Source organism: Carassius carassius, chromosome 16, assembly GCF_963082965.1.
Source record: "Carassius carassius chromosome 16, fCarCar2.1, whole genome shotgun sequence".
NCBI classification, from domain to species: domain Eukaryota; kingdom Metazoa; phylum Chordata; class Actinopteri; order Cypriniformes; family Cyprinidae; genus Carassius; species Carassius carassius.
The window spans coordinates 32205516-32349694 of record NC_081770.1 but is presented as its reverse complement, the minus strand read 5'-3'; the positions used below and the strand labels follow the sequence as shown (position 1 = coordinate 32349694).

Sequence of the window (144179 nt, the reverse complement as noted above, 5' to 3'; positions counted from 1 at the left end):
TTATTTTACAGTCCTGTTCCTCATGTACATATAGTAATTACAATAACTATGTAATAACTAGGTAGTAACCCTGAACCTAACCCTACCCCGTGTAGTTACCTTGTATTACCAGAACTGTCTTATATAAATACACAGTAAGTACACTATAAGTACAGTCGTGGCCAAAAGTTTTGAGAATTACATAAATATTAGTTTTCAAAAAGTTTGCTGCTAAACTTTTAGATCTTTGTTTCAGTTGTTTCTGTGATGTACTGAAATATAATTACAAGCACTTCATACTTTTCAAAGGCTTTTATCGACAATTACATGACATTTATGCAAAGAGTCAGTATTTGCAGTGTTGGCCCTTCTTTTTCAGGACCTCTGCAATTCGACTGGGCATGCTCTCAATCAACTTCTGGGCCAAATCCTGACTGATAGCAACCCATTCTTTCATAATCACTTCTTGGAGTTTGTCAGAATTAGTGGGTTTTTGTTTGTCCAACCGCCTCTTGAGGATTGACCACAAATTCTCAATGGGATTAAGATCTGGGGAGTTTCCAGGCCATGGACCCAAAATTTCAACATTCTGGTCCCCGAGCCACTTAGTTATCACTTTTGCCTTATGGCACGGTGCTCCATCGTGCTGGAAAATGCATTGTTCTTCACCAAACTGTTGTTGGATTGTTGGAAGAAGTTGCTGTTGGAGGGTGTTTTGGTACCATTCTTTATTCATGGCTGTGTTTTTGGGCAGAATTGTGAGTGAGCCCACTCCCTTGGATGAGAAGCAACCCCACACATGAATGGTGTCAGGATGCTTTACTGTTGGCATGACACAGGACTGATGGTAGCGCTCACCTATTCTTCTCCGGACAAGCCTTTTTCCAGATGCCCCAAATAATCGGAAAGGGGCTTCATCGGAGAATATGACTTTGCCCCAGTCCTCAGCAGTCCATTCACTATACTTTCTGCAGAAGATCAATCTGTCCCTGATGTTTTTTTTGGAGAGAAGTGGCTTCTTTGCTGCCCTTCTTGACACCAGGCCATCTTCCAGAAGTCTTGGCCTCACTGTGCGTGCAGATGCGCTCACACCTGCCTGCTGCCATTCCTGAGCAAGCTCTGCACTGGTGGCACTCCGATTCCGCAGCTGAATCCTCTTTAGGAGACGATCCTGGCGCTTGCTGGACTTTCTTGGACGCCCTGAAGCCTTCTTTACAAGAATTGAACCTCTTTCCTTGAAGTTCTTGATGATCCTATAAATTGTTGATTTAGGTGCAATCTTAGTAGCCACAATATCCTTGCCTGTGAAGCCATTTTTATGCAATGCAATGATGGCTGCACGCGTTTCTTTGCAGGTCACGATGGTTAACAATGGAAGAACAATGATTTCAAGCATCACCCTCCTTTGAACATGTCAAGTCTGCCATTCTAACCCAATCAGCCTGACATAATGATCTCCAGCCTTGTGCTCGTCAACATTCTCACCTCAGTTAACAAGACGATTACTGAAATGATCTCAGCAGGTCCTTTAATGACAGCAATGAAATGCAGTGGAAAGGTTTTTTTGGGATTAAGTTAATTTTCATGGCAAAGAAGGACTATGCAATTCATCTGATCACTCTTCATAACATTCTGGAGTATATGCAAATTGCTATTATAAAAACTTAAGCAGCAACTTTTCCCATTTCCAATATTTATGTAATTCTCAAAACTTTTGGCCACGACTGTACATGCAAGTACACATACTGTAAAATAAAGTGCAACCAAAATCTGAATATATAGTTATTAGCCTGAATATATAAATGCAAACTGTGAATATATAGTTATAAGTCTGAATACCGTAATTCCTCAAATAAAAGCCGGGGCCTTTATTTACCTGAACTGCAGAAGGTAACAGGCTTTTATTTGAAGCAGGCTTTTATTAGAGGCGGGCCTTTATTTCTAATTCCATCTGTTTGACAAGTAATTGTTTTAAATAACCCGTTTTAAATTAAAATTGATAGCGTTCCAGTAGACAGAGATCATAACATTAGCACAGAATCAGTTCAGAATCAATCACCAAAAGAATCAGTTCGGTTCAGATGCGCTCTGTGTGTCAGTCTGCTTCACGCTGAATCACGCATGCGCAGTATCATCAGCTCCTTGGTTCTCGAATCGGACGCGTCCGACAGAAACGGTTCTCGGTTCAGTGTACTGGTGATCCGAAAACCGATGCAACCGGATCTTGACTCGAGAACGAGAAACGCTCCGGCAGTGGGCATGTACGTTCGTTATCTGGCTCTGCTGCACAAATCCCACGGCCTTTATTTTAGACCGGCCTTTATTTGTCCATGTTGACCACGCCCCCGGCCACTATAAGAGGCCTGGCGTTTATTTGACTACCGGTTTTTATTTGAGGAATTACGGTATATACTTATAAGTCGGAATATAAGTAAATCTGAATATGTGAAGTGAATATATAGAAGTAAATCTGAATATATAGTTATAAATCTGAATATATGAATGTAAATTTGAATATACACTTATAAGTCTGAATATATATAAATAAATCTGAATATATAGTTATAAGTCTGAATATATAAATATAAGTCTAACCCCTGGTTTCACAGACAGGGTTTAAGACTAGTCCTAGACTAAAATGTAAGTCTGAGCTGTTTCCACTGAAATAAACTTGCACTGACTTATCTTAAAAATATATCAGTGCCTTTTTAGTTTTAAGATGCACATCGGTAATGTTTTTTTCTAAGCATGTTTATAAAAATTACTTAAATGTCCTAATTGATCTATGGTCTAATCCTGGCTTAGTCTAAGCCCTGTCTGTGAAACTGGGCCTCATCAATATATAGAAGTAATTCTGTATATATAAATGTAAATCTGAATATAGTTATAAATATGAATATACAGAAGTAAATCTGAATATATAAATGTAAATCTGAATATATAGTTATAAGTCTGAAAATATAAATGAAAATCTGAATATAGTTATAAATCTGAATATATAGAAATCTATATATAACAGTAAATCTGAAATATATAAATTTAAATCTGAATATATGCTTATAAGTCTAAATATAGAAGTAAATCTGAATATATAGAAGTAAATCTGAATATATAAATGAGAATCTTAATATATAGTTATAATGCTGAATCTATAAATGTAAATCTGAATATATAGTTATAAATCTAAGTTATACATTTATAAGTTATAAATCCCTCATCATTTAGATAGGCGCGTATAACTCCACTACTTAAGAAACCCAACCTTAACCAATCTCTTTTAGAGAACTACAGACCAGTTTCCCTTCTTCCTTTCATTGCAAAAACACTTGAACGAGCTGTGTTCAACCAAGTCTCTACATTTCTCACACACAACAACCTCCTTGACAGCAACCAATCAGGCTTCAGAAGTGGACATTCAACTGAGACTGCCTTGCTCTCAGTTGTTGAAGCTCTAAGACTGGTAAGAGCAGAATCCAAATCTTCAGTACTTATCCTGCTTGATCTGTCCGCTGCTTTTGACATGGTTAACCACCAGCTCCTCCTATCAACCCTACTGGCAAAAAGCATCTCAGGAACCACATTTCAATGGTTTGAGTCTTACCTATCAGATAGGTCCTTCAAAGTATCTTGGAGAGGTGAGGTGTCCAAGTCACAACATCTAACTACTGGGGTGCCTCAGGGCTCAGTTCTTGGACCACTTCTCTTCTCTGTCTACATGGCATCATTAGGTTCTGTCATTCAGAAACATGGCTTTTCATACCACTGCTATGCTGATGACACTCAACTCTACCTCTCATTCCATCCTGATGATCTGTCGGTAGCTATTCGCATCTTAGCTTGTCTAACAGACATTTCTTCCTGGATGATGGACCATCACCTTCAACTCAACCTTGCCAAGACAGAACTGCTTGTGATTCCAGCAAACCCATCGTTTCATCACAATTTCACCATCAAGCTAGGCACATTGTAGCCGAAATGACTCGAACCAGACAAATTAAAGAGTCGATCAGGGCTGTGTTTGAAACACGAGCCGAATTCCTCAGGAAGTCATAAAACATTCTGTGCCACAAGTCCCAAGCAAGATAACCAACCAACCAAAGCTTTCACAGAACAGCTTTCAACATTAACACCACTAGAACAATTATTGACAATTTCAATTCGGAGAAGAGATTTGTCAAATTTGTTGTTCGTAATTGAAATGCAACGCTGGACATCACATGTAAACCCATGAGAGGTAAACACTTCCATGGACTTCCCCCACCTAACAGAACCAGACGGAAATTCCTAAGGGGGAAGGGGCTTTGAACCTCCGGTCTCTCCACAGAAGTCTTTGTCAAGAGAATGGCAAATAAACTGTCTTTATCTGATTGGTCAAGACAACTTTTGAGGTGTGGCCAACAGGCCAGTTTAAATACCCAGGACACCATAAAATATTGCTTTTAGTTGTTAGCTTTGCTTCTGCTACTAGTCATGCCAGCTTTTAGTTCTAGCCTTGCTTTGGCTATCAGTCATGCCAGCTTTTAGCTTTGCTTCTTAGCTTTAGCTTTTAGCAATGCTGTTTGTCATCACTGTTCTTTGAGCGCGGTTCCAGCGTGCTTCAGCCTGCACGCCTGCTGCTACTTAGCCACGATGAGAAGGAACACCACCTATAGTCTCGCCAAACTTTACTTCTTTTCTTTTCCGTTTGAGAGTTTCGTGTTCTGAGTTAAGTTTTGTAACGCAGTCTGACCTCGTCTGTACATTCAACTTCAGCACACAACTCTGCACCTTCAGCCCACAACCAACCAGGGCTCCCCAAGACCAAGACGTCACTTCAACGACTACTGAACTTCCAGCCAATCAGCACCAACAAAGCGACACCTTCAGGCAATGTACCTTCAGACATTTGTGCTGGTGTATCTAATATAATTTTAACCTTATTGAGGAACTCAATGCGAGGGTTCATTAAGTGATTGATGGTTGTTCATGTTTATGCAATTTAGCGTATTGCTGTAAACTTGGGATTCCATATTTCCATTCTCTTAAACTCATCCTTCCCTAACTTTCGATCTTCCTGCAACTTGTGTGAATGTGTGAGTGCGTGCGTTCATGTGTTAGATTAGTTTATATGTCTTAGATTTATCAAATAAAGCCTTATTCATATTGAAAAGATAAGTATCTTGTGTTTTGTGCTTACAAGTTAATGTCTTAAACTGCCGATCTTGTTACTGTGCTAATTGATAGTGTTTTCACAATAGTTTGGATATTAATATCCAGCGCAGATTTGATGTTAAACGGCTCGTTCAGTGAATCGCAGGGCGTCTCAGTGATCAGCCGTGAAACAGTGATTCTGTTCAAATTCCCTTTAAAATCTTAAATGATTCCCTTTGAGCTAAATTGACCTGTTTCCTTTACAACATTAACCATAACTCCTTCAAAAACAGCTAGAAGCCTTGGAGTTATGATTGATGATCAGCTGACTTTCTCAGACCACATTGCTAAAACTGTCCGATCCTGCAGATTTGCTTTATTCAACATCAAGAAGATCAAGCCCTTTCTTTCTGAACATGCTGCACAACTCCTTGTTCAAGCTCTTGTTCTGTCCAGGCTGGACTATTGCAATGCCCTCTTGGCAGGTCTTCCAGCCAATTCTATCAAACCTTTACAATTAATTCAGAACGCAGCAGCAAGATTAATTTTTAATGAGCCAAAAAGAATACACGTCACACCTCTGTTTATCAATTTGCACTGGCTTCCAATAGCTGCTCGCATAAAATTCAAGGCATTGATGTTTGCCTACAAAACTACCACTGGCTCTGCACCCATTTACCTAAATTTGTTACTTCAGACTTATGTGCCCTCTAGAAGCTTGCGTTCTGCAAGTGAACGTCGCTTGATTGTGCCATCCCAAAGAAACACAAAGTCACTTTTACGGACTTTTAAATTAAATGTTCCCTCCTGGTGGAATGACCTCCCCAACTCGATCCGGACAGCTGAGTCCTTAGCCATCTTCAAGAATCGGCTTAAAACACATCTCTTCCATCTTTATTTGACCCTCTAACTTTAACACTCACTATTCTAATTCTATTCTTAAAAAAAAAATCTACCTTTCTAATGTTTTTGTATTCTATTTTCTTTTCATTTATTATGCAATTATATGTGTGTGTGTGTGTATGTGTAAAGATCTCTAACACTAGCTTGCTCTATTCTTTTTTTATTCTATCGGTTTTCTTTTTATTTATTATATTATTTAAAGGAGTCATACCCTCGTATTACCTTGGATACCTACTGCTGTATTATAGTCTTTCAGGCCCTTCTAAAAAAGAAAAGTGGAAAAAAAATAAACACAGAGCTCCTCAGACCCTTATCTCTGTAGGCATTATTGTCTCGCGAGATCTGATGCGATATTTTGGCTGTCGTGGACGGTCATTATAATAATGCAAATGAGGGGCACGTTGATTGGTTGCAGGAAGGAGGGGGGTTGACACCGCAGGTAACGCTTTAGCATATCATTACAAACTGACATCATGGCGCAAGTTGTGAATGAACGCGACCGGCTTCCCGGCCAGTGTATAAGTATGAGGCGCCGTTTAGGGCTTAAATCAAACTTCATTCACGCACACATATGAAACACGCTTGCATATATACTAAGTACTAGTCAAACTTACATGTATATGAACTATCTACGTACATAAAGTTACTCATATGAGACGTGAGCACAGCACACACACACAAATATAAGACGTGAGCACACACACACACAAACTAGATGGGGCCTCATGTAAGCGTTAGGCAATAAATAAACAATAACCGAATTCATGATGATCTCAGTCATTTGTTTTTTGCAAAGTACGTTAGCAGCCATTCCCCATACCTCGAAGCTAATACTCCTACCAGTGTTGTGCCTGAACGCGTTCATTGAACTATAGTTCATGAACTCGTTCATGTTTTGGACTGAACTGAACGTACCGCATTACTGCCTGATGAACGTTACTGTGAACTCGTTCATTCTGGTGTCTGTGAACGCCACGCTCTCTCAGTTTAACTTCGTTCAGTAGGATGCCAGATTTCTATAAAGCCTTCCAGGCGAAAACCCACCTAAAACCCACCATAAACCGGCCTTAATATGTAGCGGAAAAAACACCCAATCTGGCAACGCCAGACTCTCTTGTTCAAACTCCTTTAATCAAAATGAACAAATCTTTTTTCCGAGTCATTTCGTTCATTTAAGGGGCTTTAAATGTTACTATTAACTGGCAAATTCCCCGAACACATCAACCTACGCAATCTTGATCATATTCTGAATTAAGAAATCATTATAATGCAGTCAAAAGTCCGTTTTTGCAGTCCGTTTACAGGGAACATAAATAATTACTTCACCTCCAGTCTTTCGTTTATTTGTCTAGTGACAGACGCAATAGCATACAATAGCCGCATTAGCAGTTATGCTGTTTGTTACACACAGTAGGCGCTTTTCCCGAGCTTCGATGCCAACTTCGCCTGATATTGCCCCAAATTTGTGAAGGATTTCGGCGTACAATGTTTAGCACAAACACGTAACGAAAAACCAGTGGAAGGGTTGAAGGAACCGCGTCATTAAAAATTAATTTAATCCACTGGTCTCTGATAGCTAGGTCCGTTCTTGGTAGAGAAAACACATTTACATGTTGATTCTGGCAGTCAACCACAGAGCAACTCACGTGTGCACTAGTTCCAGCGTCTTTCTCGACTGAATATGAGGGGGAGAGGGGAAGGGCGAGCTTCCTGCTGGTGTCCATATATGGTATATCCTGCCACGTCTTAGGGTTGGACAATTTCAGGTAGTAAGCGTTGTTAAATATCAGGGAGGGAAAAGATGGAATAAGGGGGTGATTACAGGTATACCGGTGTGTGTGCAGATGGAAGAGATTAAGAATAATATAAGAGGGGGTACTCTAATGAGTGCACAAAGATTACAAACAACAAGAGATGGCGTCAAGGAAGATCGTATGTCAATTTTGTTACAGTTTGAAGGAGGGGTCTTTCCAGAGAAAGTAACAATTGGATATATGAGCTACTTTGTGAGATTGTACGTGCCCAAACCACTTAGATGTTATAACTGCCAGCGGTTTGGACATGTAGCGGTAATGTGCAAGGAAACCAGAAGATGTGCCAGATGTGGAGGAAACCATAGTTATTGTCAGTGTGGGGAGGGTGTCCCACCTAAATGTTGTAATTGTGGGGGTGCACACAGCGTGGCTTATGGAGGGTGTTCAATGATGAAGGAAGCGGTGCAAGTGCAGCAAATGAGAGTGGGACAGAAAGTGTCATATGCAGAGGCAGTTAAAAAGGTTCGGAATCAGACAGCAGGGGGTAGCAGTGAGGATAATGTAGGATATGAAGCAAGACAAGCGAGACAGAATGAGGCATATATGATACAGGTGGATGTTAGGAAATTAGTGACATTTATTGCTGGTGTGATTAATGGTACTGCGGATGTAAAGTCAAAGACAGAAAGAATACAGTTGATAGTGATGGCAGCAGTACGACATTTGGATGTAACAGGGCTGACATGGGAAACAGTGAGATGATCTCAATCATCAGTCTAGTCAGGAATCATGGGTTGGTTAATATTTATCACAGTGTTTTTAATACATTGGAATGCCAGAAGCCTGGTTGCAAATGGGCAAGAGTTTAAACGCGTTATTGATGAAATGGTGCAGAAACCAGAGGTTATTTGTATTCAAGAGACCTGGCTTAGGCCTAGTCTGAATTTTGTGATACAGGGGTATGTGGGTGTCCGTTGAGATAGAAGCACAGTATGTGGAGGAGGGTGTGCTACGTTTATTAAACAGGGGATGCCATATAGAATCCTGGGGCTAGGGAATTAGCTGGAGTATGTGGTGGTGGAGGTATGGGTGGGAATGTAGAGTGTAGTGATAATCAACTTCTGCAATCCATGTAAAAGGTTGGATATTGGTTTAATGGAAGAAGTAGAAGGACAGGGAGGACGAAAGGTAGTGTGGTGTGGAGATTTTAACGCCCACAATCCGCTTTGGGGGGGAAAGAGAGTAGATGAAAATGGGAGGGTGATGGAGGAGTTAATGAATTAAAAAGGGTTGGTGTGTATTAATGATGGTAGAGGAACGAGGATCGAAATGGGTTCAGGAAAGGAGTCAGCATTAGACCTTACCATCACATCTAATGATTTAGCAAGGATTTGTGAATGGGAGGTATGGGAGGAGTCGACAGTAGGGAGTGATCATTTTCCTATATTGTGCAAAATTAGAATGAGGGTAGAAAAACAGTCTGGAGAGGGAAGAGGGAGATGGGTATTTAGTAAGGCTAATTGGGGCAAATTTAAGGAGTTATGTGAGGAAAGGTTAGGTGGGGAGGTTAGGGATATGGAGAGTGATAAAGAGTATAATATTTTTCAAAATATTATTAAAGAAGTGGCGGATGAAACTATTCCTAAGAGTTCTGGGGTGAGGAGAATGAAAGCGGTTCCATGGTGGACACAGGAATGTACTGAAGCAATAAGAGAAGGAAATAAGGCTCTCAGGTTGTTGAGACATACTCATAATTTTGAGCATTTAATCCAATATAAAAGATTGCAAGCAGTGGTAAGAAAGAATGTACGCCATGCTAAGAGGACATTTTGGCATGGATTCTGCAGCTCATTAGGAAGACAGACGCCTGTGGGAGAAGTGTGGGGGATGATTAAGAAGATGAGTGGAATAAGGAGGGAGTGGAACTACCCTGTACTGGTCAGTGGGGAGGTGAAGGCAGTTACTGACTTAGAGAAGGCAGAGATGATGGCTAAAGCTTTTGTGTCAATACATAGCTCTGACAACTTGGAGGGTGAGTGGAAGAAAGGAAGGGAAATAACATTGAAGGAATATCCTGGGGTATTGGAAAAAAGGGAGGAAGTGGGTGATGCACTGAGTGCTCCATTTTCTAAGGCAGAGATGGAGAGAGCAATTGCTAGAGCAGGTCTGACATCGCCAGGAATAGACGAAATGTGTTATATAATGTTTGCACATATGGGTGAGGTAGCGTTAGGGAGACTGCTTTCTATTATACAACAGAAGTTGGGAGGAAGGACAGCTTCCAAAGTTTTGGAAGGAAGCAGTTGTAGTTCCAATTAGGAAACCAGGGAAGGATCCGACAAAACCTACTAGCTATAGGCCAATTGCTTTAACATCTCATGTGGGAAAAATTATGGAACGTATGGTAACCGACAGACTGGTTTATTTTCTGGAGAAGAGGGAATTAATTGTATCATGTCAAAGTGGATTCAGGAAGGGGAGGGGAACAATGGATCCAGTAATATGCTTGGAAGATGAAATAAGGAAGGCACAAGTTAATAAGGAAACAGTGGTAGCAGTTTTCTTTGACGTCGAGAAAGCATATGACATGATGTGGAAAGAGGGGCTGATGATTAAACTGGATAAATTGGGTATAGGAGGTAGGGCATTTAACTGGGTGAAGGATTTCCTGTATGGACGATCTATAAGAGTGAGAGTGGGGAAAGAAATTTCTGGCAGTTACCTCATAGAGAATAGGACCCCCCAGGGAAGTGTGATTAGTCCTTTACTCTTCTCCATCATGATAAATGATGTATTTTCAGAGGTGGGGCTTGGGATTGGAAGATCTTTGTTTGCTGATGACGGGGCTATGTGGAAAAGGTGGAGGAATATAAATTATACAGTTAGGAAAGTCCAGGAAGCAATTGATCTAGTAGGGCGGTGGTCAATGAGATGGGGTTTTAGATTTTCAAAGGAAAAATCACAGGTTGTTTTCTTCACAAGGAATTAAGTTGGGGGAAGAGATCAATCTTAAACTATATGGACATGTACTGGAGAGGGTTGAATCCTTTAGATTTTTGGGAATGGTGTTTGATGCTAGGTTGACATGGGCTGGCCATATTGAGAAAATCATAGTTAAATGTAAAAACGTATTAAATGTGATGAGATGTTTGGCAGGAGTGGACTGGGGTGCGAGTAGGGAAGCACTGAAGGGGATATATGATGCATTGATTAAATCAGTAATAGATTATGGTTGCATAGCATACAGAGATTCAGCTAAAACTACATTGGCCAAGTTGGATGTTGTACAAGCACAAGCATTAAGAATATGTTCTGGGGCGTTTCATACGTCACCGGCAGTGGCAATACAGGTGGAAATGGGTGAGATGCCTCTGCAATTAAGAAGAGAACAGTTGACAGCCAACTATTGGGCAAACCTGCAAGGACAGGATAGATCTCACCCCACAAGAGAAGTTATACAGGTATGCTGGGAGCATGAAAGGGTTAAAAGTCAGAGTTTTGGATGGGTAGGTGATGCTATTGGGAAAGAGATGGGACTAGAGGGAAAGGAATTTAGCCCAACAGTTCCGCTGCCAGTCAGACCACCATGGCTTCTTTGGCAGACTTGTGTGGATCTAGAGATTTAAAATAGCCACACAAGGAATAGAGAGGGGTTGGATGTTTGCCAGGCATTTTGTGATAGGATGAATGATAAGTATAGTAAATATTTGGTCATATTCACTGATGGGTCTAAAGATCATGAATCTGGAAAAGTTGGATCTGCTTTCAGTGTACCAAAAATGGGGGTAGAGATGCAAAGTAGACTTTCTGATAATTTATCAGTATTCACCGTTGAGTTGGTGGCTGTTTGGTTGGCATTGCAGTGGATAGAAGAAAAGAAACATGCAAAAGTTGTCATATGCTCAGACTCTAGTGCAGTTCTGAAGAGTTTGCAATCATTTAGATCAAAAGCAAGACAGGACATAATATATGAAATACTAGAACTTCATTCACGGATTTGTCAGATGGGGATAAGGGTAAAATTTACATGGGTTCCAGCACATGTGGGGGTGAAGGGAAATGAAACCGTAGATAGGTTGGCAAAATAAGCCAGTAAAAGGGAAGATGTGGATCTAGCAATTACAATAAGTAAGGCAGAAGCCAAAGCACAAATCTGGTCAGAAATTAATAAAAAATGGCAGATATATTGGGATGCAGAGGAGAAAGGGAGACATTTATATAACCTTCAACAAAAAGTTGGGACAGAGAGGGTTACGGGAAGGAATCGAATGGAAGAAATTATCTTCACTAGGTTAAGAATAGGACGCTGTGGGTTGAATAAGTATTTACATATTATGGGTAAGATCATATCAGATAGGTGTGAATTTTGTGATAATATTGAATCTGTGGAACATGTGATTTTTGAGTGTCAGAAATGTGAGAAGAAAAGAACAAAGATGAGAGAGGGCATAAGAAGGTTAGGGGGACAAGGAAATTCACTTGAAGAGTTGCTGGGGAAACCATTAAATGATATGAGTACACTGTTATTTTGATATTTATAGGAAACAAGATTGGCAGAAAGGATATAATTATTATCGTTGGAAGTTATTTCTTACAATAGTTTTTTTTTTTTTAAGTTAGTTAACTAGATATCTCCGGTCCACACTCCAGTACAGTAGGTGGCGGAAATGCACCATTAATGTTGGATGCCAACCACCGTTAAACATCAACGAAGAAGAAGATGGAAGGGTGAGCTAGTTCTCCAGAACTCATGTTGTTTTCTCCATGTGCTTACAGCCTCCAGCGACTAAGGATCAACGCTTCACTTCAAATGAACACAGACTACCCTGCACGATGCCTGGTTTCTGAGCAGAACCGTTCCAGAGCACCGTTCACAGTATTGTCTCACTTTGTTCAATAAATCCCCCTTTCGGGGAATTTGTCTGGCAATTCAACAACCTTGTCTGTGTCCGTGCCTCTCACTCACCTTGCTACAAAATGTAAATCTGTGTCTACAGTGTGACAGACAGAACCTGTTGTGATGCGGCGGGGTTGCATTCGTTGAAGACACCGTTCACTGTTCCGCTGCCAAGCAAGCAACGCATTCTTAACGAGGTCAAATGCCCAACACAAAATTAATTTGCTGAATGCATAAACTGTTTTCCTGTGCTCAAACCTGCTAAAGGAAAGGCTGTGTATGGTGTTTGAGGTAATTTGTGAATTACCATAGATCTATAGTCTCAATAAAACAATTTGCAACTAGTGAAAGTGACTTGACATACAGCCAAGTATGGTGACCCATACTCGGAATTCGTGCTCTGCATTTAACCCATCCAAAGTGCACACACACAGAGCAGTGAACACACACCCGGAGCTTTGGGCAGCCATTTATTACCATCACAGCCCTATTTGCAGGCCTGCAACTCAAAAAGGTAGTAAATATTAATGACCTTTTAGATATTGGGTCTTAAACTTTCCTTTTGATATCTTCATTTTAAAGGCCCTATATGGTTTGGTTTCAGAGATAATGGAGTTTCAATATGACTCCAGGAGTAAATTGTATACAGGTGCATCTCAATAAATTAGAATGTCGTGGAAAAGTTCATTTATTTTAGTAATTCAACTCAAACTGTGAAACTCTTGTATTAAATAAATTCAGTGCACACAGACTGAAGTAGTTAAAGTCTTTGGTTCTTTTAATTGTAATGGTTTTGGCTCACATTTAACAAAAACCCACCAATTAACTTTAAATACCGCTGATACTTATTTTATTTAAACTAGAATATGTGAAGTATAAGTCATTTTGAAACTAGAAATGCATTGTTTCTCTCTATCAAAACAATATGCATAGGCATCCCTCTCTTAGTGTTATAATTATTATTTTTCTATAAGTATTAAGGTTATCTTCATATAATTTTAGATTTGGGTTCCTAAGAAATGTTTCTTTGGTAATCCTTATCATTAAGGCCTTGTGTCACGAATCTGGTTCATGAACTTCCATCTGATCACCACCATTACATTGACTCCCGTGCTACAAAAACTGTTGCATGTCATCCCCGACTACATCATCCACGGCACTGATTGCACACAGCTGGAACCAATCACTCATTCACTATATAACACTCACTCTGCTCACTTTCAAACTGCCATGTATTGTTATGCATTTATCACTCCCCAAGTGTTAGCTGCTTTACCGAGCCATTCAGTGTTTCTCTGTTCCAGTTCAGTCTTAGTCTAGTCTTTTTGTGTTGCCTTGTTGTCTGTTCCCTGACCTTCTGCCTGTATATATTGGATTAACCCTTTTGTCAAGCCCTCTGGATACTGTTCACCGACTGAAGACCCACGCGAGCCCTAGGAATATTCTTTGTCTTGCCTGTGCCAAGTGATGGGTTTAGAATTATTCAAAGTGTGGGAGGTCATAAATGTTTGAGGTAATGTCAGTATTTCTGCCAAATATGCCCTTTTAACAGTATATACTACTTGATCTATGACTATTGAAAGATCATGTGTCAAGTCATCTTTAGTTAGATGCATTTACATTGTGACTGTACCTCAGATGCAATCTACTAAACCTGTTTACAAAAGTGTGGCCCAAATGGCCCATGTAATTAGCCCATTAGGTCAGCATTAGGACAATGCAACATGGGCTCCCCATGGGAAAGGTCCTGTCAGGTCAGTATGATGAGGTTACACTATCACTGGCTCTCCATGAGGTGTTACTGTATTGTCTTTGGCACATTTGTTACCAGGTATAAAGGTCTGGTTTAACAGACAGTACTTTGGGTTAAGATTGTTTGAAGTATGACGTGCTAACATCACTGCTGAAGAACTGCTACACTGCTACCTTCAATAAATTATTTCCCCCACAAGAACTTTGGTCAAGCTTAATTATTTTATGTATTAGAGAAATCTAGTATATTCGTGAGCCACCCATACAACTGCTCAGCCAAATATAGCAAAATCTAACAATTTGGCAAGCCAGCCAGGAGACACTGACAAGAAGAGAAGTCCCCAAATGCAACAAGAAGTGAACAAGAGTTTTGGAGATTCTACAGTTTTGTGTTATTTGAATCAACTGGATACTGCCTCAAAAATCCTAATTTGGTGAGTGAAACTATCAGCTGTAAAATAATTTAAAAAACATTTTTTCATAAGTAAGCAGATCAATCAATGTATGGAGTGTAGTCATAATTATCAATAATAATTTTAAGAATTTTAGGCTTAAGACCTTAAGTTTAGTCCATTCTCATGAGACTGTAGGAGCCATAGACATGTAATTCTAGGCCCAGTCCTGTTCCCTGGAGTCTGTAGTAATTGTTAAAGAAACAATTTTGTTCAGTAATCAAGAGATTGTAGAAGCAAGGGCTTGGTCCTTTCTCTTTATGTCCGTAGGAATTGTTTAAGAAACAATTTAGTCTGTTCATCAAGAGATTGTAGAAGCAGAGACTTGGTCCTTTCTCTTTTTGTTTGTAGGAATTCTGTAAAAAAAAAACCAATTAAGTCCATTTATCCAGAGACTGTAGGAGCCATAGATAGTATTGGGACTGATGTTGCTGCAAGAATTGTGAATTCTTGAATGGGTATTAATTCAATAACCACTATTTTAGATTTAAATAATGTTCTATCTTGGTTAAAAGAATAGGGCATAAAGCCATAAAATTATAAGTTTGTTTGCCTTCTGTTGAAAGATACAGAAAGATCTAATGTAAATTGTCTAAGAGACCAATTTGAAGCCAAGTAGTTCAGCTTTCTAAACTACAACTCAGAAAGAATTGGAAAAGTCTTATCATTCAGGATTTGTTGAGTTATCAAACTAATGATTTGTCTGTGTGACTGAAATGAGAATGACCTGTTGCTAACTTTGCTCTCCAAAAGAGTGGACTACAAATTTTTAAGCAATGAGACTGAATTTCCCATCAACACATCTAAAGGTTAGACTTGCTCCTATAATTGTCAAGAACAGAAGGACTGAAGTTGAAATTGACAATGAGGAGTAGAATGAGGAGGATGGTGAACAACAAACTCACACTGTGACAGAAGTGGTAAAGAAATATGTTCCATACAGAACATCAACCAGCTACAAAAGTTCAAGTTGACAAAATGGTCAAAAGTTTTTTCCAAAAAACCATGGAAAGCTTGGCAATTTCTTCAGCGCTTGCAGAAAATCTACAATCTACATCAGCTAGAAGGCATGATGATTGTTAATGTGAACTTAAGAGACCATCATCAAAAAAGATTAACAGAAAGTGTTGAAAGAAGGATTGGTGCATCTCCAAAAAAACATTGAGGCTGGATGGGAAGCTGTACAAACTTTCTTGTTTAACTTGAAACCTGCAGAGGTTAATTGGGCTAAAATTACCTCTTGCATGCAGAAGACAGGAGAAAGTATTGCAGAGTTTGAAGAACACTTCAGACAAACATGGATGGAACATGCTGGTATGAACAACAACCTTAAAGATCTCAGTAAATATACTAGTATGCCTCTTAAAACCACATTTGTAAATGGACTGACACATGAGATTTCTAAAACCCTTAATAAAATCAAGTATGATGACTGGGACAGCACTGGAACAACAATGCAGATTGTTTAATGGTCAGCAAATGCCCCGTTTCCACCGCAACAACTTTACCCAGGAACTAGGGACTTTGGCCTGGTACTCGGTGTGTTTCCACCGCAGGAACCAGGAACTAAATAAAGTTCCGGGTAAAAAAATGCCCCTCAGAAAGTCCCTGCTGGCGAGGTGGTACTTTTTCAAAGTTCCTGAACTTTCGGGGGCGGGACTTGGCCACTAAACATCCTGATTGGTTGAGTTCACACAGCATTGATTGAGTTCAACCACCATTTATTCGGATCATGTTCAAAATATTACTGTTTTATTGTGTCATGAAATGTAATTTTAAAAGTATTTCAGGCGAGAATGTAGTTGTTTAAAACTCAAATCTGTGGTTTATTTATAAAGACAGCGCCTATTAAAAAATGTGTTTAGCCGATCTCAGAGACGGTGAGCTCCACGCGACCAGCGGGAGCTCAGTGTTCATCTATCCGCCGAGAAGCAGCCTCTCCTCGGCTAGACCTTCTGATGTGTGCCGCTGGCTCTGATGTCTCTTTAGTGGTTAAACATAAAATATAATTTGTTGTGGGTAAATCTAACAGGTTATCTTTGGTCTGTATTCAATTTATCTATATGTTAAAATGAAAATAAAAAAGGCAAATCTATATAATATTTCGTTTCATTGTAATGGCTGTATATATACACATATCCCTGAACTAAGTAAATTTCTGCAGCTGTTATTATGCTTAAATGAAAACGAAAGGAGGCAGTGGTATTTGATATCCTATTTCGTTTTATTGTAAATATACAGAGAGGAAAATAGTAGCCATGGTCAGCTGACTGAAGTTATCAAGTACGCTGCTGTTTGCAGAATTACTGGATTTGCGTCGTCGCGGACATCACACTCCCGAGTCGAATGCGCAAAGTCTGAACTACAGAGAATGCACGTCCAAAATCAGCGTACTTTGTATTGAGAAATGCGCGCAGACCTACGTCACCAGCCTAATCTTCCCGGTACTTTACACCGCGGTGGAAACGCAGAAAGCAACAGGTCTGGGGGAAAAAAAGTTCCTGGGAAAAAAAGTTCCTGGTACAAATGTTCCGGGTAATTTCGATGGAAATGCGGCAAAAGATTGAAAGACCACAGGAAGTCAATCTCAGAGCTCTGCAATTTAAAACCTTGTCATACAACAACAGGACAACGGGGTATGAAGAAAGTGAATATCAGAGACACCCAAAAGCAAAAACAATGCAGACATTGCAACGAGGAAGGACACTGGGTTTGTGATTGCAAGCCGAGTTTGAGACATCAAAGTGATGATGAGGACAACCTGCTGAAGAGGTTTTAATAATTGATAGCCAAACAAAAACAGACACTGCTAAAATCTGTAGAGCCACAGGGAAACTGAAGAACCTCTCTCTGCAGCACCAGCTAGACACATTTCATTCAAAAGTTGATGGACTCCATGTGTATGCAAACAAGACAAATGAAGACAACATACAGAAGTTAAAGCATACACAGAAACCTTAACAACTGAAGCACAAGATGATGTCCAAGAAGGTGGTGCTGCTAATCAAGCCGTAAAGGAGAGAGGTGAACATACAGCATCATTAGGATAACTTCAGCAAGACGTACAACCAGTTTTGCATGGTAAAAAAGATTCAAAGCGAATTGTCTAGAAAACAATCTTCATTGTTAATGGAAGATGAATAAAAGTTTAAATAAAAGATCAAAAAGATTAACAATGCAGATTAATTTTCACAGCCTACTTTGATCATATTTACCAAAGGTGCCAATATTTTTGGCCATGACTGTACATAACAGGCTGGATGTACATTAAATCATATGTATGTTTTGTCTGTAGCCTAAAACAGATTCATAAATAGGAATAGATTTCAACACATGAGGATTCAGAATGGGATTTTTTAGCAAGCCATTAAATGGCTTGAGACTCGAATTGGACTTGTGACCAAAGACTCGTGACTTGACACAGACTCCAGGTTAAAGACTTAGAATCCAAGTTAATGACTTGTAAACATCTCTGATGCCTGAACATCCACCGGACACAATTACATCAACCACTTCCACAAAATTGCCCGTAGGAGTGATTGGAAATGAGCGACACCTGCGACACTCACCGGTCTCGAGTCCCACGGAGGAGATTGGAAGGATACAAAAGAGGAGCAACGACAGTGAAGGACGAGAGAGGACCAGGCCTGGGCTTTATTTTGTGTTTGGTTTTTATTTTTGCGCGGCAGTCGTCTGCGTGGGGCTGTCGCGCTGTTTTGTGTTTATGTTATTATTAAAGCTTAATTATAATTGTCCGCCAGTTCCCGCCTCCTTTTTCCCATGATGATGAAGTTTGTAATGTTACAGATACATTTGAAAGTTCTGTTATAATGCTACTCTGTGCGGTCGTCGCCAGTCTATTAAAACGTGTTCCCATGTTTTCTACAAAACAAAACCAGTATTTGATATAATATAATATATATATATATATATTAAAGGATTTGTTCACTCAAATAACTTCTTATTCATATTCTTTTTAGAGTTATCGTTACTGATAAGAACTATTGTTTAATATATACCGTGAAATCATGATCTTTTTTAAGACTATTATCATTTAATCAATGATAAATAAATTAAATAAAAACAGATTAGTAGAAGTGAAAACCAAAAAGATGGATCTTGCTCCTTACTGACTTACAAAACTGAAATGGTAAGCTGCAAAACTATAATCTTGCATCTGCATTTTTAAAATACATTATAAATGAAAGTATAAGGCGTTTAAAGTATAAGATATTAAAGAGTTTAAATTCAATACCCTTACGAAAAATAACCATGGTTTTATTATAGTAAAACTGTAGTAACCCATGTTTTTTTGGCGTGTTGACTACCATTTCTATAACCACAGATTTACTACAAATACCATGGTTAAACTATGGTTAATTTAGCAAAACCATGGTTAATTTGTGGTTACCATGGTTTAATTATAGTAACCATGGTTTTTTGGTTTTATTTGTAGTAAAACCATGGTTAATTTTCATAAGGGTAAGCAACTTACTGATAATGCATTCTTTGTACAGGCAAGCAGATGAACCCAGAATATAAACGCAAGGTGCAAGTTTCACATTAGATGGTTTCCCATAGAACTTTGCACGAACGTTCTGTTAACGTCACTGGAAAGAACCTAGCAAAAACGGCAGAATTCTGAGGAAACGACCTGCTAGCATGACTTCAGAACGGGGCTGATGGACCAGAGAGCTAGAATAAGAGATTGAACGGGGTTTAGCATTTATCTTAGCCACTGAGGTAGTACATGTTTACATAGTTATCCCCATATTTTAACGATACAATGCATAATTTCATGTCTGTTACACTGTTCTCAGTGTAATAATTATAGTAAACAGTGAGGTTTACCTGAACCTTTTCTCAGCGCTGCTCAGACTGGACCGATCACCGCTGTTTGTGAAGACTACACAACAAACACTCGAAATGAAATGACGCAAAAACGTATTACATAAGACAAATATGGTCCCTTTTCGTAAACGTCAAAGTTTGCGTTGAGTAGTCAGTCAGTTTGAGTTGACTCTGTGTCTGTGCGCTAGAGAGCGCTGTGTGTCGCGTAGGAGGAGTGTGTGTGTGTGTGTGTGTGTGTGTGTGTGTGTGTGTGTGTTGACATTCTGGCCTGCCAGACGATATGAGGTCGGACGAAGCAGTCTGAAGCCTGTAATTTGTCTCTGGTGTAATGCCATCGGGGTTTATTATCTTCCTGGACTAAAGAACAGCATCTAGTGTAATGGTAAGTCGCTGACGCAGTTTTGATTTGTCATCTTTCTGTTTGCTGATTGAGGTTCAGTCACGTACTGCTTGCTCTCTTTTTTGATCGCGGTCGTTTCTCCTTTAGCCTGTCAGTGCATATATATCGATATATGTGTATATATATATTACACATATTGTATATATATACTATGGTGAGGTGCTGTAGATTCGAAGCAGATCGTTAGAGTAAGTTAATGCGAAAGTTGATCCGGTTTGTGTTGACTGTTAGCCAGCGTGCTAATACAACCAAAACCGTTGTGATTCAGGACCTAACAAATCAGTTCTAGGAACAATAACGCAGATGTCAGTTAAACGACGTTGAATTTTATGTTTATGTAATCGTGGATCATTTATTTTTATTTATTTTTTACAGGCCGTTGTATGTAACAGTATGCGGCTCGGAGAATAAAAAGGAAGTTTTTACATCACGTGAGTGAATCAGATTAGATGTAAACTACAAAAATAACAATAACATATCGATGAACTATTAAATGTTTTATTTAGGTTTGAAATATGGTTTTGTATGCATTTGATACTAAATCCAAATGAGACTTAATGTAACTATATACTATATAAATGCAAGCTGCTCTTGCCGCGCCCCCTTTTAACTTATTTTTACGTTACCGGCGATTTTTTTAGTAACTTACCCCAATTTAGTGTTTTTTGTTCTGATTTATTGGATCATTAATTTCTAATAATATCCATATTTAATAGAGTTCAGTAAATTGAAAATTGCTACTGTTATTACTTGTGACGGAAAAAGTGTGCGTAGGTTAGGAGCGACGTGGGCGTGGTTTATTGAAACATGGGCGTGGTTTATCTGTGTTAGACTAGCAACAACAAATGGTGTTACAATTTTTTTCTAGTACTTCTTGGTGGTTCAGCCTTAGGGGGTAATAGCTACACCATTTAAAAAAAAAAAGGAATAAAAAAAACTTTCATTTTTATGCATTTTTGCCGTTCATTTGCATCAACAGCATTTTTGTGTCCTAAAACCTTTTGAAAATTAGATTCAAAGTGCACGGTTTTGAAAAAGATACTGTTGTTGTCTGTCTAAACATGAAAAAAACCTCGCAAATTTGTGAAACCGGTGACATCATAGACGATACATGACGTAGTGTTTCTTTATAACGTGACGTCGCCAACTACTGGCCTGGCATGAATAATACAGCGTTTTTAGTTGTTTTCGCGCATCTGTGTGAACGGGGATTGTTTTGTCTTCTACACAAAACTTTTCGAAATCACAAAGGAAAATTGACGAGGGTGAAGGTTTAGCTCTGTCTGCATCATTATCAGGGCAGAAAGCATCTCGATTGATGACTTTTTGTGGTCTATTCTGGCTAAATATGTTTTTGAAACCTTAGGAATTTGCATACTGTTTGCATTATGCTGTAACTCATATTTCACTAGTGCTCAGTTTTTCAGAAAAGCGTTCGGTGTGTCTGATCAGCTGCTTCATTGAACGCACAAACAGGGTTGCATTGGCCGTCAGAAACAGGAAATGTTTTTTTGGGGACTTTCTGTTGATGTCTAATGCAACATTTCCTTTAATTTGCAGGTGTAACTGAAGCAGATCTTAAGATGCTGCTCTCTTTGGGGATGCTGATGCTCTCGGCCACACAGATTTACACCATTTTCACGGTTCAGATATTCGCCTTCCTCAATCTGCTGCCCGTGGAGGCCGACATATCAGCTGTGAGCCTCTGACACACGTTCAGCAACAGTCAGTTGATATGCAGCATTTAAACACATGGTTGTCGGAAAGTAATTCATGATTGTGTTTGTTTTTTAGTATTCATTTGACAATAAAACAGAGAACTTTGATGACTTGCCGTCACGATTTGGCTACAGACTGCCCAGTGAAGGACTGAAGGTGAGTCAGCTATATTGATCAAAGACACCGTATCTTTATCTTTTTTTGACTATTATACAGTAGTTCTGTTCCAAACCCCAATAATCTGCCTTTATTTTGCTTAAGCTTGATTTTTATTTTTTTATTTTTATTTTTTAAAACCAAGATTCACTGGTGAAATCTGTAAAGTTTGTGGTTTATTAAAAATACAAAGGTAAAACATGATGTTTGTGTCTGATAGGTGTGTTTTAATTATTACATAAGTAATCATGATGGTTACATAAACTGCAATTACATTTATCGGTTAAATTTGTTACAAATAGTTGCCATCCAAAACATTAAGTGAATATAGAAATGCATAGAAATTTTATTTATCTCTTTTTTTTTAACATTTACATATTATTTAGAAATATTCTTGCCCATCATTGGTCAGATCACCTTAATAACAACAATAAATATTATTTTACTGTGTATAATGAAACAATATTCAGGTTGGCTGGATTAAAAAAATATTTGTGTTTATGTAAAATATACAAAATAGATCTGATAAGATATGTAAATAATTGTGCAATTTAAATAATAAATAAAACTTATTTTACTTGCAAATATTAAATAAATCTTTAAATCTATATTTTTATGAACTGGTAATATATATATATATATATATATATATATACATATAAGTAATTCACTACAGTTTTAAAAGCATAGGTTTATTATACTTTTATTTTTGAAAAATATTAATACTTTAATTTAGCAAAGAAATTTATCAAAAGGGACAATATAATGTTACAAAAAATTATAGTTCAAATAAATACTGCTCTTTTGAACATTTTATTGAATTGAAAAACAAACAAATATTACAAAATATCAGGGTTTATTGTATTTCTGTTCAAATAAAAACAGCTCTGGTGTGCAGAACAGACTTACAGCTCCAAAAACATTAAAAACCGTCCCCAAACCTTTGAATGGTGGTTTAAGTTACATTAAACTAAGTGTACAATTACCAATTATGGGAGTTTAAGGAGTGTTTCATATGAACTTTTTGTGGTATAAATGTGTCGTGCTTACACTGTTAGTCATCATGACAGCTCTCACCAGATGTGCAGCTGAGGAGAGTTTATGCAAGATTGTTGACCAGCACCCTGACGGTGTGAAAGGGGCTAAAAATAGACCTCAAAGCTGGTGAATGAGTCTAGTTTAGTGATGAGTGGAGATGATTGACCCAGAACTGCTGCACTCACGCTCCACGTCATCAGACAAGATCTGCAAACCTTCAGATTTACACAATCAGCTGGCCGAATGACTGCTCGCTCTTAAGGAAACATTGTGTAATAAGTTGGTGTAGGGTCAGAAGCCAGCAAGATGTGTTTATAAGAGACATTTGGATGATAACCAATGGTCTATAATAGTGTAACTGGACGATATGCAACAGATAAATGGGATAAATGATTAAAATCCTGTAATGAAGCAATCTGTCTTAGTCCTCACCAAAAGCAAGAACATTTGTTACAGCAGGTGCGACATTGGATGTCCCATAATTTATTGTTGAATGTGGTGAGTTTGTTGTGGTTTTGACGTCTGTAACGGTGCTGATTTATATATTTTTTTTTACTGCTGACAGTCTAAAGACACTAGAGAAAGCCCTGATAGAGCATTTTACGAAGAGTTATGCATTAGATGTTTTGTGAGGGTGTGGAGGTATCCGACTCTGATTAAAATCAAGCTGGAATACAATGAATTGAGTTAACAACAGCATGCTGCTATTATGTAATCTGGCACTTATAAACACTGTCTATGTCAAGAATGGTAACTATAACACTATCTAAAACAATAGCTATATTAGCATCCACACTTACAGATGATAATGCTCTTAGTATGATTGTGTGCTGCTGCTACGTCATCCAAAGAGTTGGGTATAACGCGTTACACGTAATAATTAAAGTAAAGATATTGCGAGTGTATTCAAATAATACTTGTGATCTTTCAGTCAATATTAAATTAATGAAAGAAAGAAAGTGTATTTTTTTTTAGGTTTGATAACTTGAAAAGTGAAGTAAACTTGAACGTAACTTGAAAGTAAAGTAATTAGTCATTTGATTACTTTTTAAATGCAGTAATCAGTAACGTAATCAAATTAAAGTTTTAAAGAAGTAATTTGTAGTGGATTACTTTTTTTAAATTAACTTGCCCAGCACCGGTCATCTGCCACTTTAAAAACCTGTAAACGATAACTATAACTCAAACTAATAATAGCTATATTAATATCCACACCAACGAACAATAACGTTTCTTATTATAAGTGCGCGCTGGGTTTTTGTCTTATGCCACTTTCAAAATCCTGTTCACGTCAATAATGATAGCTATTACGATAACTATGATGATAGCTATAGTAGCATCTGCACCAACAGACGATAACGTTATTATAAGTGTGCGCTGCTGTTATGTTGTCTGCCATTTAAAAACCCTGTTCACGTCAAAAACAATAACTATAATGATACCTATATTAGCATGTAGACTAATGTATGATAACGTTCTTATTATAAGTGTGTGCTGCTTTAAAAACCCATTCACGCCCAGAAAAATAACTATCGATAACTATAACTCAAACTAATAATAGCCATATTAAAATCCACACCAGCGGGCGATAACTTTCCTATTATAAGTGTGCGCCGGATTTTTAATCTTCTGCCACTTTCAAAATCCTGTTCACGTCAAGAACAATAGCAATTACGATAACTATAACAATAGCTATAGTAACACCCTCACCAACTGACATTCAGTTTACTACAAAGGCCTTTTTTGCGCGATGACGCTTTTGAACATAAAATTTGAACATAACATGAAATTAGTATTTGGAAATTTCTTCATCACTATGAGTCCATTGGGTGAAATTCTTCATTGCGCCGATTGCTAGTAAAATTACTGGATTGTGGATATTCATTTTTGCTTTGTTGGCTTGCTATTGGACGGCACTAAAATTTTGAGTGTCGAAATTCGATCCCAACTCAAATTTTGCATTGGGAAATCGCAAAATGTCTTAGCGCAACAATAAATGTAATTTACTGTGATTTTAAGTGTGATATTATTTAGAAAACAGAATTGGGTAATAGCTCCTAAAATTAATTAACTGGCTTTTTATATTGTCATTATGCTATAGCAGTTCTACATTGTGATTGAATCGTGCCAATTTTCTGTTCCTGTTTCACTGTCCTGATCACACAAACCTCATGATATGTTGGTGAAAACTGTGAAAATGACTTCACATCTGTCACTTCTCCATTTTGCTTAGCCTTTCGTTTGATTTCCCCTTCTTTCTCACCTCAAACCAAAGTGATGTTTTTAGAGGTCATCCACCATGTTTTTTATATTTTCTCTAAGCAGCAGCCTTCACCTTTGTCCTGCTCAGCTGGACACAACGTAATATGCTTATCGCCATCTATTTTTGCTAAATATTGTGTCAGGAGTTAATCCCTGCTGGAAAATCCATCTTAATCTGCTCTCTGTTTTGGAGCGTGGCAGCTGATCTAATCTAGTCATGAGCTGGTAAATCATCTTGGACCAATCAACCTGCTGCATTATGTCACCAAAATGTAAATGTAAAGCTCCGCAAGGGCTGAGGGCCTCACTAAGAACAGGAAAGCCACTTTCTGAAATGCAGAGTCCCTGGTTGCATTTGCTTTCTTTTGTCATTTTGAAAAAAAGATATATTCTCTCTGAACCTCTATTCCTGGTTGGAGATCAGCAGTTTTTAGGGAATCAGCTCAGAACTATGTTTTCTAGTGTGGAAATCAGTGTTTGATATATATATATTTATTTATTAATATATTTGTTACTGAATTTAAAACTACAAAAAAAAAAAAATTACAAAAAATAAAATTACAAAGGTTACTAGAATTTAAACTAAAATGAAAACTGAAAATATGAATATAAAAGCTAATAATAGCAATTATGTTAGAGCTGATACCAGTAATTGGCTGATATTAAAGTTATATAATATTTTTCTAAATAAATGGAAAATTAAATGCTTAAAATCTAAATTAAAATCCAGTTTTAAACACTTAATTATTTAAAAAAACAAATCACTAGAATCAAGCATTTTAAGCTAGTGAACTGTGATTAATAATTACAATTATGTTAAATGCAGATTATTGAAATCCTAAACTGGTTTCTCATAGAAACAAATTACATTAATTGACTGAGTAAAGAAAAAAAAGTTACATTAAATGATTGAGTCAAAAAAGTTACATTAAATGATTGAGTAAAAAAGAAATTACATTTAAATGATTGAGTCAAAAAAGTTACATTAAATGATTGAGTAAAAAAGAAATTACATTTAAATGATTGAGTAAAAAAAGAAATTACATTTAAATGATTGAGTAAAAAAGTTACATTAAATGATTGAGTAAAAAAGAAATTACATTTAAATGATTGAGTAAAAAAGTTACATTAAATGATTGAGTAAAAAAAGTTACATTAAATGATTGAGTAAAAAAGAAATTACATTTAAATGATTGAGTAAAAAAAGAAATTACATTTAAATGATTGAGTAAAAAAAGTTACATTAAATGATTGAGTAAAAAACAAATCACATTTAAATGATTGATTAAAGTTACATTAAATGATTGATTAAAGTTACATTAAATGATTGAGTAAAAAAGTTACATTAAATGATTGAGTAAAAAAGTTACATTAAATGATTGAGTAAAAAACAAATTACATTTAAATGATTGATTAAAGTTACATTAAATGATTGCTTAAAAAAAGTTACATTAAATGATTGCTTAAAAAAAGTTACATTAAATGATTGAGTAAAAAAGTTACATTAAATGATTGAGTAAAAAAGTTACATTAAATGATTGAGTAAAAAAGTTACATTAAATGATTGAGTAAAAAAGTTACATTAAATGATTGAGTAAAAAAGTTACATTAAATGATTGAGTAAAAAACAAATTACATTTAAATGATTGATTAAAGTTACATTAAATGATTGAGTAAAAAAGTTACATTAAATGATTGAGTAAAAAAGTTACATTAAATGATTGAGTAAAAGTTACATTAAATGATTGAGTAAAAAACAAATCACATTTAAATGATTGATTAAAGTTACATTAAATGATTGATTAAAAAAGTTACATTAAATGATTGATTAAAGTTGCATTAAATGATTGAGTAAAAAAGTTACATTAAATGATTGAGTAAAAAACAAATTACATTTAAATGATTGAGTAAAAAACAAATTACATTTAAATGATTGAGTAAAAAACAAATTACATTTAAATGATTGAGTAAAAAAGTTACATTGAGTAAAAAATGTTACATTTTAAATTATTGAGTAAAAAACAAATTACATTTAAATGATTGATTAGTTACATTAAATGATTGAGTAAAAAGTTACATTTAAATGATTGAGTAAAAAAAGAAATTACATTTAAATGATTGAGTAAAAAAGTTACATTAAATGATTGAGTCAAAAAAGTTACATTAAATGATTGAGTAAAAAAGAAATTACATTTAAATGATTGAGTAAAAAAAGAAATTACATTTAAATGATTGAGTAAAAAAAGTTACATTAAATGATTGAGTAAAAAACAAATCACATTTAAATGATTGATTAGTTACATTAAATGATTGAGTAAAAAGTTACATTAAATGATTGAGTAAAAAAAGTTACATTAAATGCCAGAGTACATTTTTTTTTACATTGATTGAGTGATGAAATAATGTATTATTTTTGATAGTTTTAATTATTTAATATAATTATTTCATAGTAACAATTATGCTACGTCATATTATCAAAATTGCACATTATACTGGCCTCACAACATTATAATATAGAATATTATTTTGACTGAATTGCTCTGTTTTGGAGTCAGCGTTAGATAACAGCAGCCCACATGTAAAAACAGAGGCAGTTAGCTCTAAAAGATGAGGTTCATCATGTCAGCTGATGAAGCGTACCTCATGCATCTGTAACACTCAGTAATGCAGGGCTCCTGTGGTGCTCCTCTGTTTTTGTGGCCTACTTTGACTCATCCTCATGTGATCATGTGCTGGCCTCATGCCTTGCCTGCTTTCACGGCCCAGTAACCCATCCTTAAAAACAGGAAAAACAGTCCCTCTTGCTGGTGCGACACTCGCCTTCAAGCGTTTCTTCAGTCTCCAACTGCCTAATCAGACCAAAGCGAAACCTTATAACATGTCTCAGAATGAAAGTGTCCGATTGAGGTCACAATAGCTATGTTTCCATCCAAAAATGCAAATTTAACTCCTGCGCAAAGCTGGAATATCGCAAAAACATTCTGCGAATAAAGCACCGTTTACATCTAACAAAATCCTCACTTCCTGATAAACCGGTACTAAATATCTGTAAGAAATCTAGGAGAAGCCACTGCATGTAATAATTTTCTTATGTGATGAATCACTTGTGCTTCAGAGAGAGCAGACGCAGCACAATGAAAACAGTCATTGCTTTTAGAGGTGGATGCCTGCTGTTGTGTGATTATACAGAGATACTTTAATGACTGGCATCTCAGAGCGACCCAAACAACATTTGATGGTGGAGCTTATTCAGTTAATGTGTTTCCATCGTACTTCATGCACAATTGTTCTTATTGGATAAAAAGTTGATTCTACTCAGTTCCATGCATGCATTTTTTTAATGCACATTTTTAGAATTTAAGGTGATGCGATATTCCAAAAAGTGCGTAAGAGCAGGTGGAAGGAAACAGGGCTAATGTAAAGAGCTGTGTAGTCCTGGAGTGTGCTCTGGTGCAGCAGAGGGAGCTGTTGGCAGTCTTTTCTGATTGTTTGTTCCTGTGCGCAGGGTTTCCTGATCGGAGCCCGTCCGGAGAACGCCTGTGTCCCGATCGACCCCCCTCCCCTGCGGGACAACCTCAGCAGCGCCTTCATCGTGCTGATCAAGCGCTTCGACTGTAACTTTGACGTCAAGGTAGGTTTGAGACCGTGTCGCACACATGGGGAAGTTTGAGACACCACAGACTCCAGAGTCTCGCAGAGAGCGTGGGAAAGGTTTGTTTAAACGTGTCTGAACGCCCTCCACGAAACCTGAGCCCGTGCCAACACACGAATCATCAGGCAACTCACTGCATGTTCTTCTGCAGCGGGGCAAGATCTCTATCACAGTCAAACCAGCAGATCAACCAACACTGCTGTGTGCTGGCCGCGCACATAACTGAGCTTCCACACTGCTGTATAGTATTTAAGAAGATTTTAGATTATTATTATATATTTTTATATTCATTTTATATTTTAATTTAGTTTAATATTTAAATAAAATCTTTATTGTCGAATTTCTTTTAGGTCAGTTTTCATTTTCATTAAAGTCATCTAAACTATAGTTATAGTTAACTATAGTTGTTATGGTTAACTCAAACTAAACATTTGTATATAAAAAAAAGAAAAAGAAATAAAACTCGTTTATTTCAGCATTTCCAACTTTTGTTTAGTATAATTTGAAGTACAAAAATAACTAAAAATACTAAAAAGTTAAAAAGAATTAAAAACTATATAGACATAAAAAAAATATTTAGAATAATAGCTAAAGCTAATAGAATAATAATATAAAAGTTTTTTTTTTTTTTTATCCAAATGAGAGGTAATTGTTTTATTTATTTATGACATTCTAGTCTCCTAGCAATGCTTCACACTTTGTCCCATCATGTTTTTGCTCAGGTTCATTGACTGTGTGTGTGTGTGTGTGTGTGTGTGTGTGTGTGTGTGCGCACACCATTCCACTCACACCTGACATTGCATTTTTTTAAACGAATGCATTTTTATAAAAACTGATTTGAAAATATTTAGTTTTTTTGTGTGAAAATTCATTCATTTTAAAATGTATTTGTATAAATAATTTTCCAAATAAATAAAAAGATACATTATTATAAATTAGAAAGTGTATACATTTTATCACACATAATTATTATTTTTTGTGTTATTGTTTTATTAATCATATAGTTTTTATCTTTTTTTTTTTTTTTTACCAATTGAAATAAAATACAATATCAATTATTATAATTCAAAATACTTTAAAAAAAATTGATAAAAAATATAAAGTATTTTAAAATGCTATAATTTTGGTTATGAATATACTTTTTCCCAAATATAAAATAAATGTTTAAATCCTTAATTTATATTAAACATGTCCTGCTGTTACACAGGTATCATAGAAACTCCTCCGTCCAAGTAAGCAAATGCGCTCCTAAATGCAAAACCAGCCCCCGCTCTCCAAGACGCGCTTCGCTGCGCACACATTTCATGCAGCTGGCAAATGATATGCAAAGCCTTCAAGAGGTCTGCCTGCAGTTTCTGTTCACCTGCGGGACTTTGGACGACTTCCAGTCACAGCGTGGCGTAACGCCTGTCGAACTGTTGACAATATTTTTCCCATACCACAATAAACCGTTAATCATCGACAGCGCGGTGGAATCTGTGCACCTTTGTAAGGTGTGTAGAGACGGAGTATGGTGATAAAACATCAGGTTAAAACAAAACATTACATTCTAGTGCACCCTTCTCAATATTTATTAATCTGGAGATGATATTATATCTGAGCTTCACGCGATGTGAATGTCTTGAATGTTTCAATCACTGCTTGCACAAACATTTACTAATCCCTGATCCAGAACAGCAGGAACCTCACTCTAGAGCGCATTACCAAGAGCACGCGTCTATATACACAACAATACAGCACTAGAATGTGTTTGAAGTAGTTTTATGTATCTTGGTCGTGTTGCATGTTAAAAGAGAGAATCTGATCCTGTAATCTTCTCAAATTACTCATTACCATGTGTTCAAATTTTGTACTTTTTAATAATTAAATATATGTATTTTTTAATATACATGACAACTTTTGTGTATGTGTATATATATATATATATATATATATATACGATCAGGACATGTTCTTGCGAAGCTAAACCAGTGTGCACATGTGAATACACAATACATGTGTCACACTAGACTTGTGTACTTGTGTGGGGGGTTGGAGCGGTGCACACATGACGCCTGTGTTTGACTGAACACAAAGCTTCTGTCTCTGTCCTCGTCCTTCTTCAGGTCCTCCATGCGCAGAAGGCCGGCTACAAGGCGGCGATTGTCCACAATGTGGACTCTGATGACTTAATCAGCATGGGATCCAACGATCGTAAGTTCCTGCGCACGAATGCATAAAACATGCAGCGGGGAGACACACGCTCGTGTGTTCTGCTGCGGGACAATGCTGCGATTCACAAACCTCTGTTTGAATGTTAGGATGAAGGCCAAAGTAGAGGAACCAACCTTCAGCGTTCTTAACTCAAGTCAAGTCCAGCTTTATTGTCCTTCTCCTGCTACATGTGTGGACGTATAGTGGAACAAAATCTTGTCTCATACTAGTTAAACGTAAATATAAACATATAGAAGTATAAGAAAAACAGACCTATACAACAGTTAACCGTCTGACTATACATTTACTATAAATAGATGACTTTACATACACAAACTGAGACTGTACAAAAACTTACGTACATACTGTACATGAAATTGTGCAAAAGAAATATTTTGAAAGGAATGGGTTAATAAAAAATGAACGGTTTCTGAAAATGTGTTCACGCTCCGGTCATCCAAGAGGAAGATGAGTTTGCTTCTTCATAGATTTGGGGAAATGTAGCTATACATTACTGTTTCCGATGCTTTGTAGTGAATGGGTGCCGTCAGAATGAGAGTCCGAACGGCTGATAAAAGCATCGACAATAGTCCACAGCATATTTCCATATTTCACTCAACTCTCACAGATTTAACAGCGTTTGACATTAAAGGAGATTGGTGTTGAGCAGATATAGACAGGTGGTGCTGGGGAGGAGGAGGGTTAAATAAAACGTATTTCATTTATTTGAAGTGAACTATTCCTGTAAAGTGGAAATCAGTTCAAAATAAATATTATTTTACAATACAATTTAAAAAATACACTCGATTCTTTAACATTTATTTGTTTGAGGAATCAAATCAGTGTCTTAATGTATGCTTGTACCTTACATTTTTTCCCAGTGGATATCCTGAAGCAGATAGACATTCCTTCAGTGTTTATTGGTGAAGAAACGGCCAACTCTCTCAGAGAGGATTACATCTATGAGAAAGGGTGAGGGCTCTGCTTTCACTACTGAATACTTCACTGTTCAGATGGTTACTTAACGGAAACATCTGATGAATTCAGCTGCGTTGGCACTCCAACAGTCATGACACTATAGAAAGTCTGCCGTTCACACAAAGTCTGAAAATGTGAAGCGTTCACAAACGGTTTTTCCACACACAGGCTCTTATATTTAACATATATTACATTACATGCATAATATGAGTTGTAAGTGTTAATGTCTGTTTGTAAAAGCAGTTATCACACTCAGTCTTGCTTCGTGTTTCCAGTGGTCATGTGATTCTCCTGCCGGACTTCAGTTTGCCTCTGGAATATTATCTGATCCCATTCCTCATCATTGTTGGAATCTGCCTCATCCTCATTGTAGTGTTCATGGTGAGTCATGATTGTGTGCAATAGAAAAAATGAGCAAACAACCAAATATATTAGACTTGACTGAGATGTTTGCATCTTTTTAATCGCAGATCACAAAGTTCGTACAGGACAGACATAGAGCCAGGAGAAGTCGCTTACGCAAGGACCAGCTGAAGAAACTCCCAATTCACAAGTTTAAGAAAGGTAACGACACGTCTTAAGATCTAATACTGAGAATACATTGTGGGTCAGCATTCAAACACATGAAATATATCATAGAAAAATAACTATAATAATCAGAAATGTTTCTTGAGCAGTAGATCAGCATATTAGACTGATTTCTGAAGATCATGTGACACTGAAGACTGGAGGAATGGTGCTGAAAATACAGCTGTGCATCACAGAAATAAATTACAGTTTAACAATATAAGTACATAGAAATTTTATAATCATATTTCATAATATAACTGATATTCCTGTAATTTTGATCAGTTAAATGCAGCCTTGATGAGCAAAAGAGACTTCTTTTAAAAACATTAAAAAATCCACCCCAAACTTCTGCCGGTAGTGTAAAATTATCGCAAAGGGTTTTTTTTGTGTTATTTGTTTGACCTGTAAGACTCGCCAGAATGAGAGATTCTAATAGTTCTAGAATCGGATTCAGACGTCACTTTAAAAAACATAACATGTTTGACTCATGCCATCAAGTTTAAACTGTCCATTTTAAATTCATTTAGCTACGTAATTTATAGGTCCTCTGGAAACTACAAAAAGCCACTTCAAAAAATACATTAATATAAATAAGAAAAAAAATGGGTCATTTTAAAAAACAAAATCAACTTTGTTAAAAAAAACAAAAGATTTTACAAAGTTAATGTCGGTGGTAAAATGTTAATGTTTACTGAGCTTAAATGTCAAAGACCCTAATTAAATTCACTTAAAACGCCCGTCTGATTTACGTTTAAGGAAAAATCTAGTGTTTTTGTAGGCTCTTCCACTTAATACTTATTATAAAACGGATAGTTCCGGTCCTTGATTCTGATTGGCTGAGCCATGTTCAAAGCCATTGTAAATTATTCTACAAACACACACCTTTGTTTACTTCTGTGTGTTGCTTGGCAACCACTTTGTTGGAACCTCACCTGTCTCTGAGGAACTAGATTGTTTGGTGGAAGAATACTGTTTTTATTGATATCATTACACTTTATTTGCTCTGTTTTATTTATTGAAACCTTACTATGTATATGGAATAACCATTTTATAAAAGCAATAACCCCCGTGAAAAGGTGGTTTACAATGAATTTAATAACAGTTTAGGGGGTTTTACTCATTCCGCTTTGTGGACAGACAGCACAACAGAAAGTGGGAGAAATGTGGAATTCCCCTTCCGCGCCATTTCCACCTCCTCCATAGTGAATCATCAAGCCATTTTACAACCAAATCAACACCGTAACCATTGACTGTGCCTGCATGAATTAGCACCCTGTCCGGCTCGCTCATAGTGCGCTAGAAGTGTGTTCGCCTGTGAACGTGAAAGCAGACGCTGAGTCATTCCTCCTGAAGAAGGTGTCAGGCGTCACTTTCACTGAGGACAAGGAAAAAGTGCGGTCTGGACTCAGGTTACGGACACACCTGTGTTCTCGTATCCACTTTCAAACATTAAACAGATGAAAGGTGTGTGAGATTTCCTGAAGCCAGCGGGCCGGCGGTAGCAGAGTCCTCTCTTACACTTCAGATGTTCAGAGCAAATGAGAGTCATATCAGTCATTTGTAATTGTTTCTTACGTATTTACCAGATGTCGTGGATAATTTATCTGCAACAACTGAATGCTACCAGGACGTGTGCTCAAAATAGGTTCAGAAATAAGCTTTATTTTCTCTATGCAAAGCATGTGGACATGAGCAAGGCAGCTTGTCTATTTGAATGATGTCTGAACGACTGGAGCGGAGAATAGGACTGTCATCAAATCAGATTTTCACTACAAAATTTTCCTGGATAAGAGAGAGAATTCAGGATAACTATATTATCATAATTTTTTTTTGGGCGGGGGGCACTATAATTCTTAACTTTTACGTTTGTAATTGGTAACCATAACCATAAAATGTGTTAAACTGTCAATCTGTACTAACTAGGGTTGCAAAAAGGTGGAAAATTCCTAGTAAATGTCAAACATTCCAGAAATTTTGGAAACTTTCCAGGATTTTTGCAATATTCCAGTGGTTTTTTTAAAAGTTTCCGTGAATTTACCAGAAATCTTCCACCTCTTTGCAACCCTAGTACTAACTCTAACTAGCTAACCAAAATACTAGCGGACAATAATGTTCTTGTTCTAAGCGTCCGCCACTTTAAAAGCCCCGTTCACATTAGGAAAAATAACTATAACGATAGCTATGCTAGCATCCACACCAGCGGACGATAACTTTCTTATTATGAGTTTGCGCAGGAATTTTGTCGTCTGCTGCTTTAAAGCCCCATCAACACCAAAAACGATAACCGTTAAGATAGTTTTAATGATAACTATAATGATAGCTATATTAGCATCCACACCAGTGGACAGTATGCACTTTGCAATGATACATTTTTCAGTGGTCATCACATGATTTTAACACTGAAGTGCATTGCATTGTGGGATACACTATTTTGTCTAAAAGGCTTTGTTGTATATTGCACATTTTCACAAATAAGCAGTTAGGTCGAAAATCGCATATTCACTTTTTAATAATTACTTCGCGACCGTTGTATTCAATATGGTATGTAGTATGAAAGTTATCCAAACTTACATTATTCATATTTTCATACATAAGACAAAAAATATTTAGTATTGAATATTTTAATTTTGTTTAGATGGCACAACTTACCCCAAAGCATGTATATAATATATAGTGATATATATATACATATATGATTACATAAATAAATAAATAAATGTGCTGGATTAAACCACTGACACATCTTGCCCTGTATAATTTTAACTAGTGCCATCAAAGATTAATCGTGATTAATCGCATCCAAAATAAAGGTTTTTGTTTCCATAATATGTGTAGAGTATTAATATAATACACAGTACACATATATAAATACACACACATGCATGTATATATTTACAAAAAAGTAGTTACATTTCTATATTATATTATAAATGTAATTATATTAAGATAAATGTATAATAATACACACACGTGTATATTATGGAAACAAAAACATTTATTTTGGATGTGATTTTTAATCGTCTAACAGCGCTAGTTTTAACACAAGCAGTTGTTTCATCCGTCTGGACATTACTGAGGCTTTGAATCCCAAACGTGTGTGTTTCACCTCGCTCTGGTTCCCGCTCGTGGCGTCTCTGCTGACTCGCTGGTTTTCTTCATCCGGCCGCTGTGCTGATTCATCGCTTCTGCCGGCCGCTGCAGTCTGGTTTATCCTGTCGTGTGACAGACCGCAGGCCCAGGACACACAGCTGCTGTCATAGACGACACTCAGCGGAAAACACACCTTCACTGCAGGCTCTTTTAAAGAGATAGTACATCCCAAAATGAACATTACTCACACTCGAGTCAATCCAAACCCAGAAGACATTCGTTCATCTTCAGAGCACACGTTAAGATATTTTTGATGAAATCTGAGAGCTCTCTAAACCTCCATAGACCGCAATACCCAAGAGCCTTGATTACACTTAGGCCAAAAAAGCTATATACACTAATATATGACGACATGGTTACTGAAAAAACGATATTATTAAGTCTATTTCAAACATGTAACCCAGTAGATACAGGCCTTCCCTTAAAGCATGATATTCATCAGTTTAGACCAAATGAATGATTCTCCACAAGGTCACTGGCTTCACAAAGAGTGGAGTTGTTTCTGTTGTAAAGCGTGTGTTGGTAACATCAAACCTGCTGTCTGTGTGAACTCTTCAACCAGTGACAGATACGAGCTTCTCCATATACAGTCACACGCAGCCGTGGCTGTTGGTGTTCGCTTACTGCTTGTATAAACACTGAGCTTCAGCAGAGCCGCTCCTTCATTGGTGGAAAGAAACCTGAAAAAAACCCAGAGGAATCTGAAGGAGGGCAGGACGAATTCCTGGACTTATTGAGTTCGGTCCACAAAACCCAGAATCTGAAAGAAAATGCTGCATGTTTTTCAGTAATGTGCTGCAAGTGTGAAAATCAGAAGCCCTTCTATTAAAGATACTGATGTAATATATAGATATATATGATTAAATAATCGGTTTCTTAATTCCTCGTAGGCGATTCGTATGACGTGTGTGCCATTTGTTTGGATGAGTACGAGGAGGGGGACAAACTACGGGTTCTTCCCTGCTCACACGGTGAGTTTCTGTCTCGATCGGACCTTGATCAGCAAAACGTACTCAATTTAGTCATTAAATCGCGTAAATTCTTCAGATTTAGAACAGAGTATGCATCGTCAACAGAGTATGTGTTGCTCACAACTAAAGAAAATATTGTAAAAATACGTTTGACTACCATCAACGCACAACTTGTTTTTATAAACGATAAAGAATAAATAATTTTTATTTTTAAAAATGTAAAAAATCTAAATTAAAAACGATTTAATAAATTACATTTAAATATAGTAAATGTAAATGTGAGTAATGAAGGCAGGGCCTTTTCATTATATAAGTTCTGAAAAAAATTTTTTTACGCAGGACATTAAAGTACACTAATCATTAAAATAAGTTTTATTTAAAAGGTATGTAATATCAGTTTATTAAAATAATAATTTATATGCATTTAAAAAAGCAAATAGGCTGCACTTTAAATTAGTGTATGTCAGTTTTAAGATTCATTTTTAATTACAATTACAGCAGTTTTTGTTACTATCAAAACTAAACGAAAATGAAGGCATGGTAGGGGGAAAAATATTTTTATAAATTAAGAGAAAACAACTCATGGCATTAAAGTGCAGAATAATAATTAGAATAATTTATATATTAAATCCAATTATCAGTAGATATTTAAATAGAAATATTTTTTTATATGCATACAAATGCACACATCTATACACACACACACTTAATGTACACGGTATAGTCAAGGGAGGTCCTGTTTTATTAATTTTTCATTACTTCTATTTAGTGGAAATTCTAAATGAACCACTAACAAACTGAAAGGATTTTGATTGTAATAATCCAGCTTTGTGTGGCACTAATTCTCTCTGCACCGATCATTGCAGCCTATCACTGCAAGTGTGTCGACCCATGGCTGACCAAAACCAAGAAGACCTGCCCCGTGTGCAAGCAGAAGGTGGTGCCATCCGACGGCGACTCTGAGTCCGAGTCCGAGTCGGGTGACAGCGGCGGAGAGGAGAACGAAGCGTCAGAAAACACACCGCTGCTGCGATCTCTGGCCTCCACCAGCGCCCATTCCTTCGGGACCATGTCCGGCTCGCTGTCCCATCACGACGCCGAGTCCTCGGACTACGACGAGCGCAGCGACACGACCGACAGCGAGGAGGAGGTGACCGTGGAGACTGTGGTCGTACAGCTGCAGCAGGAGCGTCCCGACAACATGGAGGCCAACGCTTGAGGCGTTAGCCGCCGCCGCCGCCGCTAACTCAAACTCTCAATGACGTGCCAACACCTTTCACCATCACTTAACAGTTTATCATCACAAACCTGTTTAATGTTCGGCAATACTATGCAGCGAAATTTTATAAATCATGATTTCCCCCCAAATGAAGTGCGCACCTTTTGGGAATGTCGTTAGCGCTTGCTGCCAAACTCATCTCATACCTGTATCCGATCGCGATCAACTGCAGGTTTTATACGACACGATAAGACTTTATTAGCGACACTGACAGCACCGTTTTGTTTTTGATCATTAACAGCGGAGCCGTTCTAAACACCAGTCACTCAAGTGATCTTGGAAGTGTAGTTAGGGAATAACATCGTTTATATACTGTAAGTAGGAAGTAAATTGGTTAAGTAGTTTCGAAGGGTTTTTTGTTTGTTTTTGATAACACAACGTGAACTGTTACCAATGTCTTTTAAAGTTACTTTACTGTAAATAAACCTTTCTGCTCACCCTTGTTTCTAAATAGCCCATGTTCATTTCTCTTCATGAATAAAATACTACACCTTTTGCTGTTTGTGTTGATTTGTCATCCAGTGTTTTAAAAGTGCTGTATGTCATTTTTGGGACTTTGCAGATACTTGGTAAACATGCCCTGTTCACATTTTTGTTTTTCTGAAAAACAAAGATGGAGTCAGTAATTCAATTTTAAAAAGTGAGTTCCGTGTCGGAATGTCTGTTTTTGTTTTGGTCTGTGTGACTCAGTCCCCTGCTGGTTTACCCAATAATATGTGGAATAGGTTTTGGAAAACACTGATCCAGTTAGCTGGCTTCAGTTTGCAGAGATATAAAAAGTCTTGGCTCTGTGACCTGACCCCTATTAAACCATGGATAAATCAGTCAATCGATTGATTGAAAGTGTTTAAGGCTGGTTGCCTTCCATTGTCAAAGGAACTTGTTCCTGCGGTGCCCTCAATCTGGCAAACCACACCAGCATAGAGTCTTAAGACAAGGAGAAACTACCACATTCTCCAGTATTTTGAATTTGGACTGCCATACCCATTTGTAATTGTTGGCTGTCAATACTTCAGTATTGAATATAAACAGAAGTAGAACAAGAAGTGTGCACAAATCGTTCATACAGAGACGAAATAAAGCCATTCTTTGCAATCATTGTGCTTTTATATTTTAGCAATTCTAAATCCCAAATTTATAACAGTTTTTTGGAACCAAAAACAAAAGTTCTGAGGGAAACGTGGTTTTGCACAATAAAAATAGGATTGTAAAAGGGGTGAACATTTTCTGGTAAATTGCCAAACTTTCTAGGAAGAAGATTTTTTTTAAGTAAAGTTTCTGAAAATTTACTATAGAAAGGTTTCATCCCTTTGCAACCTTAAAAACAAAGGTTTATTATTATTATTAAAATTTTTCCTTTTGTGCAGCAAATCCTTGACCATTTGTTCTCCATTTGTTGTGCAATAAAGTAAAATGGTATTTTATAAAACCAACGGGAAAAAAAAAAAAGTCCATATTTCATCAAGTTCTTTCAACAGATTCAGTGTTACTCATTACCACAATGGGGGGAAAAATAATTGACTTTTTTTTTTTATGAAGATCTGAAAGTTTTAAAACCGTTGCATTCAGCTAAAGTTTGACTTCTCCATTTTTTTTGTGCAAACAAGAAAAATTGTGCAATAAAACATGTCTTCCATGAACAAGTTCCATTATTTTGTGCAAACAGTCCATTATCTTCTTTAAACTAAAAAAAAAACAAAAAACAAATTAAAATAACACAGCATAGAAAACAGACAAGTAACTGGGTTGGAATATATTTATTTTATCTGTCTGTAAACAAGGTGGTGAAAATTAACTCATGGCATTTCTCAGTTTTTATGCATAAGAAATCAGACTAGATCCAAGATATATGAAAAAGTACAGGGGGAAAAAATAAATGAACTAGAGGCACCTTTACAGATCACCCACAAGGCCAAAGCTTCAGCAGATACTAAAAACCCCTGAACAAAGCAGCGACAATCATTTGGGAAGCTGTTTGAATCGATAACAACAGATTCTCTACATTATGGCACAGGATACACATTATGATTTTAGTGTCACACTTGAATATTTGGACTTGATGAAACATCAAGTTTTGACAGATAGTTGTATCGCTGGCGACTCGAAGGCAATTTATTCCACAGTCATGAAAGTATGGGTTCAATTCGATATAAGTGTTGAAGTCTGCGATCAGGCGCTAGTGTTTTTTTGGTAAGCATTGGATTAAAATTGGTCTGACTGAAAAGAAACCCTAGACTGCTGATCCCCAATTAATTATACATTACATAAGCTAGCAAAGTAAGTGCGATGACGGAATGTCAAGAAACATTTAATTGTGGGGTTGATTGGGGGGAAAAATGCTACCTGCAGCTCAAAAAAAAAACCCTTAAAGCCAACTACGGTCCTCAACTTGAGAAAAAAATATCAATTGGTGGTGTTGAGTTTACAGATTAGTGTTGATGCGCCAATGGTGACAAACTTCAGGTTGAGGAAAGAAAAAAAAAAAAAAAAAAAAAAGACAAAACGGATGTTTGTTAGAGCAGATGCCATTTTTAATTTGACGAAAATGCTAAATTTGTCATCCAACCTAACTAGGGTTCATTCAGTAGGTCTGAAGATATGCATACAGACAACCGTTCCCAGACTTGATCTAGGAATGGGAATTTGAGTAGAGTTCAAGCCCTTGGTTAATCAACCAAACTCCCAAAAAAGCCAATTTTTGGTGTGAAGCACCATGGGATCGTAGTGCCAAAATGGGAATGAACTCAATAAATGGAGCTTAATGGGAAAGAAATGTGGTTTGGGTAGCACAAATAGAAGTAAAGTTGAAAACCAATGGAAGATGAAGCCATCAAGAAGAGTTAGCAGAATGAGCCGCTAGGATTGGAGGGGTCTTAATATCCAGATTTCCTCAGGTATTCAGCCATGGTATATGCTTTCTTGTTGAGCAGCCCTCCATGGGTGCCTTCCTTGCCCATGACAATAACCAATGCTGGAGTACACAAGGGGGGAAAAAACAAAACAAGAACAAAAATCAACAAACTTGAGGGGGGGGCGGGGTTAAAGACATGACTTTCTCAACTTAAAGCGATGCAATTGTTGATGAGATTCATTACCCTTCCCTGCCATTAAGATGTCCAAAAATTTACGTGTTTCAAGGTGGGAAAAAAAAATTGTCACAGCTTATTAATGGGAACGTGGGTGAATTTTTATTCTCCCCCTAAATTTCACTACTTGATCAAAAAAAAAAAAAAAAAAAAAAAAAGAAAAAGCTAGAACCCCGATTCCCTCAAGTATTTTGCCATTGAATATGCCTTCTTATTCAGGCCGCCGCCATGGACCCCTTCTTTGCCCATTACAAGAACCAAGACTGAAAGAGAAAGACAGAGAGAGGAAGTTAAGAGGACAGGAAGATCCCAGCGTGGGAAAAAAGCCAAACCAAGACCAACGAGACCAGAAAAGGACAGAATAAAAACCACAAAGAGAAAGAAATAACATGCATGCAGGCTAGAGAAAAATACCTTCATTTAGCTACTATTAGTAACACTTTAATAACTAATGGTTCAACTTTGTTTTTAAGAGTAGTGTGCTATTTTTGTGCTATCATCAATTTCAGATTTACAAGTTTTTATCTGTCAAGTAAACGCAATACAATTATGGTGATGTTAATTATAATGCACTATAAGTTACAATCATTTTAGACTTATACAAATAAATTATATATTGGAGTATATCTGTTGACACTTGAGATAAATAACTATAGCTTAATATTCAACGTTATTAAAAATATATACGGTAAATTGTACATGTTATTTTACGTTACAAAACAATGTAATTAAGTTAGGAATGGACCACCATGATAAGGTTGCATTGCAAAACTATTAAAATAAATATAATATTTAATATTACTATACATTTCAATTAATATTTAGAACAATATTTGTAATTAAGGTTTTTTTAAAGTTATAAAACATTATTTTAAATTAAATATAGTTATTAGTATTATACCATTTATATATTACAATAAATATTTTTGTAATATTATAATTTAATGAATTAATCTACCATTTTTGGCCAGTATAAGCTACACACTGGATCAGATGTTATGCTAATCGAAAATCTGCCTTTTTGGTAATGCTTAGTTATATAATTACTCAAAGTAATGATTGGCGACAGGCCGCTGAATTATTACAAATTAATACAGATCTGAAGAACAGTAATTTATGATCCATTATCCCACTTCTCTTTCAATACATTATATCTTTCTTCCTTAAAACGCTCACACATACTACTTTCTTGCACAACTTGTCTTTACAGAAATATTTATTTCCTGGTTCTCTTGCTGTTGCAGGCCGTAGGGCTCTTGCTAATAGCTGAAATATTTTGGCAAAGTGAACAGGAACTGTAATGCAGTTAATCACAGTTCAACACCTTATAATGTCTGTCTTCCAATCAGAATGAAGCATTCAACAGCACTGGAGTAATGAACCTTATTATAATGTTACCATTCAAGTTTAGCAATGACCAAACAGTTAGTATGTTCATCTGGAGATCATTTTCCAGAAAGTGTTGATTAGCCTAAGTGTTAGTGAAGGAGACTGTGATTCGTTAAATTCAAGCAGGAAAAGCAAGTTTAGTTCCTCTCCTCAATACATGCATGAGCCATGAGAAAGAGATTGATTCATAAAGGAACACTTTTTCAGGAAACAGGAAATCCGCTCACATTTCAGACCCAAGATGTGTGTGAGCGTAGCAGAAACACACATGCATGTGAGAGGGAATGTACCTCCACAGTTCCCAGAAACTTCCCGAACACCTGACCTCAAGTCTCGGGGTCAACCGAGACGTTTGCAAACAACGGTGTAGAAAACCCATATTGGTAAAAGCATGATTCTCAAAGAAATGCTTAATTTTGTTTCAGGCAAAATTATGATTATTTTTCAGTCTATTAGGATTTTTGCATTACACTACAGTAAAAAAAAAAAAAAAAAAAAAAAAAAAATTTATATATATATATATATATACACCCACTGATAAGTCACTTTACTGCACCCATTTGTGAATATTTAATGACTTTTGGCTCCGATTAAATCATTTTTAAACTATTTATGGAAACGATCATTATTCCCGCTTCCAAGTCTGCCTCGGAAAATGGAATTTAAAATAATCACAAGTCACATGTACACAAGACTCCGATGTTATACAGGAAAGATATTGAGGAAAGGAAACATCTACATTATTATTCAACTACCACTGAAAAAACTAAATAGAGGAAGTTTTACTAACTAAAGATACTTGATGAAATAAGAACGGATTACTACCTTTGGCTGCTTTGCCGACAGTGATGTTGTACGTGGGCTCTCCTCCTTGACTCTTCGTCCTTATGTCCATTGTCCAATCATTGTCGATAAGGAGGCTGTCTCGGATAACTGAGCACTTCTTTGAACCTAAGGTCAGGCCGTTGGTGAAGAAACTTTGTCGGTCTTTGCCTACTAGGACGTCGATTTCTGTGGGCTGGTTTAAAAAAATAAAACAAAACCATATTAAATGTGGAACTGTATCTTTCTTGTCTAGTCTTTTACATTTAATTTTGGATTAATGAACAGCCAAATGCAATCAGCGACTGCAGGTAGGCGGTTAGAGGAGCGTGATCCTTTATGTAGAGATCCATGCAGATCATTTTAGATAAACTAAAGATACAAAGTCGTAGGAATGTCATCGCGCACTTTGAACATCAATGAGTCCTTAAGAACAAAATGAAAAGATGAGTTAAATATAGTGGCCTAGTCAGTTAAAACTAGCTGTTTTTGTGCACAATGTTTCCTTTTAGAGTGAAAAGACAAATCACCAGCTGTTGGAAACACCTGGCCTATACACGACTTTTACCTTTTCCTTTTTTTAATCTGCCTGACAACTCAGTTTTTGTTCTTCTGTGGTGTTGTTAAAGCTGCGGTCACATCAGTGAAATATTGGCTAAATTTCACAAACAAAAATGTACAAATGAACACTTTCTAACCAAGAACCTTTCTGTTGGTCAACATAGCATATTCACGTGACCAAGTTGACCTAATAAAAAATAGTGAGGGAAATTCGCAATGTGGCGAATTTGCATGACCAACTTGAATTTTCCCAAAGCAAAATTCCCAATCTTGGAGACTACTATAGAAATCACCAAAATTATGCCGAGCAACCATCAATGTGTCAAAATTAGCTAAATTTGGCATAAAACAAAGCTCTATTGTCAAAAGCATAGCAGTGTTTCAAACATATCAGACACCAAAGTCACTTGCAAACTAATTAGCTTTCTATTGGTCAATGCGATTAAATCACATGACCAAAAACAATGCAAAATCTGTGTGGGTAAATCTTTTGGCTTTGCCCACAAAAATTCTGCTGAGTAACGATGAATTTTGCAGGTAATATAAGTATAATGTCAATAGTGTTGTGATGTTTCAAGCCCATTTCACACCAAAAGTCACTTTCAAACCAATCAGCATTCTGGTGACCAGTGCAGCGAATCACAAATTTAGGTTCATAAATAATTTGTGAAAATTTAGGCAAAATGGACAGTCCTGCAGATTCCTATTGAAATGACTGGATTACCAAATTTTGCCGAGAAGCAATAAACGCGTTAAATATGTCCCACTTGAACCCATCTGTGGGAAGAAATCTTTCAGCCTTGCGCAAAATTCCCTAACGTGCAGATGGCTAATGAAATTACTGGATTTCATTCACTAAATTTCGCGGATCGACGATAAATCTTGACCCCCACCTTTACGTTGAGCAAATCTGCGTTAACCAACTCAAATTTGATGCCAAGTTTGAACAAGGAAAACTTTAACCCTGAAGCCCAAAGTATAAATACATTTTTACACATATGCAAGGTTTCATACACTGTGCGTGTGATGCACATTTTGTCAAAAATAGTATGCACGTACTGTACACAGAACCTGATTTTTGTAACCAGGTGACGTGCATTACATTTGTTTTGCAGTAATCAGTTGATCCACAAGGTGGCAACACTGGCCCAGGTCATTATTTCACAAGAGAAATCTAAAACAAAGATTGAACAACAAAATAGTGGAGAATGTGACAACACCAGACAACTTTTGTTAAAAAATGCTTAGTTTTTTTTTATTGATCATACCTGGAGATAAACGTTGCAAACACTGGATAAAGATTAAATTGTTTAAAACACAGGTGTCGACTGCCTGTGTTTGGGCATACTATCAAATGGAGTATACTTTGAAAAGCTACATGACTGTATGCATGCGCTAGTGTACGCGAACTAAAAAAAACAAAGCAGACTTTGGGCTTACAGCCAAATTCCCAAATCGCACAGATTTTTCTTAATTACTCTATTTTTATTCATTCTGATTCACAGTCTTCCAAACACAATGAAAACATCATTGATTTTCACACTGCCAAACGACATCCCACTACAAATGCTCCAGTTTGATCAATAAATAGCAAGTATGTATGTTTATTTTTAGAGTACTCTACGATTTCCAAAGGATATTTCTGGAGCATGATAAAAGCATAGCGGAGGTGATTTGTACCATAGTCCTTAAAAGGAGTAACTTCTACAACACGACATATCTGGGAAACATTCTGCCTAACCCTCAAACTGGAATGCAGTAATCATATTAAACAACGTTTTTTGTGCCAAATGCCAGCGCTGATCAAGCCTGAACATGCAGTTTTCCTATTCCTTTCATTGTCATTTGGACTGCATCGCAGTAGCTTTGTTTGTACTAGCCCACTACGAATCTACAGAGCCGTTTTCCCCTAAGGCCAAACCACATAAAACTAAAAGCAGCTAGTCTTTGGTGAGAATCATCGAGTCGATGCTATTTCCAGTGAGGGCTGGAGGCGCTTGCAGGGCGACAGACTCTGCCTTAAACTTCATGAAGTCTTTTTGAACTCCTACTCCGATTCGTTTCTTTCTCTATCAGTCCAGGAATCTAAAACCTACTGCGCTCCCTGTCTAAACCCGTATGACTGACAGAGGCTGTCAAGCTTCAACACGAGAGGCAATGCTGGTTTAAAACAACATGAGGGGGATGAGATGATAGATAGCTTTTTAGGTGAACTATACTGAAATGCCTTAAAAACGTTCAACTTACCGAACTATTATAAATAAATATATTATATAAAATAAAGTCTGACATGACTCAACTTTGGAAATCCATTACAACAGTCCTTCATAGATGCATATTCCTATAGCGCTGCAGAAAACATACAATAAAAGGATGACCACACCTGAATTCTCCAGTCTTCTACGATTACTGGATAAGGATTTTTTTTCAAAATCTTGTTACTCTCATTATTACCCTCGCCAAAATAATTTCTAACCGATGGAATATTTTAGAACTGAATTCACAAAAGAAAAGTGTATGAATATGTTTAACGTTGGTTGAATTTCCTGGCATTAAAACAAACTTTCCAAATACTTCCAGGTTTTCCATAACCATATGAACCTTGCGATATACAATACTTTATAATACTAAAGGGACAGCTCAGTTTCAAGTTGTTCAAAACATGTATGGGTTTCTTTTTTTTTCTCCTGTTTCTACACAAAAGACGAATGTTAGTAACCAAGTTGATGGTAGCCATTGACTTACTAAGATTGTGCCTGGAACTTGAGTAAATTATGACAATTTTAATTGTTTGGGTGAACTATCCCTTTAAATATGCAAGTCTGTTGCTCCAGTTGGCCAAAAAGTAAAATTGTCATTATTCACTCTCATGTATTTCCTAACCGGCATGTCCAGCTTTCTTCTTCTGTCGAACACAAGCGATGATATTCTGAAAAGTGTTTCAGTGTTTTTTTGTTCATACAATAAATCACCATCATACAGGTATGAAAGAACATGAAGGTGAGTAATGTGAGTTAAAATGTAAAATAATTTTGGGTGAACTCTCTCTATAAACCTGTTAATCAAAATGTACATCGAATGTTTAGCCTACATTTGCCAAAGTAAACTTACAAGCAGCCACTGAAGGCACCACATTAAGCTGAAGGGAATAAAGGTCAGTGTGACAAATAAGGCCGTTGTTAGGTTTATTAACGCCCATTTATGGAGCGCCATCTTGGACAACGGGAAGAGGGCACGGAATGCGCAGATCCCGTATTCTGGAATGACGTTACGCACATTCCGCGGCTAAATGACGCGTGTGTTCCCGTACGGAACGCTAGTCTAGTGGTTTTCTAATCTGACCGGTTGATCGCATCGGCCTGTTTGTTGCTTGCACTAACAACACCTTCCTTTTCATGACAAACTTTGCACCACCTCAAATCAGACTCTTAACGCTCGAGACTTTTATTTTATTAAAATCAAAATAATAATTATTGCTTAAGATTTGAGATTTTTCGCCCCAATACAGCCAGCTAACCTAGATGATCAAAGCCTAACAAGTAACGGCGCAAGAAATCGAAACAATCTCATCCCGGGTGAACAAAAATCTCTCCAAATAATAGTTTGTTTAGTCAGCTAGCAGCCAGAATGTGTTCTCTTTGAAGCCCATTCAGGCTGCTGGGGCCCTGTAGATCTAATAAACTGGCGGACAGGTTGATCGAAGCCATGGCCGTGTTCCAAACCCTCGGGAGTCTCCTACAAAGACAGCACTCCGGAGTTACAGCAGCATGTTGGGGCGTTTTATTTTTATTTTATTTTACTAAAATCTCGCTTTGTTTTACGCGATGTAAATAAAACATCATCTTTTAAATCGAGCTTCAGTTTTATGCGCTAATTCGTAATTAAACGCGGTTTATAGCCGAACTCCCAGCAACCACGCGGTCTAGATAGGCGGCGTACTAGGTATTAAAACAGCCAGTTTTCAGCCCTCCACTAAAGGCAGCATAAAGAGTGCAGTTAATAACGTGTATTTACCGTGATGTTTATGAATGTGCCCCCCGCCTGCGCTGCCCACACGTATTTAGAGTCCGAGTTGCACCCAACAATGGCGGAGTCCTGGCAGACGCCATCCGCCATCAGATTGTCCACGTAGCCCTGCCACGACATGTTTGCCTTCTGGTTTCAGACGCTCACGAGCTAGCCTTAAGAAGACGGGACTGACAGTATCGCGCGGTTACCGTGAATCTGGATGTCCCGCACGCCCCCTTCTCTAATGAGGGTTTGAGCAGTAAAGAGTCCCGGCTGAATGGAGACTCTGGGTGTAGTCCCTCTAATATCCCTCCGCGCCTAGGCTGCGCTCCATTAGGACAAAGCCGCGGATTAATACGAGTTCTGATTGGACGCTAGTGTGCATGGGCGTTTAGAAGCCACGTTTTTTTATGACGACGTTAGTTAATGTGTACAATGTATGTAAGAAACAACAATACGTTTTAACCTTTGAAGCTGGGAGTACTATTTCAATGCTCTCTACTTTTGGTTTGTACTGCACGTTTTACTTTGCTTTCAGGACCACAACTTCAGTGTTAATTCACATCAAAACAGATGTGAATCAATCAAAAGATCTTTGTCTTTGTCACATGGCAAAGAACGAACTCCAGATGCGAGCTAATGTTGACATTTCTCTGAAGCGGCTTAATTCCTTTTTTTATTTGGTAGATCCAGAACTTTGCCTGTCATTGTTTTTATTTTTTGTTCATTTTTACACTCAAATAGCCTTTTTCGTCCAAACATTTTTTATTAAAGCTCCTCCTAAAATTCATTTTAGTTGCAACCCAAGGTATCAGGTCGGATCACAGGTGGATTTTGGAAGAAATGGCCAACCTGCTTCATGTAGCAACATCAAATATGTTTCTGTCTGTATGTACGTGTCTGTAACAACCAAATCTGACATAATGAACCCTAATGAAATACATTTAATCAGTTTGACAACATTAAATCGTTTAGTTTTGTTGTTTATCCAAGTAGGGGTAACTGCAGCCTGGAGCAATGGGCGTGGCAAAAGATGGGCGTGTCGAAAGGTTTCTCATTGGTGGAAAGAAAGGTAGGGGGCGTGACAAAAGGTTTAGCGATAAATGGCTGTTCCGCCTAAAGGCGAGCCATACTCTTAATCGCGATTGGCCTATAGATCAATAGAAAGCGATAAATTATACACATAATCCTATAAAACCAATCGAAATTCGTCCAATGTAAAAACAGCGTTAATGATGTAAAGAATATTATTTTAAATTACTTTCGAAAGTAGGCCTACCTTCAAAATGGCTTACTGACGTAATCACCACCGCACGTTTAGGTCTTAGTTTAGCAATAATCAAAAACAGATTACAATTATTTTTGAGAATACAAACGTCTCTTAACACGGTTAGTCACACTTGCTGTTCTTAAGTTAAAGTCATTTAAAGTCAGCTGTATTTGTTAACATTAGTGAACTAACAAGAACAAACAATGTACATTAACTAACCAAGTTTAATAAATACTGTATCAAATGTATTGTTCATAGTTAATGTTAGTTAATACACCAGTCAACAAATGAAACTTTATTGTAGTGTTACACTAGAAAACTAGGTTTTGCCTGATAGAGAAAAATAAATATGACAAAACCATTAAATTATCAAATTTAAAAATTAGCCAGACGAGTTAAGTAACCATGTTTTAAGTTCCATTATATTATAATACAACTGTACTACTGACTCTTCACTGAGTACCAAAAGTACATATGCTTCCTGTGCATGGTTTCTAAAAGAATGGAATCAGAAAAAAGTTGATAGAATAGAATAGAAAAAGAATAGAGCAAGCTATTTGGTTAATGTGCATGTACCACTCCAACATGTTGGGTTAACTTCCAAAGAGTGAATGTCCTTTGAGTGCACTTTGGGCAACGGTACAGTCAAGGCATGAGGATCTAATACAAGAGGCAAATCATTCAGAGTAAAGTTAATGACAGTGCTTGTCTCCATCTTCTCATGTTGACAATGTGCCTCTGAAGGAAAGTCAGTGTCTTTCTCAGGTGTGGTGGATATGCAATGTTGAAAGCAGAATACATCCACAAGGCTGTTATGAAGCTTCATCAAGGCTGGTGCACTAACACACATCTGGTCCATCTTCTGTTACCACACTGAGCCCTCGAACTATGATTGCCATTTTACAGTCAGTATCCATCAGGTGTATGGTAGGAAAGGTGTAGAAGGGTCCCCCTTTCATAAAATAAATAAATAAAAAGAATAACAACAACAATAATAATAATAATAACGAGAAAAAAAAGAAAACACTTTTCAGATTCATCAGATTCTGTTGCATCCTCTTTGGCTCAGACAGTGTAGCTACATACACTGCAGAACTGCAGAAACAATCAGAAGCTAATGTATAAGTGTTCACAATACGATGCATTTCATCTTCTCGTATAGACTGATAAATCTTACATTGTTTTCTAAAACTATTGCTTTAAATTTTTAACAGATGGGCTAAAAAGGTACAGAAGAATAAAATATTACCTGAAAAGATTTAACGAAATGTATAAACGATGAATAATTACCTCACGTCTTATCGCCGCCACCTTGTCTAAGGAAATTACGTAAATGTATATTTACTGCTGATTGGCCAGCACAGTGAAACTCCTTTCACCAATGAGAAACCTTTTGCCACGCCCCTACCTTTCGGCGCGCCCATTGCTCCAGGCTGCAGCTAGCCCTGTCTCTGTTTATAGCCACATAAATCATAGGCTCTTCCGACCTCTTGTGGACAAATCACGTAATGACCTTGCAAAATTAATATTCATGAGGTGACTGTGCACAGCCAAGTTAAGGCTGCTCTGTGCAAGCTCGAAATGCGGTGTCAAGACACAATGCTGCATAAAAGCCAGATGAAATGATGCCTGCTCTCAGCCTCTATAGTTGTAATTGATTTATTCCACCTCTGAGCTGCATTGGTTCGTCTGCGTAAAGACTCCTCTCCACAAGCCAGGAAATTAATAATGGTATTTCTAGGTATATATATATATATATATATAACAAAAACAGTTGATAGATACATATTTTTAGACTTATTATTACTCGATTTCATTGATGCATGTTATCGTTCGTAATGCAAAGAGAAACAACTAAAGCAGCATTCAGGAGATTTCTAGTACAACTCTTGAGCACTCTCTCGCAGAAATGTGCAAATATTTTGGACGGGATATTTACAAAAGTGACTGCAGGAAATACAAAATCCAGCCGTTTCCCAGAAGCTTGAACACATGCAGTGCAAATATTTACAAAGTAGACCAGTTTATATGTCTCGTATTTGTGTTAGTACTCATATTAACAGCTCTTCGAGAAAGCAAAAGGCTTTGTTCAATTGGAGATTAACAAATTACACAAGACCTGATGATCACAAGCACAAATAATGCCAGATTGTATCTAGATGCTGCGCTGGCGACGTCTAGTGGTTTGTGTTGATATACATATTAATAAGTGCTATTTTCGGTTATGTTAGACTAAACAATGATAAAGTCCAAAATAGTTCATGAAAGAGCAAAAATGTTACATGAAGTAATAAAGTAGCATAGAGTATCTCTAAACGATAGCAGTTGTATACAACAAATTCACGTACTGAGAGATTTAGTTTTTCTGAATAAAAATAATAAGTCATGTTAAATCACAAGAAGTCTTGCACAGCCTTCACTGAGCAATAGAGGCAGTAAAGGCCAATACAAATAAGTCATATTGAGAATATGTGCATAGCTAATGCACCAGCTGGGAGGAGAAAACTGTAACCTGTGTCAACAAGATTTGTTTCTTTGACCTAGAACTTCCTTTTTCAAGAATTAAATGTCTCCTCAGGTCAGTCCCGTGAACCTTTCCAAAGGGACCTGCAGATGTTATGCTTTTATTGTAATTTTATGTTTACACTGACACCGTATTTTTATAGCAGTCTATGAAACTGGAGACCTAGAATCAAGCCCTAGAAATCAGACAAGCTTTTGGTAGGTTTTTAAAAACTAACCCGAAGCAAAACCATCATCTGAATGCATCTTGGTTTTGGCTTGGTCTGGAAACCCATGAAATCTGACTTGGACTTCTTCTCAAAAACATGGTTTCAGCACACGTACGGGATTTTTACAACCAGTGTTGGGAAAAGATTTTTTTAAAGTAATGCATTACAATATTGCACTACTCCATTTATTTGAGAAAGTAACTCAGATATTTCATTGTAAATTTAAAAATAATGCGTTACTTTTCTAGTTACTTGGAAAAATCTCATTGCATAACTGTTTACAACCACAGAGCCACACATTCTCAAACTCAAAAGTTTATATTACTGAAACGTGGAAGTCAGAATCCTGATTACACGAGTATATTTTCTTTAAGTCCAGATTTTGGCTACTCCGAGCCTGAATGAACCCAACTGTTCTCACAAACTCTCTCTCTCTCAAAAAAACCATCAGCTTCCCATTTAGATTTTAAATTTAGTGAAATTCCCTCAAACCCTTTTTATATCTTGTGAAAAGCTGTATGAACTGGACGAAACCACAGAGTGTGTTCACCAAGCATCCAGCCCAAGAAAACAAAGAACGCCTCTGTGTCTGGACATGACAAATAGCACCTATCGTCAGACGACTGATTCAAAGCCCCCCAAGTATTTTAAAATGCAAACTGGTTTTAGTACTTGGACACATAAATGCAGGCAGCTAAAATAACAAGCGTGTCCTATTCACCACGGGACGGAGGCAAATACAATAAACAATCAAATGTTGTGTAACTTCTGAGTGACACTCTGAATTCCCAAGCGATTTCGTTGATATTTTGAGTTTTAATGAACAGCTTTTTCTAATATCAAAAGAGTATTTCTTTCAGTATGTAGTGCACTTTTCTCTTCTCACTGTTTGGATTGGGCGAACTCAAAAGCAAAACAAGCACAGCCTTCCTTACTTATTTGGAATAGACTCATGCCTAAAATAATGGTCTGAACTAATAAACAAACTCCAGCAAACATTTTTCTGTCTACATTAGCTGCATTCCTCCTCGCCTCCTGCGTGAACTTTTTCCAAAAGGCTAAACAAAGAAGAAACTGTGTTTTGTAACATGATTTTGCTAGAAACACTTGAACATGACTAGGCAAAAATCAACAACTAAATCAATTTTTATGCATTAAGTAAAAAAAATATTTAATACAACAACTTCAGCAAAATAATTGGTTTATATGAGTGCCTGCATGCATCTGTGTCTATATGTATGTATGTATGTATATATGTATATATATATATAGACACACACACACACACACACACACACACACACACACACACACACACACACACACACACACATAATTCCTGCAATGTCTAATATTCTGTTAAAAATGTCTGTTAAAGGTGGAAAGCCTGTTCAATATTTTAAATATTTTTTCTTTCTTCCATAACCAAATCCTGTCTGGGTTCGCAAATTTACATAAAACCACTTAAAAAACAACAACAACTACAGCCAACTACAATCAACAAAAGTAAATGACCCTTATTGAAATGTATGATATGTAAATAAAGCAGCCAGACAGTGTCTAGACAGAGAAAAAAACATATATAATACATAAGCATATATAATATAATATAATATAATATAATATGTGCAGTTCGTAACAAATAAAACATGTTTTTTTTAAATTCATAATTGAAATCATTAATTATATTATCAGAGAGTCCAATAAAAAAAAGAGTAATACAAACATTTATGAAAATCTGTTTATGTCGATTTGCTTCCCCTGGCACTTGTTAAAAAAATAATAATAATGCGTAGTGGTCGGTATTCCCGACTGGGTTACGTACGCTTGTGCGCAGTCCATCCATAGAGCAGCGCGTGAGTTACGTAGCCATCTTGTGTAGAGCAGTCTAGAGGAAGCGGAGCCGTTAGCTCGAGATCTGCACTGACAGCCGACAGACTGACAAACAAACCGTCATTCTGCTCCAGACAGACTGTGTTAATGTGAGAAACGGGGATCAAACATGCGTTACGACGTGTCGAGATGTCTACCCGATGTATTTTGCGGAGGATATGTGCCTTTGAAGACGACAGAGCGCTAAAAACGGACTGCGCCTCAGAGTCGCGCGAGTTCCGCGACTGGAGAGTTTCAACTGCGAGGGCGGACTGAGGGGAAACTCTCACTCCGGGACATGGCCTTCGCTTAGGCCACGGAGGATAAACACACGGGCTCGCTAGGATTAAACACAGCTGGAGTAAAGCTGTCGTTGTGTTCGGAGTTTCAGTTTAAAGGATTTAAAGGACTAAAAATGGCGCGATGAGGACGGAGCTCTGAGGGGAGTCTTGCGTTAGCGTGACGCTAACCAAAAATTACATGACATTTTCATATACATTGCGTTGCTACGCTTACATTGGAGCTGTGCGCTGCACTCTGACGTGTTGAGATACACTTAAAGCTGTCAAAATGTCTAAAATGCCGTCGAAAAAGAAGAGCTGTTTTCAGATCACCAGCGTAACGCAGGCTGCGCAGGTGGCGGCCAACAGCAACACGGACGACACCGAGAGTTTAGACGACCCCAGGATTGAGGACATGTCCTCATCCGAGATATACGACATGTCCAAAACTGGAGATTTCGAGCCTGAGGCGTGTGATGTGAGTTTATCTGATGAATCACTTCATAACGAGGCCGAAACATCTGGGGCGAGTGCCCAAGATGCTCCCATAACGAACATACCTGGTTCTCGCAACGCAAGTGCGTTTCATATGAACCCACCTGTCCGTTCAGTCAGCGGGTCTGTATCTTCCCAGTCTTCGGTTGCATCTAATGCACCGTCCAGCATCCAGACTTCATCAGTTAGCAGTTCTGCCACAGTAAGTACCTGCAGCTCCCGTTTCAGGGTCATCAAGTTAGACCATGGCACAGGTGAACCCTTCAAAAGAGGTAGGTGGAATTGCACTGAGTTTTACGAGCGGGATACGGACAATTCCTCGTCCGGCCGGACTGTGGATACCATTAAACACGCAAGCGGCGCGGATCACAGCGCGGACAGGGACGGACTAGGAGTCACTGGAGGTTCGATGGCTGTGCATGTTGGGTCTTCAGTGTCTGCGGTAGAGCCACGTACAGATAGTGGCTACTTATCTGCACCATCGAACCCGTCAGTGGAGCTTCAGCAGCAAACCCTAGGCATCTCTCAGCAGGGATTAGGGCTTGCAGCCCAGAATGCCCATATCAAATCTCCAAGCATGCCTTTGGCAACTCAACCACAGCCATTTTTTCCTGTGCAGATTCATCAGAGTGTTATTCCATCAAATCAGTCCCAGACGGTCTCGGTGGCTTCTCTTCCGCTCGTGACCCCGCTGAACCAGGGTCCGTCACCTGTTATGACTCCTGCAGCGGGAAGCGCTGCACACGTGCTTGGATTAGTTCCCCAGCCCATGGACGGCAGAGGGCTTCCCATCGGCCAGCCGGAGCATGTTCAGGGGCTTTTACAGCAGCCGGGCATCAGCACGGCTCTAGGCAGCGTGTCGGCCACAGCTGTTGTACAGCAGGCACCAGTGACGCTCATTCAGCCAGCGGTAACCGCGTCTGTCAACGCCCTCGCTGGGGTCCCTGGTGTGCAAAATGTGCCTGCTGTTATGTCCAGTGCCTCTAATGCCCCCCAGAGCATGCCAAAACAGACACCACAGAATCCGACTCAGGGAGTCCTAGGAGGACTGGGTGCGCAGATGACCCCCGCTAACTTTAGCCAGCTCCCCACCGGCGTCGCCCAGGCCGTGGAGAACCAGAGGAAGCCCGGCGGGCTGCTCCAGAGCTCTGTGCTCATGGGAACACCTGCTGTCAGCAGCCTGTTCGGAATGGCTATATCCATTGATGGGGATGAGGACAGGTAAACCTCTATTCCTGGTGTTGCACACTTTCGATTAAAAATAGCTCAAGTAACAGATTCTGTAAAGTAAACCAGTTTATCACAACTTTTGCAGGTGTTGCAAATATTTACTTTCCAAAGTGTGTTACCTTGAAAATAGCAGTTAATATTGTTGCATCTGAGTCAAAATATGCGTGTTGACCCTTTTTTTTTTTTAAGTGGGTAGTTTTTCACTAAACTTGTCCTGGAGGCCCCCTAAATGATCCTTTTTTCACAGACTGTGGTGACTCTCTTTCATGTTTATTAAAATCGTAAATCAGGCATGTCCAAACCTTGTCCCTGAAGGGCCACTGACCTGCAGAGTTTAGCTAGTCCAGACCAAATTAAACACACCTGATCCAGCTAATCAAGGTCCCTCCAGGCAAGTGTGTTGAAGTTGGTTGGAGCGAAATTCCCAGAAACAGGATTGAACATTTTTGTCCATTTTTAAAACAATTTATGTAAATTATAACACTGTACTTTGTGTTATATCACCTTGGCATGAATTCAGTTAAATCAGAAATCTAGTTACTGCTGTTGTGTGGATGTTTCTAATATAATCTCTCTGTATTTTATTTAGTGGGAAAGGCATAGAAACACTATTGTGGACTTTTGAATTCCTTGGCTCACGGTGAGTCAAATGCATACCAAAATGTATTTATATGATGACTTCCGAGAACCTGGTAAATGTGAAAAAAGGTCCATTCCACATTTTGAGTGTCACCTTGACATTACACATCTGATTTATATTACATGGACATATAAAATAAGAAGGGGTCTCCAGGTCAGGAAACCTATTTGTGAACTTAATAATTGAAACTTAATTTGTAACAATGTAATGATTATTTCTTCAAATCATGTTCTACCAGATGTTTTGAGCCAATTACTCCAAATCTGTTTTGCATATTAAGAATGGTTAGACTAGCTTTTTTAAAAGCACACATGGCTCAGAAATGTGTAGATCTGAGGAAGCACCTAGCCTCTTTTTGTTTTTTATGCACATAGTTATTTCCTCTGTCCTGCAAACCACTTCAAACTTGATTTAAAAAGGCATCCTGTGGTTATGAGCATTTCATTGGTAAAGCCTTTGGAAAGTGTCTGACTCAAGCGATCTCATTTTGTGTTTGTGGAAAAAATTCACAACAAATTTAGCCAGCGCATTATCCAGCTCCTAAAGATTTGTTTTGGTGCCACTGTTTCCTCCTCATATGCTTTTCACCAGAAGTCGAGCTGTTTATTTAGACTGATTAGGTGATGTTAGCATGTGTTTCCTATCTTGTGATGTACAGAAGCTCTCCACTCTATGCACTAACACTGATAAGGCCTTCACACATGTGTAACATCTGCATGATGTTATTTATGCTGCATATGGACGTTGTTTACAGTCAGCAGTTAGTAGAAATCTAGAAAAATGCTGTCACCTTTAACATATACAGGCTTAGATTAAATTGTACACATTTGCGTTTATCTTTGTGTAGGGTTTTAGTAAAATTATCTTTTTTTGACAATTAAGCTGTTTAAACCAAATTATTTAGTAGGTTGATGCACTAGATGCTGGTTTTAATGAAACAAAATTACTAGTACTACTAATATTTTACAGTGTAAATGTTTTTTTCTTTTGTGTTATGTAGACTTTAACTTTTGTGCAGGACCGATTAGGGAACGAATATGCAGAAATAACTGAAGGATGTTTAATGTGCATTTTTATTTTTGTTGAGAATGCTTGGAAATATTGCAACATGGGTGGCAAATGTTATTGAGGTTAAAGGAACGACAGCAAAGGGTGAGCTTTAAAAATAGCTTATTTACCGTCATTGATGGTAGTTGATATGCTTTTCCTCTGTTTATTTTGTTGGCATAAATGCACGCACACTCGTATTTGGGTAGTGAGATTTACCGAAATGATTGGGAAATAGACAAGGCAACAGGTCAGTTTTATCATGGCTTGATATTATTGAGGATGTGAATAAACTTGAAAAACAAAATGAAAATTTGCTGAAAATGTTTTCAAAACTTTGCATTCCATTACTTCACCAATGGATGCTCTGTGGTGAATGGGTGCCGCCAGAATGAGAGTCCAAACAGCTGATAAAAACATCACAATAACCCACCCACCCCAGACCATCAATTAAAATCACCTGAAGTGGAAAAACTGTGTGTTTGTAGAAGATGGATTCAAAATTAAGACATTTTTACTTCAAACTGTTGCTTCCAGTCATCTTCTCTGAATCAGGACAGAAATCTGCATAGATCAAGCGCTGTTTATAAGATATAACAGTCCAAAACCATTTAAAATAAATATTATGATCTTTCTATCAGCTGTTTGGACTCTCATTCTGATGGCACCCATTCACTGCAGAGGATCCACTGGTGAGCAAGTGATGCAATGATACAATTCTCTAAATGTATTCCCATGCAAAAACAAACTCCGCTACATCTTGGATGATTTGAGTAGGAGGCCATTGAGGTTGCTGTTGAAAGAAGGTGAGGTTGTTCCAAACCAAAGACATTTTTTTTCTCACCTTTTAGACTAAGATGTGCACATCAGCGTTTGAGTAGAGTCACTTTATACGAAAGATCGTTGCATTAACTGAGGATGATGTGAGATGTCTCGGTTCTCTAGCATATCCATCCTCCTCCACTGTATACACAGGAAATGACCCTTGATAATTTTGACTTTCACTCATCACTTTCTGTTCCCCTATAAACACCATAAGAAAGAGGAAGTGACCTTTTAACAGATATGAAGATATGAATCACTTTATTGACTTACCGACGGTTGGAAGCCATGGTGAACGCCTCAGGATTTGTAGAGAATGTGTTGCAGGGTTTGAAAACAGCTTTGCTTTGAATGCTGTATGTTTGAACAGTTGCAGAGTTTTGTTTTTTTCCTTACGCTTTTTTTTTTCAAAGAAAATTTATTGCAATCCTCCGTTGTTGTAGTTGTTATCTTCCAAAGGTTGTGCAACTACATCTACCTGACTAGTTGGCATCTTTATATTCTCAAAAGTATATGTTTATCGATTTTGAAAAATTAGTATAGTCTGACATTTTTACATATTTTGCTTTGCACCCCGGGTGTTTGAGAAATAGCAGTAGCTGAAGTTAGTTTGTTTGAAGAGCAGGTGTGGTGGTGAGGTCTTATTCCTCACAGTAATGGTGCAGGTGAGTCAGTCCTCCCACGGCGCTCTGACAGTTAGGTGTGTATATATATTATGCCATCATGCTTTCATGTTTTGGAAGACGTGCCCTTGTACATGAAAGCATTGACCCTACAGCTGAGTCTGTAACTGACTCTTTATATGAAGCTGAAGCGTTAGAATGTGTGCTCACTTCTTTTAACAGACTAGTGACATTTCTGTCATCAGAGTCTTAGGGAACCAAATCTCAAGAAGGTTGAAGAAACCATGGTAAAACCTAAGAGATTAGTTTTAAACCGAGACTTTTTGAACAAGTTAAAAATATCATAATCAATTCAAAACCCTTGAATGTTGAAAGAAACTGGTCACACAACAGATTCTTCCATAAATGAGGAAGTGTTACTTACAAAATAAATTTTAACGTTTTTCCACATCGTACCAAAATTGTAAGATCTTTGTAAAACAAGATATTTTTGATGAAATCCAAAAGCTTTCTGATCCTCCATAGACAGAAACACAACTACCACGTTCAAGGCCAAGAAAGGTAGTAAGGACTTCATTAAAATAGTCCATGTGGCATCAGTAGTTCAACTGTAATGTTATGAATCTACAAAAATACTTTTTTGTGCAAAGAAAATAAAAAGAATGACTTAATTCAACAATTTCTCGTAGTTCATAAAATATCTGTTGAAGCAAGCATTAATCGTATACCTGAGAGCAGCCACTGACTATGTGTTTCTTGGAGGTTGGTAGTACGTTAAAGAATGATTAAAATGACTTTTACATACTCCAGGTGACCTGTAAATGCGAGAAAAAACTTTCCATTGCAGTTTTGCAAAATATTCCTTTTACAATTTACTTGAAAACCACCAAAAAGTTTTCGCAAAATTGTCATGTTTCCATTGGTTGAAGTTTCAATTCACAATTTAACTTTGCACAATTTGAAGGGTAATGGAAACGCAGCTACAGATCACATTCAGAATAATCAATCTATAATTGCTTGTAGAATTACACTTGTGTTTGCTTTTTGTTTGTAAGTGTTTCACTAGTAATGCTAAATTCACATGCTGAAACTTGGAAAGCTAGCAGTCTGTCAAGGTGTTTCTGAACATAATACATGTATTCAACATTGCCAACTTTGCACCTGGGCCACCTTAGGTACAGTTTTCGATCCAAAACAATTACTGTATGACAACAGAAATGAAGACTTAAGCTTTCAGCACAAAAACATATAATCTGCTCGGCATGGCAGAGCAACAATAACTAACCCTGACTGTAGGAAATATTTATTTTTTAGATATCAGTAGAGCTGTATTTGTCCTTCATGTTGGTGAACTGCCAGTGTTTGCAAATTATGTGGCTAAAGATTAACCATGAATTATTAAACAAAACATTTTCCCGAAGTGGGCGGGGTTAAATGTGTCAGATGCCTTGCCAGCTAATGGTGTGTTAGGTGTGGTAAGCATGGCAATCTAACGGTGATAGTGACCTTATTTTGCCAAATGATTCAACTCGTCACTTGACACTGACACAGTTAAGATGTTTTTTTTTTTTTGAGTCTCCTTTTTCTGTGTCCCTGTATTATAAACCGTTCATTTTAATTTCAGTTGATAGCAGACATCCTGAAATATGAAGAAGAGTTTTTGTGATGCCCTCTTCTTTGAATGCTCTGTATCTATGTGTTCTTTGTTATTAGAGCTTATACAGCTCTGTGTACAGAAACCTGTTCCTGCGTAATCCTCTGCCAGCTTCACGTCCCCAAGGTAATTCCATTCGTCAGTTGTCATCTTTTGGTGGAAACATGAAAGAATATTTCCAGAAGTGTTTGTTGTAAGCACCATTTGAGGGAATTTTGCCAATTATCTTTTCTCTTTGTATTTGTTTCCGTTTTGTCTTTTTGACTGAATTTACGCAACCATTTGTTCAACAGATACTAAGCCCACATGGAAATTTTTGCAAAGAGTTCTGTAGAAAGCTTTGCAAATTTGAGTACAAATCTATAAAGTCCTTCATTTTCTTTATGTTGTGTGCGTGCACTTTTTGCAAATGTACACCTTTTTTGGACTTCACTTTGCAAGCTCTACTTATAAAAAAAAAGAGGGAAAGAAATTATTAAATATTTTGCCTTAATTGCCTACATTACATTCATGTACCAGTTAGAGTGTAGCACACTTATCTCCATTCAACACATTTTGTTTCATAATGGATTTATTCCACAGATTCTCTCCCCAAACTACCTTTTTTGTAACTAAATGGTGCTTTATTAATTATGAGGTTTGACCTTCTGTGTTTTCTAAACCAATACCATTTCTATCACAACTTCTGTTGGGTTAGAGACAGCTATTTTATAGCTGAAAATGGTAAATTATTCAGTATTGTATTCAAGGCCAACCTTTGGACCAAGACTCCATTTAAACATTTGGAATAATTGTGTGTATGTGCGTGTAAGATGCTTTAGATTTATAATTAGCTTTTTTATTATTATGATTATAGAAACAAGAAGTCATGGCAGTTCTGTGGAAGCCCATTTCTGCCACTGAATAAAAGATAAAATATGGTAATTGCATCCTTTTTCTTTTGCAATTTTTTTCATAATCTCACAAAGACTTTTTCTCGCAAATGCATTTTTTTTAAAATATATATTGCAATTCTGACTTTTTTTCTTGTAATTGTGAGATTATTCTGGGTATTTTGAGATATGATCTTGCTATAAAATTCTGAATTGTGTTATATAAACTCGCAGTCATGTGTTATGAAGTCAGAACTCCGAGATATAAACTCACAACTCTGACTTTAATCAGAATGGCCAGATTTAAACCCATAATTCTAAAACAAAAAGAATTCAAAATTGTGAGGGGAAAAAATCTTGAGTTGTGATACAAAAACTCTCAGTAACATTTTTTTGTTCACTGGCAGCAGTGAGCTTGCACACAATTCCAGTGAAGTCAGATTTAAAGATAAAAAAACCTATAAGAAGTGAGTCTAGTAATTGCTGCTCAAAGTATAATAGTCACTTTGTAACATTCACTGTGTTGCATGATCAACCAAAGAAAATCTAATTAATCTTCTTTTAGTTAAGCTGTATAAACTTGGCTGTAAATCAATGTGATCATTTGTGTAGGGGATCCGTGTCTCACACTCAATGGCTGTTCTGACTTTTCCTGTTTGGCATATATTCACTCTGAACTTTGAATACTTCATGCCAGTAGCTTGGGGCTTAGACGCCAGAGCCGTTTCACACCCTGAGCCTTTTCACTCTTCGATATATGAATGGCCATTCAACTTTGTCTTAAAAGCCCTTAAGGCATCACAGCAAATTTGTTTTGGTTTTTCCTTTTAAATCTTTGACATTATATTACCTTATTTATCTCTCTCTCTCTCTTTTTCTTTTATCTGCAAGGAATCCCTCCACGGCTTTCTATCAGGCCTTTCCAAACGGCAGGTCAAAGGCCATCAGTGATGGGTATGATCACTGTGTGTGTATTACATTGAACTCTTGGCAGCCGTGAGTGTGCATGGAGTGAGCATGGCATTTGTGGAAGTGTTTCAGGTCTAAGTGTCTAACATCTGTAACTCTTGTAAAAATGTTTGTGAAATCATGGAATCACGGTTTACTCACCTATGACTACTACCTCTTCTGAGAACTCTGGAAATGTGAAAAGGGTCCATTGTTGACTCTTTTGGCTTGGGCGCTTGCTCATCTCTCTGAAAGCCATACACACCAGAGTAATGAGAGCATTTAACCTGTTGACAACAAAATACCCATTTATTAACATATTTTTGCTGCATACTAATCCAGAGGTTATATTACTATTGTGAGGCATATGTGGATGAGGGCTTACAGTATGAATGAAACAGACATGTATTTATAGCACACCAAGCATTATTCACACCACCCTATTTTGGGTTAAAATTTGAAAAATAATACTTATCTCTGTAGAAATGTAAAGCAAACATGAAAATCCATAATGTGTTCACCAGTATTTTGCCAGTATTCATTAATGTAATAATATGCCTCATTTAGGGCCCAACTACCCACCCCCCAACCCCCCAGATTTTTTCAGGACTCTTTTATAATGGTTAAATCAGGATTTATTAAAGGGGTCATATGATGTTTTTTTTTTTTTTAAAGATCGTTATTTTGTGTATTTGATGTAACAAATATGTTGACATGCTTTAATGTTAAAAAGCACATTATTTTTCAAATACTGTACATTATTGTAGGTCCTCTATGCCCCGTCTCTCTCAAACGCGTGGTTTTCTACAAAGTCCCTACTTCTGACAAGCGCAGTCTGCTCTGATTGGCCAAGAACACTGCAAGCACTCGTCGGAATTGTAACAACTGTTCAACACTAACTGTGTTACTGAAACCACGCCTTCTTTTTGGTACATTTGGGTAGCATTACACAAATCTTCCCACATCATGACGTAGACCTGTGGGGACGTGTTTAACCCTCTGGAGTCAATTAACGCGGATACTCGTTATGAGTCATTTTCTCCTGATGACCCCGAAAAGAACTTAAATTACACTTTCAGTTTTAATCGTACAGATAAGAGCAATACATCAATCGAATCTGTAAAGGGTCTACTTTTTTTGTATACAGACATAATAACAACAAAACTTTGTGCACTTATAAAATAAAGATAACAAACAAGGTGTGCTGTCTGCAGCCTTTGTCTGCGCTGATCTTTATTTACAAACATGTCATTAAAATGAACTGTAACTCCGTGAATACTCAACGAAGATACATGAGAGAGATATCTATAGAAAGCTTGACATGTCTATTTTTAAACTAAATAAGTGCCGTCGAAAATAGATTTTCTGTGATAAAGTAATCCATATGAAAACAACGCGATGTCTGTTTTTCATGTCTCCCTTCATTATATCTAATGAGACCACCCCCCCGCGCTGAATTCGCTATTGAGATTCAAACTGAAGCGCGCGGCTTGAATACGCCCATAACAGAAGAAAAAGCAGCGAGCCTGTTCTTCAAGTGTTTATTTTACTGTTTGCTTCGCGATGAGAGGAATAAGACATAATTAACCCCGAAAAGATGTCATGTGGTTGAGGATTTGAAAAAATGGATTTCCTCAGAAGAAAAAGAATGAAGCACTTTATTCAGCAGAGATCATAAACATGAGTAAGTCTCTTTTTATTTATTTATATACTTGTACTAGTTTTCACATAACGTGTAAACATTTTACTAGTTAGACTTTTTCCAAACTATAATTCCTGATTAAATGTATAATTAAGTGAAACATTATGAAGTTTCAATAACAATATACACCATTCAAAAGCTTGATGTAAATAATATAAATGTAACTAACAAATTTAACAAAAAATGCTGTTCTTTTAATTTATCCCCCCTAAAAAAACTGAAAAAATATTCTCAGCTCTTTTCAACATTATTAATAATAATGATGATAATAATAACAATAAAACATTTTTTTTGTAGAAAATAAGATTGTTAAAAGGATTTCTGAAGGATTGTGTGACTGGAGTAATGATGCAAACAAATTAGTTTGAAAGTCAGCTTTGATTGTTTCTAATAAACTGTTTAACTGCTCCCCCAAGTGGATATTAAATTGTTGTGGGATAATTAAATATATTCTAAATAAACTACAAACATAAAATTATATAGATTTATTTTGTTCTCACATTCTCTCTTGTAACTCCTTCCTCTCAGTGGCACAGATGACTGAATGGCTCATTATGCAGCTCATTATGCAGCTCATTATGCGGGCCTTTGTCTTCTCAGGTGTAAATCACAATGATATTCATGATAGTTGACGCCTACTCACATATGACTTTTACCAAAAATTTAATAAAATTAAATTTAAAATTTAAATCAATATATTGTTTAATGTAAGTAAGTAAACAAGATGATTTTCACATAATTTAGAAAGAAAAATTCTAGGCTACAAGCTCCAGTTCTCAAAAATCCCGGGAACCATTGTCCTTTGTGTTTTTTTGCCTTATTCAAGTGTTTTAACATTTTTAATTTTTCACAAACCACGCATAATATTTTTTTCTCAAAAACACAATCATGTACATACATGCTGCTCACATATTATTACAGCCCAGTTTGTGCTGATTACAGTGAGATTAGACTTTACCCATTCAGATATTTATAAGAAACTGAAAAAAAGCACAAATGTCAGGGCATGACAAAACTTCTCCAGGCCCCAAAAAATACCCTTAGACTCCAGAGGGTTAAACTAGGGATGGGCGTTTTCCACAAATATCACATTCGAATATTTGAGCTCACAAAAAACGAATATTCGTTTATTTAAATTAAGTTTAATGACACAGACGTTATTTTTCAGCAACATTTATTGTTTCCGTCATTTTGAACAAGCTTACACACAATAAGCTTGAGCATTACACATCCTGTTTTGTTGCTGAAAACCTTTAACAATGCGTGCAAACAAACAAAAGTAAAGATTAAAAGCAAAAAAAAAAAAAGTGAACAAAGAAAAAACGTAAAGCAGCCTGCAGCAATTAGGCCATTGTACAGAATGTAGCTTACACTTAACTTTGAAACTTTGAAACTGTCAGCAAATCTTTTTTGCTTTTTTTTTCTATTGTTGTCAGGGCTTAAAGTATTCCGGCACCGTGCCGGATCTCCGGCGCGTGGCCGTGAGGAAAAAAATAATAATATAATATTCGAGAGCCAGCAGATGCAGTTTAATAATTTCGAGCCAATTTATTTCTTATACCAATCATATAAGAGGAACGCAGCTTTAACTAACGTTACAAGCCTATCAGAAGCAGATAAGGGCGTGTCCTTGCAACACAGGATGATTGACGCTCATACGTCAATGTCACGTTAGCGTTGTCGGAGAAAACAAAAATGGAGCGTAAGTTTATGAAGCCTTGGGATGATGTCCTAGACTCCTAGAAATAGATAAAGGACTCAAAAATAAATGGCGCTTTTTGGCAGTTGGTGCAAGAAACTGAGAGAGCCCGGGGCTTGTTTCTGCATGATTTGCTCGAGGAAGCTTCTGTATGCCAGCAGCGGTAAGAAAGTGCTTGCTCGTTATGATTTATGTCGCGTTCCAGGCAACCCGTAACCCGTGTTTTTCCAACCTTAAACCTGTGAAAGTGCACTGGAACGGCAGTCAAACCCGTGACTTCCCACCCGTGAACTCGTACTAGATCGATGTACTCTGAGTTCTGACGTCACACAGCATGCGAAACAACAGCGCCTACGGATGCAGTGTTTATGCAAGTGGTACACGTTGAAAAATAGATTTTAGGACAATGTAACGTTGCAATAAAATTAATAATCTAGCAAAATTTCCTTGCGCTCAGAAAGTTTGGCGTGACTTGCTTGGAACGGTACAAAGTCGTTAGTCGTGGTTTGAAATAGTGACTTGCGAGCTAAAACCTGCCTGTAACGCAGCACCAGACTCCGGTCATAGAGCCGCTGCCTGTGCACTCAAACTTACCACGACGTTGCCGGGAGTAGAGACCTGCGCGGGAGGGATTTTTTCGTCCCGCTCCCGCAAAAATATGTTATTTTCTCCCACTCCCGGCCGCAAACAATCAAGTTTCGTCCCGCTCCCGCCCGCAAAATCCCGCGGGTAAACGTATAGTAGTTTTTCTTTTTTTTTTTTTTTATACATTGCATATTCTGCCTGCTACTCTTATTTTTTCACTTGCTCCCCTGTTGAATATAAATTTAAAAAGAAACGGAAAATAAACAAATGTTTAGTTTTATTTGCGTTTAATTAAAAGTATGAACATGAACAAGGCACTTAGAACATATAAATACAGTAAAAAAAAAAAGTAAGAAATGTAAATAAAAAATATATACCTATAATAATAAGGCTATATAGCCTAATAAATTATATAATAATAATAAACCTGGATTTATTTCAGTTTCAAAGGAAAAGTAGGCTAGCTTATGGGGCCTGAGCAATTCATTCAAACATTTAACAAAAAATATCCTTATTCCTCAATAACAAAATAGACCAATTTTAAATATTAAGCTAAATAAATAAATAGAAATAAACTGAATTGACTAAAAAAAATGACTACTTGTGCCCATGCAGGAATATCATGTCGTTCTCTGTTGAGGGCTTCAGTTTAATCCGTCTCTGCTTCAGTATGCGACCGCAAATACTGAAAGCCCTCTCCGTTGGTGCGCTAGCTGGAATGCAAGGTACATGGCGTGTTTGCTTAATCTCGGAAATTCGTCTTTTCCACCACTGGAGGACATCATCCGGTCTGTGTGCTTCTAATCCATCCAATTTGACATTTAAATATATCGCTGTTTCGGAATCAAATTACGCGTCGCTGTCTATGGTATCATCCGCATCCTCCCATTCCGCAAAGTCTATTATTTTATTATGTATAAAGGTCTATTTGTTTCTAGTTCCTTTATTTTGTTAGATATTTACACTTTGCGGAAGTCCCGCAAATAATTTTATTTTCCCTCAACCCGCACACAATAATATCTTGCCGCCCGCGTCCGCATTCCCCCGTCAAATATTGTCCCGCGCCGCACTCGGTGGCACTGGGTCCCGCGCCGCACTCCCGCGGGAGTGCAGGTCTCTATAGCCGGGAGCAACTATTAGCTGATACACCGTTGTCTATAACTGACCATGTCTGCGATTAAAAAATACGTGTGTGCACATTTATAGCAGAAAATGATTTGTCATTCAGAATTTCGCAGCCACTGGTCACCCTGTGTAGAAAACTGGCATAAGACAAAAAAAGCGTTCACTAGCCTGTTGGTTTCAAATCAACATGCGAGTTACATCCCAGAAAAAAAAGTGATAATAGCCTTGATTTCACTTCTAATCTTCAGTTTAGCAGTTCAGTTTTTGAGCACTTAATTATTTAAGCACTTGTTATTGTTTAGAAGTTTATTTGACATAGTACTTTTAAATAAATGGTGCCAAACATAATCATTGAAGAGATTCACGTCTATCTCAGTCTGTTTACCATTTTTTTAAGCACTTTAAGCTCTTGTTACTGTATTTTTGTTACTATCGTCAATATTTGAATTAAGTCTGTCTGTGGAGTTTCTCTCCAAACACCGCCCCCCCCCCCCAAAAGTTCAGGCTCAGGATTTTTTTCCACTTTAACCCCTGTGTTGTACATGTTCTTGTTAAGAAATACGGGCATGTAAACATGATCGGGGGAAAGTCGGCTCCTTAGTCTGTTAACAATAAGGCCGGCCGCGGAGAAAACGACGGCACAGACGTTGTCGGGACTCACAAATAACGGTGTGCTAAGCGAATAAGTTTTGTGAAGCGCTTCGTGTTTTCGTTTCACCACTGAATGGGATCCTCATCTGGTGGAATACATGGCTCCAGCCAGAACTGTTCCCACTCGTCTCGGCTGGACTCTCTGTAATCATCGCTGAGTGGGTTCATTCATCGTTGGTGGTGGCGACTGCATCCGCACCACTCGCATCAAGGAAAATGTTCAGATAATGTTCAAAAAAATTTTTTTTCTTCTCTCATGTTTTCATTGAGAAACCTGAGATGTTTGTGCCGAGGGTATAGGGCAGACGCGAGAAGAGGAGTTTTCACTGCATTCTCCAAGTTAGCGGTGTTTATTCGTTGCTTGAGAGATGCCGCAACAATGTTCTTTAATTCGGTCAATTTCTGTGATTCTCCACGGCATTTTTGAAGTACTGTAGAAGACCGCAGTTCTTAGGGGACGTTCACATATCGCCTCTTTTGCGCGCTCAAGTTCGTTATTTCCAATGTAGGCGCTGGTATGCGCGCTCATAATGGAAATGACGCGGAACCGATGTGCACGCGGTGCGACGCGGTCCCGTTTTTTCCAGGCGCGTCCGCACAGCATCGAGTTAAAAACATCTCAACTTTTCAGAATGCCGCAAGCGCACCGCGGGTCATTTGACAAGAACTAAACATTCAGCTTAATCCTTTCCCGTAACAACGTTGAAAGCTCAGCCAAGATGAAAGAACAGCTGATCATAGCTGTATATGGATTGCCATTTTTAAATAAATTTAGTAGCAGAGCTACTGAAAGCGATTTTTTTTGTGCTGCAAATCCATTTATCCTTTGCTGAAATTTCCGCGTCTTCATGGAGAGCGCATCATGGTTGCTTAGCAACGGCAGCAGCCTCAGGAGCGCTTCTGCCCGAGCGCTTTGGAAAGAAGGAGAAAGCGGCACGCCTAGCGTTTTCCACGCGTTTTTAGGCGCGATATCTGAGCGGCGCCTTATTGATTCATTAATTATTTTTTGCTTGCCTACATCTTCAAATATGCCATAGAGAATCACAGAAAGTGACCAAATTAGGTTTTATTGTGAATTGTTTTTTTTTATTGCGAATTTCGAATATCATTTTTATTTATCGAATAATTAGAGCAGAACGAATATTCGAATGTTTGACTATCTGTGCACACCCCTAGTTTAAACATTTTAGGGGGGCGTGGCAGAGTCTTAACTATGATGAAGAATATCTCTTTAAATTTGAGAATTTAGTCTTTGCAACTTTACAGATCTTCTTTATTCACCAAGAGCTTGTAACACTCCAAAGAGACAGGAAAAATTTAAATCGCATCATATGATCCCTTTAACGCTTAAACAGGCAAGAGTGGAAAATGATAAGCAAAAAATATTTTCTTGTCATTTTTTACACCATCTGAGCTTAAGTAAAACATATCCAAAATAATTTTTGAAATATTTGATATATTTGGGATTTTATGAGTTGTGACTCCCAGGTCACGTTGCCTGATTAGGGTATAAAAAAAGGACCAAGTCATTAATCTGTTAAATGTTACTGGCCTACTTGCCACTGCATGGTTAAAACAATTATATCCTATACTTTACCTGATGTAATGTTGACAAATTATATATCATTCAAAAGCTTACGAACTCAAGATTCAGCCTGTGAAAACCATTTTGAAATCGGACCTTGCTTTACCATAAAAATGGTACTCTGTTACCCCCCTATTTTTAAATAGGCATTAAAGTGCACTATCCAAACTTAAGTTGCTGTAATTTATGAACCCTTTGGAATATAACCTAAGGTTGGTCTCTTTTTAAAGAAGAAAATAAGCAGATTCTGGCAAAAGTGGAATTTTTTCAAAAAAATGAAGTATCAAAAAGTTATAGAAGTTTAAATGCACTGTAAATAATATGCGCTATATTAATTTTATTATATTTTATTTATTATAAATATTTTATGTAACAGGTTTTACTCTAAATGTCTGATTCCTGAATCTTGGGCTTTTTAGCTTTCAAATGATATATGATTTATGATGATTACTAAAAGATTTAGTAAAAGACAACAGAGAAAAAGACAACAACAAAAAACAGTGGCAAGCGTCCCACAGGTGGGACAGTGGCAGTTATGGGGTTAATTTCTTTTACCAAGATCCTCACCTAGTGAGGTGGTGTCAGGTTTTGTATTACACAATTTATTTGAACTACTTTATTAAAAAAAAACTTTTATAATCTTGACAAAACGCATATCATCAGAAAGTTCTGAGTCTTACAGTCCCATCTGCCAACTTTTTTTTGATATTGAGACTGAAATGTTTAAATTTGATACAGGAGAATGCATAAAAAAAACACCCAGTGGCTATTTTTGGTACAACGCCTAAAAATCTCATGGGAAGTTACATTTTGTGATATCAAATTAAAATTTAGAACACAAATTGGTTAGACATATGACTTTGATTTGGTAATTTTAGAGTAAAAACTATTTTGTAAAATATATATTTTACATAAAATATTTAGAGTACATTTGATTTACAGTAAATGTAATCATTTTATGAAGTTACTTTTTCTTTTCTTTTTTTAAAACAAGACCAAACTTATGTCTATATTCCAAAACAATCTTAAATTACCACCATTTAAATTTAGTGTAATGTCATGTATATTCTCAATTTACTCAATGTTCTCTTTTTTATACCCTAAACAGGCAACGTGACTCAGGAGTCACATACATTTCAAAACGTGTTAAATAACAACATACACAACATATGACTAAATTTCTTTCTTCAGCACCCTAAGACAATGTTCAGAATTAATGTTAGCAGTAATATAATTTTTTTTCCAAAAGAAAAGTAAGTTTAATATATAATTAACTACCTCAAAATCTGAATGTTCTCCACCACTGGCAGCCATGTTGGATTTAGATCAGGCTGACTAACATACCACTGAAAACTTGAAGCAAATCATGTGACCAGCATACTTGAGACAGACCAGGCATTGATAAATGATAAAAGGATTTAATAAAAAAATTGTTCTTATGCCCCAAAAAAGACAATAAAGACTATGTGACTCGTGGGTCACGTTGCCTGATTTAGGGTTAATCAAAAACATTGCCTAATTTCATGAAACTTATACAATTTAACATCAATTTATTAAAAGTTAACAAAAGATACATTGTTGGGTACGGTGACTGGGAGGAGACCTGTTCGATTCACTTCATTTTGTTGTGGCCATGACATATTAACTCGTGGAAATGTGATTAAGTGTCATGGCCTCGAGATGTTTTGTTGAGGGAACGACATTCATTTCTTGTTGCCACGAGTTTAATGCGTAAACAAACCTGTGTGACCATAGCAACCCGGTATTATTATTATAATTTGTATTATAATTTTTATGAATTTGTCAGCGCTATATTTTTATATTTATTGTAATATATATTTATTTCCCCTTTCAATTTGTTTATCGCTTTACCTAATACATTTTCTTTATAATGTTAATTATGCTAGTATTTGCTACCATATATTTTGCAAATACTGTAAATGCCTGATAATTATGCCAATAAAGTTTTTAACTTTATGAATTCATTTATGCCCGTGTGATTGATAAATGAGTGTTGTTTACATTTACAAATGAAACATAAAAAAAAAACGTTTTATATGTATATATATTAGTTTATATAAATATATCTGTCCATTTGTTGATGGACACCGTGCTGCGTTGCCTCCAAAAATTCTTGCTAAGTTGTCTCATTAAAATGTGTAATTTGTCGAACTATTTTTCTATGAGCAAAATGTCCATTAGAGGTGTTTTAAATGTGTTTCTGCATGAGTACATTGAGTACTTAACTTAAACCTCAGAGGCACAAATTGACATTTGATTGATTTGAAAATTCAGTAGTTCTTAAACAAAGGGAGGGATTGTACTGACAGTGAGCCAGAAGGATTTTACATTACCGTGAGTCATAACTCATTATATTCAAATTCATGTCAAAAGCAGATTTCAGATTTGCTTCATGTTTGCTCCTGTACCCACTAAAGCAAAGTGTTAACAACCATCAAACCATTGTCCTGAAAGGTCTCAAGACCTTAAGCAAGACTTGAGATTTATGTGATGTGCTTCAGTGCAGATCAGGAAACTTGTGCTTCTTATTTGACTATTTATACCACTCTTTTATCTCCATCCAAAGGCTCCAGGGCTTTTAGTTACAGGCAGATTTCCATGGAAATACTTTAGTTTGACAATATTTGCATATATTCGTGCAAATGCATTGGCTTTTTTCTAGATTAAGTTGTTGGATTATTGATACAGAGACTGATTATGTCCATTACATCTGTGAGCTGTAGCTGTTCCAGAATTATATTTGTATATGTTGAGTAGGAATGTTTCCCTCAAAAATCCTAATCTTTGGTTGGAGCACAAAGAGATTTGGCAGAATATTCAAACTGTTCTTCTCCACACAGTGAAAGTAGACCAGTTAGTTATTCACCAAAAATCTTTCCTTCACTCTAAATCAACTCTTTATGAAGCTTGACAGGTCATGGTCTAATTATTTTGTATGGACAAGAGTGGCCTGGACTATTTTGCGAAAATCTCCCGCTCAATTACACAAAATAAAGTAGTTTAGGCTCTTTGGAAATATGCGACCATTGACCACAAAACCAGTCATAAGGGTCAATTTTTGAACCTTAGGATTTATACATTATCTGAAAGCTGAATTAATAATCTTTCCATTGATGTATGGTTTGTTAGAATCTGACAATATTTGGCTGATGCACATCCCTGTGTGTGATAAGCAAAGTCAACACGCACTGTGGACCCACCCAGAGGTGCATTTTCTACCAACGCGCTCTTTAAATAACAAAAAAATAGTGCACCATTGACTTTAGACCAGATTTGAGTTGGTATATGGCACAGTCTATTTTCAGCTCCTTAAAATAGCAATGCGCCTGAACACACCTCTTTTTTAGACCAGCACGCCCATGGGTGCACAAATGGGCGCAAATGCATTCGCTAATTAAACGACGTGGTGCTGGATGGGAAAATGCGAACGGCGCCGGATTAAAACTAGCAAACACACTTGCATTGCACCTTGCGTCGCATTGCACCGGGTGTATGATAGGGCCCTAAGGTTGCAAAAAAATCTCAATATTGGGAAAATAGTCTCAAAAATGCATGTACATTTCTTGACCCTGGCCATGTTTTTGGATGTTGCTTCAGAATTAAAAAAAAAAGGTTAATGCTCTATCGTATTGGAAAATAACAAACACCCTACACCAAACCCAACCCTAAACTTACACAATAGTGTTAAGGGAAGAAAAAGTGATAGAAAAATTCGAAAAAGTGATATAAGAATTCTTGCGTTTATGCAACCCTGTTATTTTAACTTCCTTAGATGTTGGTTTGAGCTGTTTTGTCAAACTGTAGTTTCACTGGATTTGTACTGGAGCGCTTCACTTCACAAGTGCAATGGCGTATCGGGTGAGCTACTGAGCAAACCTACTGCATTTGAAAACCCATACATAAAAAGCTGTATATGTGACGCTAATCAGTTTTCAAATCTCGCAGCATGTGAAAAGTCGTAATATAATATTCTGAAAGTTAGGCTTTCTTAATCAAAACTCTAGACCTGTAAATTATACATTGTGTGGAAAGGAATAAATGTTGTTAAAGTTTTACTGCCACTAGTATTAATTTCAACTAGAAACTGCAGCGATTCATATGTATAGGTATGCAGGTATGGATTTGCAGAAAGGGATATCGCTATGTATTTCCAATGAGCATGCATAGAAAAAGTCATACTTGTCTGGAACAATACAAGTAAATGACAGTATTTTCATTATTGAGCAAACCTGCATGTTTTTGTAAAGATGTCCTCACAAATTCGGATAACAAAATCAGTTGGCGTTTATGATTAATTGAATTTGGTTACATTTTTTTTTCTTCACCAATGTTCTAGAAAACCGCAACGACTGGCTAAATCAAGCACAATGTTAAGCCCTTGGAAATCAGAGTGCAAATATGGGTTGTGTAATGGATTCCTTTGTGTAGGATTAGAATTTAAGAATGAAGAAAGCAGCAGAGCAAAGATTGTGAGCTAGCAAGGATTGTCATTGATTCTAGGCCAGCTAGTTCATGATCTGCTTATCCGTCCTTCAAATTGTTCAATTGTGTGGTTACATCTACAAATAGACTTTAACCTGCATTATGTAGTGAATAAATATATATATATATATATATATACTGCAAATATCTGCACATAGCTCACATTATTTCAACTTGGATTAATGTTTTGAATGATTTTACTTAAGATATCATTTTATATGTCTAGCTTTAGGATTAAAGTCAAATCAGTGTTTTTAGAAGTTGACTTAAAAATGACTTAAGAGCACCTCCTTTGGGTGCAATGTTCTTGTAATAAAGCAGCATTTTGACATTGGGCATGTACCACTTGACTTTTTCCATTAGCATTGTTGACTGGCTAAGTGTGTGGGTGGTTGAAAATGATTCCATATTAGATTGACTCATTAAAGTGCTTTCATAGTGTAGACTGAGGCTCGTCAGCATTTCCATCCTCATTTTCTCTGCAAAACAATGAATGCTTGCAGATTTAAATAAACCTTTTAACTAAGCCGTAGCATGCATTCTGCTAAACAGCAGGAGGCGCCTGTTGGAGTGCGTGTGGATGGAGGTGGTAACACCGGGTGATCCGCATGAATCACAGGGGCCCACATGACTCCCACCAGCGGTAGGAGGCCATTGTTTCTAGGCCAGCTGTGTGCAGACCAAAAACATTATGTAACAGCTCAACGAATCAATTAAGAGCATCTCTCAAGACTCTGGACTTGTTTACAACAAATGGGGTGTTGAGGATGAATCACTCATGACTCTGATTTCGAGCCGAAGAACCTACTTGAACTTTACATGATGTCCAGGACACTTGAGGGAAGATACCCTCTGAAAGACATTTTTAGCCCATTCACACTGAGTTTTTTTTTTCTATTTATGTAATCATGCTATAAATCTAAACACTTGACCATTGCATGTGCTTCTTTTGCAGTATCTCGCACATGATGATGTTTTTAGTAGTGATGCTCCAAAATTCCAGCAGCTGAAAACTTTGCCTGCAACAGCTAAACATGTCAGCTGTGTGCAAGGTAGAGCTGGTTGATAACATCTGTTTTTTTTTAAACAATCTTCATTTTGATGAACTGACATCTGTTCTGTTCAAGTTGATGCATGAACAAAACTAAACGTGATTTGTAACTCACCTACCATTTACATGATCTCAATAAGCTTTGTTCATTGTTACTTGTGATATGAAACAAAGGCTTTGAAATGAAAAAAAAGTCAAAATTCACACAAAAGCAAAATTTTAAACAAATGTTATTTTAATTGCTGAAATGGATCAGTTCAGTCAGCAGTGCTTTTGTCTCCTTTATTTAATGCATGATCTTACATTTTATTTTCAAATCAAGTTTTTGGTTAAATAAAAACTTTACAGTTTACTTTAGTGAATCACAGTTTTCTTTTCACAGTGTTGCGTCTCAGTGTGAATAGGGCTTAAGGCTTTTTTCTCATGTAAATTACTGCAGAATGTCTTGTTGGGGTTGCATGACTTCAGTTTTTTTAAAGTCAACATTAATGTGATGAAAGTTGAGTCAACTAGTCGATGTCCATATGGCTGTTGCTCCTATAACAGCTCATTTTTGTCAGTTCTTTTGTTTTTGGGTCGTCATATTTCTCACAGATTAGTATTTTACTTTTATTTTTAAAAAGTAAATGAAGCTCAAGTTCCAAAATTACAGAAAGTAATAACATAAAACTAGTGCATCATTAATACCCATAGCTTTATTAGACTAAAAAGTCAGCGTTATTCACTGAAATTGACTTTCATCTTGGTTTTCCTTGGCATGTTCATGAGAGAAGTAGACGTAGGTCCTGATTTGTGAACAAATCATTGTTTTGAGTCAAATATGTTGGTGACTCAGTTGCTCTAGTTAGCAAACCAGATCCATTTTTGAGTTAAAGCACCTTTGCGCTAAGGGTGTCCCAAGTTCGAACCCTTACTTGAGGACCTTTCCTGATCCTGGCTTGATCCATTCGCAGTGATTATCAATTGGTTAGTCACATAAAGCTGCCATATGACTTGAGAAATCATATGGACTACTTTAAGTCTGATTGTTCTCTTTGTTGTTTCACAGCTGAAGTCCTCAGTCATTGTTATAGAGGTTTTTCAAATTTGCTATTTTATGGTGTTTCACCATGTTACTCACTAGTAAAATTTCCAAGTAATGGCATTAAAACGCCAACCAACTTAATCATACGGAAATGTAAAAAAAAAAAAAAAAAACTTGTTTGCACTTAAGATGGAAATATCACGTTTTCAGATAAAGCCTAAATACCCTGCGAGTTAAAAATATCTTTGAGTACCTGTTCCTCTCCACATCTATCAATTTGACTAATACCAGGTTCTTTTCTAAAGAAATTAGTTTCCTCATTTGGGGGCATTTATACTGCCAGGAGGAAGTATCGTTTGTGTGTTTGGAAGTGTGTGTTTTAGTCACGATGCAACATGCAGAAAGATCTGACGTCATACACATAAACATACTGTGTGAAATATATTGTTGAGAATGGGGTAAAAAGATTTTATCATGTCCACAGATATCAACAAAACTTGCAAGAACTACATGATTCATTCATAAGCTCATTAAAAACACGTCAAATGTTGTTTCTTTAACTTTGAAAATTACACCTGATTTGCAAGTGTAGGGACTATTTAAAGTTGCATTCATTCATATATGTGACCCAATAGCCATCTGTACATAGTATGGGTCAAAATTATAGATTTTTCTTTTATGCCAAAAATCATTAGGATATTAAGTAAAGATCATGTTCCATGAAGATATTTTGTAAATTTACCACCATAAATATATCAAAACTTAATTAATGATTAGTAATATGCATTAAGAACTTCATTTGAACAACTTTAAAGGCGATTTTCAAAAAAAAAAAATATTTTTTTTTATATTTTGCACCCTCTGATTCCAGATTTTCACGTAATTGATTCTCGGCCATATATGGTTCTATCCTAACAAACCTTACATCAATGGAAAGCTCATTTATTCTTTCAGTTGATGCATGAATCTCAATTTAAAAACAAACAAAAAATTTGCCTTATGACTGGTTTTTGGTCCATGCTCACATATGTTTTTATTTTTCCATGGCACACTCTTGTTGATATTCACTTTATTAAAAGATAAGGATCTTATTTCCAAGTTAAGGAACTGCCTTTTCTGCCAAGAGTTAGTGGAATAACAGTGAACTTCACAGAATTTTGATCAAGATATATTTATATTTGTAAATAGTTTCCTTGATTTCTGGATTCTGTGGAAATGGTGCCTCAAGAATCGTAGATAATGTAGGAGGTGTTTCCTAAAGGTCATATTTAGGTAAATAGTATTGAATTCAGCAGTCAGTTGGTGTATATATAGACTAACATGCACTGTGTTTTCATTGCTTTATAAACATGGCAGCTGATCAGCTACTAGGGACATTGTTGTTTATGTATAATATACTTAATGCTCAAATTACATGGTTTTTTTTATTGACTTCTTTTCGGAGTTAATGACGTAACGCATACACTGGAAGCAACATTGGCCGAGAGTAGGAAACAATATGAAGCGGGGAGAAGTAGACCACTGAGGCGCCGTCGGATGCTAGAAGTAGGGATGTAACGATATTGACGATATCGCGCTATCGCGGTGGTAAACGTGTCTCGATATCGTCGTGGTTGGGTTACAATATTAAAAGGACAGGTGTCCGTCAAAAAGCAAGAGGAATAAACACAGTCCCGTGGAACAAATCATTGTTAACTACATAGACCATGATTCTTTGCGCTGCGTCGTCACAACAACCGTTGTTAAGCCAATAGGATTGCACGCTGTCCACACAAGCTCACAGCAAGCCAGCATGGCCGACAGCGATACTTGTAAGGATGAAAAAAACAAAACCAAAGTTGAGATTGTGCCTGCCCCTGCAGCTTTTAAATCAGATGTCTGGAAACATTTTGGTTTCGCCGTGTCAAAAAACGCAAATTCTCTCACAAAGAAAGTCCTGTCCGGTCATAAAACCCTGAAGGAGGCATTTTCAACAACTATGCCACACAACAGCGCAAGGGCTCAAGAAATCACGAGGTACATCGCGGAATACATAGCGTGTGATTTACGTCCCTTTTCTGCAGTAAATCTTTTGATCTTTCTAAAGAAAAACTTGAACATTAGCTAAAGGATAGTTCAGTGTTTTTCAGAAGGCTTTTTGCCAGACTATTTAAGCATTTTTTTTACTGTTTTTTTTTCTTCTCCCTTGCAATGTAGATATTTTGATCTTTCTGATGAAAAACGTGACCATAAGCTAAATGATAGGTCAGTGTTTTTTAAAAAGCTTTTTGACTGACTATTTTATTTAAGTTTAAGTTATGTTCCTAAATACCAGTTTTAAAAGGCTGCTTTTATTTGCCTTGCACATTTAAACCTGACTTAACTTGATCTTTGTTTGCACTTAAAGGGAATTCCCTATTGTTTACAATTGTTCTAGTTGCTCCTTAACTTTGAACATTGCACAGAAGCATCAGTTATGCAACCAAATATTACTATACAGAATATTGATGTTCCTGACTACAACTTGCACTTTAAAAGCACTATGTGATCAGCGTTTTATGTCGTCATGGATCCATAAATACAACAATAAATTGCCTGTTGACTGGCAAAAGCAGAATAAATGTCAGCATTTTTTCGCTATTATCATCACAAACACTATCGTGAGCTATTTAACAATACCGTGAGCTTTTCCACAATATCGCAATAAATATCGTACCGTGAGGTCAATACCGAAATTGTATTGTACAGTGAGATTTTGATATCGTTACATCCCTAGCTAGAAGCTACACCTCTGTTTACACGGCGCATGCATACAGGGTGTTTCTGAGAGAAGAATGTGCATGTTATGAAGACCTCAAGGGGCTGTATTTTCATCCAATGTCCTCGAAAGATTTACTGCCGGTCAGTGGCGGCAGCACTTTCTCATGTTCTTCACAAAAGAAAGCTTTTCATACGTTTAATCTCCTTGCCCAGAGGGGGGAAGTTCTTCAAAACACTATAAATGGGTTCCCTGAACGTGAAACGTCCTTAATGTGCTGGTGGACTGTAGCCACATCCATATTATTGGTCCCCAGGAAGATGCTGGCATTCAGTTGTACATCAAGCTGTTGTCGACCACAAGTTCTGGTCAGAATGTAGTCCTTAAGCTATTGTGTTCTTTACAGAAATTTCTGTTTTCATGTGTACAGATATGAACTCCATGTCTCCTGAACGATCATCACAGATGTGTATGTGGGCTGGCCGCACACATGACGCTTGATTGTTGTCCAACTCTCCCATTTTCCAAATGGCAGAAGAACAGGGTGACATGTTTCCTTGTGAGGCAAGCAATGTTTGATTTACTGTAGGTTTTTTTTGTGATATTTTTAATATCGAGATGCAAGTGTTTGCTTTGGATGTTCACAATAGCATTTTACAATATTGCATTTTTATTTTTAAACAGAGCTACATGATTGTGAACCGAGTTGAGGTTCCTGTCCATTTAATTGGCGAAGATCTGGCTTATGAAGTGTTTCACAAACCATTGAATGGTTGTTGAGAATGCCTTTGGGCAACTCAAAGGTCATTGGCAGTGCTTACTGAAGCGTAACGATGTCTGATGTCTGATTTAGTCGCTGATTGTTGTGTTCTGCACAATATTTGTGAGATGCACGAAGAAATGTTTCTGCCTGAATTTATTCGAAGGTCTCCGGGCTGGAAGTAAGGTACTAGCAGACGCAGCAACTACTGCAGAATTAGCTAGTTCTCCTGATAACTCATGTTCCTCATTCCTACATGGAGACAGGTCTGCCCAGTAACACTCCTGGGTTAGCCAAATGGCTTGTTACCCATATATTTTAACATAAATTTCTGGCTTTTGTTCACACAGGTAATGTTACTAGTTCCCCAACCAGGGATTGATCCCGGAATCAATCCTGGGATGTGTTTGCGTTCTCACAAAAGGGAAAGGGGTTTGAGAGGACTGCAGAAGTGACTGCTTCTTTATGCTAATACATTCATGAAATGTGAGACTGGAGCACAAAACCAGTCATAAGTCGCTGAGGTATATTTGTAGCAACAGCCAAAAAAACACTGTACGGCCAAATAAGCAGTTTTTCTTTTATGCCAAAAATCATTAGGATTTTAAGTAAAGATCATGTTCCATGAAGATATTTTGTACATTTCCTATCGTAAATATATCAAAACTTAATTTTTGATTAGTAATATGCAATGCTAAGAATTCATTTGGACAACCTTAAAGATTAATTTCTCAATATTTAGATTTGTTTTCACTCTCTCCGATTCCAGATTTTCAAATAGTTGTACCTCTGCCAAATATTTAACAATCGTAACTCAATGGAAAGCTTATTTATCTAAAATAAAACGACTCTTGTGACTGGTTTTGTGGTCCAGGGTCACAAACTGTTTTACACATCTGATTGCCAGTCATTTAATGGAAGATTCTAGTACTATAGAATACGTCTGTTCATTTTGACAGCACTTTTTCTTTTCAGATTTAGTTTTTTTGCCTGAAGGGAATGCTCTAGTTGCGGCGGTTGTGAGATTTAAGGACACTTGATGCGGTTTGGGAGACACCTATGATCTGCGGCGGCATGTGTTGGTTTGCATGTACACGTCTGTTTGACGTGCCTGCGATCCAGTTCACAATCCCTGGTAAGAATGACAGAGAAATAAGATCTAGAAAGCACATGCATCCCAGAAAAAGGCTTAAACTTGTTTTTGTGATCACTGAGTACCCAAAATTAAATTGGAGGCTGGTGAATTCTTTGAGGTCATTGTCCTCGAATGCATTAGGCTACATAACGCATTTTTAATTTTAAAAGTGTGTGTATATATGTATATATATATATATATATATATATATATATATATATATATATATATGTATGTATATGTGTGGGTGTGTGTGTGTGTGTGTGTGTGTGTGTGTGTGTGTGTGTATATATACACACACACACACTACCAGTCAAAGGTTTTGAATAATTAAAGGTTATATATTTATTTATTGATTTATTCAACTTCCAGCATCATTAGTGTCACATAATAATGTATTTTCTAAACCTTCCTGACGGTTTCCTAAAATGTTTGCTTTGAGTGCATTAAAACGTCGTTTGTACGATATAAACTTTAGTAAGACCACTCCCAATCCCAAACGAGGAAATACGAGTAGAGGGTCCCTGCTGAAGTGTGGCCCCGCCTCTCGGGGTGACGTCACCCGCGACCACGCCCCCCGAGAGCGCACAGATTCCTTAAATCCTGAAGAGCGCCTTTACTACTAACACTAACACACTTGTGTGTCTGAGACTACCCGATCATCAACATGCGCTGCAGAATGAGTTACTGTCTGCCGTACTCTCCCGGATCCTCTCCTACATACTCGGGGAGGACGTTATCATGCAGAGCACGGTGCAGGTAAACGTCACGATGCTTTTTATTGTTATTACCCTGAGATAAACTCTTGAGTGCATTCTGTTGTGCTTTGGCTGGGTTTTCGGAGAAGACTCTTCATTTCTTAGTTTTATTAGTGAAGTATAATTGTTGTGAACCCGTTTGTGTTGATTGTGGGTTATTATGTTAGATCAGTGAATGTATTGTGTTGCTGAATATGTTACACCCCTGAAAAAGGGGAGAAATAATCACAAGAGTGATATAGGTGTTTCCTCACTGAAAACTTTAGTGTTATATTTGCAACAATGATACATTTTACAAATCAACAGATCCACATCTTTTACAATAATACATTTGACAGATCAACAGGTCTACAGCAAATAGTAGTTTTGTATGGTATATAGCTTATTTAAGTCACAACAGCATATTCTATAATGCACTGGAAAATATACTCATTTTGTCAATATAACTTCAGCTGTCAATCAAGCACAAAGTAGCTTTAGCTCAATAAACAATAACTACATTTACCAAACATCTCAATAAAGTGCTTGAAAGACATTATACAATTAACACAGCAAAATAGATTATATACTGCGTCTCTGTTTATTCACAATTGACATACAATGGCGGCTGCTCTCGTTATGAAGCTATTTTTCTCTGTAACCGAGCGGGGGCTCCGCTCACTCATGCACAATTTAAACTCTGCAAACTTAACTCTCACATACTCAAAATGCTACTAAAACACACCTTCAACATGTGAACTCATTATTACCTTTACTCAACTCAGTTTTATGTATACAACGTACCTGAAAAAGGGGAGAAATAATCACAAGAGTGATATAGGTGTTTCCTCACTGAAAACTTTAGTGTTATGAGGAAAAGACCGCGATTTCCCCGGAGAAAAGGGTTGGAAGACAAAAGCAATCAATCACGGGTGCATAGATTAAGATCACTTTGGCGATCACAGATCAACACTTTTCACCTGTAAATTAGGCACTACAAAATGAAGTAATCAATATAACGTTTACATATTGCTCTTATAATTGTTACCCTTTGTAAACATGTCAGATTTTAACTTTTTAACACAATTATATGAATTGTATAAATCCTTATTACTAGTACTGAACGCATGAGCTTTTTAACCTTAAATATTTTAAGATACTCACATCCTATTAATTTACTAAAACCTTTTAACCCATAACAGTACAGTAAGTATTTCCTTTAACCTGTCACATTCTCCCCGACAAAATAAATGTCGTCCCGACATTACCAACATTCATCTTAAACAGTCTCTTAGGCTCTGGACCTAGAAAATCATCTTCTGTGAGCCAGTACTTGAGCAGAGGTCAAAGGTCACAGCTCAAATAGAGTCAACGCATTATCCACAGTCCATATCTGTTGACCAGCTGTATAAACAGTCCATAAGCAGTCCTTTCTCATTGAGGACTCATTTCTCTATTAATCAACAGTCCATCAGACTCAATGATCTGTAGGCATAGTCTACAAATTGTCTCTTGCATTAATCAACAGTCCATAAAAGCAGTCAAACATGTCATCTCTATAGCGTTATGCTTGCTGAAGTCCATACATGCAGGGTGGCTGAAGGTAAAATTGGTGTGATGATGGCAACCACGGAACCAGTCCTGGTGCCGGGACCGGGTAGACAGAGAACAACTGCGGTTGTGGCTGGATACTGTACAAGGAAGGGCTACCAAGCTGATCATAGGTGATACGTCTTGGAGGGTGTCTTTCTCTTTGTGGCCGCTGGTAGGCTGGGTCCTCAGGTTCAGCAACAGGAGTTAATAAAGGAAAGGTCCTTGATGGATGATCATCAGGCGGATTTTCATCAGGCAAGTTCATTTCCTCAGCAGGCAAGTTAATCTCTTCAGCAAGTAAGTCTTTAACGGTTGTTGGCCTCTCCAACTGCTTCTCAACAAGGAGCTGTGCTGGTAGCATATCAGGAACTGGCACTACAACAGTCTCTTTTAGTGGTGGAGGTCTGTGTTCCGACTCTCTCGCTGATTCAATGTATGTGGGGACTTGTAGTGGCTCATGATGAAGGTCATATTCATCCCCGCTGTCTTCATCAGAGTCAAAAGACTGTGATGCAGGCTGATGTCTCCTTTTTTTCTTACTTTTGTCCTCGTTAGTCATGTCTGGTTGTGTCTCAAATGGTAAGTGGTCACAGGACATGAGTAGATTTCTGTGCAGGACTCTGGAGCGTCCCCTACCCTTTTCTGGTCTCAATTCATAAATCGGCAGGTCTGAACCCATTTGTCTCACTACTGTGTGAATTGTATCTTCCCAATAGTTACGGAGTTTACCGGGTCCTCCTCTTGGTGTAAGGTTTTTAATCAGAACTCGCTCGCCAGGCTGTAGCACTGCACTCCTTACTTTGGTGTCATAGTACTTCTTACTTCTTTCAGCATTTTTCTGAGCATTTTCATTTGCAATGGCGTATGCTTCCTCCATCCCTTGTTTCCATTTCTCCACATAGTCTCGCTGGTTACTGGGACCTGTCTCTGTGCACAATCCAAAGAGCATATCGACTGGAAGCCTGGGTGATCTCCCAAACAGAAGATAAAAGGGTGAATAGCCAGTCACTTCGCAACGGGTGCAGTTATATGCATAAACTAGTTTGTGCAGGGACTCTTTCCAATTTGACTTTTGTGTCTCAGTTAGTGTCTTTAACATTTGCAACAAGGTTCTGTTCATACGTTCCACTTGACCGTTACCCATCGGGTGATAGGGTGTTGTTCTGGACCCCGCCATGCCACTGAGTTTCTTTAACTGATGGAACAACTGATTTTCGAATTCTCCCCCTTGGTCATGGTGGATGCGGACGGGGAACCCAAACTTCAGGGCAAAGTCATTGAAGATGAGATTCGCAGCAGTTTTTCCTGACTTGGACGTGGTGGCATAGGCTTGCGTGAAGCGTGTAAAATGATCAACAATAACGAGGATGTACTCGTATCCGCCTTTGCATCTGTCAAGATGGAGGAAGTCTATGCATACCAGTTCAAATGGCTGTGTAGTCACAATGTTTGTCAGAGGAGCTCTTATTTCATGGCTTGGCTTTTTCTGTTTGACACAGCTACAAGTTTTAGTCACATAGTGCTCAATATCAGATTGCATATATGGCCAGAAGAAGCGGTCACGGACTAGTGATACAGTGCGGTCAGTACCTTGGTGTCCCATGTTATTGTGTAACTCTTGCATCACTTTACCTTTGTACTGCTCTGGTAGAACTAACTGCTTGCGGGCTGTAGTGATTCTGTACAGAATGCCATCACTGTCTATTGTCAATTTGTCCCATTCTCGCAATAGGCATTTTATCTTTGGACTGGATTCTTTTTGCTCCTTAACTGGTGGTTTGGAACCAGATAGTTTGAAATCGAGCACAGGACGGATGACCGGGTCAGATTTTTGTGCTTCTCTTATTTCACCTTTTGGAATCGAGCTGATGGATGCAGCGGTTGTCTCACCTTCAACTGATACTGACATAGATGCAGCTGAGAGTGACCAAGTTGCAACATACTCTTTCTGTACCTCAACTGCTTGTATCGTGGCAGTAATAGTGTCTGGTGGAAGCTCTTCAGAACATTCTCTCATCAGTGACTCTACATCCAGTGGCATCCTTGACAAAGCATCTGCATCACTGTTCTCTCTGCCCGGCCTGTACTTGATCGTAAAGTGGAAATCAGCTAATTCTGCAACCCACCTGGAAGTGGTTGCGTTCAGTTTTGCAGTAGACAGTATGTAGCTGAGCGGATTGTTATCGCTGTACACAGTAAATGTCGGAGCATAGTATAAATAATCACGGAACTTATCAGTGATTGCCCATTTTAGAGCTAGAAATTCTAGCTTGCCAGAGTGATAGTGATAGTTCTTCTCAGCTGCTGTTAATGTTCGAGAACCATAAGCAATGACCCTAAGCTTCCCATCTTGCTTTTGGTAGAGAACTGCTCCCAAGCCTTGGTGTGACGCATCAGTGTGTACAACAAATGGCTGAGTGAAATTAGGGAAACCTAAGACTGGTGGGTGAAGCAAACATTCAATCAACTGTTCAAGTGACTGTTGGTGCTGGTCACTCCACATGATTGGCTTGTTTGAGGGCACAACGTGACTTATTTTCTTTGTTTTAGTTTTCCGTGGGTGGTCAGGTACTTTCTCTGCTTTCAGGAGGTCATAAAGACAACTGGCCTTCCTAGAAAAGTCTTTGATGTACTGTCTGTAGTAAGTGAGTAAACCAAGCATTTTTCTGAGCTGGCCCACCGTCTCTGGTCTGATATCTTTCAATGCTCTTACTGCTTCAAAATCGGCTGGGTCAACTTTGCTGCCCTCTGCAGACACTATTCTTCCCAAATAACGGACCTGGGGTTTACAGAGGTCACACTTACTTGGCTTGAGTTTGATGCCATACTCTCTGAGGCGCTGCAAAACTTTACGCACATCATTCACATGGCTGTCGAAAGTTTTACTGAAAACTAGTGTGTCGTCAAGATAAGGAATGCAGATGTTATCCCGGAGCCCTTCCAGACATTCCTCCATACAACGCTGAAAAGCTGCAGGAGCATTCATGAGACCAAATGGCATACGTATCCACTCATAGAGTCCCCACGGGGTCACAAATGCTGTCAGTGGTCTGCTTTCTTCAGAGATAAACCCCTGGTGATATGCTTTTCCCTGATCTAAGAGGGAGAACCAGGAATTACCACCTAAACTGTCCAGGATGTCTTGGACCCGAGGGATTGGCTGGCGGTCGGGATGTGTCTTTCGGTTCAGCTCTCTGTAATCTATACACAACCGGAGGGTCCCGTCCTTTTTCCGAACACACACAACAGGTGAAGAGTATGAAGAGTTTGATTTTCTCACCCAGCCCTGAGCTATGAGGTCATGAAGGTAACCTTTCATCTCCTGATACAGTGGCCTGGGCACTGACATGTATGTGCGATTGACCGGCTCTGAGTCCTTTAGAGAAATAGTCATTTTCAACCGTTCAATGCAGCCAATGTCATTGTCTGATCTGGAGAAGGAGTGACACTCTTCTCTAAGCATTTGCCTAACTACCTCTCTCTGCCCTTCGGTTAGGTGACTTAACTCTACTGGTGGATCCCACTGTTCACTAGAATTACATTGGGTTCGAACGCTGGTATGATTCACTGTGGCTGAGGTGACAGCTTTTTCAACGACTTGGGCAGGTAGCACAGTCATAATGGTTTGTACTGTACCGATTATTGTGCGTCCTAACAGGGCAATGTCATGGTCAGTGGGGTTAGAGACATCAAGCATAATGACTGGACAAACACCTTTCCTGACTCTGACTAAAGTATCAAAGAACTCAAGTCCATCTGGCCACTGAGGGTTCAGGTCTGGCTGAAAGAGCATTGTCGTGTCCTCTTTGAAAGGCTGGGAAGCTAGACGGCACTCAATCTGAATACTACTGTGTTTTGGTACAGCAGCCTTCTTTTCCTTTATTTTCACCCCATATTCATCTGTCTGCTCTGCGCTAACAGCCTGTATAAAAGCGCTCACCTTGTTTCTTTTGAGGCTTGGAAAAGCTTTTCTCACTGTACTGTACCGCTTAGTCTGTTCAGTCATTGCCAGGATGTGCTCAATAACATTGAAACCTATGATTGGATGAGATAGGTGACAGCCTTTCATTACCAGCACTGGGATGATCAGTTCTTTTGTTTGGTCAGTTTCAGAGGCTAGGCGAAAAGTTGTCTCAATCCATCCCAGGTACGGCATTTCAGTCCCATTTGCTGCAGTCAATCTTAGATCGTCAGGTGAGTCCAGGATTTCTGAAACATCTCTCAGCCTTGCGTTTGGGAGGTATTCCTCTTTCCATCGTTCATCAATGACTGAGACCTGAGAGCCTGTGTCCCATAGAGCTTGGAGGTGTTGGTGATTCAGGTGACACTCAACAAGACACTGTCTGCCGACTAACGAGGTGACCTTATGGGGGTGGCAAACCTGTGCTAGAGATGGCAAAGAGAGGCCGTTTTCCTCTGTGCAGAAAAGCTTTTTACTGGTAGAGTCAATTTTCAGGTGAGTGCATTTTTCAGAATGTTTGGTCCAATGCTGGTTTTGACATGTTTTGGAACAATACAGTGTCTCTTTACATAATGAACATTGTTTCAGGTTCTCAATTAAATCTTCTCTGGCACAATTTGCACATTTCTGGGACTTTTCGATAGCTATGGTTAACACTCGTCCCTCAGCGGTAACCCTTTCCCATTTAAAGGGGCCTCTCGTGATGGTCTGACGCCACGGATTTTACATCCAGCTTGAAAATGTTCTCCACTCCCACATCGGAAGCAGTGTGTGCAGCGTTCATCAGTTCTGGCCTGCTGGCAGATAAAACACCTCCTTGTAGCTTGAGCAGAGCGGTTTGTATACCAGTTAGGTGCATATTGATGCTGTACAGAGTCGGGTGGTGTTTGGGGCTGTCTGTAGTTGCTGTAATACTGCTGCTGGGGAAGAGGTGGCTGGAATTCCCTATCTGGCCTCCTAACTGGAGGTGGGGCATAAGCATAGGGCTGTGACTGAAACATAGGCTGCTGTAATGTCTCCTTAATCTGAGCTATCTCTGCACTGAGACCTTTTAGAGAATCTACCCCCGTCTTAAGTTCAGCTAGCTCTGTTAATAGTTCTGCGGGTATCTTCGCTTTGACGTCCTTCGCAGAACACTTTGCAGATGGCGTATCATCTGACTGGACTACACTGACATTTGTAGCAGGCTGTGTGGCATTAAACCGCTTTTTATTTCGTCTTTCTATTTCATTAGCACAAGCAACGTTAAGCTTCTCTAGCAAAACCTCATCTGATGTTTCACTATCTAGCAGGAGAGGCTGCATGTCTATCCTGATACTGTCACTCTGGAGACCCGTAAGGACTGTGTGTAAACACATACGCTGGACCAGCGCCGGGTCATACTTAAGTCCTGATTCTGACTCCTGGGATGCAAACAGTACTTTCTGCCTCAAATCGAAGACGCGCATCAGGAAGCTTTGAGGGGTCTCCTTGCAGTGCTGTGATTCTGAAGTTAGCTGTTTGTAAAGCTCTGTCGCACTCTTCTCTTGAAAGTGGGAACGCAGGATGCATCTAAGCGTGGGAAGAGTTAGCTGGGGTTTACCTTCCAAGTAGCTGCGGAGCTGTGAGCCCGGAGAAATAGCCCTGATTACTGCATCTACAATTTCTACCTCAGGATAACCTCTGTTAAGTCCATTCTCAATCTGATGGGCCAGGCTGGAAAAAATCAGTTTCTCTTTCTGGCCCGGTTCACCTATCTGCCCAGAAATTTTAAACTCTTTGCGCCAGTATTGACTGGGCTGTGGCTGAGCGCTAGGTGAGGGCTGAATGCTCACCTGAGGATGGACAGGGATTTGGGGCTGGCGCAGAGAATCACTGATCATTGCATTGACTGCAGTAACCTGCTCAGTTTTCACTCCTTGTTGTGGGGTTACAGCTCTCGGTTCCTCTATTCTGCGATCTGTTTCTGTTGGTTCCATATCCTGTTCAGTTTGCTCTGTTTTGTTGTCCATGCCACTGATTATCTCCGCCATTTTGTCTTGAAGTAGTAACAATTCCGTCATGCCGCCATCTTCTAACTCTGCCAATTCCTCTCTTTCAATGAACATCATGATACGAGTCATCAATGATATGCGGGATTTGTCTTGGACATTTCTTCTCTGTTCACCTGATATGCCAAGAGAATCACATATCTCTAGTAACTCGTCTTTAGTCAGGGTGTGCAATTTCCCTACTAACTCTCCCTGTAGCTCTTCCAACGTGGTTGTCATGTTGACAGGACAGGAGAAACTTTTACTGTGCAGGACTTGAACCAGATGGTCTTTACTGTCTCTGATGATCTCTTAATGGCCTCAGTTGACACGTACTTAGCCACCAGGATCCAGGTCCCTTCGAACAGCAACACTTTCCTCCCTGCCCGGGTTGTTATGGGGGGATTTAGCTGGCTCGGAATTTAACGACCAGTATGTGGCCACTGGACATCTGAACAGCAATCCCAGCGGTGCCTCCAAAATGTTACACCCCTGAAAAAGGGGAGAAATAATCACAAGAGTGATATAGGTGTTTCCTCACTGAAAACTTTAGTGTTATGAGGAAAAGACCGCGATTTCCCCGGAGAAAAGGGTTGGAAGACAAAAGCAATCAATCACGGGTGCATAGATTAAGATCACTTTGGCGATCACAGATCAACACTTTTCACCTGTAAATTAGGCACTACAAAATGAAGTAATCAATATAACGTTTACATATTGCTCTTATAATTGTTACCCTTTGTAAACATGTCAGATTTTAACTTTTTAACACAATTATATGAATTGTATAAATCCTTATTACTAGTACTGAACGCATGAGCTTTTTAACCTTAAATATTTTAAGATACTCACATCCTATTAATTTACTAAAACCTTTTAACCCATAACAGTACAGTAAGTATTTCCTTTAACCTGTCACAAATAAGCCTTCAAGGACATGCACGTCACGTACGCACTCTATTCATATGAATAGGCCTACATCTAAACGATTTTAAGGGTTGTACGTTTATACTAAATCTCTTCTGCAGGCGAGATGTTTGTTAAGCGAAGTATGATTTATTTATGATCAGTTTACGTTAAAGACTCGATTGTTTTGATGGTAGTAATCTAAGCGGTCGTTCACGGAGCGTTATTGCGCAACTGAATGACGGAACGGAAAGTAGTAAAACTGACCTGAGAGAGTCTCGAGGAGCGCTTAAAAAAGTGACCGTTTTTAACGGCTCATAACGACACAAACGCGTGTTTTAATGACGCGTTCTGTGTGAACGGCACTAACAGTGTTGAAGAACGTCTTCATTCCCCCTTCTGTCTTCGGGATTTATTAATAGTTGCTATTCTTACTTGATATTTAGTTCTGTCTATTGGTAGTTTTGTTGTAAGTGTTTGTATTTTGCAATAGTTATCTCATCTCTGTCACTCAACACGTGTATGATTTCATATGATACGTGCTGATAAGCACAACGAGGAAATGTCATCTTAATGTACCATTCTGTGCAGGTTTAGTTGGAAGTGTGATTTAAGATATCTGATGTAACCAAGCCTGACAGGACTTGACAGAAATATTCCTCAGAAGAGATCTATCTCAGTGTAAACTCTTCTGTTTTAACAGTCTTTGTTTTCTTTCTGCAGTGCCTCTGGCGCCAGTGTTGTGGCCATTGATAACAAAATCGAGCAAGCTATGGTGAGGGTTTTTTTCACTTATTTTACATTTTTTATTAAATACGTTAATGCATTTATCAGTGAAGTAAAAATAAATAATGTGGAAATAAATTACCTTTTACTTGTTTTCTATTTCTTTCTATTGACTTAATGATTTTTTATTTTTATTATGGCATTTTTGCAGTCATTAAATTGAAACTTTTCTTCAAGTTTTTCCAATCCATATGAAACTTGAATAAATATAAAGAGTACATTTATGAAAACTTGCATTTATCATGAACAGCCTCAATGTAATAAATCCCATTGTTAGGAGAAAAAGTTATTCCATTTCAACAAAGTTATCCCCTAAAACCTGTTCTGTTACACAAGTGCTGGTAAATTGAACCATATATAATTTTAGAGTTTTAAGCAAAAATAGATCTGATATAGTTTACTAAAATCTTTTCTTGCCATAAAAAGCTGGCATGACACACACAGACACAGACCAATCTAAGAACTGGCATCTGTAACATTTCTTTGACCATCGCTGTGCTCTCCTCCTCAGGATCTTGTGAAAAGCCATTTAATGTACGCGGTGCGTGAGGAAGTGGAGGTCTTGAAGGAGCAGATCAAGGAGCTGTATGAGAGGAACTCCGTTCTGGAGAGAGAGAACGCAGTATTAAAGTCTCTGGCCAACACGGAGCAGCTGACCCAGCTCTCTTCTCAGCTCAACAGCCTCGGCAGCACTTCACCCCAACAGACGGCGGTCAACGCCATCCTTCAGGAAGGAGGCACGCTCGTGGCCTTGCCCCCGCAACCCAACGTGTCCACAGCGTGAAGACCCAGATTCACCAGACTTGCATAAAAAAACACACAACACAAAAAAAAACATCCAATCTGCAAAGGAGATCTTGGTTTGCCATTTTCGGAGAGCCATGCTTTCGTTATACATGCTGCTTGGCTTTCCATGCGTTAGACAATCATTTTGGGAGAAGCTAATTTGGCTCCACGATGGGTGCGGTAGCTTTCTGTGGGAACGGGCTGCTGGCAGGCGCAGGCAAATGCAAAAGAGTTCAGTAGAAAAGTGGAGATTTTGCAGGAAGCTAAACGGCGATTGAGATCTGGAGACAGAGAGCAACTATCATGGAAAGCTTGGCAGAGCTACAGCAGGAGTCCTTTCGTCGGTTTAGATTCACTGTTTGCATATATTTATTAGAGGGCTGCTATTTTCATAATGTAAATGAACAATGTAACAGAGATCTATTATATATATATATATATATATATATATATATATATAAAGAACCATTCTTTTGGTTTCTGAAATGTAAGATACTTCTTTAACAAGGCAATAATGTCCCCATGGCACAGTTCCAACACTAAAAGTGATTCAACAACATTGCTGAGACAGTCATGTATGGTTGAGTTGGTTCGGGGTTGAATGTACATGTGTATAGATTGTAAAGTATTAAAGTATAGCCAGTTGTACAGGTGAGCAGCAGTTATCAAGTATTTTCCTTTTTCGGATTTTATTAAGTATACGCGCTATACTTTACATAAGTACTTAATTCTGGCTTTTGAATTCGTTTTGTAATTTCAATTCGGGATGGGGGAAGAAGCTGTGAATTAGTTTGTACAATGTATTTGTAACCAAAGAAGAAAAGTTGTGTACATTTTTGTAACGCACATTTTCTTTTTTGTTTGTTTGCTCGCGCTTTTTTTAAAAAACTTCGTCACCTTTCGTTTCTGATTAGCATGTGCTGCATGATCTATCAGAATATTTTCTTCATGTTTTTTTTAATTTTATTATTATTGATCATAATTTAAGTGGTCTGTGAACGATATTTGATTATGGATGGTGAAAGGTGATTTTTGGAAGATAAAAACCCAGCAATGCTAACAAAAAAAAATAAATAAAAGTTATCCGTTTTCATTTGCATGGTGTTGTAAGATTTGACGTACAAACAAATGTTTATTACATTGCAGAAAATGTTCAAAAATAAAAGCCGATTTATATTTCCAGGTGTAGTTTACACTGATAACCTTTAAAGAACGATAAAATAATAATCCTAATGAAATCAAAGCCGCAAAAGTGTTCACAGTTGTCATTTACATGTATAGGGCATGTCCTCTGTCTTTTGTGCCTCTTGTAATATGGATGCAGCGATTTGGTTTATTTTAATTTTTTAACCCAGTTTGAGCCAAACAGAAATATTGTACAATCGCTGTACATTTGTCTGAATTTTTTTTAGGTTTGCTTGGTTTTTCTTTTTTTGTTGAAGGAAATGTAGTATACAAGCAAAATGTATTTTACTTGATCACTGAGCCTTTGGGAATATCTTAAAAATACCCTTGTAATGTGCTGTTTTTGAAAGAGTTTAGTTTTCTGTCAGAAATAAATGACTGTTCCATTGAGAACTAAACCATTTTAAATGTTTTGCTGTGTTCTTGTGAATAACTCGCACAACAAACATTAACTGACATGGATTGTTTCGCACACACTTAGCTAATTAAATATGAACATGCCATAGACTTAAAGGTTAAATCAAATGTATACAGACCAAGGATGTTAACTGTAATGATAAAGATATCGTATAAAGTCTACACCACAACTGTAAGGAAAATGACATACTAATACAGTTGGAATCACTTAAAGCTTTTTAACAATAAAACCATTGAAGGCCAATCAGAATCCACCCGACTTTAAAGAGTGTGAGCATTTAAACTTGGAGTAAGCGGATTTGTTAGAAGAAAAAACCCGCCCAACTCAACATGACCACGCTCCCTATTTTGATATCCCCGCCCCACATTGACGAACATTCTATGCAACACAAGCGTCTACCCATCGCGTATAGACACGCCTCCTTATAGGCGATTGGCTACAACAAGTGTGTTTTGGTGTTCGGTCAGATCCACTTTCAAAAGAGGGAAACTCCTAACTACTGCATCATCCGGGCATTTTAAGTGCACTTTTTCTTTTTGGAATTTTTCAGTGTGAATGCACTACTCGCACTATTTATACTAAAAAGTAATAGAGTAGTGCATAAGTACGTGAATTTGGGATGCACTTATTGTACTCAAGCTAAAATAAGTATAGAAAAGCGCAAGTCTAGGCCTTGGGTTCTTTTTATCTATTTATTTATTTATTTTTATCATTATTATTCCACTGCCCTACCACTGCAAGTCGAGTTTGTAAACACAGACAAAAGTTTGCATTGCACCGCTCAATTATTTTCTACGTAAACATGCGGTAGATGGACGTAGCTTTGTTTCTGGAGAGCAAATGTGGGCGTTTCCGAATTTGTAGGTGTTTTCGAACTGCAGGGTGTTTCTAAATCATGATATGAAAATGATCCCCCTTACCTGACCCCACCCCTAAACCTATGTTTCACTATGACGTCAGCCAATCAGGTAACATGGTCGAAAATGCCCCTGCGCCTTGACCACGCCCACCTGGTAACACCCATTACATTCCTGCAGAGCTCTAAAAATGAAAGCAGTAGGAACCTGCCGATCACGGCAACCAATCAGAAAGTAGCAGCAGTGGCCGCAACCAATCAGATGACAAGCTAGTGAAAGATACACATTACCGGCGACAGATCTCATTGATATTATGACCGGGAGTAAAGTTTGGCATTCATTCTCCATTGGTTTGCGATTAACTGTAATATTAACAAACACCGGTGTAATGCTACATATTTAAAATTAATTTGTAACATTTATAAGTAATATCAGTAAAGCTATATTAGGTGTCTAACATCAACTTACATCAACTGTGGGATATATTTATGCTAATAGTAAGCAAAAAAATGCTTTTGTAGCCCTAAATGTATATTAATTTTTAATTATTATTCTTGAATTTCCATATACATGCAAAACAATATACTCAACGTTTATTTAAAATAAACAAGATTTTTTTCTGAACTGCCCTCCGACATTAGGCACGTTTGTTTTTCTTTCTTTTTTTGCATTTGATTACAAAACGGAGATGGTTTGCCAGTTTTCGATTTATCTCAGTCATGTTGAACTTTCACTTATATTTAGCTATATTTTACTTTGATATAGCCTAAGTGTTGAGGACAATGTCTAATTAGATTAGAAGTTTTCACACTGATATGGCAAAAGAACCGAGTGGAAATACAAAAACACTTTACAAAAACAGACCAACGTCAAGGTTAACCTGTTCAACACAGTTATTATTTAAATATCTAATTAAATTATCTTGATCTTTATGGGGTTTTATTTTATTTTTTTTTATTTTAGCATTGCCATCTACTGCTCGTTTCCGTGGCTCTAAATGCCATCGAATTGCAATTTAATTACTTTAATTTACTAATTACTTACATTTCGTATTCTTTCTAAAAATGTATTTGTACTACAAAAAGGATATATTCTATTCTATTATGTTGTTGTGGCTGGTTGCCATAGCAACATGCAGGCCTCCGTAAATTATACCTTTGGAAGCGAAATGGAAATATGCTGCCCATGGCTCTAACTGTCCATGCAGAAAGCCTTCAAATGTGTTAATGTTCTGACACAAGACACGACACGCCTGCTGAGTGACTCCTGCTCCTCTGTCGTTCAGTGACAACGCACTGAAGCACGTTTACCGTCGTTTGGAAAGCATCGCAGTTGAACAGCGCCACCGTGCGGCCGCGGACACACATGACGAGAACAGTGACGCGCTCGTACACACGTCGCTTGGGTTTGGATTTAAATTCAGTTCAGTTCTGGTCATTTCATAAGTAGTTCGCTTTACATATGCGTCAATATTGAAATTGCATGTAAATTTAATCATAATTAAAATGAATGTCAAATAAATAAAATATGTCAAATAAATGAAAACTGAATGTATTCATTAATACATTTACATTTACATTATCTAAAAGCGACTTATAAATAAGGACAATGGAAGCATTCAAAATAAATTTAATTTACATTTAATTAACAAATTAAATTAAATAGCCTATAATAAGTGAAATATATAAAATAAATTAAATATGCCAAGTAAATAAAAACTGTATTTTCTATGTACCTAATTAATAACAATGAATGAAAAATAGTAGGCCTAAATGAAATATAAAAATAAATGGAAAATAAATTAAACGTACCAAATAAATAAAAAGCTAAATTCTTCATGATTTTTTTTATTTCAAATACAATCCAAATTTAATTCATAATTAAAATAAACGCAACGAAATAAACAATATTAAAATAAATGCAATGAAAATGAAATGAGTATACTACCAAAAATAAAAACGCAATAAAAACTTTTCAAATTCAGATTCAAAATAAATTAAAAATAAATAAAATACCCAATAATAAATAATCAAAACTAATGTAATATTAATAATGCAAAATGAATTTACAAAAAACATGACGAATTAAATATTTAAAATAACTACCATAGCTGGTGATTTTACTTCATATTACTTAATTACCTAACATTTAATCTAAAATATCAATATATTATGTACTGCACTGCAATATATAAGCGTTTTCTTTGATACGATAAAAGCCTACTTTTGACTTTTATTTAGAGAAACAATCCGCCTCCGCTGCTTTAGTTGTACGCATCCGGTTGATCTCTGATGTCACCTCCGCCTGTCTTGTTATGGTGAGGGACGCTCAGTGGAAACACCTTCCTCCTGACTAGAGATCTTCTGCGTTTAAACCCGAGCTAAACTCTAAACCAAGCCCTTACCTGCTCCGGAGATGGAGATATCCGCGGAAGCGGAGGACGGAGAGCGCAGGTAAACAAAACACGAGCGTCTACAGCACACCTGAGTTTGACAGCTAGACTCACAGCTCTAGTATTTCTGCTAAATCAAAGAATTTTATCATCTCATACTTTGGTATATATATGTATTCAGGAACATGTACACGTATGTACACCACCCATCTTGTTTGCGAAGACAGTTATCGACTGCAGCTTTCATATCGAGCTAAGTTAGCCGGCTAGTGCATTTACACATCCTACTATGGAAAAGACTTCGCTCATGAATATTAATCACGTCGTGGAACGTTAGCCCTCAAAGCGTCTCACCTGATTGGCTGAACCGTAGATATTATGACGTAAGCAGGAGAATCAACCAATGGGAGGCTCGGCGCTCACGGAAGCGTTCGGTGACGTGATTAATGTTAACGAGCTTCGCCTTCACTATAGTGGGGTTTAGTATCGTATGTTCAAGCAGCTTTAGACCTGCAGCGAGGGACAGCAGTCTCGTGACTCGCTCGCAGTTAGCTGCTAAACAGCAGACGTAAGCGCGAGGTTTTATTTTAAGCTGCTATTTTGTGTTTTGTGAGCTGACTTGCACAAAAACGTCATAATAACGTCGTTATTGTGACTCATAATTACTGAGATCAGTGTTAGTTAGTCTACACATTAAAGTAAGTATGTTTTTATAAAGCAAACCTTAAGTACACTTAAGAGGCCTTTATTTACTGTACCCAATATTGTGTTATCTGTATATTTAAGATCATTAAAGGACAGTTTTATATTAAAAAGTAGTATGTTTTTAAAACCATACAGTGAAGTACACTTCTTCTTCAGTTGGGTTGAAGTGCTCTTAGCACACTATGTGTTATAATTATCACTGACATGTGTCTTCTTCAGATGGGAACTCTGGAAGCTTCTGTCGAATCTGAAGACGACTGTAGAGGGGCTGCTGTCCACCAACAACCCTAACGTGTGGTCCCGCTACGGGGGTCTCCAGCGCCTGCACAAGGACATGAACAACATCCTGGGCCACGGCCTCAGACACGAGCAGGTGAGGAGGAGCACGAGCGCTTTCTGCGTCTCCAGAACAGACTGTGGCCACATACACGGAGTTAACAGGAACTGGTGGACACAAATAAGCTCTGTGTCCCGTTCCTTTTAGTTTCGTTACTACTCTCTTTTACTTTTTGTACCTCACTGGAGATAAGAAGTGGCCTCTCCAACAAGGAAAATAAGTTTTTTCTATTCTGCTCAACAAGGCTGCATTTATTTATTTATTTAATCCGGAAAGCACTAAAACCGTGATGTTGTGAAATATTGTTAACGTTTATTATAATACATGTGATGCAGTTTTCAGCATCATGTGTAAAAACAGAAAACAGTTATTTTAAGTTGTTATAATTTTTCACAATGTTACTGTATTTCACTGCATTTTTGATCAAATACATCCAGCCTCGGTGAGCAAAAGATGAGCTTCTCCAAAACCCGGCAGCGTTTCTTTGAAAATCTCTATTTTTCAAACGTGTAAAGTCAGCATTAAATAGAAATAGCAATTCTATTTAATTCAGTTCTAAATATATCTACTTTCGAAAGGCACTATTAGTTTAATGGTGAACTGAACATGTGGTTTTCTTTAATTAACATGTCATAACTCAGTCTTCTGTTACGACAGTTTAATCACAAATTGCATTTCTATTTGTTTTTATGCAGTTTTATTTGTTATTTCTACAATCAAAATACCCTTTTTTAATTTATTTACTTTGCGTATAGCTAAAAGCGTTGTCAGTCAGATGCCAATCAAATGACAAACAACTGCTGCTTCTGTTACTTTAAATTGAAATTTAATTATAATATACGTATAATGTCAGATTTCTAGTTTTAGATTCATTTTTTTTTGTTATTAATAACAGGGTTGTCATGCACAGAAGTGAGCGGACACATTTTCTGATGTATGAATCATCGCGCTGTGGTACAAGATCTAATCTGGTTATATTGTTTTTTGCAGATTTACTATAAACAGAAAGACTACTGGCGTTTCGTGTGGTGTGTGCGGTATCTCTGTCCTCATCTGGCCCGTCACGTGGAGCAGGTATGTGTCAGAGCAGTGGATGTCTCCCTCGTGAAGCTTCAGGGAGACGTCTGACTCCTCGTTCTCTCTCTAGTTCAGTCAGCTGGAGCCGGTGTTGAGCAGCGGTGTTCAGAGCGTCGGCGAGGGTTATAAAGCCGAGCGTTGGCTTCTACACAGCCTGCAAGCTCACGTCTTATCTGCCCAGCTCAAACCGCTGCTGCAGCATAAGACAAACACACAGAAATATTACAACGGTAACTCATCCTTTGCGTATGTTTTTCCTACTGGTGTGTGTGTGTGATAACAGTGTTGGCTGTGCTCTTCTGTAGACGGGGCCTTCCTGCTGAGTGAAGCACACGTGTGTGCCATGTTTCAGTGTCTGGAGGCCGTCGAGCAGAACAACCCTCGGCTGCTGGCTCTCATAGACACCGGCAGGGTGAGAAACTTGAGCTCCTGCTATAAGAAGGCTGTTGTTGATTCATAGTAGGAAGGTTTTATCTACATTGTGATTCCAGCGGGTTTGATGAAGCATAACGAAGAAGATCAATGTTTTCAGAGATGGAAACCCGTGTCCGTGACCCAGAACTATTTAATTACGCTCAAGTTGTTCCCAACCTGTATGAGTTTCTCTCTCTTGCTGAACATAAAAGAAGACATTTTGATGAACTGGGGAAACCAGACCGTTTATTGGGTGAAATGTTCAACAAATCAGTATTAACTCCGTTTGTAAACAATTGACTTTGAGACTTTTTTTTAAAGCAGTGTTTATATCATTAACTAAAAGTAGAACTGTCAGTAGATTACTATTTTTAATTTGATTAATTACACAGTGTTGCGATTTATCGCGGTTTAGAGAGAGAGAGAGAGAGAGAGAACTCTTTCCCCCCAAAAGATAATTTAAAGTCATTATCTTAAATGAGAAAAGCAGGAAATGCATGTCAACATGAGCTATTAAAAACACTTTCTGTTAATATAAAGATCTAAAATAAAGCTAAAGAAAAATGTAAATATTAGATGAAACACTGAACCAAAGTTTCAAATGTTTCCTTGGCAATTAACTTAATTGCTAAAGTTTTAGCTTAATTTGTAAAGTTGTAACACTTAAGTTCCAAAGTGAAATAAAACTAATATTGAAGTAGAATAAAAAAAAAAAAACTAACAAAAATAGCTAAAGCTCTTTTAATATCAATGATAAAAAAACAAGCAAATCAAAAAATAAAAGCTAATTTAAAATCTTATTCAGAACTATAAAAAGGATATAAATAATATGAAAATAAGACTGGATTTTAGCAACAATTTAATACAATAACTGTCAAATTTAGTTGTGAAATATTATTTAAACTTAACATTGAAAACCACAGCCTTGTGGATCAGCTGAGGGGTGTGCGAAACAACAAAAAATCATATCCCCATATTTATTCACATTTTTGAAATAACAACAATTTAACAGTATTTAGCGGAGTGTGTTTTTGTGTTGGTGCCTTGACTTGTGTGATGTTACTTGACTATATCTTGCATATTAAAAAAAAAAAAACAGGGATAGATTTTTCTTTCATTAGTTTTTATTTGAATTGTAAGGGCGTTCTAACTCCATTCCACTATGCTTCATCACACAGTGAATGCTTTTTGTTTGTTTTTGTCTTGACATAGATAACGATGTTAGCTTGCATGTTGTTAAAACAACAGTTATATTATTATCACAGACGATACGTATCGCAAACCCCATGATCGGCTTGCTTTAAAAGAGCATGCAACCCGTTAGCGATATGCTAAGCTAGTAGGCTAAACTAAGCTTGCTAACTGAAGCCTAACCAAACAACAGAAGTAAAGAGAAAATGTTTAATGTGATCATTTTCTAACTTCTGTGGTGTTATATGTAATTTAAAATACTTTAAAAGTCATTTATAATTCTGAGATTCTGTGATTTTGTTGGACTGCGTTGTGTAGTTTGGTTTTTTTCCGAACTCTCCAAGCATTGAGGCACCTGACATGTGCAGCAGGGACCCTGCAGGGTAAAATAAAACCGCTTTGGCAATCTAAAAGAGGTTTTGGATATCCTTCACTGGTAGGCATTCATTTGTCTGGGTTTATGGAGGCCAGAGTCCACAGAAAGCCGAGAAGGGTTTAATAATGGGAGGTCCTCTGAAGTCTTTATACCAGAAAACTGTTCCCTTCATAAACCTGTCCTGTGAAATGTGTTATTTGTAAGATAATGACAGTCAGTGTTTGTGTTTGTCCATGATCTCACACACTTGGTTGTTATCTCAGCGAATGTCTGGCACAAATTCCTCTTTTCAAAGAGCCCTCATTGATCTAGCCAATAAACCTCTTTCCTGTCAGATGAGAAAATCGACGCAAAATCAATATATGTGATAAAGAAAAGAAAACCCCTTATACAGGAATAAAAACACGTTCTATTGCATTTTATGATTATGAGCTATTCTTAATGATTATGTAAATTTAGGTTCGTTAAACTGTTGACATGTTTAAAGCTAGCTAGCTGAGAAGCATCCAGTTTTTTTATGCGGTCGTGGTTTGGTTGGTTAGCACAGCCCTTTTAGCCTCTGTTGGTAGGTGTTATAACTACACCATCTTACTTCATTGTCGGCCTTCACTGTAACCATGCATTTCTGCATGCAGGTATGTCAATTTCTTCCGTCTCTTTTGTCTTCAAAGCTTTCACATGTGAGAGAGTCTCAGTTTGGTTTGCTGAAGAGTCAGAGTTTATGTGTGCTGCCCGGGGCCACAGGAAGTTGGAGGCCTGCGGACAATCCAGAGTCCCGCCGGCTCACCACGTCCGAGATCTGCCTTACAGAGAGTCCCTACACCCCACTCTCCAAGAGCAGCTCAGGTCAGCAGGTCTCAGAGAACAACAGGCCACTCTGTGGCTCCATTACCACACTAAATGCTTGCCTTGTTCACACACAAAATGCAATTCCAGAGAACAGTATGTTATTTGGCGAGAAAACTAGGGATGGAAGGTGGGCAGTTAGCAATGCATGCAGTGAAGAAATGTGTCACAGTTCATCTCTTTGTTTGTCTTTAAGATGTCACTCCATCCAGCAGTACTCAGGGAGCTCCATGGGTTTGCTGTAGAGGAAACCAGGACGTAGGAGTCACCCAGATCTCCTTCACTGAGCCCGCCTCACCTGCTCCGCCCGAGATCCGGGATTGTGTGGAAGCTGATGTGGATGACGGCCCGGAGTACCTGGCTATCGGAAATCTGGGGAAGCCCAAACGGCGCGACTCATCCAGCTCCACTCAGAGCAGTGAACACATGGGGACCCAGGGCGACGCCCACACTCCTTTGGCTCCGCCCCCACAGCGCCGCTGCTCCTTCTCAGAGGCTCAGAGGACCACAGGGCGAAGCTCGAGGGGCCACATCCGCTCTCTCTCCGACACAGGCGTCACGCAGAAGCTGAAAAATGGTGCGTACAAACAGTGGAACACAGGCCTCGTCAAGACTAAGGAAAAGCAGCAAAACTACTAACCAAGCGACATTTATTAGTGTAAAACCCTGTTTACGCTGAGGACATTCAATATAAGGATAACTCAAGATAATCATACTAATTGTATGAGAATAGCGACATCCACGCCACCGGTTATATCGTTAATGGCACAAAGGAACGATATGGTTAGAATCACTTTCAGAACAAATGTTTTTTTCTAGCTATTTAGTAAATACTTGAATTAAGTCTGCATGCTTTAACATTCGTGATTTAAAGCAGTTTACTGAAGAGACAAAGCACCAAGGCAAACGTTTCTGTCACATGTGACCTTTTTTCAATGCCAAGTCAGTTTGCCTTAGTGCTTTGTTTCTTCAGTAAATTGCTTTGATCTCACATTTGAGAGTGTGCAGACCTTGAAATATGAGTATATAAACCGTATGTGTAAGATTCACTTTGGATACCTCTGGACGATTCATGACCAGGTAGATATTAAACTGCACACTCACGCCAGAAAAATACTAATTTGCTACTAAAATACTTTGTTTGTCTTTGTGGAGATCATCTAGTCTTCTGAATTTTGGCGTATTGAATTTTAGAATATTGAATTTGATGTTTCGAATGTTTTTAAAAACTGGATATTTCTAGTCTAAGATTCCAAAACAAAAAATGCGCTGTTTGAAAATACATGTCTGTAAAACTCTGCCATAAAAATATTCAGTAGTGCTACATTTTAAATGTTTAATATTCAAGTTCCAAAAAATCTGATTCCGAACCATGTTAAGTGCCACATAATATTCTGTTTTATAAAATGACACTTGTCGATAATTCAAATTTACACAATACAAATTAAATTAGTTTTGTCATATTACAAGATCCATACGCCCCTCGGTTGGATTTTTTAAAGACTTTTTCCCTTTTTTTTTTTGCTAATGAAAAATAAAAACTTAAATCATAATCTACCTGACTTAAAAGACCATGAGCATTTAAAGTGAAAATGTAAAAAATATTTAATATTTTATGTCAAATAAATATTAACCAAAATATTTTGGAATCTAAAAATGCTGTTTGGAAGTTATGCTCCAAATTTGAAGTTGACATTAAAAAAATGTGAGGTTCCTATGAGATTTTGTTTAGGTGCTATAGCAAAAATAACCACCGGCTCACAATCACAATCATGTATTTTTCCTGTCAGAAATTGATAAAAAAATTTTTTACAATATAACCATCAAAATATTTTTTGTCAAGATTAGAAAAAGTTGTGATTTATAACATTTTTGTAAATTTTGTAATATGACACTTGACACTGCCCAGTAGGGGGGAGGAGCCTGCTGAAAGGTTATAAAGGACCATTAAAATGGTAACGCAGTTAGTGATTTAAAAAAATGGCTTTTTGACAAGATGAATTTTGAGTGTTCAAGCTGTCAAATTATATATAGTTAAAAAAATTGCCTATTTACTTTCAGAATAGTTTTATATATAAAATTATATAAAAAAAATATAACCTTTGTTCCACAGTGGTCCATGAATCATTATTTTATAATTGATAAAAATTACTTTTTACTTTTTCCGTCATGTGTTTCACCTAAAAAAAAAAAATCAGATTATGAAAGTCCAGTTGGCTGTGTTTGCTCACTTTAAATGATCTATAATGTTAACTAGTTTTAAGATCTCCAAACCTTGCTTCTAGCTGTTCAGGGTGATATTTTCTCTGCTTCAACTCTATTCTTTCTCTTTTTCTTCTCTGTGTGGAAAGGAGGGAATCACAGGAAAATCACCATTATTATCGAGGACCCCGTCGCAGGTTTGCAGTGCAGTGGTGCTGCATCTTGTCCACCCCTCCATTTCTGTTACCCATGCATGATTCGGTGTTGCTTTCCATTTTGTTTCTATTTCTTCTTCAGCTTTTGGCATTGTTTGTCAAGCTGTTGCACATCATTCCTATCCTGTGCCATTACGCTTGTTCTTATTTCTGGTCAGTGGAATTTTACACCGCTGTGCCTGGAAAGTTTTGAATATTTAATTGTCCTTTTAGTCTTTTTTTTTTTTTGGCCATTGTGTTATCCGTTATAAACATTCAAACACTAGTTGTATAGATCTACATGTAGATTTTCTGTTGTGTAGATCTAAATTTCTATCAGTGTTTGGATCAGATCCTGCACCAAGAAGACACATTTGTTTTCTTACTTATCTTTTTTTGTGCATAATTTGTATCATGTTTTTCTGTATTTCCCAGAGTCTGTTGCAGCTACACCAATTTCAAAGAGCTGTGGTCCTTTCTCACCCCAGAGCAGTGACAGCAGCACCAACAGTTCCCTTTATATGGAGTCTAGTGAGTGATGCTTTCTATCTGTTAATGACCTAAATACACTACTTCTTTGAAGAGTATGTTTTAATAAAAAAAATAATAATAATGTGAGTGTAAAGTACAAATTTCAGGGTGTTCTGATGTCATGAAGAAGGAATATAGTAAAACAGTCAAATTATTAACACCTTGTTTAATTTATTTAATACTTTCGTTAAATAAAATAAATTTAACACACAACTACTTTAGTGCTTGTTAATATTTGAAAAAAAAAACAATTGGCCATCAAAGTCATGGTTAATGACAGAAAGATTAGTTCATGTTGTAAAATATCATGTGGTACAACTGTACGGATATTGTAATAATAAAAAAGTTGTTAGACATAACAGGGCTCCAAACTGCGACTAAAACGGTCGCATTTGCGACCATAAATATTAAAATGCGAGTGAAGTTTTTGCTGAGGTCGCCACTGGCGACTAGGCCTATGCATTTACATGCTATCTCTTAAAAAATTGCATGTAATGCCTTTTTTCCTGATTGTTTTGCATTCACATCTTTTCTTATGTTCGCACATTGAGAGAATGCGCATCGAAGTTTTAGTGGGAAAAAGAGTTTTAAACAGTCCTCATCTGCCGCGCAGCAGCGCTGACACGCACCTGATAAACGCGCGAGAGAGAGAAATGATGGAGACTTGAAGAGAAAGTGCAGAAAAACAGCCTCTATTTCATTCATAACTTGAACAAACTACAACAGGTAAAGCTGTCATCTGTGTGGATATTGGCAATATCGTTAACAGTTCTCGTTTATAATCATAAAGCTTCTTCTTAACAAGATCCATGCTGTGTTCTGTTAATGCATGAACTTCATTATTTGAAGTGCACTTGCCGGCCAGTAATCGCAAAAAGCTTTGTGCTTTGTTACTTTTTAATTTACAAAGTATCAGCTTTAAAATGATTCCAAATTCATAACAAAATTCAAACAATAAATACAGTTTTGGTGCTCTTTAAGGGGCCGTTCACATAGCGTGCCTAAAAACGTGTGGAAAACGCTAGGCGCGCCGCTTTCTGATTTTTTTCCAAAAGCCTTCGGGCTCTTGCGCTCCTGAGGCTTCTGCCGTTGCTAAGCAACCATGACCTGCTCTCTCCATGAAGATGCGTAAATTTCATCAAAGGATAAATGGATTTGCAGCACTAAAAATCGCTTGCAGTAGCTCTGTTACTAAATATATTTAAAAATGGCTATCCATATACAGCTATAATCAGCTGTTCCTTCATCTTGGCTGAGCTTTCAACGTTGGTACTGGAAAGGATGAAGCTGATTGGTTGGTTCTTGTCACATGACCCGCGGTGCGCTTGCGGGATTCTGAAAAGTTGAGATGTTTTTAACACGATGCGGTGCGGACGCGCCTGGAAAAAAACAAGCGCGTCGCTTCCATTATGAGCATGCACGCATACCGCGTGTCTACATTTGAAATGACGAACTTGAGCGCGCAAAAGACGGGACATGTGAACGGCCCCTAATGCGGCAGGCGCGATCGCGAGTAGTGCCTCAGTTCAAGCAGCACGAGAACCTATCATACCTTGCTCTTTACTACTAGAGTACATAATGAACATGAATTAACATCAAACGGTAGGCTGTTTTATAAGAGATTCTATGGTACAACACTTTCAAACTGCGGAAAACGTGTAAAGCTTGTAAACATTGCAACATAATATTAACCTCAGTAACCTTTCGGTGTCCACAAGCTCATCAGTCAGCTAGAAAAATAACTATAAAGAGGAGCATTTTGCTATATTTATGAGCTATTGAATTTTAATATTTTTTTCTTAACCTGTTGTCTACATGATTCAACTCCTCCTATAAAATTTAATTTTACTAATTAAGAAAAACAGACTGAAAGTGTGAAAGACATGCACTCTTAAAAATAGAGGAGCTTAAAAGGTTCTTCACAGAACAATTTTGGTTCCACAAAGAACCATTCAGTCAAAGGCTCTTTGAAGAACAATCTCTTTCTGACCTTTTCATAATCTGTTATTGTCTTCAAATGTTAAAGGTTCTTTATGAAACCATTTAGACAGGAAAAAAAGGTTCTTCTATGGTATCATGAAGCACCTTTATTTTTAAGAGAGTATGACAACATTTACAGAATGCATTGAGGAGGACCCCAAACTATACTCAGGGGCCAAGTGATGGTTATGGTCCATGATATTGGTACAGATTTTGTGTAATAAACAACGCATGACTGTATGTTTCAAGTTGGAAAAGACATTTAGCTCCCGCTTTAAGTGAACCTTCATTCCCAGGTCATCTACAAGATGGATTAAAATGCTGATAAAGTCAAGAAAAGATGAGACATAAACACGTCAGTATGATTAAAAAGTTAAAATGTAAAATAAATTATTTAAATAAAACACACAAAACATGTTTATTCTGTGGCACCTAAAAAATCATTTGGCACCTAAGTTTTTTTCTTATAGGAGCCAGTGGCTCCTTACTCGATTTTTTTGTTTGGAGCCCTGCATAAACTGTTTGATCAATTAATCAAAGTCATGTGGTGCAACAAAATTCATGTGGTACAACATGCTGAAATATGCAGGTTATAAAACGTCATTGATTTGATATCATAATGAATAATGTAAAAAGTTATTCTTTATAAAAAATATTTTATCACCATTCCTTTACTGCTTACTCATTTTTTTAATCTTCTGTCCATCTAATCAAAGTCATGTGGTACGACCAAAAAAAGTCACGCAGTACAAACAACATACTAAAATATGCAGAAAAAACAACTCTCTTAAAATATCAGATATTGACTTTTTATGATGGCAAAATAAGTTCTGGTTGTAATATGTCATGTGGTGCGACTCCCAATAAAATCACACATTTCTTAATTTGTAATTTTGGACAAGTATAAAAACAACAACAACAACAAAAAATCAAATGAACAACAATGATTAAGCCTCATTACATTCACATATATTTGATCTGTAAGGAAAATGCATCCTTTTTACTCGATGGTCACACCACATGACATTTTTAATTAATGCAATTTAACTGAAACATTTCTTAAAAATGGTGTAAAACTTTTCCAAGACAAACATGAATACAGAGTGTACATTTCTAACTAGATTTAGTTTTCTTCATCATGGACACTTGCATATCTCATCGAATTGTATAAAAATAATCATAATCTTAAGCGTGCCTTCATACTTACAGACGGCAGCCAGTACAACAGCGTCCCAGACGGATTGTTTCGTAGACCGTCCGAGGGCCAGAGTCTGATCAGCTACCTCTCCGAGCAGGACTTTGGCAGCTGTGCTGATCTAGAAAAGGTGATCATCTCACTGCGCTCAGAGTCTCATATATATATATGGTGTTCATAACACACATTACACGTATCCCATCACTGCAGGAAAACGCCCACTTCAGCATCTCGGAGTCTCTGATCGCGGCCATCGAGCTGATGAAGTGTAACATGCGCAGGACGGACGAGGCGGAGGAAGAGGGCGACAGCGACACAGAAATCCAGCAGCTCAAACAGAAAATCCGTCTGCGCAGACTGCAGATACGCCGCAGGGGGATGAAGCCACCGCTCTCATCTAATAACCGTAAGACTGAGGCGTTTGCTTTCAAGAGGGAAATCTAATGTAAACGGCACGTGTGATTAATTTTAGCATGGCGACGGATATGACAATGTTAATGTATTTGGTCTTGGCCGAACAGAACTTCTACGCTGCTGCTGCTGTTGGTTATTAGCAGATCTATACAGGTGGAGCTGGGGAAGGTGGAGGGTTTCATCTCTAGTGAATGCTAGCCAGCCATATAAATGCAAGGCAGTAAGCTCATTGGCTGCATATGCAGCATGAACCAATCAGCTTGTGCCAAGTCGTTTAACTCTCTGAAAACCATCGGTAACTTTACCAACCCATCAGCCTGCGCCATCTAGAGTTTCATGACTAAACTATATATTTACATGTATTTGCGTCTTTATTTATATACATTTAATTTGCACTACAAATAAATATATATATAAACAACATATCTTTCTGAAATGTATGCATGCATGTGTGTGTATGTATGTATATATACATAATAAATAAACATATATTATTACTTTTCTTTTGTATGCAATTAATCACAATTAATCATTTGATAGCACTAGTATTTATTGTTGTTTTTTCCCGACCGAAGCCCCGTCTGTGGACAGTGGCGGCTCACGAAGGAGCTCCCAGGATTCCTTTCACCCCTCTGACTCCGGCTCGGATAGAGACGTGGAGGACATCGAGCTCAAAGGTAGGAGCTCCAGACAGGAAGTCTGACCTCATTCCCACTCGTGATCGTAGAATCATCCTCACGATTGCCCTCATTACCCATAATGCCATGTGATGAGAAATGTGTTGGCATCCCAATCACACGACTGATTTCTAACTGATTATGCTTACTTTTGATCCCTAATTTGTAACCTTGAATCAGTTTGTTTCTTTCCTTGATTTGTTCGTGTGTTTTATCTGGAAAGAGCAGAATAGTCATCGGAAAATCAGGCTTAAATATGCAAATCAGTGTGAAATCAAAATTAACACTTTACATCAACGCACGTTTACATACAAAAAAGAAACCTTTAAAATGTGGGAGTAGGTGGTGTTTTAGGAAGTGAGATGTTCACACTAACTCTGGGCAGATAAAGTTTTGTTTATGTGATTAAAAATCTTGTTGCACTTGAAAATGTCATATTACTGTTTTGAAAAGAACACTTTTAGCCTTTATAATGTGATATTTCAAGGTATTATTGAAATATTTAGCTAGAAATAATGTATTGTGGGACTTATGGGCAATATATATATATATAGCTAAAGTTTAATAAAACATAAAAGTCATATTGTGCAACCAAAAAAGTCATTTGGTACAACCAACATGCTGAAACACACATAAAGACAGTCCCTTTGAATGTTAGATAATTTGGCTTTTTTATGATACCAAGATTAGTCCTGGTCGTAAAATGTCATGTGGTGCAACTGTCCTGATATAATGAATAATAATAAAAAAGAAACACTGCCATGTGACACATTTCAAAGAAATATTTGGCTAGAAATAATATATTTTAATAACATGTAATAATACATAAAAAAAAGTGATAAAACACTTTAATGCAAATATTATAGTCTAAAATTGTCTGAATATTTATGTACCTGCTATAAAATATTTGATCATATTTGTGCACAATATATAGGAACAAATTAGTATTATTTTACGTATTTTTACAGTCTAAAATGTGACATTTTACAGTAATGATTTGGATTTAATAAATCCAAGATGAGTTATATATTTATAACATTTGTAATATATAAACTACCCTTCTAAGGTTTGGGGTCGGTAGGGTTTTTAAATCTAAAAATAAATACTTAAGCGAGAATACGTTACAGGCTTCTGAACGTTTTTATTAATCAAAGAAGAAACCGGTTATTAAATATGAAAGGAAATCTAATGTGCAGTTCCTGCACTGATCAGTGGTGAGCAGGACAGTTATTAAGAAAGTGTTCAGATTTGCTGTCGTCTTGATGAACTGTTGAACAGCAGACGCAGGCGTCTGGTTGAGGACACAGTCTCTGGTCTCTGTCTCTTAGATGGCAGTGATGGTCAGTCCCTGCTGGCGGTGTCTCAGAGCGGCCTGTCCCTGTCACTCGCCTCCCTCTTCTCAGGTACCAGAGACCGTTTAAGAGCAGGGGAAGCCTTTGCTGCTTTATAGATTATGATGGTGGGATCAGAGGAGTCAGGTGTTTCAGACTCTGTAGCAGTAGTTGGTGGCTGTTCTTGCTTTTTCCTCAGCTTTGCTTGTTCATCCCCTCTCACGTGTGTCCATCTCATGTGTCAATATGCATGCCATATAAGCCTCTTGTTTGATGTTGCTTTTATTGATCATATGTGCTAATAAACCTGCAACCTTTGGCACAGCTTTGCTGCATTATGATGGGTGTGTCTCAAAAATGACACAATAGTATTACGTAAGAATGGCTTCAATCGGGTGCCCTAATCTCTTTTGTTAATATTGATAAATAAATCTAAAGTTTTCTTATCTTGATGCTTCAATTCATAACCAGTGCCACGAATCACAATCTCTTCTCAATCTCTTTGCTTTTCAAGTTATGTAATATTAGGACACGGGGCATTTGCAAAATAAAAGCTTTTCGCTTAGATTTACCAGACATTTAGTCAGACACACTTACAAGAAATAAAAAATAAAATAAAAATAATAATATATATATTTATATTTATAAAATAAAAATGCGTAAATATTTGTGTGATTTTTAAACTGTAACTTAATTCTAATATTTATAAATATATCTAAGAAATAACGAAGTTATATTACTATAACTACTAATAATTAGAACTATATGTGTGTGTGTGTGTGTGTGTATATAACAAGATTCCACATTTATACTATTAATTTTTATTTAATAATAATTAATTAATTTTAAAATGTATTGTATTTTTAAAAATAACAAAATACGTCATAATATTTAAAGGGTTACTCCAATCAAAAATGAAATTTTGTGGTTAATTACTCGCCCTCATGTCATTCCAAACCCGTAAGAAAATGTTCATTTTGGGGTGAAGTAACCCTTTAATTAATCCGATTTCTCCAAATATTTTAGGGACGCTAAGTGTTGCTCAGACAAGCAAGCAAAAATGTAAAAATGGCAAGTAATGTCTGATTTATTGGTCTGTTGCTGGTGTATAGCTCTTCTTATACAGCAGATCTCATTGGAGACCATTTCAACTGTTTTATTCTCACTGTTGTCAGATGCAGACATCAAACGCAGTGTGTCCAGCAGCAGGTCCTTCCTCAGCTCCGACACCATGTAAGAACATCGCAAATCTTTCTTTTGTTCGGCCCATCTTTCTGTGGCCATGAAGTCCAGTGGTTGTGAGTTTTGACTGGTATCCAGAAGTGATTTGTGATCGGCTGTAATGTCTCTCTGCTCAGCTCTCCATCAGTGCTACAGTCAAACTCTGCAGAGTCGGTGGCGATGGGTCTCCTCAGACAGTTTGAGGGCATGCAGCTGCCCGCCGCCTCAGAGCTCGACTGGCTAGTTCCAGAGCACGACGCCCCTCAAAAAGTACCACCACTTCTCTATTTACATCCTTACCGTGCTCCACTGATGACACTCCCTGATACACAACCAACATTCGACTTTACCATTTTTGCATTCAAAATGTCATTTTTTGTTTTTAATTCAACGAATATTATTTTTTTTATACATAATCTCCTCATGAAAGGCAAGCACAGCACTCATGTTCGTGTGTGCTGTCTGCATCACCCATAGCACGTGCCTATATCGTGCACTATATCAAACATTTTTTCTATCGTTATCGAAGAAGGAGTACCATTGATAAGTGTTGATACCGTTTAATCGCCTGGGCCTAGATGTATATGACTTTCTTCTTTTAGACAAATACAATCTGAGTTAGATAAAGAAATGTCCTGGCTCTTCCAAGTTGTATAATGGCAGTGAATGGGTGTTGAGGTTTTGAAGCCTAAAGAAGTGCATCCATCCATCATAGAAATGCTCCAGACAGCTCCAGGGTGTTAAAAAAAGCTTTCTGAAGGGAATCATGAGTTTGTGTAAGAAAAAAAATCTATATTTAAAATGTTATAAACGGTAATCTATAGTTTATGCTAATAATCATACGCGCATGCTGTTCCAGGAGGCTTGAGATTACGGATGTGGTTACGGAAATAACAGTTTATGTAGTTTTAAATATGGATATTTTTCACGAATGCATTCATTTGCTTCAGAAGGCGTGCCGTGTATTAACCCCTTGAGCAGTCTGGAGTACTTTTTTTTTTTTAATGATGATTAGATGCCCTTTTTTGGACTTCAAAATCTTGACACCCATTCACTGCCAAGCTTGGAAGAGCCCGGTATTTTTTTTTATTATAACTCCGACTGTTTTCGTATGAAAGAAGAAAGTCATAAACACCTAGAATGCATTGAGGGTGAGTAAATCATGGGCTTATTTTCATTTTTGGGTGAACTATCCCTTTAAATCTTTAAAAGAGTGCATTGTAAATAAAATCTCTAGATGCAAATAGATCAAGTAATAAAAGTAATTAAATAAACACTTAAATGTGTCTTTCTTTCACTGTTTTCTTATGGACTCAAAAAACTGCATTGAAAGCCTTTGTTGACTTGCCTTGAATTTTGTTTGTAACTGAATATGTCTACATTACACTGTGTTTTTTGTTGTTATTTTGTTTCAAAGCTTCTTCCAATGCCAGATTCTCTTCCCATTTCTCCTGACGACGGCGAACACGCAGACATTTACAAGTTACGCATCCGAGTGCGAGGGAACTTGGAGTGGGCTCCTCCCAGACCACAGATCATCTTCAACATCCACCCTCCTCCAAAGTGAGACCATCTCCTTCATTGCTCAGCTTCATTCCCTTCATGACATGATTCTGTAACGTACTGTATGTATCTCTCCATCTGTCAGGAGGAAAGTGGTGGTGGCCAAACAGAATTACCGCTGCGCTGGCTGCGGCATTCGCATCGATCTAGGTACACAACACACAGGCGTTGTACAAATACAGCTTGATTTCCTTGACTCTGTGAGTTCATGCTGGTGATTTGTCTTTGTAATAGACTACATCAAGAGGCTGAGGTACTGTGAGTATCTGGGCCGCTACTTTTGCCAGTGCTGTCATGAGAACGCGCAGGCCGTTGTGCCAGGAAAGATCCTCAGGAAGTGGGACTTCAGTAAAAGCTATGTCAGCAACTTTTCCAGGGACTTGCTGGCCAAGATCGCAGGAGATCCGCTCTTCAACCTGAACGACATCAACAGCGGCCTGTACAAGAAAGTCAAAGCCCTGGAAACAGTGCGCGTACGTTACACACGGTCTCATGACCGTAACAGTGGCTTCTTTTTAAACACCAACATTAGCACCTCTTTAAGAATTGATACATCAATTTAGTTGAATTTACTTATTTAGTTAGGTTTGTAGTAATAGTGTGATAATATTAATATAATACAATATATAACATGGAATTTAAATAAGAATAATATAAAATAAAATAGATAAATAAAAAATATATAAAAACAAATATAAAAATAAAATAAATATAAATACATTTACATTTAGGCATTTTGTAGACGCTTTTACCCAAAGTGACTTTTGGGGAATTGGGGAATAAATAAAGCAATTCTTCTAAAGAGGGAAGTGCTCATAATACCAAGTTTCAGGCATTGTTCAAATAATTACAAGCTAGAAAGTGGAAGGAATAAATAAAGAGAAAGACAAAGTGTTGTTTAAATGTTTTATTTAAGATGAAGTCAAGTAGTGTCGAAAATTGTCAGGGATTCAGCTTTCCGGATAGGGGTGGGAAGATCATTCCACCAGCCAGGAACAGTGAATGAGAATGTTCTGGAAAGTGATTTTGAGCCTCTCTGTGATGGTACTACTAGGCGTAGCTCACTCGTAGATCTCAGACTTCTGGAGGGCATGTAGATTCGTAATAGTGAGTGGAAGTAGGCGGGTGCAGAGATTGTGGTTGTTCTATATGCAAACATCAATGTCTTGAACTTGATGTGAGCTGCAACTGGTAGTCAGTGCAAGGAGATAAAGAGAGGTGTAACATGGGCTCTTTTGGGCTTGTTGAAGACAATTAAGGGACAATTAATGTGCAAGGCAGAAAACTCAAACTCCTGTAATTTGTGCACAAGAATTTTATTATCTAAACACTAACACAAACTAGTCTTAACAAACAAACATACATACAGTCACGTGACATACAAAAGGAGAGCAAAGTGGATGAAGCCATTAGAGGAAAAACCAGAGAATGAAGCTATGAAAAGAGTCAGTTAACCACCCGAGTAAAACCATCAGCGCCATTTTAGAATGAGGTCTACAGCTTATAATAAACCTTTGTTTAGTTTAGTTAAGTATACGATACTTGCATTGCCTTGGCCTGGAACAAGCGTCCAAATGCAGTCTCGGAATAAAGTCTTGATGGTTTGGAGATTTGGTGGTGTCACCGTCTTCCAGGTTTGAAGAGTGATGAATTCCAAAGAGATTCTGACTCGATGATGATTGGGAGTTTCTTCCCAGTGGAAAGTGAAAAAGAGCTTAGAGAGACATCAGCTGAGATCCTAGGATCTTTGGAGAATGAAAAGTCAAGGTCGAAGGCCTGGCATATGCTTAGGGGTTCAAGAGAGTTTCAGCTCTTCCTCGTCATCCTCTTAGGATATAGAAGAACCGCAGACTGGCCGAGGTGGGTCCCTGATGTGAGAGCTTTATCTTCTATTGAGGTCACACCTCTGGGATTTGAGTGAGCCAATGAGGAATGGTTTCTTTGGAAGGAAGTTTTATGACTCTTTGTCTCTAGCATGGTGTTTTGCATATAAATTAGATTGGGTGTTCAAGAGAAGAATATTCAAGATTCTTATAATACTAATAAACAACATATAATATACACTCTCATTTAGATCATGAAAATACGAACTCAATTGATTTGTTAAACCTAATGAAAAATGGTGTGTCTGATTGGTCCAGATGCTACAATTTGTGGATGTTTCATTGTGCATGATGGAAGTCCAGCCAGAAGAACATTGCAGTAGTCCAGCCTAGAAATGAAAAGGGTCTGGACAAGAAGTTGTGCAGCATGCTCCGTAATAAAGGGCCTGATCTTTCTGATTAACGAAATCATACTGAAGAGTTGGAGTGGCAGGGAAGACAAAGAAGCTCAGTCTTTGCCAGGTCGAGTTGAAGGTGATATTCTTTCACCCATGCCGAGATGTCCGCCAGACAGCCTGAGATCCGTGCAGCTAACGTTGGATCATCTGTGGGTCATCAGCATAGCAATGGATAAGAGAATTCATGTGCCTGTATGATGGGACCCAGTGATGTCTTGTATTTGGAGAAGAGGAGTGGTCCAAGAACTGATCCCTGAGGAACCCCAGTGACCAGTTGATGTGCTTTGGACACCTCCCCGTCCCCAGGCCACCCTGAAAGACCTATCAGTGAGATAGGATTCAAACCAGCGAAGTGGATTGCCTGTGATGCCCAGTGATGAGAGTGCAGACAGGAGGATCTGATGATTGACAGTGTCAAAAGCAGCAGATAGATTCAGCAGAATAAGAATTGATGATTTGGAATCAGCTTTTGCATTGTGCAAGGCCTGTCTGTAACGGTCTGTAGCTATCTAGATTATATGTGTCTGGAGTACTGTTAATCTTGTTGTGGATATATGAAGATTTGTCAGTATGGACTTCAGCAGAAAAAGATGAAAGCAAAGACATATTCAAGGGGCAGCCCATGCTGGCCTGCAGGAGAGAGGACAAATATGGTCTAGACAAGAAGTTAAAGTAGAGCATAAAGTGTCAGTTGCTGCATTCACATACAGGGATGAGAAATGGGTAGGTGAGGGAAGAGAGGAGGATGTTACAGAGGAAAGATGGGAGGGGGAAAGGGAGCATAAGTTTCATCTAAAAGTAACTGGTATAGGGGTTGGTGGCACACAGGTAGCAAAAATGTAGGTTATATGTAATGGAGAAATGGTCAGATATGTAGGGGTTTAACCAAAATGTTGTCTGCATTACAATTGTAAATTAAGTCAAGTTGGTTGCCTGATTTGTGCTTGCTTGTAGTGGTAAGGCGTTGAGATCAAATGAAGCAAGGAGTGAATGGAAGTCTGTGGCATAAGGCTTGTAAAGATTAAATTTAAAGTCACCAAAAACTAAATGTGGACTGCCATCCTCCAGGAATGAGGACAGTAGCCCATCCAGCTCCTCTAGGAAGGTGCCTAGAATTAGACTAGAGGGCACCCTTGTGCAGAAACTCTACATATGCATCGTATATATGTAATACTACTGAAGGCACTAGTGATGGGAAGTTCGGATCATTTTACCGACTCAGACTTTTGAGTCAGCAAAAATTCAGCAAAATGAACGAATCTTTTTTCGAGTTATTTCTTTCATTTTTAGAAAATGTAATTAAAATGTTACGTGTTACTTCCCCAACACATCTAGTACTTACGCAAACGTTGATCACACTACAAACAATACAAAACTAAAATGCTATAAAATACAGAAAAGACTCTATGCTAAACCATGCAGTCCGAGCCGGAAAGAGAATTGATTAGTTCATCTCATGAGTCTCTCGGGTCGAGTCGTTCCTTAATCATGTGACAGACCCATAGATACAGACGGTTGGTCTGGGAACGCCCCGTCACGTGATGTGAATTTAGCCGTGGGGGAAAACATTGCCTTGGCGCCAATTGAAATACAACCACGCCGAAGAGTTGCGGTGTCGTTTTCTGTACCTCCAATAAACTAACAAATTATTAATTAAAGTTCTACATCCTTCCTAATAAACATACAGAACCAGAAAGGATGACAAAATGGCTACAAGCAATAAGTTGTGAGGATGATCAAGGGAAGTTGTGGAATCCCAAGACTAAGCATGTGTATGTGTGCAGTCGACATTCATCACAGGCAGGCTATATTAACATCGTGTTCATTATTAACGTTATCAAAACTGTGTAAGGTTGTTTCAGAAAGTGGCATGTATATATAATTAGCCTTATCATTCTACCTGAAGCTAAACTATGTAACGTTAGCCTAGTTTCGAAAAATAAACCCACTTAAAAAAGCGTGTGGACATGTAACAACTTAGTTTTGTGTCAGCATTTTTACACTTTCATTCATAAATTCACCCCGTCTGTGTTTGCGAAGCGATTGAATCGCGGAATCCAGTCAAAAATAGAACTTGCTGTATAAAGCAGAACGTCACGGAATTTGGCTATTTTTGAAAGAATACATCTACATTAGGGCTGTAAAATGAATCAAATATCAATATGGACTAGTGTATATGAATATTAAAGTTAAAAGAGACTGCAATTGTTCTACGTGTCTCTGGGAATGAGCGCTCAATATGTGCATTTTTGTCATTCAGATAAACACGATGTTCGCAGTGTTTTCCCCCACGCCGACTCCGCCCTCGCCACGCCCCCAGCTATGACTAGATGCCGACTGTATCTATGCGCTATTTCAGACATTTCTGTCACTGTGTTTTTGTTACTGTTTCTTCAGGATCTGTGGTGTGTTATTATTTTATAAATAAATAAAACCCTGTTATAAATAAAATATTTAATAATTTGTCTTTTTGACTGTCTATCAGTAAATAAACACTAGGCTATATAATAATATAATAATCCAAGCCTACAATACAAAGCATTTATAGCCTAGTTTGTTCATTTTTAATCCAATTTGCTGGTATATAATAATTGCTTTTCCTAGACAAACTTGACATTTTGGTCTAATATATGTACAAGAAGATTGCTCAAAACGGACATGATGAAATAAATTAAAAGCAAATAACATTCTGAATCCTAAACAAGTAACAATACAGTTATATCGTCTAATCTGAAGGGTGAACTCAAAAGACATAAATCATACAACAAGGTCATTTTTGAAGATTACAATCCACTGTAAAAAAAAAACAAACAGAAAAAACATCTCTTCATCAAAGTGATTTCGCCATCATATGGACAACATTTAAAGCATAATTATTAAAAAAAATAATAAGTAGTATGCATCCATTTGTAAGGAAGGTTGTAAATTAACTAATTACTCTAGCCAATGTTGTCACGTCACGTGACAAAAGAACGAATAACCCGAAGACCCAAACTATGAACTAATCAGTTCTCTTTCCGGCTCAATACTGCATTCTTTTACTGTCTATGGTTTTAGCGTATGGGTCTGTCACGTGATTAAGGAACGACTCGATCCAAAGACTCATGAGATGAACTAATCAATTCTCTTTCCGGCTCAGACTGCATAGGTTTAGCGTATGGGGCTGTCACGTGATTAAGGACCGAGTCAAAAACCCGATAGACCCGAACTAGGAACTAATCAATTCTCTTTCCGGCTCAAGACTGCATTGACTGACAGGTGAATCACTACTACTAGAACAGAACCTATAGAATACTGCGCATGCGCGACTGAACGAATCACTCCCCGAGACGACTCGTTCTTCCCGAGTCACATTAAAGATTCGTTCAAAATGAACAAATCGTTCAAGAACGACACATCACTTGAAGGTGCTCCAGGAAATCCTTGATATGGAGAGACGGGCAGAGAAAAATATTTTATGTTGTGCTACATTTTTGCTGTTTTTCATTTTTTCTTTTTTTTGAGTGTTGGTTATTATATTTAAAAATAAGTCGTAATTCAATTTAAGTTTGGGCTCTGTTGTTAACTGTAACCTTATAGTAATGTAAACTCTTAACTCCCCGTGTAGAGCATAACCTAAGGTAGATTTTTATCCTTTAGAATATTTTAATTGTAATCGTATTTATTTAATAATATATTATAAAATGAGCAGCAAAATGTAGTTTATATAAATGCACTAAATATATGCACTACTGTTCAAAAGGTCAGTAAGATGTTTTTTTAACTAATACTTTTATTCAGCGAGGATGCATTAAATTTATCAAAAGTGACGGTAAAGACATTTATAATGTTAATATTTACTGTTTCCAATTGTGATTTGTATCGTTTAATTAAAAATGAGTTTACTGTATTACAGGCATTGAGGGAACAGTTGAACCACATGAAGAATCTCTTAAAAACGTGCCGTTTGTCTCAAGAGTGAGTGTTTTTCCTGCACTTTTCTTCCAGGCCGCACTAAAGAGTGCTGCGTCTCAAGTCTCTGTTGTGTTCTGTTGACAGGGTTCTGGATCAGTTCGACACTCTTCCTGGACATCTGACCGAAGACTTTCACCTGTTCTCTCTCAACGACCTCACAGCTGTCCGCAGCGGCGGTCTGGGCCCAAAGCTGCGAGATCTGCTGCGCCTCGGCTCCAGCCACGTCACGGACTGTGTGGTGAGGAGCCATTCACACACCACTTTTGAGAGCAGTTACACAACATTGTGTTTGTTTAGGTGATCAGGTTTATTTGATCTCCTTCTCTTGTTGTTCTCCCACAGCTCTGCCAGGCCAAGGGCTTCATTTGTGAGTTCTGTGGAAATGACAAGGACATTATCTTCCCCTACGAGCTCAGCAAGTGCCTGCGCTGTGAAGGTGAGCCTCTTATCGATTGGATGATTGATTGATTAATGCATATATTTATGCATTTATTCGTTCATTTTTTATGTATGTATTTGTTTCTACATTTAGTTATTATGCATTTATTTCTTTATACATTCATTTTTAAATTGCAAAGCATTTACAATAAATATTTTCATTCATGCATTTATTTATAAGTTTGTAATGCATGTATACATTTATTTATTTATAAATTGAAAGGATTTTAAATGTTATTTTACACAAATATTTATGCATTCATGGATTTATTTATTTTATTTATATATTAGTTTATAAATTTATGCAACTTATATAAATTTGTATAAATGTTTATATAAGTCAAGCGATGCATTTATTTATACATTTATGTATGCTTTTGGTTGTTTATCTGAATTTCTGCATTACTGTTTTTCAGTTCTGCTTTTAATTTATTCTGCTTTTATTTCTACATTTATTTAGGATTTTTTTTCTGTATTTCTTTTAAGCAATTATTTCAACATTAATTTATGCATTTATCTTAAGTTTGTTATGCATTTCTACATTTATTTATAAACTTTTTATTTGTTTATAGATTTATCCCTTTATAAACTGAGAACCTATTTACTTATTGATTTCCATTTGTTTCTGTGTGCAATTATGAGCAGATTTATTTATGCATGTATTTATACAATTACTTGTTTGTGTTTATGGATTTATTTAGGCATTTATTTATGATTTTTTGCCATAATATTATATATTATTTATACAATTATTTCTGCATTTATTTATACATTTTATGCATTAATTTATACGCATAAATTAATAAAATGCAAAAATAAATGTATGCATACATTTTATATTTGTGTTTGTTTTTAAATGCATTTATACATTTCTGTTTTTTATTTGTTATGCTTTTTAATTCCTTCTGCTTCTATACATTCATTTATTTATATATGCATTTATTTATACATGAATGAATTTTTTGCATTATTAAGCTGAAATAAAATGTTTTCTTTAAGTCTTTTTCCCATGTTATGGTGGTTGGTTGTAATGGTCTGTTTTGTGTGTGTGTGTGCAGATTGTCATGCGTGCTATCATAAGACCTGCTTTAAAGGAGGAAAGCAGTGTCCTCGCTGTCTGAGGCTCGCCGAGAGGAGAGAGCGAATGGCTCGAAAGAACATGGAGGAGCAGGAGGACAGAGAGGAGGACGAGGCCAGCGGGACCTAACACACAACGCCAGTAAGATTTTACCAGAGCACAGCTCAACAGTGAATGTAGTGACTGTTATTCAGCCAAATGTTTCTTGATTCCCGTCCAAAATTAGCTGCTCTTAAAGTCCTGCTGACTGCAGCACAATGCAACATTAATACTAAAGAGTTTTATGTGCAAACAAGACGTTTCTGCTTTTTAAGGACCGCTGCTTTCATACACAAAATCGTATTGTTTTTTACTATGTGGCATGTTTTGTTTGTTTGTTGCCTCCGTCCTTAAAAATCCAATTTTTTTTATATTCAAGAGGCTGTTGAGTACTGTCATAAGCTTTTATGTGTAATGTTATTGTCTACCTGCTCTTTTTTTGGTTATAGAATAAGTGTATAACCTGTTGTGTGCCTCTTTAATGGCTGTTTGTTTTGAGAGATGGAGAGGGGCAGCTGAATTCCAGCGAGTTTTGCACAATCTGTTTCTCTAGAGGTTTCTAGAAGTGCCGGGTTCAAACCTACTGTGTTAAAGATCAAAGCTACTAAAACAAAAGGCCTCGTTTGTGAAATGTGAGCCAAATTAATTTAATAATTTGTATATAAATAAATAATATTAATGTGATGCAACAATGTACCTTAAGTAAAATACGAATTTGAAGTAAAACACTTTTTTTTAAAGTTAACGATTGAAGTGTAAATTATCATATTGGACTGAATGCAACTATTTATGTAAGAATTATCTTTTGCACTGTTTTGTGCAGAAATTCAATTAGCTTTTTCATAAAACCACATCAGACCGAAATTTGCTCTAGTTATTCCTAAATCAATTTATGCATACTTGCATAAATACGCATTTACACACTATTCATAAATTGTTTTGGTTTTGTGAACATTTTAACCATAAATATAAATAAAATCAGTTTGTAAATCCATTCTTGTGGAAGTTACTTAGAAAATTGTTTCACTCAAGTTTCACAAATGAGGCCCAATACTGGTCTTTAATGTGAATTTGAAGGCCTTTTTGCTTTCACATTTTGCACCTACCAAAAAATGGCACTTTGTATGTTTTCTGTCCCTTATTAGACAAGTCTCGTTGGTTCTTTAATTTGCACTAGTTTAATGTTTGTTTGAACGAGAATTGTATTAATGTTTGAGCCAGAACATCATTCCAACGTCTCGCATTCAGTCCAAGATCTTGCACAGTGGCCCATACTCATTCAATGAAGCTACTCAAGAAAGTTGTACCAAAGTGTTAATTGATTAAAAGACTTTATTACATTGGAAACTTGTATTCCAATGAAACTTGCCACACATACTGGACCTAAGTTAGTTTGAGTAGTATTTAAAAGAAAATATATTCAAGAGCCCTTTTGTTTGCTGCTGTGAGTATATCTGAAGCAATAACGACCACTGACCTTAAGTTTATGAGATTGAACGAATGAACAAACTTGCTTTTGTGTGGTTGCTTATGAGATCTAATCTTGAGTTTGTAATGTTTCATTTGATCCTGCTGACTATGTGTCCACTTGAGCTTATTGCTGTAAAATTACTGAGTTGCCTTTTTTATTCAGGGGCTTTTGATGCAAAGATGTACATATATAATTTCTTATTGTTATGTAAATATATGTAACGGACAATTAAAGATGTTTAGACTGCCTTATTGTTTTGGAGTCATTATTGTATTGTTGTGTTATACGCAAAACGTTTGGTCTCTGTGTTAGAGATGGACTGTTAATCGGTTTTACCGATATTATTTACTAATATTTGTGCATTTTTCCATAATCAGATTTTGGTTTTGCAATGTCAGGTCCAGCGATTTAAATGATTAAATTATGTATATCGGTTAACCCCACATAAACTTGCAAATAATCGGTATCGGTTTATAATAGGGTTACCATATATACATTTTTTATTTTGGACATATCCTGGCCGGGATTTCTAAATTGCCTAAAATGTCCATGATTTGGCTTCGTTTTCCTATTGTTTTCATACTTGTACAAAGTAATTGTACTTTACCTAAAAGTACATAGATGACCTTTTTGGTCTTGACCAGGACAGGAAAAGAGGCTATATTGGTCACTCTATATTAACCGGTACCGATTATTTGCATGTTTATATGTCGATTAACCCATATGCATTATCTTGTTTATTGGTGGATTTGACATTAAAAACTGATATTTAATTATGGAAAATTAGTAAAAATCAGTATCGGTCAATTTCTACTTACTACATTTCTGCTGTAGTGAAAATGGTAAAACAACCAAAAGTGTATGTATAAAAATACAAATAAAAATAATATCTACTAGCCTATACTTTTTCTACTGGTTCATCCAAACGCACCACATGCATATGATTACAAGTGCATATCCCGTGATTATCAACAGGTAAATGCGGAAGAGAAGGAAGTCCAGGATGTAGCCCACATGACACCACTGGTTCTGTAGATGGTCTTCTTTTCGTAGAATGTTCAAATAAGTGTTTATCTCTCTAAGATCCTGACTGATCTGTCTTAGTTCAGGCACATCCAGAGTCATGGATCCAGAGGCTAGGGGACAAATAGCAAACATTAAGCTTTGGGTTTGGATGCTTTTGATTTGAAAGTTAACATCAGGGGCTGTTCTTGTCTCACCATTAGTGGATGTCTGTTGACCGGACGTTGATTGTGAGGGCTGGACAACCCATGGATTGGATTCTTGTTTCCCTTCTAGCTTAGATAAAGGGTCTTCAGGGAAACTGTAGCAAATAAGTCGAGCGATGAAGCGCATCACCAGCACCTGAACCCAGTGTGGCACCTCCCTGTATTTCATTGAATTGTGGTGGAGGACGAAGGTGATGAGCACCGTCTCCAGCAGACTTATGGTCATGAGTGCCAGACACACAGAGAAATAGATACCTAAGGAGGTGAAACCAAATTTGAAAGATATAACAATGAGTATTGAAAAAATTTAAAAATACTACATAAATTATTTATTCTCTCTGAAATACTTGATCCTTATTGGTCAATCATGTCCATTGTCCATGGCAACATAACATATCACTCTGCATGTTACATCTTGCTACTGTGTTTTTGGCTAACTATTGGCCTTGGAGGACTTCAGTATAATGGTGCATTCACATTTGTCAAATTTAATGAGCCACAAAAGTTTTTGCCAATTGTCATTAGTGTAGAGATGTAAACACAGCTCACAGCAATTCAAACCAAGCAGCTTTCTGTTGACCAACATGGCAAATTCGCATTACCAACTGAACCTAGTGCAAAATCTGCATGGGGAAGTCTCTTGCTCACAATGTGTGGATTCCTACTGAAACGATATCCCGATATTTGCATTTTTCCACAATCAGATATCCTGCAGGTTTGCAGTTATAATGTACAAAATGTAAAGAAAAATGGGCAAATATCGGTAAAATATCGGTACAATGATTATCGGTCTCTCAAAGCTTTTGTATCTAAGGTTTTCTCTTCTTAAACCTAAAGTAGACTTCCATTCTCATACAAACACTTGAGGCCAGATTAAAGAAAATGAAAGTTCACACATTGTTTCACACTGATGTGTTGTGGCTAACTGACCTATTAAAGGTGTTCCATTAGCAGTGCTGGGAAGCAGGTCGTTCATAATGAGAAGAAAGACTGTATATCCTAGAATAAGGGTCATTTTGAAAGAGGATCGATCCACGCTGTGTGGCGGCAGGTAGAAGGACAGGATGTCAATGATCATGAGGAAGGAGCTGGGGATGATCAGGTTCACCACATACAGTATCGGCCGTCGCTTTATCACCACCTGCAGGATGGAAAGAGTAAGACTTGGACCCTCATATATTCAGTTTGAAGTGCTGATTTTGTATGATTTTTTGAAATATTTATTTTGGAATATCACAAAACTACATTTACGGAGCTCTGGACATGACATACGGTAGTAAAAATATATTGTTATTCATGGATTTTAAATAAAGAATTAATTTCTAAGACTAATTTGTTTCCTCTTTAATTTGGTTAAATTGCGGACAGATTTTAAGGAAACAAATTAGTAAAATTTGGCCACAAATGAATGATTATCTCACAATTCTGGGAAGAGTTCATTATGAGATGAAAAGTGGCAATAACCAGTTTTTTATTCTGTGAAAAAACCCCTGAATTTTTAGAACAAAAAAAGTAACTGATTAGTTAAGAAAAAAAGTCTGATGTACAAGAAGCAAACTTGCAGCTCTGAGAATTTTTTTTTTATATTTGCGAGTTTAAACTTGAAACTCTGATACAGACTTCCAAGAAATTCAAAACTCAAAAGATGTAAACTCAGAATTTAGAGAAAAAAAGTTCAAAATTGCGAGATGTAAATTCAGAATTCTGAGAAGAAAAAGTCAGAATTGCAATATGTAAACTCGGAATTCTATGAATTAATACAATCTGAGAAAATTCCAGAAACTCAGAATTCAGAGAGAAAAAAGTTCAGAATTATGAGTTCTAGACTGTGAACTGTAACTTTGAAAGATAGAAGAAAAAATTTCATTTGTTATGTAAATTATGAATTCTGATAGAAAAAAGAAGCTATATGTACACTCAGAATTCCAAGAATTTTTTTTTTAAAATATATATATATATATATATATATATTTTTGTTACCAGAAATAAGCTTCTGTGTTATATTCCATGTTATAATGTCATGTCAGAATTTGTCAAATGTAGTAGGTCATTTGGGTATAAAAGTATAAATCTAGATACTAGAGAAACAGAGACGTATGCTGTCCTAAACATAGCCTATTATATGCCCTGCTTTTGTCTCTTTCTTACCCAGAAAGTGATGATGTCGCATTCATCTATTCCGAACCTCAAAATGTCCGTGTTGCCCAAGATAACCACCAGCTCCCACTCTCCACTGGCCTGCAGGTAACGCTTCGAGTTTCCCGTCATCTCCTTAAAGGACAGGGCAGGACTGACACGGACGTCCTTTACTAAAGGGGTTACAGGTTTTACAGGTGTTAGATTTGTTACACTTTAAGAAAAACATTCATAAAACAGCAAATTATGTCAGACCCTCATAACTGCGAGTCAAGGTCAGTAAGTCTTATTTTTTAAAAAGAAAGTTTTATTATATTTTAAAAGTATGTATCTTAGGGCTGTCAGTCGATTAAAATGTTTGATTAAAATGTTTAAAATGTTTGATTAATTACAAGATGTGTCGATTAATTAATCAAATTAATAGCATATTAAATTTGGCTGGGAAAATACCCCCAAAAGATTATTTAAAGCTATTTTTTGTGTTAAATCAGATAGTATTAAGTAAGCATTAAAAATAATAGATTTAGAAATAAATATTTTAATTCAACAAAATGTATTACACATTAAATTAATGGAACATAAGAAGGTAATTTGAGAAACATTTTTTTTTTGAAAGTCACTGGAAACCAAAACAGCTTTGTTACCAACAGTCTTCAGAAACCCTTTTATGTTCCATAAAAGAAAGCAAGTCATTCAGTTTTGAGTAAATGATGACATAATTTAATTTTTTGGGGTGAATTATCCCTTTAAAGTTTCCCCCTTTTTTATTTAAAATGAAATAATTTAATAATACTATGAATAGTAAACTAAAGCTGCCAGCAGATGGTGGTAAATGTCTTAATGAGTCATTCACTCATTTGATTCGTTCAAACAGCTGATTCATTCAGTAATTCAGTAAAAGGTAATGGGCTTTTGAATCACTGATTCACCCGATTCGTTCAAAATGCAGATTAATTCATAAACTAAACACTACTGTGTTGCGTGGGATGCACAACAGTTCTGCTGTGGCTTAGGTAATATTAACATGATGTGAACATCTTAATTACTGTATAAAATCACATTTGCACTCTTGCTTTTTGGGACAAACAACGCTCGTGTGATTGCTCTCACTGCTCGTGTCATATCGCTTATCATATGATATAAATATAAGAGAAAAACTCATACAGGAGCATTTTTGCCCCAATATCTTGAACTTTAGTGCATAACTGCATTTATGAAGTTGTTGCCCCATCAACCGAATGAAATTTAAGATAATGTACAGGTCTGGGGGTGGGGCCAGTGTGTTATCTGCATTAAAATATTTGAATCGCATTATATTTCTATAACTAAATAATTAAGTTAACGCGTTAAACTTACAGCTCTTAAGGTGCGTACATTCACATAAATTCAATATGCAAGGTATGTATGTAATTGATGGTTACACCACTTGACATTATTCAAGGCATTAAATTGAAACTTTCCGAATTGGCTTTCGGTTACTACAGTATGTTGACTTTAAATTACTGCACGAGAAAGTCCACAGAAACTAACAAGGCAGATTAAGTGGGTCTTCAAACCGCAGACACACAATAAGGGAAATGCTTTCATGACAAGAATGTGCAGAGATGGCAGGAAATGAAGATAGCAGTGAAAGAGGAGACGTTACTGGTATGCATGTAGGAGCCGAAGGTGAAAGAGCAGTTCTGTATGTCGAAAGGGAAACTGAATATCTGTAGGTTACAGGCGCTAACCAGCCTCAGCATCCTGTCATAGCGGATGTGGCCCGTGTGGTTCACATACACATAAGGACAGGCCTGAGATACATCGTCATCCACGCTAAACAGGAGAAAAGAGAGTTCAAATCATTATATTTATCAGATTCTTTGATTACTTGTAGACTGTATTATTGTAAACCTTCTGCTAAGACAAAAAAAAAAGTCATATTTATAGAATTGGCCTAGAAACAAGACGAACACTGAAATAATAGTACATTGCTAAAGTATTGTTTATAGTTAATTAGATAGCCATGATGATAGCTTTATATAGTGCTGCAGAAATTATGTGTTTTTTGGGTAGATTACTTACAAATTTAGTCCATTACTGATTTCAATTTACAGAAATTGCAGTAACAATGTATTACATTACACGATTTAGGATTACTTTCAGACTACTTTCTGATTGCTTTTTAGAGCTAACGTGTTTATCACATTGATTTAAAAAGGATAATCTCGTACCATATTGATATTAAAATACAAAAGAGATAGAAAATATATTATTGAAGATAAGAAACATCATGAAGTGCATTAAACTTCACATTATGTCAAGGCATCTATGACCGGAAACACACGATAATAAACGATAACGATAACGATAACGTTGTTTATTGGTAGCTGCCACTTTAAACTCAGGTGGATACTGATTGGCTGTCAGTGTTATCATGGTTCATCCTCTGTCCCAGTTGGTGAACCATACCATTGATTCTCTCCAAAAATGTCCCAAACATCCCCAATAGAGGGCACTCACAACTCATAAACGATAATGTCCGGAGTCCAGAGATCGTTGACAGGAAGTGAGATTTTTGTAATGCCGTCACAGGCTTCTGGATCCCAGATGAGGAACTCATGGAACCAGTACTATAACAAAATATGATTGGAGAACAGGATTGTGACATGTTCGGGTGAATATTCAAACATCTCTTAGTGTTTATGCACCAATCCTACCAGCCTGAGCCAGAGAAACGTGGTAAGAATTTGTGCTTTTTCATTCTGCAAAACAGGATAAGCATCAAATGTTCAAACACAAGTACGGTTTACACAACTAGAGACGTATAGCTGGTCCTGCACTGACTCACCACTCCCAAGATAGCGTAGAGCGTGAAGGAGATGTTGGTTATGGTGGGGGTGCTGAGGTTGACTGAAGGTCTGAAGGACTTCTTGTCAATGACTTCCTGTAGAGAGTCATACGTGGGGCCACTTTGTCCTTCTTCACAGCGAAGCATTTTCGCTAGACACGACACTTAACGTGACCATAAAGTAGAGAATCTTGCTTAGAAATTAATTTGATATCCATTTATTTGCATGCAGTTAGCGAATAAATGCTGTGCTGCACAGTACTTTTGTATACAGTCACCCCAACATGTATTTGGACACTTAAAACACACTTAGAAATGTAGATATAACACAAAAAAGTCATCTGTCTATGGCGTCTTTAATAAATGATAAAATATAGAAGTGTTTAATATTATAAACACAAAAAGTATTCCAACATTTTAAGTGTAAATGTATATCATTTGATCATGCCTAATGGATATTTCTAGCACATTTAACTTCATCTTATCGAATAAATGTACATAAAACATAATTGTACGTAAAGCAGAAATAATTATTACAGAAACTGTACACATAACAACTGGGCTGGGATCAGTTTATCCATTTTAGATATTAGCAACAAGGGATGAAATCACTTCACAATTACAGAAGCTGTAATAAAGTAAAATACATCGCATTGTAATTGGAATTGATTTGGTATAAAGGGTAATTCTGAATCATTGAAGATGAGCAAAAGGTTAAGTAAATTAAATTCGTTACCTTTCAGTAGAAGGAAAAATGGCAGAAGAAAACGCCAAAGATGTCCCATAATGCTCCGTGTGGATGATTTATCCCTTTGTTTAAAACTGCTCACCGTTTACTTCCACAGGTGAAATGTAATGACCTCACTGGCACTTCAGTGTGCGCTTACATGTTGTTTAACACCTTCGGTAACCACTGACTTGTTTTAATAGCTTTGGATCTGTTTGCTTGAACTCATTAGTGATGTACGTACATGTTTTCCATTAGATGATAAAAAACATGTTCAGTTCCACACATTTAATTAGAGGAAAGAATACATTTCACACTTGAGCTATTATGGCTCCTCGAGACATTATTAAATCTATTTTAACATATTAAATCATCTTGAATATATTTCCAGTTGTTTTATATACCATGGGTGGTTTTATATTTGCGCGATACCACCTAGAAATCCAGAAACTGGCCTTGTTTGTATGTTACTTAACATCTTGCATTTTTAAGAAAGCATTTTCTTGAGGCTTCTTTTATAGTCATGCATCCAATTAATAACTATCACTAACTATAATTATTCATTTAGAAATTAATTTACCTATTCTTATTTCAATATATATATAACATTAAACCACAATAACTGAAATCAATAAATCCTTTAAAAAACAGACAAACACACAAAACCAGGAGCAAAGTTTGTTTGATATTTAAATATAATTATTTAATTATATAATATTTGAAAATGACAGTGGAAAAAAGTCTATATATTTGTGCTACCATCGCTAACAAAACATGTTTTGGTGAAACAGATACAACAGAATGTCAGATTCTACATATATGAACTTATTTTTAATATTTATGTATTTATTTATTTTTATGTTCCAGAGCTTGTCTATGGAATTTTAAGTATTGGGACACTTAGAGGGTTAGTTCACCCAAAAATTCTGTCATTGTGTACTCAGAGCTGCCAGTAGACTTATTAATTTATTTTTGCTCTTAAGTCAATGGCTACTTTCAACTGTTTGGTTACCACCGTTCTTCAAAATATCTTCTTTTGTGTTTAAAACAACTTGAGGGAAATTAAATGACAGATTTTTAATTTTTTTTTGGTGAACTACCCCTTTAAAGCTCCAATAAAGGGTATAAACCTAAACTATTTTTTTGAAGATCCATTTCATTACATCAGAAATAAACCATGACATCATCAGAGTGACTGATATTTTGGTGGCATCAGTTTACAGAGCAGGCAAAAATAAATCACGACCTTTTGTCAAGACTGTATGAGTATAGCCACAGAACCATAATTGTGCTCAAACTCACAACAATAAAGAGACTATACATTATAAAGAGCACACGGTCAACGACCTGACCAAACATGAACCAATCATCTGTTCTGTTGTCGTTAATGAAGTGCTCTTCAACTTGGTGACGGATGGTCAATAAATCCGTACTCATCTTCTTCATTTCATCAAGGCAATGTTCCCAGACTCTCACTGGACTTGCACTAATTAGTTCTTCCTTTGGAATATCAGTCATGGCGTTATCAGTCATGGTGTTTTTGTAGAAAGTGCTCTCAGATGTGTTTGCTGTGGCAAGAAACAAGACCATCATTGAAAAATATGTTTTACACCAGTGATATGAATTCTGACGTCAGGTGCAAAACAATAAAGTGTAAGCGTACTGGAAGACAAAAATATATTGGCTTCCAAAAAGAGTCTTACCTTCAAGGTGTTTATCACAAGATTTCTTCATACAAGCAAGTCGAGCAAGATATTTCAGGACCAGAATCCTGAGCCACTTGGGTAAGGGAGGTAAGTCACGGGAACCATACATGATATTGGTGATGATGATAGTCTCAAGGAGACTTGCTACCATCAAGGCCAAACAGAGTGAGAAAAACACATCTAGATTGAGAGAGAGAAAGATAAGGCAGGAGGTAAAGAAAGATCACCTACTCTGCTGAAAAGATCAGGTTAAAGTCTTTGCCTTCATTTCCCAAAAGTATTGTAAACCACAGTAGAGACCATTGATTCCTTTGATGGTCTAGAATGGTTTTGAGAAATGCAGACCAGGGGTGCATTTCCAAAAACCATCATTGGCTAAATAACTTCCATTAAACTCTCTTGATAACAACAGAACTTGCAGTCATAGTTTATTTTGGGAAATGCTCCCCAGGCTGGTTTATGCCTGAATGTAGATCAGAAAAACTTAAGCTGGGGAACCCAATCTACAGTACCTACCCTGCAGAGTTAAATTTCAACCCCCTGTCTGTAATCACCAAGTGTTCTGGAAAATCTTAATTAACTGGTTCAACTGTGCTTGATCAGGGTTGGAGCTGAACTTTACAGGAAGGTAGAGCTCCAGGAACAGGATTGGGCACCCTGGACTTAAGCTGATTGACCAGGATGATCTTAATGATATGACTGGTCAAACCAGAGAGGTCTGTAATACCTTTAGAAAGCTAGGTCGATGATTGGCTCATGTCCCATTCGTTTACATAAAGTGTTGGGTTTATGACTGCAGCCAGCCATCAGATGGCAATTGAAATGTTTTGGCTTCACGCTTCAGGATGTGTTGTTTGGCTTCACACTTGCTCCAACCCTAATTAAGCACAATTTAGCCAAAGTAATTGAGGCCCTCTGACTCACTAGAAAACTTCTTTTTGAGGTATACTGGAGCTGGTTGGAGCGAAAATCTGCAGGGTTCTGGCTCTCTAGGAGCAGGATTGAACACCCCTGAGTTTTGACATATACCAGCCCTAACTGGGTCATATTAACTTTGGTTTGTCAAGAAACTATTACTGTGTAGGGGCCATCTGTGGCCGCATTTTAGCAGAGTAAAGACAAAAATATGCAAAATAGTGAATATGAAAGGTTTAACAACATACTTATGAGTGGTAAGTTGTTTCCTGTGACGGGCAGCAGGTCGTTCATTAGCAGCAAGAAGACGGTGTAACCCAAGATGAGGGTCATTTTGAAGGAAGCACGGTCCACACTTTGAGGAGGCAGCAGGAAGCTGAAGAGATCCACAGAAAGCAGGAAGCTGCTGGGAATCAGGAGGTTCACCACATACAGCGTAGCTCGACGTCTCAGGACAATCTAGCCCACAACGAGTGAGGACATTTTTGTTAATCAAGTCTAAATTTCACAGTAAAAAAAATAAAAAACACCATAAAGGTGAATTCACTAAGAAGTTGCACAACGTTTGTCTGTGTTATTTCCTACTAGTTTTCAGCTTTTTTTTTTTTTTTTTTTTTGCTTTGTTGGTTTATTGATGTTTTCCATCCTCTTCTTTAACTAATTCTTTAAAAATGAAGACCAAACTTTGAGTGTTGAAACCAGGTTGGTCTACAAAAATATGTTAATCCTGCAACACTTCATTGAGCTGTAATCTATTAGGTGGATTTGGGCTCATTACACATACAGCCAACTAGATACAGCCAAGAAACCTCCAAAGGAGCATGGGAACCACCAAAGGATTTCACCAAATCATAAGATTACTGTATTTAGAAAACTCAGTTCTTTTTGCTTGAGGTATTAATGTTGCACTACAACTACACACAGAAAGCCGGAAGCAAACATACAAAAAAAATAAATAAAAGAAATTGTGGTCAAGGGATGATGAAAAACCTAATAACTGGTCATATCCAGGCACATAATGTAGTCCAGGGGTGTCCAAATCTGTTCCTGGAGGGCAACTGTCCCAGCAGGTTATAGAGCCAACCCTAATTAAACACACCTGAAATAAGCTAATCAAGAACTGTGTTCAAATCGCTATTATACTCTCATTAACTATTCCCTACATTAGTCCACTAATGAAGTCCAGTTGAAGGAATGATTGAAATGGATCAACATTACTGTCCAAAAATATAGACTTAGTCCAATCCCTACCCCTTAACCTAACCCTACCCATATTTTATTCCTAAAATCAATGGAAAATGATAGCTGATTAACAAGGATGTAGAAACTCCTAACCCTGATCGTAAGCCTAAAACAGATATTTTCTGAAAAGTTATCCCTCAATTCTGCTTGGTTGATTGGGAATATTGCTCCAGGATCAACAAGTATGTTGATCCAGGAACAAGCTGTACTTGTTAAAATCACATTCACCAATCGTAACAGTATCGGTTGCGATTCTTAGTGAATTCTCCCCCAAATCTAAAATGGCACCAACATAAACAATGAGGTTATCCCATCCCCCTTCCAGAAAGAGTTGTACAGGTTTTTCTGCTCTCATGTCTATCAGCTCCCACTCTCCTTTAGTTGTCATCGCTTCAAGAGAATTTTTGAATATCTGCTCCACTGGCAGAAAGAAGAACAACTGAACATCATCACCTAGAAAAAGAGACCAATAGGTACAGTATAATCACAAGTAGCCAAACAGTAACATACTTTACTCAGTTTTGCTTACTCACGAGAGTGTTTATAAGAGTTGAACGTGTATGTACAGTTTTGAAAATCAAATGGAAAGGTGTAGATGTCCAGTCTGCAGGAGCTGATCACGTGAAACGGCCGTCCGTCAAGCACCAGACCAGTGTTGGTCACATAGACGTAATAAGTTTCTGGTGCTCGGTTTTCATCCATGCTGTAAAATGATGGTGGGTAGAAGGTTAAAGGTTATGGATGTTCATTGCAAGTGTGTAAACACAATTTTGTTCCCTATCCAGTAGTTATAGCTATTACATTCCAACTTACAATTCATTAATGACAATGTCTGGAATCCATATCTTTTCTCTTGGTAGTGAGATCTTTTTCGTTCCACACTCAGCAGGATCCCAGCTCAAACCTTCAATCTGCCACCTCTACAAAAAATTATTATTCAACTAGTGCTATTGCTATTAGTGCCTGTACATATGTAGCTCCGTAAAATGTGAATAAATCATGCAAGATGACTATTAATGCCTACTAAACTATGGGTGTTTGATATGTATCATTTGCGCAGGACCGGATTTACGCATAGGTTTCTAGGCAGGGAGGGCCCAAGTAAGGAAAAAGAGCCATACCCCCCCCCCCCCCCCAAAACAATGACCAAATAAATGCAACAAACGCTAAGGGAAAAAATGACAAACTATTTGCATGTTTTCCATCTTTTTATTTTTTATTTACAGTAATCACGTTTTCCTCCTTCCACTCTTTCTCACAAACAGACATTAACATTCAATAATAAATAGCATTAGCATACATTTATTTTGCCTAGGTCTCGATGAGGTAAATCTGTCCCTGCATCTGCGATAATAGCGTATTTGTGGTTTATACGAACTGACATTGTCGAGTATGTACTTCACTTTGCAAAAAACAAAGACAAACTCGTCTTGACAATCCAAAAGCATTTACTGTGTGATAATGCCTATATAATAATTAATATTAATAAATCCAATCAAGTCGACGTGATAAGCAAGTTAGGTCAAAATTAATCTAAAATTACTCAAAAAGTAGTCAGACTACATTACCTGAAATGTGTAATGTAGAATATTTTACTAACTACAGTTTCATGTAATTTGTAATCTGTAATGGACCATAATTTGTAGATTACTTTAAATTATTTCTAAGTGAATCACCTTGTGGGCTGAATTTCCCAAAAGTTCGTAAAAATCTTATTATTACGGTCTGTTTCCCAAAAGCATCGTAACTTAGGTAGCACTTGAAAATCATCGTAGATGTACGAGTGCTCTGGAGTAATCGTGAAGCCCTAAGTGCATCGTAAGAAGACAGATTTATGCAGACACCTGCAGGACAATCAGCAGATTACACCTTTAACTTGATTCAAGCGCAATGCGATTATAATATTAGGATTTGACACTTTATAACTCGTTTTCTTTCTTTATATAAATAAATACATTTAAATAAATGTATGCATTTAGCAGACGCTTTTATTCAAAGCGACTTACAGTGCATCCAGGCTAACATTTTTTACCTAACATAATATATATAAGTATATAAAGTATATTATATATTATTATATAATATATTAAGTATAATATTGTACACTATTATATAATATAATATAGTATTGTATTATAGTTATTATATCCAAGTTGTCTGTCTGGAACGCAGCATTAGGTTAATGTCAATAAAAGATTGTCTACTACAATTAAGAGTCATTCTGTAAGGCAACATTTCAGCACTTGACAAACGGACAGCGACTCCTAATTAGCACTTAAAGCACAGCTATGTGCGACTGTATTAAAGGGTTAGTTCACCCAATAATAACTGTTTGAGTGCATGCATTACTCCGGGATATTGGTTTGTTTGAACTCAGAGGGAGTGTCAGCCACAATGAAAAAGTTAACAGCTTAAGTCATTTATGGATTAATGCGTATTGGAGATGTGAACCGTTTAAAACGATTCAGTTCGATTTGGTGAACTGGTTCAAAAAGATCCGGTTACATCGAATGATTCGTTCACGAACCGGATATCACAAACTGCTTTGTTTTGAACTCTCTCAAAACAGACACGGAAGAGAAGACAATGCTGAATAAAGTCGTAGTTTTTGTTATTTTTGGACCAAAATGTATTTTCGATGCTTCAAAATATTCTAACTGACCCTCTGATGTCACATGGACTACTTTGATGATGTTTTTCTTACCTTTCTGGACATGGACAGTATACCTTACACACAGTTTCAATGGAGGGACTGAGAGCTCTCGGACTAAATCTAAAATATCTTAAACTGTGTTCAGAAGATAAACGGAGGTCTTACGGGTTTTGAACGAGTTATTAATGACATAATTTTGATTATTGGGTGAACTAACCCTTTAAGTACATTGTTGGGAAACGCACGTGAAACAATAACGAATGATCGTAAAATTACTCGTAGAAAACGTTCTTAAGCGCTAAGTTCAATCGTTATCGTAAGATCTTGATAAATAATATTGTTAAATTATCATTACTGGAAAAACTCCAATAAAGATTGGAATTTTTTTTGTCAATATTACACACCCCTTATCTAAACAGTGTATTTGTTGAGTCTTACCATCCTCACCCACAGATATGTTTCCAACACCTGTGATTTTTCATTCTGAAAGGGAAAATATAGCAACTTTTCCTATACCATTCCTATAATATTAAGTGGGATTAGTACTATAAAAAAAGTCATGGTTTTGTAAATTTTAAGTCAAAGTTGCTTACCACTCCTAAGATTCCATAGAGAGTCAAGTCCACGGTGACGTTGGTGGGAGTGCTCAGACTTATAACTGGCCTTGCATCGCTGTAGAGGATGACTTCCTCTTTCATGGCAATAAGAAGTGATTTAGTTGTTGGTTCTGAACAGTTTAATGGATTTACAGATCCTAGCAAGAGAGCTGAAAGAGCAAAACATGAATAAAACATTTTGCATTTCATGTACAGTAATAATAGTGGACAGTAGAGTTTGTTTGTTAATTAGTGTTTTTTTCTTCTTCTTCTACTATCAAATCACCTCAAATGTTCTTGCTGTAAAATCACAGTCCTTTGAAACAGATTAAGAAATAAAAGAAGAATTGTTTGGAAATGAATCTTACAGTGTATAAAGAAGCAGCTGGTGATCAGCTGGAGCCAAGTGAGATCGGCATACCATGTAATAACCTGCTGAATATCCAATTGTGTTACACTTTATTTTAAGGTGTCCTTGTTACAGTGTAATTATACACTTAAGTACTGAGTAATATTAATTAAATACATTTAATTACTAGATAGTTAGGTTAAGACTTATGGTTTGTCTTAGGGTTACTTGCATATAATTATGTATTGTTATTATAATAGTAAGTTAATGTATCGTGTAATGAGGACACCTTAAAGTGTTACATCGATTTGCAATATATAGCAAATAATCACAAAATACAACTTCACCAATTAAATACAGCAAAAACTATAAATTCTAATTACCAAGATTCTTTAAGATACTAAATGAAATAAAAAAACATTACATTTCAAATGTATTAAAAAAGTTATTTTTTGTGCCGATAACACATTAAAGTTAAATATTATAACACCAACAGTCTCACCTGCATTCTTGGAAGAAGGATAAAAGCCATCAGGTCATCAATAACCTGGAGTGCAAGTAAATATTTAGCAGATTTTTTTGCTTTCCCAATTTTTTATGTGTGGAGGTTTGAATGGCAGAATGGAGAGTGAACATAACATAAATACTTGCTCATTTGTTTACACAAATTAGAATAACCACAAGGGGTTCTCTCTCATATTGCATATCTCAAAGCGTTTTTTTTCTTCTAAATGTGATATAGTTAAAACAATTCAATCTCAACATTCATTCATATTCAGTATGTAAATATTCATGCATTTAACCCCCTATCCCCAAATCAAACGACCAACAGCAAGTTTCTAAGTGAGGCCAGTTTGAGGTAAGTTGCAGAAGTGAAGATGGGTTCAGACTGAGGCTTGAAGCTGAATCTGAGCAGGTAAGAAAAGGTATTGCAAATGTTTTATAATCAGACCAAATGTGACCCTGGACCACAAAACCAGTCTTAAGTGTCAATTTTTCGATATGGAGATTTATACAGCATCTGGAAGCTAAATAAATAATGTTTCGATTGATGTATGGTTTATTAGGATCGGATAATGTTTAGCTCAGATAAAACTATTTGAAAATCTGGAATCTAAGGGTGCAAAAAAATCAAAATACTGAGAAAATCGCCTTGATGAATGAAGTTCTTAGCAATGTATATTACTAATCAAAAATGAAGTTTAGATACATTTACAGTAGGAAATTTACAAAATATCTTCATGGAACACGATCTTTACTTTATCCTAATGATTTTTTGGCATAAAAAAAATTAATAATTCTGACCCATACAATGTATTTTTGGCTATTGCTACAAATATACCCCAGAGACTTAAAACTGGTTTTGTGCTTCAGGGTCACATATGACAGTTGTCTAACGTTATACCCAGGTTCTTGTCTTTCTGTGGGTGAGATGGTTGAGTTGGCAAGGGTGGTTCTTGGCTGGATTTTGCAAAAAAACAAACAAAAAAACAACCAAAAAAACCCTTTAGATGAAATACTTTCATGCAGTATGCAGGTTGTGTGTAGTTTCATTTGTAGCAAAGTCAGTGTAAACACTAAGCCATGTTTGTTCTGTACAGCTTAGGTTTTATGAAATCACATATTTAGAAACAAGCACGCTCCTATATATGCATTTACTGTAGATGTAGTAGCAATTTTTTTTGTAGTGTATTAAAATGTCTATGTTATTATTAAATGATTTGATTTTGAAAGACTTTTGTAACCAATTAGAAAAAATATGAGAACACTTCCAGAAAATACAATGCTTAATAATCGATGGACAACGCATATTAGCTTAGCTTCCTAAAACAAACACACTTGCGGATTTAGTGACATATGGCTTTAACATTTACACCAAAAATAATGTCAAACAAATCTTCAAAATGAGCAATAAAACCTCAAATGTTCTCCTGCTCAGGCAGTGACCACAAGGGCTTAATGGATCATACAAACCAAGCAAACCAAGGTTGAGAGTTGGGTAAGAGCACACTTACACTATGTAAATAGTGGGCATTTGTACAACCTGAATATTTGATTAAAATCAAACAAACAGATACAGCATTGTCTTTGATCTCTTAGCCAGTTTCTTTAAATTTGTTCTAGCCTCTAAGATGTTGATAAATCTCAGCTTGGTAGTGCAGAAAAGCTGTAAATCTCCAACATCTGAAAAAATTATCAAAATGATGGCATCAGTGCTGCCAATGGCATGAGCCACTTAAAACCCAAATCTACGTCCACATTAATCTGGATACATTTGAAAACGCATCTTTTCTCAACGTTTTGGCCTTTCTCTTCCACACTGAGATACTTTTTTTGTAAAACAGGTAAATACAATCACAGATATCTGTATCTTAAAACAAGCAAAATGGACGGCAGTAGATTACTTACTTTACAGATGATGAAATTTGTTAGTAAGAGAATCTAGGTTACTCATTTTAAGCATTGTATTCTAACTACTTTTAAGATAATTTTTTAGATATGATATTTTACCCAACTTGTTTTAAACATACCATTAAATGCGGCATATTTAAGTCAAAGAATATTATGAATAGTTTACTGACACTGTATGAATAGTATTATCAAGTAATCCATAAAAAGTAACTGTAATCTGATTATGAGCATTATATAATTCAATATAATCCAGTTACGACCACCACATTTTTGGAATCGTATTATGTTTTCCAGATTACTGTGCATGCACAACTTAGCACTGCCAAAAAACAATGGCAAAGAAAATTCTACTTTTCTGGCGGTGACCACAAGGGTTACATATAAGGATTCATACTTACATACCAAGGTTGAAAGTTGGATTAGAAGAATCAGAATCAGAATCAGAAAGAGCTTTATTGCCAAGTATGCTTGCGCATACAAGGAATTTGTTTTAGTGCTTGCGCATACAAGGAATTTGTTTTAGTGATTAGAGCACTTACACTGTTTAAAAAATTGACATTTGTAAACCTGAACATTTGATTAAAATCAAACATCCGAATCCGACATTACCTTTTCACAAGTTTTGTTCAAGCAAAAAAGAGATTGATTCTTGACCCAAAACAATGCTGGTTTACTTTGGACATGTATTCTTATATTAGTTTACCATGGTATCTGCAAATGCATAAGGTTCACTACCATGAACTGGGTGATATAATGTGGCAGGAGAAAAAGAAGCATCATAAAACTAAGCAGATTGTGAAAAACATTGGTGCCAGTGCTTGGTAATGCTTTTGGGAAATGAAGCCATGGCTGCTAATTGGTGCACTTGTGGTCTCATGGCGTTTGTGTGCATAAGTCAATGAACTTCAGGGTGCTGTCATTTTAGGTTTCTGAAGGAACTCATGAGTGTCTTTCTATGGTATGGGTGTATTCATTGGGACGGAATAAATAAAGTGTAAATTCAGTGCACTCTTTAAGTGGGAAAGCATGTTCATGCAGTGGTTTATTTGGTACAATGTGTCCGTATTAATCCAGATTTACATTCAAAAAGACAAGATAGTCTTCTGTGACCTGACATTTCCATGACAGGTGTTCAACCACATGTCACGCCCGAGCTCACACCTGTGCCTTATCCAACATTCAGAGCAATTACGATGAGCTCAAAGCGGTTAAAAAAAAAAAGTATACCCGATGTGGTATATCTGAACTGTGTTGCACAGTGATGAATGATTCGCTACATATTTATTTTATATTTAGCAAGCTTTGATGGCAATTAAAATATTAACTAAATGCACAAAGTGGTATAACCTGCTATTACTTTTTTTTACATTGTATAAAATCCATATGTTTTATTTTTATTTATTTATTTTTACATATGGAATTTAGAATATGAAGGGTCTAGGGAGACTTCGTAACAAATAGACTGGAAGAGTGTGTGTGAATGTACAAGTATCCACTACTGTGTGCCATGTACTGTACATACTGTACAATTTCATGTACACTGAACACAATGTGCAATATATTAACAGTATAATGTACAATATACTGTACACACCATGCATTGTACAGTACAGAACATGCATTTCTTTTTTTTGTTCTAATTTATTGTTTTAAATCTAAACAACATATTGAGCTAATTAAGAGCAAGAAGAGATATAAAAGATAAAATCAGTCAATAACATCCAATCCAAAACTCTTGCAATACTAATTCAGTTCAATTCAAATGTTTTAGTGCTTTTTACGATACAAATCATTGCAAAGCAAGAAAATTACGTTTAGTAGTAGCTTATCAGTGGTGACTGCCAGTTTATGTACACTAATGTAGTGCAGGCTTATTTCAGAATTCAATAGTCAAGTGTTAAATAATATGATGTAGATGTTTCCTAATTTACTAATGTACTATGAATAACCTTATAAATTAAAAATCTAATAAATCTAAAATTGTAAAAGCAACCAAGAACTGTATGTTTCTGAAAACAAGACAAAATAAAATATGATTTTAAAATCGAATTTGTCCTACACTTTAAATCCTTTGTGATTTTTTAAATTTTAATGATATATTTTTATGAATGTATAGATTATTTTTTAAATGCTTGGCATGTATTTATTGGTCGATTATACTATTTATGGGTTTAGGGAGTAAATGATTTATTTAATCAACCGTAACAAATAGTACTGCCGCTTTAAGGAACTCGAAGCCCGAACGCGCGCGCTTTCTCTCATTTCGCGGGAAGCGGAGCTGAGGAGAAGTTGTTGTATGCCTTTGCCACAGGCAATACTTTGGTTATTAGTGAAAATACTATTTAATATAATGCCTTTTCATGTTGTTTCAGCATGCTTTTATATGTAGTGCACATGTAAGTTCATCATTGTTTCGGTGGTCAAACCACAGCTCAACAGGTGCAATGTGAGAGAAAGCAACAAAACATTTACACAGGTATGTTGTGCCATCCATACATTATTATTATTTTTGTGTGACAGTGTGGGCTATTCTTTAATTTCTCAATATAATGTCTAAGCTGTTCTGCTGGAAGTAGCTGAGGAAATATACATGAGAAATTCACAAATAAAGTTCCCGTCTAAATTAGCCAGAAGTATACGTTTCATAACACTTTTTGATCATACATTACACAACACAAACTTGAAGTTTAGCTTTAATCATAGACATTTTAACACTTAAGTAAACAAAGATTATGTGGAGAAACATTTTGTACATTTTTCCTCCGAAAATTGTTTCCAAACTTAGACAGAGCAGTACAAATCGTGTCTGTCTGACAAACTGGTGGAGTTTCGATTATTTGTATGAATTACTTAAATGGCTCAGAACAGTTACTTATCGCCACCTATTGGAGTTATTATGTAACTTACTTATTTTACACACATGCATTCTTTCCATTGATGTAATGATTTTTATACTGTACAAACTATATATTCCACCCCCTAACACTACCCCTTAACCTAAACCTTCAGAAAACTGTCTTTTTTTATGAGTTGTAAACCAAAAATGTGCCCACAAAGGAAAACATTTCAGGTTTTACTATCCTTTGTTCCTCACAACATATGGTTCACCTCAAAAGTTCAATGAACTGTAAGATTATATTTGATCATATTTTAACTTTAATTATTTCCAAACAAGGCAACAGTGGTACTAGCCGTTGTATTTGTCTGAAAAACAGTAGTGACGTTCAGTTCCTAATGAATCAGTGTTTTTGAACGATTCAGTTGAATGAATCACTGAATATGGCTCACTAAAAAAGACTTGTCACCACCTACTGGCATTATTATGTAACCTACATATTTTACACACAGGTTGGATTTTTGGGTTTTATGAAGATTATCCACAGACTTAATGATTTTATACTGTCCAAACTGTGTTTATTATTTATCACCTACACACCTAACCCTTACAGGAAAAAACACCACTCATACTCAGTATGATTCATAGACCTTTCCTCTTGGCAACTATACAGTGTATTGTGTCACCATCTGTTTTTATACAATCTATGGTCACCATGTATGTAAAGGACTCGGACTATTGGATCAGCGGGTGCACTGACGTATCTTACATGCATTACTCATTTAGATTATTTGGAAAGTGCATGCTTATCAAGCTCTTGGTCATGTTTATAATTAGTATAGTAATGAATTTTGTCCATTTCTCAGTTTGTAACAGAAATGCTCTTTCAATGGAAGTTTAATGAGAGAAAAACAGAACAATAGAGCAATAATTGGAAAGTGAGGGTGCCCTCTAGTGACCATCTTGCTGGCTACTTTGAGAACAACCACCATTGTTTACACAGCATGGCTTTATTAATGCAAAATATAATATTTTACAACAAACTGATTTTGTGCCATATAAAACAAAACAATTACATTAAAAGATTCTTCTCATAATTTGCACTCAAATCTAAGTCTATTTCAAGACTATAGTGATTCAATTTATGAATTTCTTATTTGTTAAACCTTGGTCTAACCATTAAAAGCATACACTGTTATATTTCATGTCCTTCCGCAACTACATAATGCCTTTTGTATTTAAAAGAAAACTTCTGCTACTTACTGACATTAGTTACTGTTTAACAAAATACACTACATGAGAAGTTCATGTATGCAGCTAAGCAGTCTTGTCTTGACCAATGAGAAACAGACCACTGAATTTGAGCAGCTACATTTACACATAAACATTTTTGGCTGGCCATTATGAGTTTTTGTCAAAACTGTACCAGTACAACCATAATATTAATATGGTGCAGAAGCTGACGGTGAGGAAAACAACATACAAAGCGAACAGTAATCGATCAATGACCTCCCCCAATTGAATCCACTCCTCTGAGTTCTGATCAGTGGAGAAATGCTCGTCCACTTGCTGGCGAATGGTGAGTACATCTTTGTGTATATCTCTCAGTTCCTTCAGCTCTTGCTCATGATTTAATGGTGATTGAATGTCTTTTTCTGGGTATCTAATTTGGTTTATTTCTTTCTCAAGTGAACAGGAAATCGTGCCTTTGGTGTACGATCAGAGAAGAATAGATTATTTACTGTTAGTTGTCCAAGAGGGTTAATTTTATATGCAGAAAACTTTGTAGCTGTTACGAGACTCACTTTGAGGGTCAGAATTCTGGTCAGAGACTTTCTTGCGCAAGCAAACCAGTCGAGCCAGGTAATGCAGGAACAATACTTTAACCCAATTTGGTAGAGGGGGATAATCACTCGAGCCACAGAGAATATTAGTAACGGCAATTGTCTCCAATAGACTGGCCACCATCAGCGCTAAACACAGAGAGAAAAACACATCTGTAGGGAGAGAGAGAGAGAGAGAGAGAGAGAATAACGTAAGTTTCTTACCTTAAAATGTGTGACTTATGTATGTATCAGTGGGCTTTAAAGGGATAGTTCATCCAAAAATAAAAATTTGCTGTTAATTTACTTACCTTCTGGCCATTAAAAATGTAGGTATTTTTTTCCGTTGATAGAATATTTATGAAGAAAATGAATACTCATGGCTGCAGACAATATATTACGAAGTGAAACATTTAGTCTGAAACATTATTTCCACCATTATCAACTGTAATTCAGAGTGGCAGATGTCCGGTTTGCAAACAACTCTTTCTGTTGAACAGGTTCTTGTTAATAAACAAAAATTTGACTGTTCACCAAATCGGACTGAATTCTGTCTTGAGTTTGGTTTGATCCTGTGATGAATGA

The 144179-nt window shown here is 37.1% G+C and overlaps 7 protein-coding genes across 20 annotated transcripts in view; 3 read left to right on the top strand and 4 right to left on the bottom strand.

The window, feature by feature from the left end:
* The window catches only part of LOC132160147 (gastrula zinc finger protein XlCGF7.1-like), a 22673-nt gene extending 2750 nt beyond the window's left edge, over positions 1–19923 (bottom strand). For 2 of the 4 annotated variants that reach the window (XM_059569880.1, XM_059569884.1), the window contains exon 1: positions 19719–19922. The gene's annotated coding sequence lies outside the window, so the exon portion shown is untranslated. Of the gene's footprint in view, positions 1–19718 lie in introns of all 4 variants that reach the window. The other 2 variants (XM_059569881.1, XM_059569882.1) reach the window with 2 other exon arrangements.
* Positions 19924–19935: 12 nt separating this feature from the next.
* LOC132160145 (E3 ubiquitin-protein ligase RNF13-like) lies at positions 19936–38582 on the top strand. Of its 2 annotated transcripts, none has more exons than XM_059569879.1 (10): positions 19936–20100; positions 21679–21815; positions 21913–21993; positions 28799–28924; positions 31051–31138; positions 32020–32110; positions 32392–32497; positions 32587–32680; positions 36727–36807; positions 37674–38582. In XM_059569879.1, exons 2-10 carry the CDS (start codon positions 21702–21704, stop codon positions 38024–38026), a joined length of 1134 nt encoding a protein of 377 aa, XP_059425862.1. In that variant the 5' UTR covers positions 19936–20100; positions 21679–21701; the 3' UTR covers positions 38027–38582. The 2 variants fall into 2 exon arrangements, with proteins under 2 accessions (XP_059425862.1, XP_059425860.1); XM_059569877.1 differs by lacking the exon at positions 19936–20100 and adding an exon at positions 20494–20549.
* Positions 38583–39828: 1246 nt separating this feature from the next.
* LOC132160139 (profilin-2-like) lies at positions 39829–48256 on the bottom strand. Of its 2 annotated transcripts, none has more exons than XM_059569868.1 (3): positions 47959–48246; positions 43387–43579; positions 39829–41057 (listed from the first exon to the last, which is right to left on the bottom strand). In XM_059569868.1, the coding sequence occupies exons 1-3, from the start codon at positions 48088–48090 to the stop codon at positions 40960–40962; spliced, it is 423 nt and encodes a 140-aa protein (XP_059425851.1). In that variant the 5' UTR covers positions 48091–48246; the 3' UTR covers positions 39829–40959. The 2 variants fall into 2 exon arrangements, with proteins under 2 accessions (XP_059425851.1, XP_059425852.1); XM_059569869.1 differs by lacking the exon at positions 39829–41057 and adding an exon at positions 41168–41435 and having other exon boundaries at positions 47959–48256.
* A 5569-nt stretch (positions 48257–53825) lies between these two features.
* On the top strand, positions 53826–93360 carry LOC132160138 (TSC22 domain family protein 2-like). Of its 5 annotated transcripts, XM_059569863.1 has the most exons (5): positions 53827–55823; positions 56422–56472; positions 62382–62444; positions 90925–90976; positions 91499–93360. In XM_059569863.1, exons 1-5 carry the CDS (start codon positions 54397–54399, stop codon positions 91769–91771), a joined length of 1866 nt encoding a protein of 621 aa, XP_059425846.1. In that variant the 5' UTR covers positions 53827–54396; the 3' UTR covers positions 91772–93360. The 5 variants fall into 5 exon arrangements, with proteins under 5 accessions (XP_059425850.1, XP_059425846.1, XP_059425847.1 ...); XM_059569864.1 differs by lacking the exon at positions 56422–56472; XM_059569865.1 differs by lacking the exon at positions 62382–62444.
* A 3146-nt stretch (positions 93361–96506) lies between these two features.
* Positions 96507–122386, top strand: rubcn (rubicon autophagy regulator). 5 transcript variants are annotated; one of them, XM_059569859.1, is made up of 23 exons: positions 96507–96686; positions 97550–97703; positions 98658–98741; positions 98815–98974; positions 99050–99156; positions 101397–101571; positions 101768–102148; positions 103923–103970; positions 104403–104498; positions 107688–107803; positions 107884–108079; positions 108663–108764; positions 110093–110167; positions 111271–111328; positions 111454–111586; positions 112734–112879; positions 112965–113029; positions 113114–113352; positions 119056–119117; positions 119199–119352; positions 119457–119550; positions 120611–120771; positions 121051–122386. In XM_059569859.1, the coding sequence occupies exons 1-22, from the start codon at positions 96649–96651 to the stop codon at positions 120757–120759; spliced, it is 2832 nt and encodes a 943-aa protein (XP_059425842.1). In that variant the 5' UTR covers positions 96507–96648; the 3' UTR covers positions 120760–120771; positions 121051–122386. The 5 variants fall into 5 exon arrangements, with proteins under 5 accessions (XP_059425842.1, XP_059425841.1, XP_059425844.1 ...); XM_059569858.1 differs by having other exon boundaries at positions 120611–122386; XM_059569862.1 differs by lacking the exon at positions 96507–96686 and adding an exon at positions 97158–97323 and having other exon boundaries at positions 120611–122386.
* Positions 122387–123049: 663 nt separating this feature from the next.
* LOC132159217 (5-hydroxytryptamine receptor 3A-like) lies at positions 123050–128596 on the bottom strand. Its single transcript, XM_059568762.1, has 7 exons — positions 128336–128596; positions 128205–128249; positions 128008–128117; positions 127151–127320; positions 125518–125678; positions 124300–124510; positions 123050–123624 (listed from the first exon to the last, which is right to left on the bottom strand). Exons 1-7 carry the CDS (start codon positions 128480–128482, stop codon positions 123050–123052), a joined length of 1419 nt encoding a protein of 472 aa, XP_059424745.1. The 5' UTR covers positions 128483–128596.
* Positions 128597–130141: 1545 nt separating this feature from the next.
* LOC132159218 (5-hydroxytryptamine receptor 3A) lies at positions 130142–136338 on the bottom strand. Its single transcript, XM_059568763.1, is given in 8 exon segments — positions 130142–130630; positions 130766–130948; positions 131932–132142; positions 133218–133378; positions 133459–133628; positions 133739–133845; positions 136017–136085; positions 136130–136338. Coding segments are annotated over 8 exon segments (1377 nt in total). The 5' UTR covers positions 136277–136338; the 3' UTR covers positions 130142–130301.
* Between the last annotated feature and the right edge of the window lie 7841 nt (positions 136339–144179).

Excerpts from the sequence above, each read along its gene's own strand:
- LOC132160145 (XM_059569879.1), top strand. The coding sequence starts at position 21,702 with ATGCTGCTCTCTTTGGGGATGCTGATGCTCTCGGCCACACAGATTTAC. Across the intron at positions 28,925-31,050 it reads ACTGTAACTTTGACGTCAAG|GTCCTCCATGCGCAGAAGGC; the intron begins GTAGGTTTGAGA and ends GTCCTTCTTCAG. Across the intron at positions 32,681-36,726 it reads AATTCACAAGTTTAAGAAAG|GCGATTCGTATGACGTGTGT; the intron begins GTAACGACACGT and ends AATTCCTCGTAG.
- LOC132160139 (XM_059569869.1), bottom strand. The coding sequence starts at position 48,090 with ATGTCGTGGCAGGGCTACGTGGACAATCTGATGGCGGATGGCGTCTGC. Across the intron at positions 43,580-47,958 it reads GCACATTCATAAACATCACG|CCCACAGAAATCGACGTCCT; the intron begins GTAAATACACGT and ends TTTTTAAACCAG. Across the intron at positions 41,436-43,386 it reads TGTCGGCAAAGCAGCCAAAG|TCTTGGTTCTTGTAATGGGC; the intron begins GTAGTAATCCGT and ends TTTCTCTTTCAG.
- LOC132160138 (XM_059569863.1), top strand. The coding sequence starts at position 54,397 with ATGTCTAAAATGCCGTCGAAAAAGAAGAGCTGTTTTCAGATCACCAGC. Across the intron at positions 55,824-56,421 it reads ATTGATGGGGATGAGGACAG|TGGGAAAGGCATAGAAACAC; the intron begins GTAAACCTCTAT and ends TATTTTATTTAG. Across the intron at positions 62,445-90,924 it reads TCAAAGGCCATCAGTGATGG|TGCCTCTGGCGCCAGTGTTG; the intron begins GTATGATCACTG and ends TTCTTTCTGCAG.
- rubcn (XM_059569859.1), top strand. The coding sequence starts at position 96,649 with ATGGAGATATCCGCGGAAGCGGAGGACGGAGAGCGCAG. Across the intron at positions 96,687-97,549 it reads GCGGAGGACGGAGAGCGCAG|ATGGGAACTCTGGAAGCTTC; the intron begins GTAAACAAAACA and ends TGTCTTCTTCAG. Across the intron at positions 101,572-101,767 it reads ACTCTCCAAGAGCAGCTCAG|ATGTCACTCCATCCAGCAGT; the intron begins GTCAGCAGGTCT and ends TTTGTCTTTAAG.
- LOC132159217 (XM_059568762.1), bottom strand. The coding sequence starts at position 128,482 with ATGCTTCGCTGTGAAGAAGGACAAAGTGGCCCCACGTATGACTCTCTA. Across the intron at positions 124,511-125,517 it reads GCGACATCATCACTTTCTGG|GTGGTGATAAAGCGACGGCC; the intron begins GTAAGAAAGAGA and ends TCCATCCTGCAG. Across the intron at positions 123,625-124,299 it reads TAATGGAACACCTTTAATAG|GTATCTATTTCTCTGTGTGT; the intron begins GTCAGTTAGCCA and ends TCACCTCCTTAG.